This window comes from Bos taurus, chromosome 10, assembly GCF_002263795.3.
Source record: "Bos taurus isolate L1 Dominette 01449 registration number 42190680 breed Hereford chromosome 10, ARS-UCD2.0, whole genome shotgun sequence".
Classification (NCBI taxonomy): domain Eukaryota; kingdom Metazoa; phylum Chordata; class Mammalia; order Artiodactyla; family Bovidae; genus Bos; species Bos taurus.
Window position 1 is genome coordinate 62172304 of NC_037337.1, and position 144179 is coordinate 62316482.

General features: G+C 38.7%; 4 protein-coding genes and 1 long non-coding RNA gene across 10 annotated transcripts in view; 1 reads left to right on the top strand and 4 right to left on the bottom strand.

The window, feature by feature from the left end:
• Positions 1-10198, bottom strand: part of SLC12A1 (solute carrier family 12 member 1) — an 88045-nt gene extending 77847 nt beyond the window's left edge. For 3 of the 4 annotated variants that reach the window (XM_005211900.4, XM_002690936.6, XM_005211899.4), the window contains exons 1-2: positions 10097-10198; positions 8153-8688 (exon numbers count right to left, since the gene is read on the bottom strand). In XM_005211900.4, coding sequence (XP_005211957.2) covers positions 8153-8572 — 420 coding nt within the window. In that variant the 5' untranslated portion in view covers positions 8573-8688; positions 10097-10198. Of the gene's footprint in view, positions 1-8152; positions 8758-10096 lie in introns of all 4 variants that reach the window. The other variant, XM_015473209.3, reaches the window with a different exon arrangement.
• A 4329-nt stretch (positions 10199-14527) lies between these two features.
• On the bottom strand, positions 14528-20621 carry CTXN2 (cortexin 2). Its single transcript, NM_001244564.1, has 2 exons — positions 20442-20621; positions 14528-15024 (listed from the first exon to the last, which is right to left on the bottom strand). The coding sequence occupies exon 2, from the start codon at positions 14965-14967 to the stop codon at positions 14722-14724; it is 246 nt and encodes an 81-aa protein (NP_001231493.1). The 5' UTR covers positions 14968-15024; positions 20442-20621; the 3' UTR covers positions 14528-14721.
• Positions 20622-38834: 18213 nt separating this feature from the next.
• MYEF2 (myelin expression factor 2) lies at positions 38835-78737 on the top strand. Of its 3 annotated transcripts, XM_005211820.5 has the most exons (17): positions 38835-39074; positions 44618-44826; positions 46060-46112; positions 47287-47294; positions 47397-47490; positions 50787-50978; positions 51651-51804; positions 52350-52399; positions 52514-52577; positions 57394-57495; positions 58923-58973; positions 59279-59347; positions 59652-59750; positions 60039-60110; positions 61850-62058; positions 62138-62189; positions 69591-78737. In XM_005211820.5, exons 1-17 carry the CDS (start codon positions 38914-38916, stop codon positions 69752-69754), a joined length of 1803 nt encoding a protein of 600 aa, XP_005211877.1. In that variant the 5' UTR covers positions 38835-38913; the 3' UTR covers positions 69755-78737. The 3 variants fall into 3 exon arrangements, with proteins under 3 accessions (XP_005211877.1, XP_005211878.1, NP_001095555.1); XM_005211821.5 differs by lacking the exon at positions 60039-60110; NM_001102085.1 differs by lacking the exons at positions 59652-59750; positions 60039-60110 and having other exon boundaries at positions 38871-39074; positions 69591-69828.
• Positions 70338-92297, bottom strand: SLC24A5 (solute carrier family 24 member 5). The gene is made up of 9 exons (NM_001128509.2): positions 92177-92297; positions 91128-91307; positions 79519-79602; positions 79325-79428; positions 78380-78480; positions 75711-75994; positions 73103-73309; positions 71132-71233; positions 70338-70660 (listed from the first exon to the last, which is right to left on the bottom strand). The coding sequence occupies exons 1-9, from the start codon at positions 92295-92297 to the stop codon at positions 70338-70340; spliced, it is 1506 nt and encodes a 501-aa protein (NP_001121981.2).
• A 36192-nt stretch (positions 92298-128489) lies between these two features.
• On the bottom strand, positions 128490-137137 carry LOC112448493 (uncharacterized). Its single transcript, XR_003036868.2, has 2 exons — positions 136835-137137; positions 128490-129291 (listed from the first exon to the last, which is right to left on the bottom strand). It is a non-coding gene; the product is annotated as an uncharacterized lncRNA (long non-coding RNA).
• Positions 137138-144179: the final 7042 nt, after the last annotated feature.

Below are 144179 nucleotides of genomic sequence, written 5' to 3' on the forward strand. Positions count from 1 at the left end.
GGAAGAGGGGGTGCCAGGCAGGAAAGAAAGATTTATCAAGAGTGAATGAGGGGTGGGGACTTTGCTGGTGGCACAATGGTTAGGACTCCGTACTTCCAATGCAGGAGGCACAGTTTTGATCCCTGGCTGGGAAACTAAGACCCCACATACTGTGGGGTGTGGGCAAAAAATGCAAAAAAAAAGTGAATGAGTCTTTTATGAGGCGAAGTAAGACAAAAGTTAACATTCCTTACTAATGCAATGTTTGGCCTTCTTTCCATTAACCTCCCTGGGCTTCATTTTATCCATCTGAAATAATGATAACAAAAATTCTCCACTCATGTCAGAATATCTTTAAGAAGATTCAATAAAGGAACACATAGAAGTGTTTTGTCTTTTTTTTTTTTTTTTTTTAGGTTTAGAGTTTTCTTCAAAGGTGCAAAAAGTGTATGACTACAAAAATGCTACTCCTGTAGGGGAATTTTCTTCCAGATTTGATATACCTTTGCCTGAGAATTGTTGGATGTGCAATAGTATTGTACAGAAGGTGAGAAGTCTCCCTACTGACTTCTAGAAAACTAGTAGAAATAAGTAGTAGTAAGTCCTATAAAAAAAGATCAGAACCTTTACTTACTTTTTTTTCCCCCACTGTGGCCTAATTTTGAAAAAAGATCTTCCCTGTCAGTTGAATAGTTTCGAGAAGGAAATAGCTATGTTTCTTTTAAGTTAAGAACAACTTTCTAGCCTTTCTTTTAGATTTGGCTGAATAATTTCGGGTGTGCCCACTTAATTTAGCCTGTCTAGCACTTCACCGACTGAGCTCCCCAAAAGCAATCTTCCCCAGTAAGGATTTTGAAATTATTAGGGAAGACTTTTAGATTCAGCAGTTGATTATGGTATTAAAGAACAACTTTATAAGGACTTTATTTGGGAACAACTGAAGCTCTTGTTCTTGCCATGCTCAAGGGTTCTTGCTTCTTTGGGCTTTAGAAGGCAATGGCACCCACTCTAGTCCTCTTGCCTGGGAAATCCCATGGACAGAGGAGCCTGGTAGGCTGCAGTCCATGGGGTCGCTAAGAGTCAGACATGACTGAGTGACTTCACTTTCACTTTTCACTTTCATGCATTGGAGAAGGAAATGGCAACCCACTCCAGTGTTCTTGCCTGGAGAATCCCAGGGATGGGGGAGCCTGGTGGGCTGCCGTCTATGGGATCGCACAGAGTCGGACATGACTGAAGCAAGTTAGCAGCAGCAGCAGCAGTACCATTAGCATGGGAAAGTCCCCTGGAGGAGGACATGGCAACACACTCCAGTATTCTTGCCTGGAGACTCCCATGGACAGAGGAGCCTGATGGGCTGCAGTCCATAGGGTTGCAAAGAGTTGGACACCCCTGAAGTGACTTAGGACATACCATTAGCAGCTCCTCCATCCATGGGATTTTCCAGGCAAGAGTACTGGAGTGGGTTGCCATTGCCTTCTCCAATACCCATTGTAAGATGACCCTAATCTGGGCTGTTTAGTCAAGTGATTTTGACCTTTTGTCTCTTTCTAGAAGTCCTTTAAGCAAGGATTTCTCCCAATTTTGTTCTCTATAAGACTTTTTTCATGACACTATTATGCCACTTTGATAACCAATGTAATACGTGATAGGAGTTATTGTATGTGAACTGAACTGGAGGAGATGTGAGTTACTTCTTAATCCAAATCAAGGACCTGCCATAGAGCAGGCCATTGATAAACAGTACTGAATCCATAAAGTGGACTTGAAGGCTACCCAATCTCTACCACTTAAGAGCAGAGAAACTCATCTCTTATCCATTCTTGCCTCTTGTTTCTTTTTTCTTCTTTCCCTATTGGGTATTCCATTTCTCACTATTTCCTCTGTGCAGGCCACATTAAATAAGAGATAGAAAGGGAATGTTTCACAAGTAAGATTATCTTATTCTTTTCTGACAGCATTAGGAAAAAACTGAAAGTGATAGTTAAAATTATTTCTGAATTATTTGAGAAATATTCTCATTTTGAGCATACTCAATCCCTACTTAACAAATAATTGAAACTGACACTATATACTCATATCAGTATAAAGTATGGATAAACAAAGGCCATAGAAACAGGCTGAGCTGGGCAGAAATTGGTGATCTATATCAACCACAAATGTAAGACATGCATGTAATTTAAAAAATTTTAGTAGCTAGTTCAAAAAAAAGTTAAAAAAAGAATTTAGTAAAGTAATTTGGGTTCAGATATGGATCCTTACATTTAAAAATATATTTAATTTTTGTAGAATATTTTATGTTCCATATCGGCAATATAGATATTCATTAGCAGTAAGGGCACCCCATCTTATAGGAGAGAGCTCAACCACAGAATGTCTTAATAATATACTGTACTTAATAGATCTGTATAAAATACTATCATTTCAGCACTAATCATTATAAAAATATTAACAAAATATTTTATATTCTTTTTTTCCATACCATGTCTCTGAATCCAGTGTGTATTTCACAATGATAGCACATCTCAGTTTGTGCTAACCACGTTTCAAGTGCTCAATAGCCACATGTGGCTAGAGCTATTATATTGGATCTCACATGTCTATACAACACAGTCAATTTCAGATGGATGAAATACTTGAAGTTGTTCTCCAGTCAATTAAAAATTCTATTTTTTTTTTGAAAGGATTCTACACTTGTAAGGCAGCTGAGTAGGTCAAATGTAAATTTTATTTTGTGTAACTGGAAAAATCAATGAGAGTGAGGACTTGAGGAATGTGTTAAAATATTCATGAATGTTGAAGAGATTATTTGGTTAGGAGATTCATTTATTTGACTTGATATGAGAAAACTTTCAAAATTGTCAATATCCTAGTTAATAAGATCCCATGGCCAGACCATCAGCAGCTACTCAGTCAGGGAGAAAGCAATTTCCTTTTTCTGGGTTAATTAGGGAGCCCATGAGACAGAACCTTAGTCACTCACTTTTTAAAGGCAATCTTGGGACTAAAATCCATGTTTCCTGATTAAACTCGAACTTGAGGGTTTGGTCCAGGAAATTGCTCTGCTCTTCTATGAATTCTAATGGTAACTCTGACCCTTAGATCTGGATTAGACTACCAATTATTGTTTAAAAAAAAAAAAAAAGGCATTTACAAAGTAGGCTAAAGTGTAAATAAAATATCTAAAATTTCTTCTTAAATGAACATTTTTATCTGATGGATGCCCTTCTGGTCACAGTTTAACAGTTCTTCAATTTATCACTAGGACATTACAATGTGCAACAAAAATAATATTCTATGAAGTCATGTCAAGGAAATAATTATATAAAAAAATTAGTAAGCAGTTATCTTCTAAGTTATTCGAAATTTGGGTCACTGTAGGATCTATAACTCTCTCTTAGGTATGTTCTACCTGCTAGAGTCTCAAAGTTTTAAATATACTTATACCACAGTGGGGAAAAATCCCTTGAATGTATATTTATTCCATGGATAATAAAGGTCTGACAGCAAATTCTTAAGTAGAATCCATTTCCATTCCTTGCTGTCATGCGGAAACTGAAAAATCTTTGTCCCATACAAACTGGGAGACTCAGAATCTAGTTTGGCTACACAATTAATTCAGTGCTTGTCCTCCAGCAAGTTATTTAACCTTTCCTGGATACTGCCAATGAGGTTAAATCCAATGGGTTTTCTAAAAATCTTACTTTGAAGTAGTTTACTCTAAGGCAAAATCATTTTTCTGTTTGCCGTCTTCGTCTTCTAACATGGCAGAGCAAAACCTGGTTTCACTCTTTAATAAATGCCTCCTTTGTAAGGCCAAACAGCAATTATAAATTAACTTATCATCAAAGTATGGAATAGCACTTCAGTTCGAGGATTTGTAGGACTTCATGGCTGTGAGCTATAACAGCGGGCTGGCAGACTCCTGGCTGGTGCACGTTCTTGGGACCAAAGTCTCAAAGACTCAAAGTTTTATGATTGCTGCCTGAAACCAGTTTTTTCCTCCATACTTTGAATTAATTTGTTTGTTCACACTCCATTACCGTAAATGATGACCCACAACCTTTAATAAATGCATTTTAAATTACACAGCTTTAGGGAATGATTATTTATTTACCAAGAGTTTTACCTGTGTGTTAAGTATTCAGAAAAGGTAAAGGGAAGAAAGAAAGAAAGAAAGAAAGACCATTTGATAAAAGACTTTCCCCCTTCCAATATTGATAAACTAGTAAAGATTCAATCACATGTGGTTTAAGTAAATTGCTACTAGATTTTTATAGATGATTAAAGATTGAATTATTTTATTTAGTATAAAATACGTGATTTTTTCAGACCTCCAAAAAATGACAAATGGTTTTCTAGCTATTATCAAAGAAGAAAAATCAGTATATATACTTTTAATATTTATTAAATGTTTTTCAGTGTGCATTTTACTTTTTAAATAAAACTTAAAAATTATCGGGTATAAAAATTACCATGACCATCATTAATAATCATTTACTAAGTTTGTACTCATTATAAGCAGTGTGCTAGACTTTGTCTGCATATAAACTGTAATATTTATAAGCATCCTGCAAAATCAATTGTTATTATATAACTTGTAGGCAAAGGAGAAGGGGGGTGGTAGAGGATAAGCTGCTTGGATAACATCACCAACTCAGTGGACATAAGTTTGAGCAAACTTGGGGAGACAGGGGAGGACAGAAGAGCCTGGTGTGCTACAGTTCAGGGGTCTCAAAGAGTCAGACACAACTTAGCGACTGAACAACAACAACTTGTACAGTACTGTGAGTAAGGGATGAAGTAATTTTTCTCTACTTTTAACCAGAGTTTTCAGAAGTCTGTAATTCATGGCCATCAGTATAGGCATTTAGCTCTTTACTACACAGAAAATGAAAAGGATTTCTGCACTATGATATCAAATCATTGGGATTACAATTTCTGTCAATATCTATCACTCCTGGAGTTCTATTTGAGATAGAGACTTAAAATAATGTCTTTCAAGCCTATTTTTCATTTTACCTACTAGGACAAGCTTATTATGTAATTTTTTTTCAGCTTGGAAGCTATAATCAGGATTTGTACAAAATCCAACTGATTTCTGACTAAGTATGTTCTGCCATTTAGTATGAATGTACCATTCCTATATGGCTTTTAAAAGCATGATTAGGGATCAAAAAAATCTCTCTTAACTTATACTATGTCAGTTACTTTCTACTTTTAAATTATTTAAGTAAACACTAAAAGTTATTTTTTTGCATACAAAATCAGTGACACATCTGAGTATATTTATATAATATTTGTTCTAGTGATCATTTCTATTTGTGATTTGAAGAACTACCATAAAGTTGTCAAGGACCACGAGAAGGTGACAGCATATTTACTTTATACTGCAAGTCTTCATGTTTTATTTGGGAGGTGGGAGGAAAGCAGGGGGAATAGCAGAATCAAATTCACTAGCAAGGAGGAAATGAATTGAAGAAGGCCCAGACTGTTAATGTCTGAAGGACAGCACAGAAGTGGAACACATGGAACAGGTGTTCACAAGATCAGCAACACCAGAATGGCCCTTGCTGTGTGAATGTACCCATTGTAGATTTGCTGATTATATTCAGATTCTGCTTCCAATTTGGTTATGTGCATAGTTCTTCATGATTTAATCAAACTGAAGTCCCCTAGATGAGGGTCTTCAGCAATGGCTTAGCGGTAAAAATTGACTTGCAATGCAGGAGACACAGGAGATGTGGATTTGATCCCTGGGTCAAGAAGATCTCCTGGAGGAGGAAATGGCAGCCCACTCCAGTATTCTTGTCTGGAGAATCCCATGGACAGAGAAGCCTGGCGGGCTTCTGTGCATAGAGTTGCAAATCGTCAGACAGGACTGAAGCAACTGAGCACTCACCTTAAATGAGGATCAAGTTCACAAAAAGAATAACTATACTGGTTCAGAATGATTATTCAGGGCATTGAGACTAAATCTAATTTTTAAAGTATTTAATTTGCCATTCCTTCATATCTGAGGAAAAATACTACAAGTTAAAGCCCTTAGTCTCATCTTTTCAAAAATAATATTTCAGACAGTCATCAAAACTGTCAAATGCAGCTGTGACATTTCTCCTGTTCAGTTATTCAGACAGTTTTCTAACAATAGTGCCCTCAGAGCTTTTCTCCCCTTATATAAATATTTATGTAAACCATGGCTTTGGAAATTATAAATCAGCCACTTTCCTCTCTATGGAATATCAGTCCTAAGAACACTGTGAATTTACACCATTTCGCTTTTAATAGGGGCTTTCTTGGTAGATCAGCCTGTAAAGAATTTGCCTGCAATGCAGGGGACCCTGGTTCAATTCCTGGGTTGGGAAGACCCCCTGGAGAACGGACAGGCTACCCACTCCTGTGGCTTAGACGGTAAAGAATCCACCTGCAATGTCGGAGACCTGGGTTCAATCCCTGGGTTGGGAAGATCCCCTGGAGGAGGGCATGACAACCTACTCCAGTATTCTTGCCTGGAGAATCCCAGGAGTTAAAATTTTCATTTCTTTTGTTGTAAGTTGGAGAAGGGAGTGAGAATATTAAAATTTTGATCCCAATTGTAACAAAGTATGCAGCTTTAAAAATTATCATGTGTAATGAGGTAGGGAACAGTGGAATAAAATTTCAAGTCTGCTCGTTTTACTTCTTCAGGATAAATCAAAATCTCTTTATAATGTTCTAAATTTCTTTCTGCACTTCCCATGTCTCAAACTCCTTGTGCCCCTTCTTTCAACCTTCTTTTCCCTCTTTTCCTTCTCCTTTTTCTTTCTTCTCCTTTCCCCTTCTCTCACATAGAAAAGGAAAATGACACCTTAGTCTGATTGGAGCTTCAAATTGCCTGGCTTCTTAACAGTTTTTCCTCAGGGCTGCCATTTTGTCCAAAACCACTACAGTGCTAATGTCTTTTGATTAAAGCACCAAATATCCCAAATTAGATCTAAACCTTATGTCTATAAGTAAAGCAGCCATTTAGCAGAATGTTGGTAATATAGTACACCGCACAAGTACGGTCTGGTGGGGAGAGGGGTAAAGAGACAGGGCATAGCTCTTTCTCTGCATGTTGCTCAGTCTCCAGAGTTAGGACCCAGGGTCCAGGATCCTGAGCAGCCAAGGGGAATTGGTTATAGAGAGGGATTTTCCTGAGGTAAGAAAGATGAGCAGAAACTAAGGGGAGCTTTTCACCTTTATTAGAATTGTATTAGCAGTATTCCTAGAATCCCTGGAGTAGACAATCATTTAATTTAAAAAAGGTTGAATGAATGAATGTATATGAAAAGAATTGTTTCAGCCATTTTTTTCTCCTTACCTTAAACCCTAGGCAAAAATAGAGTGCATTTAGATATGAGACAAATAATTATTCTTCATAGTAGTTAATGATATCACATAAAGAGTGCTATTCATTCCAAACTATGTTCCAGATGAGCAGGAAAATAAAGTGCATCGATATATTTTAGAACAAGTTACAGAAGAAGAAATCTATTAAGCTTACATGCTTTGCTAAAGATTAGAAAAAGTGCTGCCTCATGCTTCTAACAGCTTGGCCATATTCCTTAAATAATGAAAAGTTTAGCCACTTCTGCTGCTTCTTTAGTAAAGTTTAATTTAGTTACTTTTATATGCTTAAGTGCCTGCAGGAACCTTGGGCAAGGTTTTGAAGAGGAAGTGATAAAATGCTGAATCATATACATGTCTTCTCTCTCTTTAAAGAATATAAAAAATACCCATATGCTCTAAAGTCTATTTGCACAGTATTCACTACAGCAGGCACCAGTGATTCCTTTTTCTTTTTTTTAAACAACTGTTGTGGAGGCATTAATACCAATGTGAAACCAGCTTAGTATTCAGTTTGACATGCTTAACCAAGTGTGAATTGAATAGACAATAACTGTAAACAAGATCCCACATATTGCCTAACTTTCAGAATTCATTTTTTAGTTCTCTTTCCCAGCTAGTAAACGTTTGTGAAACACTTTTTGTGTATCTTCTGTTAATCGGGAACTAGGAACAGTTGTATGAGTAAGATGGACAGCTTGCCATAGAATTCTTCATTGGACACTTTTACATTTATAAGGTTCGTATGGAGCAGGGAATCACCTGAAGGAATAAGGAGGATACTTGTCTGTACCCTTAAGCTTACCTTTGCAAGTTGCTCGTGAATGTCCAGCAGGCTGGGTCGGTTGACCTTGGGCCCGCTAACACTGCCGGTGTTGCGATAGTACTCGATCTTGGGCACAGCATCCACAGTGTTGTGGCCAAAGGTTTGTAGGTAGTATGTGTTTGTGTGAGAATCGTAAGCGTGAAAACTGGCATCTGTTTTAGCCGTTTCTCCAGTTTGGAGGAAATTGTCGTAGCACTCCTGATTCCCAGGCCTAAAGCTGATTCTAAATCTGTTCTGACCTTCATCCCCAAAAGAGGTTTCCTCATAATGTGGAGGATCAGCATTGTCATTCATAGCCGCACTGCTCTCATGGCTCTCATTTATGACATTAACTTGAAAGCGATTGGTATTACTGGGCGTGGAATCCAGAAATACATTGGAAGAGTTGTTCAGTGACATCTTCCAAATAGATTTTTCACTAAGCTGACTATTTTACGGTTGTTTAAAAAAATGTGTAGATTTGCTCTCCAAAACAGACACTGAAGTGCTACATTAGGGAGCTCTTGACTTTTGTCCTAGAACAACACAACAAATAGATTCTTGATATATTGTCTCCTATACAATCTTCAGAATGTTCTTCAAAGCTGTCATTAAAAGAGAAAATTAATCTTGTTCCAGGTAACATACATATATTTAAGTAGGGTTGAGGTATGAGGGAACAGTTTTCTTTCATAAGACTTAACAACTTTAAATTCATTTCCTTAAAAACGACCTGTCTATGAACCTGGTAGCTCAGACAGTAAAGAATCTGCCTGCAAGTTCTGCAGGAGATTTGGGTTCCATCCCTGGGTGGGGAAGGTCCCCTGGAGAAGGGAATGGCTACCCACTTTAGTACTCTTGCCTGGAGAATTCCATGGACAGAGGAGCCTTGTGGGCTACAGCACCTGGGGTCGCAAAGAGTCGGACACGACTGAGTGACTAACACTTACACTTAGGAACTTTAGTTACCTAAGCAATTAAATCCTGTAATAAATAACTGGGGACGTGCTTCAGCAAACAGAATTTCCAATGGAGTCATTAAAATGCCACCTGCGTTTCTAGTATTTGCTTGTACTTAATGCAGGTGGATTCAATATGACTTTAGAAAAGATGAAATTCTACCAAACAAATTTGAGTGAAGACTAATGAGAATATTTTCAGCCTGAAACACAGTACGTTGGCAGTACTAAATGTGGAAACTGGAAAGTATATTATGATTGATATTAACACATATTACATCATGAGTAAATTTCTAAAATATTTCTAGAATTTCTAAAGACAAGGTCTTGTAGGGTTATAAAAATATATCCTGTCAAGATGTCTCTGAATTCTTGAATCTTTTACTAGTCTTCAAAATATTTCATTTGTTCATACATTTGTTTGTTTAACAAATGTTATTATGGAATCTTTAAAAAATAGGAGTATTCAGGGTAAGGAAATACATCTTAGTCCTTAATAAAGTTATATGCTATATTTAGGCAGAATAATTATGCTCTACTGATTCCCTTTAATGAAATATTCTCAATTTTTGAGAGGTTTTTATTTGACTGTGAGATAGATAGACTACATAATCATTTTCACAATCCACAATATAATCCCATTTTAGAATGTTCTTTCATTAGAATAATACCTGTATTGATATCCTAAAATTTGGCTTTTCAAAGAAAATTCAACAAAGATAGATAAATACAAAAAACAAACAAACAAAAAAAACCTTGCTTCTCCCCAGCAGCTATTTCTTTGAATTAAAGGAAAAAAAAAAATCTCAGCTTCAACTCCAAGTAATAATTCCTGGGGAAATAATAAGTGAAGCTATTATTTCTTTAGTTTTTATGGAACCTCTCACTTATCTTCATAGCCCTTGACATCCTCCCTTTTACTCCTCAGAATCCACTTTACAGCATAATTTTAAATATACTTTTTACCCTGCCCAGAAATATTTACCTTACCACCTGGGAGCCTTCTTCTCAGGAATCATAGCCTTCAGCATCACCCAGGCATATATGAACCACTTAGCTCTCACTCCCCGCCCCCACTGCCCCAAACATTAGGTTTCTTCTTATTGGCTAAAATCTTCCTTGAAAAAGATGACCAAGCAATGATTGGCCTGAAATAATACCACCCAGCCATTAGCACAGAAGAACCTTGAGTTCTACATCAACTTGTAACCAGGAGTAAACCATTAATCCCTTTAGACAGGAAGACAAATAGTTTCTTTAATTCATGAATTGCTCAACAGCAATCATCCAACAAAATATGAACCGTGCTTCAGTTGTTTGAGGTTAGATAAATAGAATCTTGTCATCTCATTTCACACGATTCCTAGTGACCTCCTATTTTTCAGGATTTGCAGCAAAATATAGGCCTCCAAACATAATGTCTATACTTTGCAACTAGAAAATGGTATTTGAGATGATTTTATCTTGTGTATGGTAGATATTATCTTGATTCTTCTCTTCATGGGAAATGAGCAGATAGAATATGATCAATGACTTATTATTGACAATTATTTCTACTTAATGGGGAAAGCTCTTTTAAGCAGGAATCAAACTATGGGTAAGTTTTTCAGTGGCACTGCTAAATGACCTTTTTAACCTCCACCTGGCAAAACATTTTTTTTTTTTCTCAAATCAAAACTGGGTTTTGAGTTTTGTTGCAGGAAAGGTTTTGCTCAAATCTGTGAGGTGGTGCTTATTAAGACAGCACAAAGAGTTCCTCCATGCAGGTTCTGTCATTGGTTTTCGATCAGGATGATTGAAGGAGTCCTCCTCATGTTTTATTAGAAACGATTCCGGTGATTTCCAGTTGTCTGAGCAGCACACTTGTGGTGTGATACAGAGAGCAGGAGAAAGTCTCTGAAGTCAGTGCGCTTGATCTACATCCTGGTCCTGTCCCTTCCTGTCTATGTGAACTCTGCAAGTTAGTCATCCTCATTGTGCCTTAACTTCCTCACCTGTAAAGTGCAGTTGTGAACAATACTGTATTGTAGACTTAATGTTAGAGTTAAATAAGTTTGTGTAGAACATTAATGTGCTAATTTCAGAAAACACCAGCTTGCACTTGGTGTTTTCTTTTACTATTTTGACAATATTTAGAATTCACTGATGACTTTTGCAGTCACATCCAAGGGTCTGAGGTAAATCATTAGAGGTTGGGATAGGTACTATGTCTATTAAAATAGGAGGAATGGTAGGTGAACAGATATCAGATTGTACAAAGAGGTCTACAGGTACCTATGTAAAATGCCTTAGAGGCTCTTAGATAAATGTCATGTTAATAAGTCAGGCTAATGTCATGAGACTGTATCAGAAATTGAGACAAAATTACATGGAAGATAAAGACCTATAACTCATTTTGCTCTTAAAGGCCACTGGTGCAAGGCATTTATCTGTTCCACAAAGGGTTCTGACTTCCCATATAATAGACAAAGGGAGTAGTTGCATTTCAGACTCAGCTGAGTGAAGCCAGCTGTTTAGATCAGCTAAGATGAGGCTGGGACCCAAAATAAGTCCTATTCACTCACCCTGGACAGGGGTTATGAACTTACCTGCAGTATTTCTGCCACCTCTGGCCTCCCTTTCCTTCAACTGTTCCCTTAACTCCAGCCCTCTTTGAGGAGCCCATCTATTTATTCCTCAACCTTTTTCCTCTACCAAAGACTATGACTGCCTCTGATAGCCATCAATTTCCTTTTTTCTTGCTGACTAACTACTTGACTACAGTGTAGTGTGAATTGGTTTTGGTTTTAGTCTTACATCAACTAGACACTTTCACTCAAAGCCTTTTATCTCTAACTGTGAAATGAAAGTCTTTGTTCTCCATTAAGGGGATTCAGCCATTCTGGAGCAGATGGGAGATGGTTTAGGGGATATGGATGAAATTACACCATCCATAAAGCCAACCTGGAACGGCCTTTCAGACAGGTAGGTAAGGTAACAGGGGAAAACTGTCTAGAGGTCCTCTCTGTCTTTTTTCTTGTCCTCCTTGCCAGGGCTCTTGGGAATTGGCATCTACGGGATAATCTGACTATGACATTGAACATCTACTCCTAAAAGGACTAGAATTTCATGAAATTTCCATGAGCTCCATGCTGTAACCATCTTTTATATCATATTGTTTTTGGCTCTGAAAATACAGAGCCAAATATTTCCTTCTAACATTTCCTTCCCATAGCTTTCCCCCCACCCCAAAAGGCACAAAATAGTCTAAGGCACAAAATAACCCTGAATGAATGTGAATGAAGACACTTTTGGTGAAAAGAATTTCTCTTTAGTAGGATTAGAAATAATATAATGCTAAGGCAGGTTTGATAATATCTGAAAAGTTTATGGGTATTGAATATTCAGAAACAATGCTCATACTTTACAAAGTTTTTTATCTTTGGTTTTTGGAGTCTTTTTCCTTGTTGAAATAAAGATCTGTCCTTGTTAACATAACAAATCTAGTCACCAAAATGAAAGGTCTTGTTGGGTGTCTTCCTTGGGAGACAAATGGAGTATCTGATACTTGGGGACATATCTTAGTGAGTACTTCAAAAGTCTGGGTCACTAAGGAGATGACTAGGATCATGGACATTTATAGATTTCAGTGTGTCCAGCGGACTTGGCTCAGTGACCTGTTCTGGACCAAATTACTAACTGGATACAAAGTATCCTAGGTTGACACTCCAGTACATACTGGGATTCAAAGACTCTCCTTAAGGTGTGAGTTTGGTTCAGAAAATCTATAGCCAGCACAGATGTGTTCTAAATCTACTAGGAGATGAAAAGTGTCAGGGATTCTCACTGAAAAAGCTGATTTTGGAGTGCCATAGACCTGGGCAATAATCATATTATGAAATAGGCAAGAAGAAGTGTTGAGGACAGTGAATGTACAGCATGATATCTATAAACAATGACTATGATTTCGAGGATAGTTTAATTTCTAATACAATCATTCCATTGCTTGGTGACCTTTGAAAGTTACTTAATCTCTCTGAGCTTCAGTTCCTCATCTGTAAAATTGAAATAATAAAATAGAAATAGTAGTACCAAACTCAAAGGACTGATCAGAGTATCAAGTTGCATAATAAATGGAAAGAACTTAATTTAGTCCTTACTTTCAGTACGTATTCATCCTTTTTTTTTTTTGGTGTGTATGGCAGGTCTGTATTCTCAAGTGACACAAATATTTTTGCATTATTTATCTCCTGGTGCATTCCTCCATTCATTTACAATAGATAGAATTTTGTAGTTGGAAATAATTTAGAATTATGTAATTTTATTTTTAATTTATCAAATGAAGAGAATGAATACCGGGGAGGTTGAATAACTTAACATCTAACCATTGCTTCTTAAGGTTTGATAATCTCTTTAACAATTACCAATAAGGATAATAAATAATGATGGCAAGGTATATTTAAACAGTGTTTTCTGGTTTTCAAATTACTTTCCCACTCATTATAAGTCATTTGGTCCTCCCAGAATTCCTGCAAAACATGTAAAATAGTTTTCTTTATCCTTGTTTTACAGCTGTGGGACTTAAGTTCCCATTGAATAACTTTTTAGGTCATAATGCTTGTTCTTGGCTAGACAAATATTAGAATTAAAATCTCAGAGTTTGGGCTCCTAAACTGAAGAACTTTTCATGACATCTTAAATCTTTATTCATCTCAGTTCCCTGAGTTTCCAGGTATATTTGTAGAGTTCACAAGGCACTAGAATTAAAAAGGTTGTTAAAAAGTCTCTGGATAACCTCCTCGCTGAACTTAACAGAGATGAGATGACTTGGCCAAGGTTGACAGCTATAATGGTGGCAGAATGGAGCCTGGACTTCTTATTTCCACTAGGTCACAATGAAAACTCCTTTTGTAATTTTATTTATAAAAGGGGAGGGGAAGGGAGTATCACTATGATCCCAAGCTAGGGAATTTTATTGCAAGAGATTCTAGAAAAAGAAGAAATAAAAGGGTCAAATCGTGGTATTTTGGAATCTTTATGGCCTGCGGTTACTTGTAAGGTTTGTGTGAACATTGTTGACCTATGGCTATTTTTAGGAAATATATATTCTGTTTATTCTTTGGAGTGAAGGACCCTTATCTTTGACACCTAATTCTCTAAAGCAAGGGAGCCAGAGTGAGTATAGAGAGGGTGTCTGGGTGTTGCATAGGAGCAGATGCAGGGCTTCCCTGGTGGCTCAGACAGTAAAGCATCTGCCTGCAATGTGGGAGACCAGGGTTTGATCCCTGAGTTGAGAAGATCCCCTGGAGAAGGAAATGGCAACCCACTTCAGTAATCTTGCCTGGAAAATTCCATGGATGGAGGAGCCTGGTAGGTGACAGTCCATGGGATCACAAAGAGTCGGAGATGACTGAGCAACTTCACTTACTTACTTACTTACTTACTTATTCATTAGAAAACTCAGTGTGAGGACAGAGGAAAGTGAAAAATCCCAACAGTGGTTTATTAACCACACACATTTATTGAATTTAGTGAGTGAAATTAGCTTCTTCCAGCACACTGAAGGAAATTACAGTTGTGTCCATCATGTGTTCCAGCAGTATAACCCTAAAAACTGTAAAGCTGGAACATTCAGGCAAGTGCATATTCAAATGTCCCTTTATCAAACTCTTCTACTTCATCTTCCCATGTAGAGGAAGGCATGCTACTATATGGGTCTAACAGGATTTTGAAGCATCTGATAATAAGAAGTCCCAAGAAGATACACAAAATCCCAACAAAAGCGAAGCCAGTTTTCTGCTCCAGAGTCAATGAGAAAGCTGACACTTCGTTGACACTCATCTTAGCTGAAGTGTTGCCACAGTAGGTACTACTCATAATTCACTGTCACATCATTTTGGGTCTTCAGAATTCCTGCTGAAGTCACCTCTTGGCCTAGATACAAAATTGGACTCACTTTAGTTTTATCCATATAAAGCATTAGACAGGTAATTTTTAAAATAAAATATGATATTTTTCAAACTCTCTTGACTTAACTCACAAAAGATATTTGAAAATATCATCAGATATGGATCAGGATCAAATTAGCATTGGAGATGCTACTTTTACTGTAGTAATTACAGAATTGTCTTCATGGACACATAAAACTATACCTGTATACACTAAATATAAAATCAAGTATAAAGGGGAATAGTCAAATTATTAACCCTGAAAGCTTTTGATTCATTGCGAGATGGTTGTCATTACTTCTTTGACCCAAGTTGTCATCTAATTTTCATTTCATTTTTGCGTGTATCAATAAAGTCATAATAAATTATAGGTATAAGCTGATCAAGCTCTCTAAAGTCCATGCTTTAAGGTCTATCTCCAATGCCATTTTTTCTGATAGATTATGATCCTTTTAAGTAGGTGTAATATCTTCATTCCTTTTTACCCCCTTAGCTTTTAGACTTATATTCTTATAGTTTCTTTTCCACTACCGCTTTATACACTAAATGCTAATTTTTTAAAGAGAGAAATTGTGTTTTTAAAATTACATTAAAAAGAGCAATACCTAACATAGCGGCTTGCAAGTTACAACGCCGAAGTAGCCACGGATGATTAATCATCTCCCCAACTCCTCCATTATCTCTCACACCCTAATTAGACATAAAATCCAGGTTAAACAGCATGCTTTCTATGAAATTCAGCTGCAAGTCTAGCTCCCCAGACTCCTTGCCGACCAGATTTCCATTCTCTCTAAGCTCCTACTATATTGAGATTCTAAAACTACAGCAAAAGTGTTCAGAATTTGTGTGTTGAATTGAAGCAAAATAGACCTTTCCATTTGATGTCTTAAAGTTAATTAAATTAATCAATTAAAATTAAGATTAGTTAATTAAATCAAATGGTTACTAACCCATAGCTGCCCTTCTTGAGAATTGTAACCAAAAGCTTGTCATCCAATAACTGAAAATGATAGACTGCTAGTGTTTTTGTCTTTTTTGTTGCTTCTTTTGATAATTTTAAAGATTGTATTTATTAAAATGACTGACCCTTCAGGGTTTTTTGGATTGAATTTTCAGAAAACAACTGAGGCAGAACAAGAAATTGGAGCTAAGGAGTGGAAAAAATGAGTAATTATTAAGAACAAGACTTACAGCTTTCAAACTTGTTCACCCACTTATGCAATAATTAATATCAAACAGTATTTATTTTATAATGGTTTGCATTACAAAATAGCTCTGTCTTCAAATCCTAAGTGTCAGAAATAATCAATAGGTTCTGTGACATGCTGGTTATTAGACTTTTCTGTTCAACAGAAGGAAAAATATGTTTCAACCATATTTATGTAATTTCTTTCTACCATTTTTCTGCATTAATAATTAAGTATACTGAATATATTTTAAGAAGATTTCAGATCACTTAAGTGGTCTTTTCTGAAGATTGAACTCTTTTTATACTATTTATCCTATAGAAGGTAGGGGAGACTGAACTGAATATCTATGACCTAGGTATTAACTGGAACTTTTTTTCTGACCAAAATTTTAATTTTATTGCTTTGTCAATTAAAAGTCATTTGCTTAGATTCATAATCATTTGCTTAGATTCATACATCCTCTGGTTCATTTATTTAATGGGTGGACAAACTGAAAAGGAGTCTGCTTCTACATGGAGATGCTGGATCAATCATTTGGCTGATTCAATCAAGTAACTAATTCAATTATTTCTTCACTGGAGTCCTGACCTTGCTAGGGTATACCATTTGACTGTCTCCTGGGACACTGGGTAAGAAGAGGCAATAAACGTGGTTTGCTGAAGGGCTTAGTAAACGGACTTCCTTCAACGAAGGGCTTGTTGCCCAGCACCTGGGAGTGCTACCAGCAGATAATCCTCAGCTGGTAGTTCCTCTCCTTGATAGCAGAGAGCTGCCTCACCCAAGGTCACTTCGCTTCCAACAGCAGACAACTAATAATAATTGATTAATGTGAGAATATAAGGGCCTGGCCGTCTTGGCTTAAAGGGTCACGATTCTGAAGAACCATTCTAGCTTTATATTTCATTAAGGAATAAGCTGAGGCTGTTGTTGTTTAATTACAGCTCAGATCCTGCCCACTCCTGCTTAACTCCCCACTTTTCCACAGGTATTGAGCCCAAGGGCAATACTTAGTAAGCATTTTGCACATTAATCTCTGTCTCAGAGTCTGGTTTCTGAGGAACCTAGCCTGAAACACTTGGTCTCACAAAAGTTAAAACATCTGAGCCGTTTTAATGATCTGTACATTTTTCAGCTAGGTCATCTCACCACCATGCAGAAACAGCCTAAACTGAGTATAGTTATGATATTAGCTAAATTTATTTATGTGTTTTTAAAAATCATTAAGAGGCCAAACTGACTTCCTTATTTGAAAGTTTATTTAAAATTTGGATTATTAGGGAAATAGAATCGACATGATTTAGTTGATACAAATATCATGGCAATAGAGTTAGTAGTCTCCCGTGATATTTTTTTGGGGGAAGCTGGTGAGATATGCCTGGATAATATTATTTTTATGTAGATTTATAGTTCACTGAAGTATCCTAATAAAAATTGTGTTCTGTAATCACAGAGACCGCTCTCTAACATAGTATCACAAAGGTCTAACTCTACATCCTCTTCAGTGTTTTTTGAACAGTAGCTTGAAGATATTAAAGTGATGATTATTAAATTTGACACAAAGCTGGGCCAAAAACTATAAGTTAACTTATAGACTCAAGATTCAAGGCAATTCTGATGACTGGAATTCTGGATGGAAACTTGAACATAAAATTTAATAGAAAAAAATTTAATAAAAACCCTTCTAAAGTCCCATATTTAAGTGAGAGGGAGAGAGATACATGAAACTTAGATTGGGGACACTTGACTGGGAAGTTCATGTGAACAGATGTTTTATTAATATCTGAAAAGGAAGAACTTGGACCTTTATATTCATCTTAAAATTCTACCTTACACCAAAGATAAAAACAAAATACAAGCTAAGGAGAACACCTCAAAGGGCAGTATTCAAATACTGAAAAAAAAAAGTCTGACCATTGCTGCAGGCAATGTGTTCACACAAACAAATAAGTTAAAAGTTAAGCAATTACCTAACAGAATGTTCAGAAAATAGATTCTCTTGGGAATTTAAGCCATATATATATACATATATATATATATATATATACACACACATACATACATACATACATATATATATATAGTAGCTAAAATATCAGTATTTTCTGGCCTAAATTTTTCAAGTATTTGCCTAACTTGTCTTATTTCAACACCAAATCTAATGTTTTTGAGAATATACTACTAAGCATGCTGAGCTTTGTACCTTTCAGTCAATTATAGAGTATAATATGATATAAAAGTAATCAAATATTATTAAAAATCAATAGAAGTGTTCAGATACAGCACTGATTTGTTTGTAATTAATAAGGTATCCAAAATCACTCAATTGTGGATAAAAAATACATTTCTTTCACTTTCTCTAATCCCTGGAACTGAAGTAAAAAAAAAAAAAAAAATTAGCAGCCTCTGTAAAACAGACATGTTAATGCCTACCTCAAAGGGAAACATCATCTTAATATCCTGTTTATAGGGAAATAGAAAATGAAAGAAATATGGGAGAAGTTTAGATCATGAAGCTACAAAGCTGTAAATAACAAAGCTTCATGAGAAAAAAAATTTGAGAATAAAGAAATGAATTTTTAGAAAAAAAGCAGAATGTAAAGTTATGTGGTAAAACTTATTTTAGATATGCTCTGCCACAAAAAAATGGGTAATATTATCAACATTGTACAGTTTAAATATCAGAGTCTATGTGTGTTATGATTAACATATTTCAGTATATTTCTACAATACTTCTGCAAATGATAAAATATTGCCTCAAGCCATATTGACTAGAATAAATGTTGAGGTATTTTAGAAATGAGAAAATTAGTTGAAAGCATATCATTCCTTTCATGGCAATTGCCAGAAACTGGGATTTCTAAGTTCTGATGAGTCATGGGATTGGGCCAAGGGTATACCTGTAGTTATCAGTAGGCCCAAATCTCACTGAATTGTTTTGTTGCTGGTAACCAATAAGCAAGCTAACATGTCTTTCTATGACTAGCCATGCAAATACTACTATTGTGAGTAGTCAAGGAAAGATAATAGTATTTTTACACTTGATTCATGAATGTTATGTGTGATGTTTTTTCTTCTGTGAAATAAGTTTACTGACTGGAGATATACAAATTCACTTTTAATTCAGTTTTATAGTAATTTAATCACCCAACAATGTGCAACTGCAGAAACCAAAATTGAAAAGCATGTGCCCATTAATAAAAGAATCTCCTATATCTTATTTCAATCAACAGGTTTTTCCCCCTCCGGTTTACTCATCTATTAATGATATTCCAAACAATAAATCTAAAATAACAACTATTATAGTGGAATATAGTGTTCTAGGTAAAAAGTATTTTGATCACTAGATATAATCATCTCTAATGCTAATGATATGAACATTCATAATTTAATGAAATGAGACATACAGGAAAACCCATGCTTAAAAATAATGAATTCTCCCATATACACATATATATACACTCCTTCAAATATCAAAATTATTAACCCCATTAAAAGATGGAAAAGAAGCCTTACTGAGGCCACATCTGCAAAGAACTGGTTGATAATTTGGAACAGAATATGTTGGAGTCAAAGAAAACCTTAAATTACAAACCCAGATGTCTTCATGATGAAGTGCATACATTCCAGGCCTTCCCAGGGATCCAAAACCTTGAGATATGCTAGAATCAACCTCCCCCCAACCTTTCAGATTTCAACCTTAAGAGAATTTCCCTTTTAAGAGAATCTTTGAATGGCTCCTCAAGGACTCTGACATTCCTTTTTTTTTTCTCCCCAAAGCACTGGAAACCTGGTCCAAAAATTCTCAAAATTCTCTTACTAGAGAAACCTAGTCTGTCAATACCATTCTGTCTCCAGTTCTCTTTGGACATATTAAATTGAAGAAACATAGAAACCACCTATAAAGCATTATGGAAGAATCATCAGCAAGCTGACTCGACACATACAACACATCTGCTTTTTTTTTTTTTTTTCCATTTCTTTTTGTCAGCTGCAGCAGCAGAAACATTAGGGCTCTTTCTCCTTTAGAATTTGAACTCGGCAGACCTGCAGACTCCTTCCTCCCTCCCCTCTCCCCATCTCTTCTCCTGCTCTCTAGCTTCAGAAATACAAGAAAAGCAGACATGCTACTTCTCGTCTGGAGCTGCATTGGAATCCTGTCAGTTAATGCGGAGGGTAGGGGGAGAAAGTTACTTCGCAGGCAGAGATGTCTCACCTTCCATGCTTGTTGCCATGGAGATGAAATCCAGCGAGTAGATTTAAGGGTTGGCACGTTTGTCTGTGTTCGCTGATCGGTTCAATAACAATGTAAAAGGCGTGTCCTGGGGACCTCCGTGGAGTCACAGTACCGCGGTTAGCGCTTTCCTGGCCTACGTGTGTAAATAGATCTGTCTGTGATGGACAGAAGACGTGGGCGCCCGCGAAGTGCGTGTGCGCGCGCGAGTGTATTAGCAGGAAAATGTGCACGGATTTCTTCGATGTGGCAGTGTGTAAATATTTGCGCGCGCGTATGCGCGTTTGTGAGGGCGTCTGACCATTTGTGTACGTGAGAGAGAAGAGGTGGGAAGTGAGGGGGTGGGGGAAGGAAATCGGCTACTGCAGCAACAGGCTCTGTCTAGTCCTCAGCTCTTAAAAAAGCGGCTCATTCTCACTCGTATCACACTTTGCAGGTTAGCAATCCTTCATCACCAATAAGGCTTTCTAAGGCAATGGGGATTTTCCTTAATTTATTATTAAAAATCCTTGTTTTCCTCTCCTCTCTGCATTAGTAGCTGTGCCGCGGGCATTTTGCTCTGCTCGGTGACCTCAGCCTCAGTCGAGGAGTAGGCACTAAATTCTTACGTCTTCTCATCATATAAAGGAAAGACGTGAGTGAAGGGTGTATGGGTTTAACTGGGGACTGCATATGTCATCTGGAGTTATTTTCCCCTATCCTTCGCTTTTCCTAAGCAAACCCAACAGAATCCTCTTCTCTTAGGAGTAGGTGCCTAGGCGCTGTCCATAGTGCTGAAACACTGCGTTGCTGCTAAGTCACTTCAGTCGTGTCCGACTCTGAGCGACCCCATAGACGGCAGCCCACAAGGCTCCTCCTTCCCCAGGATTCTCCAGGCAAGAACACTGCGTAGTACAAGCTATTAATAGAAGACATTAAGAGAAGAATCCTTAGATAAAGCCCACACAGGGAGAGGGAGAGGGTGGGATGATTTGGGAGAATGGCATTGAAACATATATAGTATCATATATGAAACGAGTTACCAGTCCAGGTTCGATGCACGATACTGGATGCTTGGGGCTGGTGCACTGGGACGACCCAGAGGGATGGTATGGGGAGGGAGGAGGGAGGAGGGTTCAGGATGGGGAACACATGTGTACCTGTGGCTGATTCATTTTGGTATATGGCAAAACCAATACAATATTGTAAAGTTAAAAAATTAAATTAAATTAAAAAAAAAAAGATAAAGCCCACATAAAGCAGAGAGGCTCATTTTGCAAACAGCATTGAATGTATATAAATCAAACTCAAACAACATTGAAAGCAAAACAAACAAGGCAACAAACAAAACCCCCTCTCCCTTCATCCTTATTTAGGGCTCTTCGCATTCTCCAGGCTCAGTTATAAAGCCCCAATTCTATTTATCTTTGGATAAATATTCAGGGGCTTCCCTGATGGCTGAGCTGGGAATATCCCCTGGATAAGGGTATGACAACCCACTCCAGTATTCTTGCCTGGAGAATTTCATGGAGAGAGGAGCCTGGTGGGCTATAGTCCATGGGACACAAAGAGTTGGACGTGACTAACACAGTTAGTTGGAGCGACTAACACAACAACACAGTATATTCAGAACCTACAAGTTGCAAACTTTTGTAGATTCCTTAAAAACTAAATTATTAACCTATTCAGTGACTGGGGAAAGTGTGGTGCAGAATTGGGTCATTGTTCATGTAAAAAAAAAGCTGAAAACAAGTGTGTTCTAATTGAAAATGAAATGAAGACAAATTTCATGTTCATTTATACTATTTACTAAACTATAAAATTCCATGGTCTTAACAAAAAGTCTAATGTATAACTGTGAGTTCATACAAAACTATACTAAAAAGAAGTTAAGTCTTTTTCATTTGAAACTATTAAATGCCCTATAATACAGGCCCACCAAGGAGGAGAGTGGAAGAAGTATCTACTTCCAGGAACATGTTCATTGCCATGGTTTTACTGACTCTTTTTTTAAAGCTTGCTAAAGGCCACATCATTTTTTGGTATTATATGGTATAGCAGTGCTCTTGAAATTTAATGTGCATATGAATCTCCCAGGGATCTTATTAAAATGAAGATTCTCATTCAGTAAGTGTGAGATTGGGTCTCAGATTCTGAATTTCTAACAACATCTCAGGTGATTCCATAGGTTGCTAGTCTCAGGACTACACTTCTAGTAACAAGGTTCTAGAGATAGTATATTCTGGCCATGCAGTCACTCATAGAGTATGGAAAAGGAGGTCATTTTCTTTCCACAATTTTTCTATGTATGTTTCTAGATTATTGCAATAATATTCTATTCAAAGAAGTTCAGAGATTAACTATTTTGTTTGCACAATATTAACAAATTTTATGAATTTATCATTTGATTGATTTTGGCATGGTCCATCTAGTCAAGGCTATGGTTTTTCCAGTGGTCATGTATGGATGTGAAAGTTGGACTGTGAAGAAAGCTGAGCACCGAAGAATTGATGCTTTTGAACTGTGGTGTTGGAGAAGACTCTTGAGAGTCCCTTGGACTGCAAAGAGATCCACCCAGTCCATTCTAAAGGAGATCAGTCCTGGGTGTCCTTTGGAAGGAATGATGCTAAAGCTGAAACTCCAGTACTTTGGCCACCTCATGCGAAGAGTTGACTCATTGGAAAAGACTCTGATGCTGGGAGGGATTGGGGGCAGGAGAAAAAGGGGACAACAGAGGATGAGATGGCTGGATGGCATCACTGACTCGATGGACGTGAGTCTGTGCGACCTCCGGGAGTTGGTGATGGACAGGGAGGCCTGGCATGCTGCGATTCATGGGGTCGCAGAGAGTCGGACACGACTGAGCGACTGAACTGAACTGAACTGAGACACATGCTACAGTTTACTCAATTCTCTATTTCCATACTATGATCTACAATCACCCATTCTCTTTGCAAGTCAAGCTTAAGAAAATAGAAGCAAATTATATGACTCTACTACTGATGTTTGGGCCTCACTGCAAGAATTTGTTACCATGATTGGAGACTTCAACTTTTCATTTTATGACTTTAAATCTGGTTCCATAGTGAACGCTCATGATACTGATTTGCAAAATCTGTTCATTACAGATCTAATTTTCACTCATTTTAGAAAGTAAAAGAGGACCATTGTTTCATAGACCATTTGAGTGAAATCTGATCTGTCATATCATTGACATAATATACTTATGCTTGGATTTTGAAGGTTCCTCTGAATGATTTTTTTTTTTTTTAATCCATACCTACATCAGTTGTGCAGTGCTTTCAGTTAATGCTTTTGAACTGATGCCAAAGGAAAGTTTTGACTATAAATCAGGTTCCTTGGTATTAATTGGTACATGACCTTGACCTTTAACAAGCTGTATGAACAGTGGTGATGTTTTGAAAAGTCTGCAAAATGGCTCATTCTGGAAAGCATAAAAGGATTAAATATCAATTAGGTTCCACATCCTTTGCCAAGTGCTGGGATACAAATGAGATCTTTTGCAAAACAACATAGCAGGTTATGTGAAGTTCCATGAAGTACAGAAATTAATAATTTATGTTTTATTCTCCATTACCAAGGAAGTGATGAAAAATAGCGAAATATAAAATCCAGAATAGCTGTATTTCAGGTCCTTGCCAATGTTTGTTGCCCAATTTTTATTTCAAAATTGTTTAAAGATAGGAAATGAATGCTTTTCTAAAACACACATGGTTTCTGGATTGTCTCTGATTTATTTTCAGAGCAATCCAAATTATTAGAAAGGTAAATATGTGGATGAAATCATTTAGATTTCCTTCCAAAAGAATTACCTTTACTATGCTTTGACTTTACACTTTCAGTTTATATACAAGTACTCCACATAAAGCAATCTTCAGCTTATACAATCCACTCTGTGCTTGCTATGAGGTTGTTGCTAAAGATTTGCCTAACACATTCTGTACTATTTCTTATATGACATACCTCTGAAAGCATTTCTTTCAAGACCAATTTCATGAATTGAACTCTCATACCCCTCCTCTTAAATCATCTCAAGGTAAGTGATGTGACCTCTTCTTATATACAATGTATATCATGTAGCTGATCACATGTGCCTTTTCCTTTAGTTACCAAGGATGTCAGGGTCAAATTAACAGCTAAAAATGAGTAACTGTATAAGACCTTAAGGCTTTTATATTTATGTTCTTTCTTTATTGACTACTGCACTTTTCTTTGCTCAGATGCTGATGTATTATTTTCTTTCAATTATCTGTTTTAATGTGTGTCTACATCTGAATGTTCTTATGGAATCAGAAATGGAGTAAATAAACTAAAAAATAAGTAAATAAGTAAATTTATTTCTCTACTTTTTGGCAAAAATGTTGAGTATTAGGTGAATATATATGGTTGTCAACATAAACTTGTTTTTAACAAGATACTAAAATATAATAAATGATTATCTAGTTAGCTATGCAGATGAAGATCTAATTTATTATGCTTGTTAAGCTAGTAGAAGAAAATTTCTCTTTAACTATAGATCAGCTTTATTTCGAAACATATTGTTTCCCCATTTCTTCTTCTATTCTTCTAAATAGTGTCCTTTGTATGACTTTTTCTTTGTATGACTTTGTAGGACTTTTTCTTATGTCAGAGAGCAGGTTTATTAATTATCTATCTTGTCAGAAGATGTGGTAACTATAGAAATGTAAAGAATATGACATCCCCGCTCTAATGAATATATTTGAGAATGAAGGTGTCACTAAGGAACTGAAAGCAAAAATTTTCTCTAACAAGCCAGCTCAGGATTCTTTTCAGAGGAAAATTTTGTTGCTATGAATGCTTGTCACCCTGGTTCCAGCTGACTTCTTGCTCTCAAGTTTTCTATAATGGTATCCTCTCTTGACCTTATTAGGTCAACATGTTACCTTCAGCTTTTCATGGAAATCTATATCTTGTCTGGCTTAAGTTTGTTTATTCTTCTGAGTTAAAATGTTTGAAAGTAGCTCTGCTTTTTCTTTTAAAAAAAAAGTTGCCATTTATTCAAATATTGGATACTACAACTTTCAAATGCAAAACTTTAAAAAATGTATTGAGGACAAATGTAAATTATCTTTTTGTTATAAATGTTAAACATCAATTCAATGCTTACTTAGCTTTAGATGGTATTAGATAATTAATTATGTCCAAAAGTCACCTGTTTGTTTTTTAAAAGTATTCTTTTTGGATTGTCATTTTTAGGTACCTATGGCTTATTTTCTACATAAAGAGTTTCAATCTTTTTGGAGGGTTAAGAATGCTTTTGAAATTTCAGTAGGAAATCTATGCCCTCATACACTTGCAGATAATTTTGCTCACAATTCGCAGCATTCATGGACTCTTGGAAGTCCATTTTTATAAATCCCAAAGTAATACAAGGAGTGATTTTTAAATTTCTGCTATAAATAAATGGTCTGTAGTCTCATTCTCAGTTTTGCGACTAAGTACTGATTGTCTTAAAGTCCTGTATTTTTTAAACTGCCCTATTAATTTTCAATTTTCCTTCCTTGGAATTCTTCCTCCAGGTCATCTTACCATCTGATCTCTACAGAGTAGCTAATGCTGAATATGCTGAAATAGGATTAGAGAGTATTGTAATAGGATGATTAAATTTGATTAGAAAACGACTGTGGGATTTTTGTCAACAGTGAAGAAATTATCTAAGTAAGTGGAATCATAAGTGAATTGAGCATGATGATACTTCTGTGTAGATAATGATCTAATGCTGGTCTATTTAATGAGTCCCATTGAAAATGAGATGGTATGTTTTGCTGGTAAACTGTTAAAATACATTAAATGTGTCAGTTCAGAGTGAACTTTTTAAGTGAAGTTTCATTTAACTGGTTTCAATTTTAAGGCCCATAAGCCTTAAATCATTTCATTTAAACTGCACTTCAAGTCTTTTCTATATTTACTGTTGAATCTTAACGAATATGATAAGGTACCTTGGGCACAATCCCCATGAATGTGTGATCCATAACCACAGTATAATGTTTAATTGGCTCAAGTTATCTTGCTGGGTTAAAGAAACAGAGAAATAGAATCAGTTTATTCTGCTACAGTGTATGTTTCTGTAATATGCATCAATTAATTGACAAATAGGGATGCCAAAAGAATGTGAAAATCAATTGGTTTATACAAGATTTTCCCTAAAACATTAGTGTTTTGACTACTTGGTAAAGGAATTTGATGCTAAATCTATTAACACAGCTAATGCAATAAGCTTGAAGGAAAGCAATCCTATACACACTACCCATTCACTCCTCCTTCTTTCTCTTTGTTCAGTTCAGCCATATGCTCTGTCTTGAACATGCAGAGTGATTTCCTGATCTTTGTGTGTTTGCCTTTGTTTTCATAATTTACCCTTTCCTTATGTTTTTTCATCATTCTCTCTTAACTAAAAAAATTTTGGTGAAGTTCTAGATACATTGTCATGTATATTTTAGCTTGTATTTTTAACTGTGCTCATATTTTCATTAGGTTTGTAAATGTTTTTGTAGTGTTTATGTGAAGCTGCATGAGTTTTACATAGATTTTTCTCCAACATGATATTTTTTTCCTAAATTTTGCCAATTATTTTTTCACTGAATAAACTTTATTTTGTAGATTAGTTTTAGGATTATATAAAATCAATCAGAAAGTACTGAAAGTTCCTCTCTCTTTTGCCCTTACTCCACAGTTTCATCTGGTATTAATATCTTGCATTAGTGTGGTACATTTATTACAGTTGATGAACCAATACTGACACGTTATTACTAAGGTCCATAGTTTACATTAGAGTTAACTCTTTGTGTTGTACATTTCTACATGTTTCACCAAATGCATGTCATGTATCCAGCATTATAGCATCTTAAAAAAAGTTTCATTTCTCTAAATACTCCTTGAGCTCCTTTTACTCATTCTCCTCCTTTCCCTAACCCACCAGGTTAACCCCTGGAAACCATTGTCTCTATTGCTTTGTCTGCAGAATGTGTGTATGGAGTCATACGCACTCTGTTACCTTTTTCAGACTGGCTTTTTTGATTTAACAATAAGCATTTAACTTTCTTTCATGATGTTTTACGGCTTGGTAGCTCATTTCTTTTTATCACTTAATAACATTCCATTGGATGGATATACCATAGTTTGTTTAGCCATTCACCTATTGAAGGACATCTTAGTTGCTTCCAATTTTTGGAAATTAAAAGTAAAGGTGTTTTAAACATCACTTGCAAGTTTTTGTATGAACATAATTTTTCAACTAATTTTGGTAAATAACTAAGAGTGTGATTTCTGGATTGTATATGGTAAGGGCATGTTTAGCTTTGTAAAAAGGTAACATGCTGTCTTTCAAAGTAGCTATACCATTTTATGTTTCCACCAGCAATAAAGTAGAATTCCTGTTGCTTGCTATTCCTCATCAGCATTTGGTATTGTCAGTGTTTTGGATTTTAGCATCCTAATGGCTATGCAGTGATATCTCCCTGCCATTTTCATTTTCAATTCTCTTATGACAAAAGATGTTGAATATCTTATGCTGATTTTCCATTTGTATATCTTCTTTGATGAGATGTCTGTTCAGATAGTTTCTGACTTTTTAATTTGGTAGTTTGTTTTCTCATCATTGAGTTTTAAGAGTTCTTTGTATAGTTTGGAAATATGGCCTTTACTAGATACATGTTTTGCAAAGATTTTATCCTTGTCTGAGTCTGTCTTTTCATTTTCGTAAGTTGCCAGGTATTTTTAGGAATGATTTTATAGAACATGAGTTTTTGTTTTCAGAAATGCATGGTTAAATAAGAAACATTTGTATACTTCATCTCAGATTTGTAAAACCAAGGTAGCCAAACTGAACTCATATTTCTCATAAGCAAAGCTAAACTGAATGAGTATTTAGTAAGACTGAAAAAGCCTATGATACTATGTAAAAGTTGGTATAAAATAAGTTGAAGCTAGTGGCAATGTATAAAATAATACTTAAAACTATGAAGATTTTAAGGAGGAAGTATAAAGCTAATGGTTTGAGAATTAACTTACATATTTTTTACATAGTATTCTCTATACACAGTAATTCTTTTTTTTTACACAGTAATTCTTATATAACTATCCCAAGACTTTAGATGATGCTCAAAGCAATAAACATTTGGGAAGAATAAGGTCTGAGTTTTCAGAAAGGTTTTGGACAGAACGTCTATCCTGGGACTGTAAGAACATCTGTCCTCACAGTACTACCATACATCCTTAGTAATCTGAAGGAAACTCTGGGAACTCACAATTGAGATTTGTTAATGGAGCAAAAAGTATAACATAAATTACAAGTTTCTTTTTTTTAAATACACTTAAACTTATTTAGAGGTGCAGGGATTCCTATCTCTAATGGACACAATGAATGAATGGATGAATAAACAAATAAATATAGTCTCTCCTTTGTTTTGGGATATCTCAGAACATATACTAAATAGCTTAGACACTGTGCCAAATATTATTTATTGATACTCAGCATTATCTTCACCTTTCTAAGCTCCCTTGTATAAGACATTTCTCAGACTCTGCTAATTCTAACCTAAATTCAACATACGAGAAGCTCAGGTATAAAATTTAAAGGGAGGGACAGAGAAACCACTAGTCTCAGCAACAGTAACTTTGTAGGTATCAGCAAATGGCAGATGAGATGTTATACCAGCAGCTTCAGGGCATAAGGAAGTTCTGAGACTTACCTGCTGCTACATGAAACAAAGATAATTAGTGGCGGTTCCCATGATTCCTGCCCTGCTTAATTTTTCAAACCCTAGCAATAGTTCCTGGACCTTTGCTCCATCAATCGCACTAATTATTGTGTAAACCTCTCTGTCTTTGTGCATTAGATCTACATGAAATGCCTACAGCTGGATTGAAAGCTTTTATTTCTTTTCCTGACTGAGTACTGAATAAAGAAAGAAGTAAAATCATGGAAATACACCTAATCAACTTTGTTTATATACATCAATATGTTTACAGTTATGCATATAGACATATATATTTTTAGCATGTTTAAACAGTTTGTGAATTGAAATATAATGACATGAAATCACTTCAGCCTACCAGTCTGTAATACATCATGAAAAATATATTACATTTGTATACTACTGAAAAAGTATTGTTTCTAACAGAGTAAGCTCATATGCAGCTATAAGGAAAAGTATAACCCTTGTTATAAAGGGTTGCAAAAGGGTAGAATTTTTGGATTCTGTTCCATTTCATGAAACTGTAGTAATAGAAACCCAATGCAAGGCATAAAGGGAATGGAGGTTCTTTTTCTCCCCAAGCAAGAAGTTTGTATATAGGCAGTCTAAGGCTTATACACTGGCTCTGCGAGGTCCTATTTTTGTATATAGGGATACAAAAATAGGTCCTAAGTTTGCATATAGGCAGCCTAGGGCTTATACACTGGCTCTGTGAGGTCAGGCTTCTATTTTTTCTGATTTGCCATCTTTAGCTGTGGCTCTTGTCCTCAAACCTGTTATGTCATGGTTTCAGAGGGATACTCCACCATCTTGCCTCACAGGAAAGCAGGGAGGCAAATAACTTACTAGGAAAGATTCTTCTAGCAATCCAAGTGTATTTATCCTTACAACTTCTTAGAGTTGTGTCCTATGACCACTCCCAGTATTTTAGTTGGGCATATTGCTACTAGACAAAATTGTGATTCTGTCAGTAAAAATAAAAAAGAGGGAGACTGATATCAGGCAGGAAACTTGTACTGTTCTACAGTAGACAGCAAAGGAACAAATAAAAACCAATGCAAAGGATGTCCTCAAGAAAAAGAAAAAAATAAAGCTGTGTTTGTGTGACCACACTGTAGACTACTGAAGCAAACTGGTTTTTACAAAAAAACCTTTTGACTATCATGATTAAGTTTAGCTGTGCTTAATAGAAAGACTCCAAATAGTAGCATATTAATCAGGATAGAAGATTTCCTCCAACTGAAAACAAGCTTGAGGTAGGACTATGAAGGTTGTTCATGGTGGCTTCATGGTGTCATCAGAGACCCTAATTCTATTTTCCTGTTCTAGCAACTTCAGTACTTAGCTTTCAGTCATAAGCTCACTTCATGGTTCATCATGGTTACCACTGCTACAGACATCATTTGTCCATTCCAAGCAGCAGCGAGAGGAGACAAGAGAGGACAAAAGGGCCACTCTTCCAGTTAAGTCAGTCCCTTCTAAGGAGCCTCCTCCTCAGTCCTCACAACATTTCTGCTCATATCTTAATAGCCAGAATATAGATGTGTGGCCACGCACAGTGGCAAGTGAAGCTAGGGAATGTGGACTTCTATATTCACAATCCGGAGAAGGCAATGCCACCCCACTCCAGTACTCTTGCCTGGAAAATCCCAGGGACCGAGGAGCCTGGTAGGCTTCAGTCCATGGGGTTGCTAGGAGTCGGACACGACTGAGCGACTTCACTTTCACTTTTCACTTTCATGCATTGGAGAAGGAAATGGCAACCCACTCCACTGTTCTTGCCTGGAGAATTCCAGGGACTGGGGAGCCTGGTGGGCTGCCGTCTATGGGGTCACACACAGTCGGACATGACTGAAGCTACTTAGCAGCAGCAGCAGCATATTCACAATCATCTTAAATAAATTTCTATTATCAAATAAGAGGGATATGGATTATGTTAGTTGTTAAGTCTATCATTACCATTTACAGCAGCAGTCCCCAGCCTTTTTGGCACCTGGGACAATTTTTCACGAATAGGGGAGGGAGGGGGTGGTTTGGGAGGTAATGTGAGTGATAGGGAGTGATGGGATGGGGCAGATGAAGCTTTGTTCCCTCACATGCACTCACTTCCTGCTGTGGGGCTGGGTTCCTACCAGGCTGAGGACTGCTATCTGTCCAAGTCTCTGGGGTTGGTACCTCTGATTTATAGGATTATATTCAAATATGCATGACAGTGTGTGGATTAGACCTTATTAGTTAACACTTTAAGAAATGTATTACCCCTTCTAAATGTGGTAACTAAACATTGAGAATGACCTTGCTAAAAAGGGCAATTAAGTTAAAAACAATGTTTGCTACACAATAATCATTTTCATGAATACTCCTTGAGCTAGAATGCCAAATTTGGAATAGTTAAAAATATTACCACATGATATCCATAGCTTTGGACAGAGGAAACCTAATTCATGGATTTACTGAAGAGGAGGGAGTAGCTATGCCTATAGGAAGGAAAGTAGGGCAGAATCCTTAGAAATTTGCTCTTCTGATTTTTCTTTTAATGGAGTTACTGGAATGAGATTGAGGAAAAGGCATGGTGATTTAAGGAATTAGAAAGAAACCGACACAATATTGTAAAGCAATTTTCCTCCAAAAAAAAAAAAGAAAAGACAATAAAAAAAATTGAGACTCAAGTAAGTATCCAGGAATTAAAGGAGTGTTTAGTCTTCAAAGGAGAAAACTGTCCCAATATTGCTTACAAAAATCAAAAGTAAATCTGTTAATGGGCAATGAGCCTAGCATTGTAAAGTGGAAAAATGAAACAATTATTAAAGGAATTCAAGCAACACTGTTGGTATTATCTGAATTATTTGAATAATTGAGGTGAAAGTGTAATTCCTGCCTGGATTACTCAGATAATTGACTTAATTCTAGACTTCTCTTAACTACTTGAAAACTTTCTTATGTAATTTTAGAATGATAAATGCTAAAAAAGACTCCTAAGTTACACAGAGGAATAGGAGAAGAAGAGAAGAAAAAAAGAGAAAAACAGTAAGCAGTTAATTGTCAGAATAAATCTATTCTTTCAAGTGATAATAACCAATATCCACTTTTTCATCACAGAATGAACTTCTATGGTGAAAAAGTGAACTATATATGTATTTCAAATATAACCTGCAGTATTTTTTAGTTATAAATTCCTTTCTTAGTTTTAGTTTTCTAAAGTTGGGAAACAGTGGCTTCAAATTCAGCCATTTAGTTTTGTAAAGTCAAGTAAACTGACTTGAAAAACATACTATTTCTTTGACTTCATATTCTTGGTCTTTGCCTTCAGTAAGAGAAGTGAGGTCGCTCAGTCGTGTCTGACTCTTTGCGACCCCATGAACTGTAGCCCACCAGGCTTCTCCGTCCATGGACTCTCCAGGCAAGAATACTGGAGTGGGTTACCATTTCCTTCTCCAGGGGATCTTCCCGACCCAGGGATTGAACCCGGGTCTCCCACATTGGAGGCAGACGCTCTAACCTCTGAGCCTAAAGCCAAATTAAAAGAATGTTAGTGGCTACTCCATTCTCTTCTTTGGTAGCAGAACCATAGGCAATGAGCTCAGTTGCCAACCTCCCTTACAGATGGGTGTGTCATGTTGTTACCAAGTCCAAGCTCGCTCTGCTTGCCACAGGATAGGTGTTGAGGCAAGGAAGAGACTTTAATCAGGGAGCCAGCAGACCACTCTTGCCTGGAAAATCCCATGGATGGAGGAGCCTGATAGGCTGCAGTCCATGGGGTCGCTAAGAGTCGACACAACTGAGCGACTTCACTTTCATTTTTCACTTTCATGCGTTGGAGAAGGAAATGGCAACCCACTCCAGTGTTCTTGCCTGGAGAATCCCAGGGACGGGGGAGCCTGGTGGGCTGCTGTCTGTGGGGTTGCACAGAGTCAGACATGACTGAAGTGACTTAGCAGCAGTAGCAGCAGTGGCTACTCCATTCTCTTCTTTGGTAGCAGAACCATAGGCAGTGAGCCCAGTTGCCAACCTCCCTTACAGATGGCTGTGTCATGTTGTTACCAAGTCCAAGCTCGCTCTGCTTGCCACAGGATAGGTGTTGAGGCAAGGAAGAGACTTTAATCAGGAAGCCAGCAGACCAACAAGATGGCAGGCTAGTGCCTCAAAATAACCATCTTCTTGGGGTCTGGATGCCAGGTTGTTTTATAGATGAGAGAGAAAGAAGCAATGAGGAATTAAAGTCAAAAGCAGAATAGAGAGGGAGATGCAGTGGGGAAGTAAAGTGAAAGAGTCCTCAGTCTTGCAAAACATCTCCAAGGGAATGTCCAGCCTTGAGAAAATGTTAGCCTTCAGGAGAAAAGGAAAGATATACCCATTTGAATGCAGAGTTCCAAAGAATAGCAAGGAGAGATAAAAAAAGCCTACCTCAGTGATCAATGCAAAGAAACAGGAAAATAATAGAATGGGAAAGGCTAGAGATCTCTTCAAGAAAATAGAGATACCAAAGGAACATTTCATGTAAAAATGGGCACAATAAAGGACAGAAATGGTATGGACCTAACAGAAGCAGAAGATATTCAGAAGAGATGGCAAGAATACACAGAACTGTACAAAAAAGATCTTCATGACCAAGATAATAACGATGGTGTGATCACTCACCTAGAGCCAGACATCCTGGAATGTGAAGTTAAGTGGGCCTTAGGAAGCATCACTACGAACAAAGCTAGTGGAGGTGATGGAATTCCAGTTGAGCTATTTCAAATCCTGAAAGATGATGCTGTGAAAGTGCTGAACTCAATATGCCAGAAAATTTGGAAAACTCAGCAGTGGCCACAGGACTGGAAGAGGTCAGTTTTTGTTCCAATCCCAAAGAAAGGCAATGCCAAAGAATGCTCAAACTACCGCACAGTTGCACTCATTTCACACGCTAGCAAAGTAATGCTCAAAATTCTCCCTCCAAGACAGGCTTAAACAGTACATGAACAGTGAACTTCCAGATGTTCAAACTGGTTTTAGAAAAGGCAGTTGAACCAGAGATCAAATTGCCAACATCCATTGGATCATCGAAAAAGCAAGATTGTTCCAGAAAAACATCTACTTCTGCTTTACTGACTATGCCAAAGCCTTTGACTCTATGGATCACAACAAACTGGAAAATTCTTAAAGAGATTTCCTGATCACCTGATCTGCCTCATGAGAAACCTATATGCAGGTCAGGAAGCAACAGTTAGAACTGGACATGGAACAACAGGCTGGTTCCAAATGGGGAAGGGAGTACGTCAAGGCTGTATATTGTCACCCTGCTTATTTAACTTATATGCAGAGAACATCATGCAAAATGCCAGACTGGTTGAAGCACAAGCTGGAATCAAGATTGCCCGGAGAAATATCAATAACCTCAGATATGCAGATGACACCACACTTATGGCAGAAAGTGAAGAAGAACTAAAGAGCTTCTTGATGAAAGTGAAAGAGGACAGTGAACAAGTTGGCTTAAAACAACATTCAGAAAACTAAGATCATGGCATCTGGTCCCATCATTTCATGGCAAATAGATGGGGAAACAATGGAAACAGTGTCAGACTTTATTTTCTCCAAAATCACTGCAGATGGTGACTGCAGCCATGAAATTAAAAGACACTTGCTCCTTGGAAGAAAAATCATGACCAATCTAGACAGCAAGTTAAAAAGTAGAGACATTACTTTGCCAACAAATGTCTGTCTAGTCAAAGCTATGGTTTTTCCAGTAGTCATGTACGGATGTGAGAGTTGGACTATAAAGAAAGCTGAGTGCCGAAGAATTGATGCTTTTGAACTGCGTGTTGGAGAAGACTCTTGAGAGTCCCTTGGACTGTGAGGGTATTCAACCAGTCTATCCTAAAGGAGATCAGTCCTGAATATACATTGGAAAGACTGATGCTCAAGCTGAAACTCCAATACTTTGGCCACCTGATGTGAAGAACTGACTCATTGGAAAAGACCCTGATGCTGGGAAAGATTGAAGACGGGAGGAGAAGGGGACAACAGAGGATGAGATGGTTGGATGGCATCACCAACTTGATGGACTTGAGCGTGAGCACGCTCCAGGAATTGGTGATGGACAGGGAAGCCTGGCATGCTACGGTCCATGGGGTTGCAAAGAGTCGGACATGACCGAGCAACTGAACTGAACCGAATCTCTTCTATTCACAGGTGAGAAGGGACAAACTATCTCTCCATGAGCTGAACAAAGGCACATTAGTTTAACAGGGGGGCAGGGTCCTCCAGACAAGCCATTGAGTATGATTATAATAATAAAAGCAAGTCATAGAAACAGTTTCCAACATGGAGTCAGAATTGGCTTCCTCCCTGCAATAATGTGACTAAGTTTTGACCTGTGAGTGGGAAGTGTTGTGTGAGACTTCTGAATAGGAGCCTTCTTTTCTGAACAGCTTCTTGCCTTCAGTACAGACAAAATGCCTAATCTCCAGTAGCCAGCTTGGGCCCTAGGGTGATCTTTAAAATGTTCACCACACACTAGGGTGGTGAAAGGTCAAGACAGAAGAAACCTGTTCAGTTCAGTTCAGTTCAGTTGCTCAGTTTTGTCCGACTCTTTGCGACCCCATGGACTGCAGCACACCAGGCCTCCCTGTCCATCACCAACTCCTGGAGCTTGCTCAAACTCATGTCCATAGAGTTGGTGATGCTATCCAACCATCGCATCCTCTGTCATCCCCTTTTCATCCTGCCTTCAATCTTTCTCAGATTCAGGGTCTTTTCCAATGAGTCTGTTCTTCGCATCAAGTGGCCAAAGTATTGGAGTTTCAGCTTGAACATCAGTCCTTCCGATGAATATTCAGGACTGATTTCATTTAGAATTGACTGGTTAGATCTCCTTGCAGTCCAAGAGACTCTCAAAAGTCTTCTCCAACACAACAGTTTAAAGGCATCAATTTCTCAGAAGAAACCTGAGTCCATGATAATTGTGGAGCAACTATACCTGCTCTGGGATGCCTTCCTCTATACTATTTTTACTTAAAAGAGTAATAAATTTTATCTTGTTTAAGATACTATTATTTCTAGTTTCTGTTACTAACAATACAATTCCTAAATGATGCACAAATTATTAGTTGAAAATATTTTGGAATTTTAGTATTAGATTTCCAGGTATGTGTAATATAATGGTTCTTTCCTCAATCTCCCTCCATCTCCCCCTCTCTCTTTCTGCCACTCTATCACAAATACATTTCAATTTGTGAGAGATAAAACTAGGTAGTTATGTGAGGTTGCATCAGTAATGCATTTTGTGCCATTGCAAAGGATGAATATTGTAGTATGAGAAGGTAAAAGTTAAATCATTACTCAAGATTTTTCAGTATGTGTATATGGACTTAAAAAAATAAGTGTGGAAGGAAAATTAGAAATGGAATGTAGCAGTACTTTGTTAGCAAATGTGTTTTTAAATTTTTTTTTCACGTTTTGCTAAGGTAAGTACAATATAATAGCTAGTGAGGGAGGAAAGATCAATCTATAGAGCAGTCAGATGGAATAGTAGTTATTCAACATTTTCTCTTCAGAAGCTGCCCCAGTTCTCTCCATCTTTTGAGATTCAGCTCTTATATAAAGTTCTAACAGATCTCCCTATAGAAATTAACCTCTGCCATTTATGCATTTATCAGGACTAGAGTTAAATTACAGTAAGGGAGGTACATGTCTTAGGTACATCATTTAAAGGATGCCAAAAAGCTCAGTAATCAAGATAAATATTTTAATGAAACATTTTAATTAGCACACTACAGTATGCAAGCCAGAGTCCTGATTTTGTAAATAAATTTTTAATTATACTTCATATTTGTCTCAATTATAGCACTCAAATAGTGCTTTTCAAAAGTGTTCTCCCCTAATAGGGAATAGGCTGTATCTATTTTTGTATTCCTCATGTACTTACTACTCTGTTTTAAGAATAAAGGCCTCTTAAAAAATATTAAATTGAATTTTTTGAGATTTTGCAAGAATATACTATACAAGAGACTGCAGGTTTGTTTTCATCTTAAATTCAGTAACAGCCAAAGAATAACAGAGAGTGATGGATGTTTTGAAAGTATTTACAATTCAGTTCTATGAAAACCACTTGACTTTTCTTTGATAAAACCCTGCTCAGCCTGGAGAGATAGGGAATTGTAATACTACTTTATATTCATATAGCAATTTGCCCTACATAAAGTTCTTTCTTTTAATCCTCATCTTAATCTTGCTAGGTAGGTATTATTATCCTTATTTATTACGGAAAGATTGAAAAGTTAAGTGACTTGTCCAAGGAGTTACAGGCAGACAGTGGCAGAGCAGGGGTTTTAACCCAGTTTTTTTTGTGTCAAAAATCCAATGACTTCTGCTACTCCAAATACTAAATCTTGGAGAACTGACTGAGGAGAAACAATTCATGCAGTAACAACAGCCTGTGTTGTGTTTTTGAAACAATGTCAGTGGCACCCTAAACAGTAGTATTTTACCAAGTGTACCCATAGAATTAAAATTGTTCTGATTTTTATGTGTGTGCGTTTGATGAAGTAACTCTTCTGGCATAGGATTGGCTGCTTAATGGTATTTTTTAGTTGAAGGAAAAAAACCCTACACATTGAAATGTCAAGGAAACGGGGGTAATTGAGGAAATTATGTATTACTTGAGTATTAGTTTCTGACTACAGCTTTACCGCTAATGTGTGCATGATATTTAGCAAAGCATGTAAATCATACATGTTTGCCTCTTTATGAAAAGAAAGGTTTGGTAAGGTCTTTGAACTTTTCAGCTGAAAAAGGTTATTTCAATGTGAAATATTATTATGGTACTCCCAAGTTAGAAGTTGATTAAGTTTAATGAGTTTCTTTTTCATACTTGGGGGGAAAAAATCTATGACTGTATTTTAAAACTCCATACAGTAATTAAATTTGTTTGAGAGCCTGTAACTGCTTCAAATAGAATTTCCATCAGCTTATAATAAACACAACCAAAACCCCAAATGTTCATTATTGGCTGTCTAGTAGGTTTCTTATGAAAAGTATAGATTCTCCTCATTGATTGCTGCCTGGAGAATTAAAAACTTGAGTCTTCTTTTTGCCTTATTCTCTAGAACAACCAGAACTCAAAGGAATTCAAAGCCATTCTTTCTGGTGAATTGCAACCAGTCATCAATGACTATTTATTGAATGTCCACAGGGTGCCTAGGCACTGAAGTAGCAGGTGATTTATTTGCATTATTCAAAGGATTTCTAAGGGGAGTCTGAACATTAGCAGACGTTTTTAAAGATACTAAGCGGTGTGTGCTTCTCTAATTTAAATTGCCTCTACAGGAAATGATTAGAATAGTCTAGGTTTCAGAGCCCTAGGGACTTCTAACACCCAGAGCCGACTTTTGTTAGTGAAAACCCCTCTGGGTGCCACAGGACTGAAGGGGCTGGGGCTCAGAACACTCCCCTACCACGGGCTTCAGGACAAATCAAGCCCTCCTTGGGTAGGAGCAGGACCGTCTACGGCCATGGTGGCTTACACACGCCACCAACCCATCCTTCTACTCCCCTCCCCGCGCACTCCCACTCCCTCCCCTCTACCAGCTCACACCATCTCCCAGTCTCCCAGCCCTGACTGGTTCTCGCGAGATCCGGGCAACTGAGCGCTCGGGGCCTTTTCAAATCGGGATCCGTTACCGCTTTGCCGGCCGCCGCCATTGTCGCGCTCGGAGCCCCTCAGCGCAGGCGGCGGAGGCGGAGGCCGTGGCGGCGGGATGGCTGACGCCGACAAGCCCGAGGTGCTTAGGGCCGCTGGCGACGACAGCCCGCATCGGCAGCCCTCGGAGCCGCCGGGCGAGCCCCGGCGAGAACCTCACCCGCCCGAGCAGGAGAAGCAGCCTCCGCAGCACAGCAGCAGCTCCAATGGCGTTAAAATGTATTGTCTTTTCCTCAGGGGACCGGGATGAGGTGTGGGGCGGGAGATCGACCTGGGGGCGGGGGGTGTCGAAGCCGGGGCTGAGCCTTGGCGGAGGATAACCGTCCCCGGGCCGTGGGCGGCGGGTTGGTGCAGGTGCAGTCGGCCCTCTCCCGGGCCCTCCCCGCCCGCACCGAACCGGGGGAACCCGGATGCGGGCCTGGGGGCTACCCTCCCCTGCTACTGACCCAAGACCCCCTCTTCCCGGACTTCGGTTGGAGAACCCTTACGCAGAACTCGGCGGTCGCCACGATTTGCAGGAAAATGGTCCCCCCCTTTAAAGGCCAATAGTTAGTGTTCATCACTAGGGAGTAACTAGGGATGACATCATCGGACATTGCCTCTTAACCGCCGAGAACGTTTGTAAAAGGAATATCCGCACCCCGCCCCCCACAATCTTCCCGGCCTCATTCTGAGCTGTATAAGTTCACTGTTGTTTTCTAAACTGTGTATTCATTTCTTAACTGATCTGTATACTAAGAGGAAGTTTAGTACTGTGCTGTGAGACCGAATCCATTGTGTTATCCTTGAATTGCTGAGAGGTACTTTAAAAAGGGAACGGTGCGTGGTGCCTTGCTCCACCCCTTTCCCTACCGCTTCCCCATGTTTGTCAGCCACACAGGCTTTTTAAAAAAAACTCAATGCGGAATGGTAGGATCTTAATTTTGGTAAAATAAGATCATTTTTTAGTTGAAGGAAACCCACTACTTAAAACATTGCAGCTGTCATCAGTGCCGATGAAGAATGTAGTCGGTTCGAGTCATAATAATTTCCAGTTAAAAGGAAATGCTGTGCTTCCCTTTGTTCTTGTTATATAGAAGGAATATGAAGTCAGAAATTTCATCTGCACATGCCCAGCTCTTTAAACCTGAAATTGAAAGTATGTTAATAATTTTGTGAAAACATTAAATTTACTAGAAAGTAGTGAAGATAATGTTCACACTAAAGTAGGAAAGATAAAGGTTCTTACTTTTCTTTTGTATAAGAATGTTTGGAACACTATGTAAGACCTGGACCAGTCTAAGGGTTGATTGCAGATGAAATAAAGTAGGTCTCCCAGCTCTGTTATGTACTCTTGCTCTCAATTGGATTTGAATAGGATGGGCAGTATCTTCTAGAAAAAACAGAGATCTGGGTATAGGAGATTTGACCTATCTCCTAGTGGAGTTTATTCCTAGGTGGAACCTGGTGCACTTAGTAACTGAAGACCAAAAGAGTGAATGAAGCATTTTCTACCCTTCGTACCAAACTGTGGGCTTTCAGGGATTTGGCATCATAAATATAAGTGAAAAACTGTGGAATGAGAAATAAGAAGTACTTTGTTTTATCTAAATATGGGCCTGCCACCTCCTTATCAAAAAGTACAACCTTGAAATATGGAGAGAAGCCCTACTGCACTTGGGTATGATTAGTATAATAGTCTTGGTACAGATAAAGCTGGTATCTGAACTTCCATGAGATCTAAAAGTCTCTAATCCCTTTTAAAGTCCTATGGGGGTGTAGATAGACAGAAGTGAGAAGTGGGAAAAGAATCACTTTCACTTCTTACTGAAGCAGAGGTAAATACAAGGTGAAGAAATGTTACCAGTAAATACAGATGCAGATTCTTTTCATATTGCTTATAATTCATCTTTCTCCCTGCCTCTTTTCCCAGTTGTGTAAGAAACCAGTTTACTATCAGGGGTTTCTTGTACTGTCTGTTCCTTAAGAACATACAACAGACCATCATGGATCACTTGGACTTCCTAGGTGGCTCGGTGGCAAAGAATCTGCTTACCAATGCAGGAGACCTGGGTGTTTAATCCTTGGGTTGGGAAGATCTCCTGGAGGAGGAAATGGCAACTCACTCCAGTATTCTTTTCTGGAAAACCACATGGACAGAGGAGCCTAATGGGCTACATACAGTCCATAGGATCAAAAAGAATCAGACACTGAGTGACTGAGCACACAGGCATGGGTCACTCATACTAAATAACTGGAGACATTTACCTACATCAGCCTCACAACCTTTTTTTTGACTCTGGGCACCAACTGAAGTAGTCAACAACCCAACACATAAACCTTGAGTTGATTCACCATATATTCTTAATGATAAGAACTTGTAGCACTGATAAAAATGGCCACATATTGCCTTAAAATGTATGTTGCTTAGAGGTGAACAGAGTGCTCTTTGTCATCAAGACTGAAATGATTTTTACTGAGGCTAGTCCATAGTGATTGAGCACGGAGGCAGCTATGTCGGCATCAGCTATGTCTTACTCCTCTTTGTACTTAAAAACGCCCGGTAAACATTTAAGAAATGCCAAAGTGAACTTTCATATGATCATGAAACTCATATACAGAGGATTTATTTGGCATGTTCATATCTTTTGACAAGAAATTAAAGATGTTTCCCTCTGTCTAGTCTTTTTCTTTATGCCAAAATGGTATACTAGCTCTCCTTTTCTTAAGTGAATGCGAGGAAAAATAGCAGTGTTGTTATAATGCTTCATTATTCATGTGTGACTAACAACTTGGAGCATATGGAGATTGAGAGTTACATTATGATGCTTGTATAAAATACTAAGCATTGGTGCAAGGTGTAGTGTTTGAAGTAGAATAGTGTTTTTATCATATTAGGAGTAAAGAATGGAACTGGGCTTAATTTTGGATCTCATAGTGTTATGCTTTCAAAATCATATATTAAAACTAGGTCCTCATTTGATGTTGGATACTGATTTTTCAGAAAGTTAAGTTATTTGGGTAGACATAATTCAGTCAAGAATAGATAATGTTTTTGTAACATAGAATCATCACAGCATTTCAAATACATTAGAAGGGAGATTGCTTAGATGAATAGTTTGGGGATTATTACATGGAATTCTGAATATAGTGCCAATATTTTGATTCCCTCAAGAGTTTTCACATGTATCTTTACTGACTTTCCCATAGTGTGTTTATGACATAGAAATGAGTTCAGAAATTGAGTAATTATAGTTCAGTTTCTTTTTTAAAATTTATTTTTATTTTAGAGTGTTTCATTGGTTTCTGTGATGCAACAGCATGAATCCACCAAAAGTATACGCATATCCTCTCCCTCTTGAATGTTCCTCTCACCCTTCCCCTATTATTATAGTTCACTTTCTTAACAATCAGACCATACCTTTAGCAACTACACTGATCTTACCTTCCATAGTAATCTTTATTTGTGCATTGTAGATGAGCAGTTTAGCAGTATCTTTAAGATGCCACTAATTGGGAAAAACTTAGAAGATCCTGGTAATCCCTTGAGCAGTAAAGAGCATATCCTTTACTACTCAAAAGTGAAAGTCACTAGAGTCTGACTCTACTGAAGTGGGTAGCCTTTCCCTTCTCTAGGGGATCTTCCCAACCCAGGGATTGAACCCAGGTCTCTCGCATTGCAGGCAGATTCTTTACCATCTGAGCCACCAGGGAAACCCAAGAATACTGAAGTGGGTTGCCTATCCCTTCTCCAGGGGATCCTCCCGATCCAGGAATCAAACCCGGGTCTCCTGCATTGCAGGCAAATTCTTTACCAAATGTCAGGGAAGCCTTTACTACTCAAGAGATTATATTATTATTACTACTGAAGGAATTAATGATAATGATCCTACATTGTTGCTTTTTAGTGGAGTTGTCAGATTGTTGTAACTTTACAACATCCATGTAAGAATAAAAGAACATACTTCAGAACTTTGTGCAATTTTCATAGTTGGTTTCACCTAAGAAGAAAATGGCAGGGGAAGGGGTATTTGGATAGGGACTGTATAGCTGTCTGCTCACCTGAACAGAGACTTACTTTAAAAATATTGAATTCAGACTATGTCAATAGGTTCTTTGGGGGATGGAAAGAAGGATTTGTTCTTGTATCTGATGTACCCAGGAAACAGAAAAGTCCTCTGTGGCTTTTGACTGCTTGCTGCCATTTATAGGAGTGCCACTCTGTTTAGACAGGTGGGTACTTGGTAGAGTACAGTTGAGGAGATTACTTCCAGGCATGCTATTTCTAATGAGGGAAAGAGGTCTGAAGAGGTGGCAAAGCATATTTGGCCCTCATGTGTCTTCCTTGATTTTAGCAGTTTTTCTGGCAGACAGTGGCATCATCTGTGCTCAGATGAGTATGGTTTCTATTTTGAACTATTCGTTCAAAAATGAATATTTGTCAAGCACGTGTTACCATGCTAGATACTGCTGATATCATTGCAGATGGTTTTTGTTCTCTAGCATTTTACATACTGTACTCATGGCTAGGTTGTTTCCTGCCCAGAAAAACAGCTACCCGAAAAGTTCGATGTATTGTAGAACAAGTGACTACAATTAGAGCTGTGTGAAGTACTGCAGTGTATAAATCACACAGTTGCTTGGCTTACGAGATAATATGGAGCCTGGATTATGAAACCTGATTGGTTGTCAGAATAATCCAGGAAACCTAGGGCATCATTCTCAGAGATTTTTCTTAGTATGTGTTTGTGAAAAATTGCTTTCAAATTGAAGTTTTAATTAAATTTAAATTCAGTAGGGTAATTGGTGGCTTAAAAGAAATCTATTGTTACTTCTGTTAAAGATTGCTTTTGAAAAGTAAATTACATTTTAAAAATGTATATCCAAATTTTTATCTTTAGGATTTACTTTGTTTACTTATATGTTACAGATGTTTGGTGAATAGCATCATGTAATTGAAATGTGATTACAGTCTTTTAAGTGTTTTTCCAGTTAGGGCCTCATTAAAAAGTAGATTTATATATTTCTGGTTCATGTTGCATTTAAGTACTGCTTCTCTCCTCCATCCCATCCCACCTATTATAGATATTACTCTTAATAAAAATGGCTCGCTTCTGTGAAATACCCTATCCTAATTTGTAGGTTAAAACAGGAATACTGAACACGAAAATAATAGGATACCTTATCAAGTTGGTCAAAACTGGCAAGAGACAAAAATTATGAGAGTCATATGGGGAGTGTATAGATATAACTGTGTTTTGATTATGTTTTTAAGCAATGGAGGAGAAAAATTCTGGGAGGAAACTGTTAACCTTTAAGATACGAACTTTTTCAGTGTGTCATTTTGTAAATTAAGTTTTTAGAGTTCTGAATGAGGCCCAGACAGTTAATTCTCCATTAACGGTGGCAGTTTTAATCTAAGAATAAATAATCTAAGAATAAAATCACCCATTTCCCTCTCTTGTTAGGTTCTAACAACATTTATTAAGTAGTATCATGGGAAAAACTGGGTTTGTTTGAATGCTACAGCTATTTAATATGGAAACAAGAAGGGTTGTTAAATGAGAACTCTGGTAATATGCTAAAATCATTGCTTTGAAAAGACATTGATTGGATAATTTCAAAGGCAATAGTTGAGTCTCCAGCTGCTTTCCTTAGGTCTAACTTAGGGGAGAATTTTGTGAAGTGATAAATGTGAAATACTTATTTTAACATAGACTTCCACTATTGGAAGCACCACTGAGGTTTTCTTTTTGTTGTTCTGTTTTGTTTTTAATTCACAGGGAGAATGATGAATCAGTCAAAGAAGAGAAATCTGAATTAAAAGAAAAATCTACAGGGAATAAGAAGGCCAATAGATTCCATCCTTATTCAAAAGATAAGAATTCAGGCACTGGAGAAAAGAAGGGTCCAAATCGTAACAGAGTTTTTATTAGCAACATTCCATATGACATGAAATGGCAAGCTATTAAAGATCTAATGAGAGAAAAAGGTAACTATTTTTGATAAACTCATTGTTGGATGATCTTCATTTAGAATGGGGAGGGAGATAAGGAAACGTTTTTCATTCCTCTTAGCCACACAGACTCAAAAAATTGATTTTTGTTTATTTCTTGACACATAAATTAATCTTTTCCTCTTCTTTCACTTGGTACAATTTCATTACAAGGTAGTATGGATAAATGAAGTTTTTTTTTTTTTTGCCATGTTAGTGGGGAAGGAGCGAGCCAACATATGCATGCCACCAAGAATTTTGTTAAAGTGATTGCTTTGTCTAGTTGAAGTTTTTATAGATTTTTTAAAGGACTATTGCATTAGGTAAGCAATACATTTAGTGTGTTAAAGTATGAATAATAAGGTCTGATTATTTCTTTTTCCAAAAGCTGTTTTGTTATTACTTGGTGGAGTCTGGAATCTGGCTGTGGAATTCATTTTGTTTGCATTGTCATGAATGCCATGATGCTGTCTCTGCAGTTCTATATTAAAATTGCGTTACTGCTGTTGCAGTTTTGTTTTCAGAATAACCTGAAAACCTTCATTTTATATATATGGTTTGTTTTGGGGAAAAATCATTTTAATACTTGATCTTGTAAAAGTTAGTTTTGTTATCTCTTGAAAAATTGAGTTTCAATAGTCATGCAAACTATGTACTTGGTTTTGAGGCTGATCTAATAAATAAAAAAATTTTTTTTGCATTGGTGTATCTGTTGTAAGGTGACAACTATTTGATTGGTTTTATTCACTGACTTTATTTAGAAAGTGTGTGGCTTGCTGTGAAGCATGACTTGTAAATTTAGTTTACTGACGGCAAACATGATTTGAAGACATTCAGGTAGAAAGTCACCTTAAAACAGCTGTTGTGTGTAGGCGACCAAAGTTATTTGAAAAGTGCTAATGTTGATGTTTTTAATATGATAGGCTAAGGGACCTTTTGTATGTATATGTGCATTTGTTCACCAACTATATCATGCTGGCCAAAATATGATCTGTAGCATGAATTAGGTTAATATGGTTGTTAGCTTTTTTAGAGAATGTGGATGATGTACATTTCTGAAAATTAGTTAAATTTACATAGCCATTGACAGGAGGTATGTTGGTCTGGTTTTGATTGTTGGTGAATAATAGGTGCTTTTCTGTAGAGTTGTGCACAGGTGTGCAGTAAAGCAAGATACTGGTGTTTAAATGTATTGTTTCTTGGTATCTTCCTTTTGTATGTCTTATGTAGTTGGTGAGGTTACATACGTGGAGCTCTTTAAGGATGCGGAAGGAAAATCAAGGGTAAGTGCTGTGGGCAATAATCTGCTTGAGGTTTAAAAGTTCCTCAGCAGTTTAATTTTTGTATAATACTTGTACCAGTTTTTGGAAACTTAAGTTTCATTTTGTTTTACTCTATTATGAAAGATTTGAGGCTTTATACTAGCAAGTCTGACACACAAACCAAACTAGCTGCCTTGAAGAGGTGGGTTTTGAAAATGCTCATAAAGGGCATTCACTTTTCTAATGCTCTAAGGTAATGCTTCTTAGCCAATAGATTTTAATATAGGATTTTTTTTTGTTGTGTTCTGATGTCTTCAAGGATATTTTAAAAGTCACTGAATTGATAATATTTCCTCAGAGTTCCATGAGAGGCCTATAGCTTAAAGGTGTTATTTCAGAATGTATGTTTGAAACTTGCACTAAAGAGCTTACTTTGGTAGCTTATAGGACTACAGAAAAGGCAGTGCTCTGACCAATTGGATGAATATAAAAACATTGATGATTAAATTGACAGAGAAGGAATTGGTTGATAGATTTTTATTTTTAGCAACAAAAGCAACGTATTGAATATAATGGAAAGCTTTTTAACAATGTTTAATTATATTAGCAAAAACCAGTTGGGTGCATGAGAAATAAAACTTCTGTAATCAGATTCAAAGGGCACTTTGAATAATAATAATGACAAGGAACTATTTAAAAAAATGATTCTACTACTTTGTTTCTTTAGATAAATTTTTTAAAACATAGTTACAACTGGATGTTATTAAATTGTGTGTAGCCAGTTTTCTTTGAGAACTTTGTAAAAGTAAAATTGGAAAATTTACATTAAAATTATTTGTATACCATACATCTTTGAAAAACACACATAACAATGTAAGGATAGGTATTTGAGAGCCTTCAGTTATTTCCTTGATTGAATTTGTGCAATGACATTGCTTTAGTTTTAAAGAACAGACATCTAAAAGTAAAAATGTGCTTCTTAGATGCTAGATTCTACAATCCTAAATGGATAGATCTAAAAATTTATAGGAAATTTGCGGTCATTTGCCTGTTATATTCTGGAGGTGTAAAAAACAGAGTGATTGTATTATCAATTGCTTTAATGATTTAAATGTTAGAATCTATCATTAACTTCATCTACTGATCCAAAACTTTTTTTTCTTTTGCATATATTGACAAATCTACCTGGATGTAGGGTTGTGGGTAAGAATTTTTTTTTTTTAGTATCTTAAGTGAAATTTAAATTTATGATTGGAAAAAAATCTTAGTACATAAACATTTCCTATAAATTTTTTTCCCATTAAGTGTGGTTGAATTCAAAGATGAAGAATTTGTCAAGAAAGCACTAGAGACAATGAACAAATATGATCTTAGTGGAAGACCGTTGAATATTAAGGAGGTAAGATTTATTGTATTTAAAATAATTTAAACACTTGAATAAAAGGACATGGCTTCTTTGGATTTTCATCTGGTAATGTTATTTATCTGATTACAACTTTTTTTAAAGCATAGATGCTTTATTAAAGTGTTATATAATTGATAACAGTTTTGCTTGTATGTGGTTTCATATTTGCTTTTAAGCAATATCCTATGTATTTGATTTGTCACAAATTATTATAAGCAGAGGTGTATGATTCGTAAAAATTACAGGGTTCAGAAATTTAAAGAGGACAATGCTGACTTTGGTATAAACGCTTTCAGTTTTCAGATTGTGTTGTCAGATTTGAAAAATATTGTAGATATTCTTGTAGTTGATAAAGTTTACTTAGTGATTCAAATACCTTATAGATTTAAATAAAATTGATACTCACTTTTAATAAGTTTAACCTGAAACTATCTCTGATTAAAATTTAAGAAAAGTTATAAATCTATTAGTGAACTATATAACCAGAACTTATATAAATGCATGTTTAGATGCCTCCCCTAAAATGAAGATATTCACTTTGTGTGAAGCAGTGTAAATCTGTTGACAGAAGAATGATCAGAAGATAAAATGAAAAACTGTTTACAGTTAGCTGTTAAATTCACCTTGGAAATGGCTAGCTTGAAGAGAAGTCATTTTCATATCTCTCTTTAGTTCATATTGTTAATCTTACCTGGATAGTTTGATCACACACCACTTAGGCGTATATCCTTTTTAAAGTCTGTAATAAGAAACAACAGAAGATATGACTTTAGGATGCTGAAGAGTTTCCACCAACATGGATACAAATCATTGTGGAACAGTACTGTCAGTCACAATTTAATGTATTATGGTATTGGTTTGAGTCCCAGCTCTATCATTTTCTAGCTGTGTGACGAGTTAACTGTAATAATAATTTTGACTGTTGTTATTGCTGCACAAGGTGGGAGTGTAACTTGGTCCTTGGTCTTGTGTTCCTGGAAATGAGATGAATAATAGTTTAAAATTAAAGGCCATGCTGCCAGCAAATAAAAGTATCCCCTATCTCTTTATTGGAGTCACCTTCTGAGTTTCTTTAATTCTGTTTGAGCGTAGGGGTTTTTCGTTTTTGTTGTTGTTAGTATTTTGACTGAGAAGTAGAAAATTGGTAGAGGAAGTTTAGACTCTAGTAAGCTGTGCCATTTATTTGGTATTAAATAATTTTCATGCATAAGCCAGGACCAATTTGTCAGAAATGTGTTGATACCCTAATAATTTCCCATAAGGAAGTAACATTTGTAGAACAACCACCATGTAGGAAATTATAATTCTGAGAATTATGACTTGCTTTTTTTATGATGTTTCCTATTCCTCTTCAAAAGACAAGTATTACAGGGAATTCTCAGGTGGTCCAGTGGGTTAGGACTCTGTGTTCTCACTGCCAAGGGCTGGGGTTCAGTGCCTGGTCCAGGAACTAAGATCTCACAAACCTCACAGTGGGGCCAAAAAAACACACAAGTATTATAGGTTCTGTGTTTGTTTTGTTATTTTTTTAACTGGGAACAAAGCCCATTCTGTTTGTGTTCTTTTAAGTTTTAGCACATTGTAGATCTTGGTAATATTTCAGAGACCCTATAACAGATTTATGTGATCCAAGGTGATATAGAATACTTCTTATTTTTAACTTCCTAAAGAGAAGAATGATTGAGTTGGCCGAGCTAAATGATAAGGTGTTCTTTATTCAATTAACTTTTCTGGATTATTATCTCTAAAGGTTCCTTTCTTGAAATTATCTGATTTTCACATGGGTGGCTAGGATCATTGCTGAGAAATACTAGTTTGAGTCTAGGGAAAAGTATATTTCCAATGTTCATTAACAGATATTAGAATTACATTTTTAAATTTACTTAAATATGCTTAGTAGCAGTTATAAAATTATAGGCTCTCTCATAGCAATAGTAGACAGTGACAGACAGACTGACACCTAATGGGAACGGAGGACTAAAAACCATGCTGTAGTAGGTGGTTTTACATAAGTTGTGTTTTATATATGTTTTATGGTATATATGTGTGTGATTTTGTGTGTATATGGGTTTATATGTATATCATACATAAAAATATAGCAATATGCTTTATTAATATTAAGATGTTAAGGAGAAACCGACTATCTTAATGGCTCATGAAGCATCTCCCCTGCTATGTCCTCCTCCTTCCACCATGGGTAACCACTATTCTCAGTTTTGTATTTGTGCAAGTTTTTGAAACCTTAGGCCTGAAACATTTATTTATTAACTTAAAAAGTTATGTAGCATTCTTCAGAACATTTCTTTGCTTTTTTATTTCTTCATCATGATGGAATACATTGAATGCCAGAATACCTTTATTCTTACATTCACTTCACCTTCTCTTCTCTTAGCCTTCCTAGAAAGGCTAGGAAGGCTTTCTAGGCTTCCTTATTAAAGTCACCCAGCTTTCTTTTCATTAGAATTCCCTGACCAGGACCAGCAGAGTAGAATGTAGATGGTTACATGTATCGTAATCATTTGGTATTGCAGATAGTAGTAGTCTGGGTGTTTATGTGGTTTTTGTATTTTGTACTCTACTGAGATAAGTGAGGAGTATGTTTAAGCTTGCCTTTTTTTAGTTTTGTTTAAAGGCAGAATGTTTCTCTTAAAAGTTAATGAACTAAAGAAAACAAAACCAAACAATGTTTAGTACCATTCTTTACTTGGTACTTAGCCTTTCTTTATCTTCTTCTCTCCATCTCAAATTATAATCATTTTTGAGGTTGGAACGTGTATATAATTCTCTTTTGTTCAGGAATAAAATTTGCAGATTGTAACAGTTCCCCTCTACCCAAGTATTTCTGGGTTTTGCAATAGTTTGTTCTGCTATTGAAAGCTTTGAGGTAATATGAATTTGACATTGCTTTGGGTGTATAGTGGTGAGAATTCATCCCTGCATTTTGAAAAGGAAAGAGTCACAGTAAGTATTTGCCTCTTTGAGTTATTTGTATGTGTATGTGCCATATATTTGTATACCTGTGTGAGGACAAAATTAAACTAATTTCAAGTTCTTAAGTGACTTTAGTGATTGGAAAGAGGTATTTAATTGACATCCCTGGAGACTGAAATCTTTTGTCTGTCCACAGGTTTTTATGAGACTGGATTCTCTGGATGAGAAAAAGCTCACTCTTCAAGAGGGCCAGTAATTTGAGCAGTTTGGATAGCTGCTGTAGAATTTGAAGTTGTTATTTTAGTGATACAGATTTACTGATGTATATAGTGGCATTTAACATTCACTGTGTGTTATAGGATCCTGATGGAGAAAATGCTCGTAGGGCATTGCAACGAACGGGAGGATCATTTCCAGGAGGACATGTACCCGATATGGGATCGGGATTGATGAATTTACCACCTTCCATTCTCAATAATCCAAACATTCCTCCTGAGGTTATCAGTAATTTGCAGGCTGGTAGACTTGGTTCCACAATTTTTGTTGCTAATGTAAGTTTAAGCTTTATTCTAAAATTTTGCCATTCAGATATTTAGTTTTAATCATGAGATTGTTAGATGAATGGGTTACAGGTTTATAAAACATTTTGCTTGTTTTTAACTAAAGTAAGCCAAACAGTAATTATCATAAACTCAAACCCAATTTGAGTCCATAAATACAAGGTTAGAGTATAAACACAAGTATTTAGGATTTTTAAAAATAGAACTGTGGAATTTATAAACAAACAGTTCTTGATATTATGTACTATTATTGAATGTAATTTTAGTCATATTGGTAAGTGGATTTCTTTCTTTAGATTTGATATTTGTGAATGTGCATGTTGTCGTTGGTTTGTCTTAAGCTTTTGAAAGTCAGTGATATCAATCATACTTTCTAAAATCTGAATTTCTGTCAGTAAAAATAGATGTGAAAGTTTCAAATGTACAAAACAGGACTGAGCAGCACTGAGAGGCTGTTTTTGAGAATTGAAAAAAATAAGGGTAAGGAACAACATAGATGTAGCTTACTGATCTTTAACAACTTAAGATGTTTCTATTTGATACTGTTGATACACTGTTTTACAAGAATTAGAATTCTTTATATTTTTGAGAATTTGGAAATGATTTGTATTAAGTGGGGAGAGGGGTTAATAGGTATGTAACTTTATATGATTTTATATTAAGCTTGACTTCAAAGTTGGTTGGAAGAAGCTAAAGGAAGTGTTCAGCATAGCTGGAACTGTAAAGCGGGCAGATATTAAAGAAGACAAAGATGGCAAGAGCAGAGGAATGGGCACAGTCACTTTTGAACAAGCAATTGAAGCAGTTCAAGCAATTTGTATCCTGATTTATACTTGAGCATTGTTTAATAAGGTTGAAGTTTGATACCATTTTGTGGGGATCATGGAATTTAAGGTTGCCTTACTTAGAAATGTGTATTAGAATTTTGTCTCCAGTGCATAAAACCTTTATTATGTCCAAGTACTAAAGTCACTCTTAAAACTTGAATTAGCCATATTATACAGCCCTAGTATTAACTTTTTCCTACTTTCTCTTCCTACTACAACTAATTGTATACATGTTGTCGACAGTAATGTATCTCATTGAACATTAACATAGTCACTTTAAATGATGCCTAGTTAGTTTTCTTTTCTCAGTGGTTGGATTAAAATATATTTTATTTATAAAATAAAACTATAAAGCAAAGAATTGAAGCTTTTTTTGAGTATGTGGAAGAGACTAATACAAATAAGTAAAATATTAAAAGATGTTGATTAAAATATTAGGGGTAGTTTGATGCTAAATGTGATTATTAAAGATGTGTTTGTGTTCAACTATAATTTAATAGTTGTCCTGACTGGCTTTCCTTGACTGAACCAACAGCTATGTTCAATGGGCAGTTTTTGTTTGATAGACCTATGCATGTGAAAATGGTGAGTTCCTGTGTATCACTTCAACTTTCCAACCTCAAATTTTACCTGCTTTCTTCTGTGTTACAGATCTTTTAAATTGTATATTAACCATATAATAAACTTTTTTGCAACTAGGATGACAAGTCTGTCCCTCATGAAGACTACCGTTCACACGACAGTAAAGCGCCACAGTTGCCGCGTAAGTGACGCTGCTCCTAGAGCAGTGCAGGCTGTCCTGTGCGAACAGGCCTGTTTCTGCGCTCGCATCCCTGCTGGCCCTCCTCCGTTTGATGTTTTGAGTTATGGAACTAGTTTGTCCTGATTGATTAGGAAGACTGAGGACATAAATATTTGCCACTTTTCTTTTCCTTTTTGTAGTTTTTCCTGATTATAAAAGCAGTATATACTAAAAAGTTTGTTAAGGTCTTATGTGGGTGGGGAGAAAGTCTTTGTAATTTTATTATCCATAAATAACCTCCATTATAACATTTTTGTGAATTTCCTTCCAGTGTTTCCTTATATGTGTATTTTTTTTTTTACATATTTGAGAACTACCACATAAATAATTTTCTATTTTTTTTTGTTTAGCATTAGAATGTAAGCACTATTCCTTGTTATAAATTCTTTCTAAAATTTTTTTATTGGCTATTAACGTATCATATGGATGCTCCATAACTATTTCAGTGTTACCTATATTTTGGGTATGTTAACTTTTTTTCCTTTAATCACCAACAGAGTTTTCCCTTTTTCTTTTCTTTTTGTATACAAGTTTTTGGTATGTTTTTGGTTATTTCCTCAGGATAGATACCTTGAAGTAGATTTATAGGTTTTCAAGTGATCAGTGTTATCAAATTATTTTCCAAAGGATTATAAAACAGCAATATACTTAACATCTGTGTCTCAATGCTCCATCTTCAAAGTGAGGATGCTTATGGTACCTACTTTGTGGATTGGCATGAGTATTACGTGAGTTACTATATAATACATGTCAAGTGCGTAGAACAGCTCTGGTATAATGTAAGCACTCAGTAAATACTCTTATTCTTTTTGTTACATTTTTCTGGTTATTATTAAAGTTTTTTTATCATAAACTGTTAATTTGGACAAATATAAAATCACTCATGTAGCTATCACAGACCATATTTGTTTTAGGTGATTTTTCTTTAAAATAACATTTTATAGATAAAGATTCTCCTCTTACCACCTCCCACTAGATAACTTTACCTAGAGGAAGCAACTTATGGATACAGTGTTTATCATTTTATCTACATTTTAATAATTTGATTACACATTTATATATCCATAAATGTTATATGAAATTGTTTTGCTGGATTCAAAATTGGGTGTGAGTGAAATTATATTGTTCATATTCTGCAACTTGCTGTTTTTGGTTTAACATTGTTTTTGAGATTTCATGTATATTGAAAAATTGTAGCTCTAATCCTTTCACTTTAGTGGCTAATGCCACATTTTGTAAATATATGTGTGTGTGTATTTTAGGTTATTCTAATTTTTCTGTTATAAGAAACAATACTACTTTCAGGAGAATTTGTTCTCTTTCCCTGAAAATGCTCTGTTCTCTCAACATTGGTAAAAGTGTCCGTGGTGTGTAGTGCTTAGGGGAAGATTTTTACCTATTAACTTTATTTACTACTATTTATATACTATTATTTACTATATTTACTGTTGCTTCTTGAGTCCATTGTGGTAATTTCTATTTTTCTGAGAATTTTACCATTTTTTTTCATTTTCAGATTTGTTGGCATAAAATAGTCTCTTTTAATTTGTGCCGCAGCTATAGTTCTGTCATTTTTAAATTCCAAAGGTTTGCAATTCCTCTGTTTTTCTTAGTCAGTTTTGCTTGGAGATTTGTCGATTTTATTAGTGCTTTTGAAGAAGTAAATTCCATTTTTTATATCTTAGTTTATGCTCTTAGTTTTATTTCCTTTTCTATTTCTTTGGATTTAGTCTCTTAGTTTTGTCCTAACTCCTTAAGTTGAACGTATACTTCACTAATTTGTAGCCTCTTTTGTAATACAAGTAGTTATGACTATCAATTTGGCCACTATATACAAGTTGTGCTAGAGTGTCTTTATTGTGATTTAATTTTTATTAAATTACCATTATGATTTCTTCCTAAGTCATGTATTTTTGAATTTCCAAATGTATAGGTTTTTTCTTATTAATTTCTAACTTAGTGTGGCTGTAGATGTCTGTATGATTGTGATTCTTTGGAATTAACTAATTTGGGCTTTTTATTGTGGCCTAATACATTTTAGTAAATATTTCAGGTGTTCAGTATACTGTTCTGCGTGTGTTGTGTGTGTGTGCATGTGCAGTCGCTCTGTTGTGTCTGACTCTTTGTGACCCCCATGAACTGTAGCCCTCCAGGCTCCTCTATCCATGGAACTTTCCAGTCAAGAATACTGCTGTGTTTGCCATTTCCTATTCCAGAGGATCTTCCCGACCCAGGGATGGAAACTGCATCTCTTGGGTCTCCTGCATTGGCAAGCGAATTCTTTACCACTAGTGCCACCTGGAAAGCCCTGTGTCCATTAAGTCAAGTTTGTTAATCATTTAAATTACACCTTTGCTGGTAATTTTGTCTGCTTGTGCTATCAATTACTGAGATATATTTATGGTAAAATCCTATGCTATTAAGATGAATTTATCTGCTTTTTCTTATTTTTACTTAATGTCAAAACTAATTTAGTAGATGCATACAAGTATAGAACTGATACATTTTCCTAGTGAGTCAAGATTTTATCATTGTAGAGTGATTTCATATTTAGTAACTGCCTCTACATCTTTTGTCTAATAGTAATGTAGATACAACAGCTTTGTTTTGTTTATTCACTTTATAGATTTATTTGGTTTAATTCCCATTATCTTAGTTTGTGTTTTATTAGTATTTTTTCTGCTTTGTACAAATATTTACTTTATATTTCTTTTTCTCCTATCTTTCCCTTTCAGTGGTTATCCTGAATATTTTAATATGCTGATATAAAGTCTGAAGTTAATAGGATTATTCTCAAAAGCCAAATGACCTTTGAGTGCTCTAATTTTAATCATTTTCCTACTGAATTACATGCTATTATTGCTTAATGTTTTAGTTATATATTTACTTTTTATCCAGTCCCACAAAATAGGCATTATTTGTACTTACTTATTATTTGCTTTCACAGATCATGGCACTATTATTTTGCCCCCTGAAACATATATTTTAAAAGCTCTTTCAATGAGTATCTGTTGTTAGTAAATTCTCTCAATTTTGATTCATCTATAAATGTCTTAGAAGATGAAGTTATATAGTTTAAGGTAGTTATTTTCTCTCAGCACTTTAAAAATATTCCAGTCTTCTGACTTCCATTATTGCTATTGAGTCAGCTATCAGCTGAATTGTCCTTTCTTTGTAGGTAAGCTGTGTTCTTCATGTAGCCGATTTTAAGATCTTTGTCTTTGACATATAGTTTTACTACATTGTGGGTGTGGATTATCCTTCATTGGGCTTTCACAATTGAGAATTCAGTTTTTTAAAATAAATTCTGGAAAATTCTCAGCTTAACATGTCTTTGAATATTGCCTGTTCTCCCTTTGTAGGGCAGTCCTTTTCTGCCCTTCCTTATCGCTCAGGGTGTCATCTTTTAAGATCCTGGCTGTGAAGTAAGGGCTTTCAATTTTCTTTTCCACCATTAGAACTCTTCAATTTATTTAGATTAAAAATAATCCTTTATTATATTCATATTTATTTTATATCTATTCTTTTCAAGATTTATGGTTTTATGTACTCTTCTACTGAGATGTAGTATGAATTCATAGACTTTGACAGAATCAGTTTGATGTTTTAAGTTAATTATTTTTAATGTGTTTATTCTTTCCTTTCTCCCTCCACTTCCACTTCCTTTGCTGAAATTATTGTAACTTGGCAAGTGGAGGCTTCTTCATTTCTTATGCCTCTGATATTCTTACTTTCTGCTAAGAATGGAATTTCCCAGATCCATGATTTTTCTTTTCCTGAGATATGAAATTGGCCTACTTTCAAAGAGTCCTGGTTCCTTTCAGTGAAGAATGGTATCAGAGATGAAAATAAGAGTGTTATGTGTAGACATGAGCATTGTTGATGGTTAAGTGTGCTATTGCTTTGAACCATTTTTAGGGACTGAACTGAAAAAAGGTATTTCTTTTACCAGGTCACACTGATCTTTCCAACTTAACACAACATGCTTCTGTACTGTTAAAAAAAAAAAAAAAAGTATATAATATATGGTTTTCTCAACCCTTAGCACTTACTAATTGCTCCATTGACTAGCAGGAACTTTAAAACCAAACTCAGAGTTAGTAGAGTAAAACAGTTCCCACTGTCTTTAAGGTCATCAGATTATCTTTTTAGAGTCTATTTTCAGTGAACTTAAGTAGTTTAAGAGAAGTAAAAAGAATACTGGATTTAGAGACAGAAAACTTGAATTCTAGTGTTAGCTTAATCACATAGCATTTTGCAGGTAACTTAAGGTCTCAAAAATTACCTCATCTATGCATAACAGATATGAAAACACTTAAGATACCATATAATTATGTCAATGATAAAACTAGGTAATATAGCATTCGCTTTATTCAATATTATGTTTACTTGGTTGTTGACTTTTTAGTTTCTTCTGAACCATCTAAAAGTAATTCCTAGATTTTAAGAGGGTCTACAGATTCAGTACCTACATATTTTAGATATGTAGGTCATTTATAAAGTGATTCAGAATGCTCTTAGTATTTCATTACTCTTTTTCATTATGCATTTGACTGTGATATAAGATGAACCTGCTTCATAAAACACTTTTCTTTAATAAATGATATTATAGTAAGGCCTCAGTGTGCTACATTTCAATGAAAACAAGAACTGGTGCTCTTATTTACAAATTTTCAAACTTTTAGAAATACTACTACAAACATATAGCTGTGAAATTTTCAGTGGCAGTTAGTTGATCAAATATAAATTGATAATAACATCCTTATTTGTGTTTTAGGTGGTCTTGGAGGCATTGGAATGGGACTTGGTCCAGGTGGACAACCTATTAGTGCCAGCCAGTTGAACATAGGTGGTGTAATGGGAAATTTAGGTCCAAGTGGTAAGTATTCTAACCTTATTATTTTGTTTTAAATGATACATTTGCTAGATTGTAAAGCTTATACTTACTAGTTTGTAATAATCTTGAAAGAACTCTAGTTTATAATTGAATATTTAAGATGTTACTTTAGTCTGAAAAAGGAATGAAACCTTGAGAGCAGAGAATATGAAAGAGATTGGGCAAAGGTCAGGAGGCTTCCTCTGAGGCCAGCCATGTTACAGTTAGCCTTTTAGCACTGTGGATTTTGAACTGTCAAAGGAGAATATTCATTGTCTGTGCCTTGTATATTATGGATATACTTTCTTTGTGGAATGGGTGAAATACTACCATATTGTAAGCAATTTAAATTTGAATAGTTGGGAAGGTAGCTTTTCAGATAGCTGTTTGGTTCTTCACCTAGAGTAATCTACAGTTTATCTTTGAAAATTAAGTTTTAAGCTTTTTGGTTTCAGAACCCTTTTATACTTTTAAAATTTGAGGACTCCTAAGTGCTTTTGTGTATGTGGTTATATTTGTCGGTATTTACTTATTAGAGATTAAAAATTAGAACTTAAAAATTTGCATATTAAAATAATAATAAACTTATTATGTGTTAACATAAATGTAGTTTTTAAGGAAACAAAAATTAGAAGAGTGATATTTCACCTTTTTTTGCATCTCTTTAATGTTTGGCTTAATGCAAGATAATCATGTTCTTATATTTGCTTCTGAATCAGTTCATTACAATACCATCTATTGTGTAGTTTCTGGAAAATTCCACATATACTTAGGGGAAAGTGAGAGTAAAACAGTCAATATCTTAGTATTATTTGAATAGTAAAATAGTCTTGATCTATTGAACCCTCAAAGATCCCCATACCATATTTTGAGAATTGCTATTTTAATTAATGAACTGATAAATGCTCTCTGGTTCCTGTTTTTGTTGAGGTGCATAGCTACAGTTTAAATTGTGAGGATAGTTAAAATAATCATTTTCATCTAAACGGGTGGAAATTTTCTCCCTTACTCTTAGGCCTTCTGCCCTCTTAAACACATACTATTTTTATTCTTTAATTTTTTACTGCTCCCTTAGCTGCCATGTTTAAAGGAGACCTGATTTCTCAATCTGGTGTAGTGATATTTGTGTGTGTGAGCTGAAAAAATAATGAACTCTTGCCCAATCCTAGATATCCTCTAACCGAATGTGAGCATGACCAGTGAATTTTGTTTTCTTGACTAATGAATATTCACAGAGGCCTTTTTAAAGACTCTTGATTAGACAACTGCTATGGCATAGCACTTTAAACCATCCTGCCCGTGCCCTGCTGCTTCTCTAGTGTTCCACTGTGACTAGACCAGTGTTATATCTATTGTGCTCTTGCATTATATCATTCTTTAGTCATTAAAATAAAGTTTATTGAAAGTAAATATTGTGTATTTCATTTGAGGTATGGGAATGGATGGTCCAGGTTTTGGAGGAATGAATAGAATTGGAGGAGGTATGTATAAGTATTTGTTTCTTTTTTTTTTTGTATGTACCCATCACCATGTTGAGTGAATTAGAAATATGTTGAGAATTCTAAGGAAAACAAAGCATGATTTACTATTGGCTCACATCCTAAAGGCTGTGAGCAGAAATTGAGCCTGGTACATACTTAAGGGCTATGGAAGGTGATGTGTTAAGAAGCAGTTGCACAAGGGTAGGGTAGGTGAAGGGTTTACTGATGAGACTTAACATTTACAAAATGCACCGTTCAGCTATACAACTGACAGTCACATCTCAAACTTAATCTTTATTTCATAGGAATTGGGTTTGGTGGTCTGGAAGCAATGAATAGCATGGGAGGATTTGGAGGAGTTGGTCGAATGGGAGGTAGGTAAATGTATATAGTGGGATATGTGTGGTACATTTCATTTTCCTTCTTATTAAAAATGTCCCCCCTTTACTTAGGGATGGATACCATAGAATTTTCAGAGGATGTATGGGCACTAGGGGATGAGGACAGATATAGCAGGACTGGGATATATGTGGCATAGAAAGTAGGTTGGGTGAATCACAGACTTTCTATATTGTGACTTTTGCTGTCTTTACAGTATAGTTTCAATAATTTCCTAAATAGATTACTGTTTATTGATAATACTTGAAAAAGGGTTAATTTGTTGCATAATCTTTTCAGAGCTATACCGTGGTGCGATGACTAGTAGCATGGAGAGAGATTTTGGACGTGGTGATATTGGAATAAATCGAGGCTTTGGAGATTCCTTTGGTAGACTTGGTAGGGCTGGCTGTTTACTTTTCCTTTTCTTTGCAGGTTATATTTTTAGAATTTGGCTCTCTTTTTGATGAAAAAGTAGACATTTAAAATGTTTCATGCAGTTTATTACTTGAAGAAAAATACTTTAGAGATTTTAACGTACTAGCTCTCTTTTTCAGTTACGTATCTGAACCCTATTTTTAGAAGACTTTGTATTTTTCAGTTTTTATACATCTTCTGAGAGCATAGTACTTTGGGAATTTTAAAGTATGATTATTAATTAGTTATTATCTTTCCATCCTTGTTTAGGCAGTGCAATGATTGGAGGGTTTGCAGGAAGAATAGGAGCTTCTAACATGGGTCCAATAGGATCTGGAATAAGTAGGTTTAAATTTTACTAGAATTTTATAGTAATATTTGAGTACTTGCAAAAAGCTTTGCAAGAGTAGTTATTGTAGTATAGTAATACTTTGTTCTTAAATGTTACTATGACTTGTAATTTAGAGAAACTTTGATAGTTATTGAGCTTTACTGTTTGAAATTTCTAAACTAACTTTGAGTTTTACTTCTTTGACATTTCTAAACACCAGCATATGTGTTTAATGTCACCCAATTCAAGAACATTTATTCCAACTAATGAATCTGGGGATTTTTCTAGTCATGTGTCAGGAACAACATTAGCTTTAGCATCAATTTTGTTTCCTTGCTTATATTAGAGACTAGCTTATTTCATCTGTGAACAGCTTGTGTCTTCTGGTAAACACGGGTGAATTGCCTCAGATCTAACCCTTCTTGAGACCTCCTGAGTTTGAGGGCAAAATTGAAAGAGATGCTTATTTCCTCGCCTCTTAAATCTTTCCATGATAGAATCAAGAGTACCATTGTTGCAACCCTAGAGAATTCTAAATTTCTTCCCTCTGTTTCCACTACTACATATTAGAACTTATATTAAGCCTTAACACAAGGCTTATAATTTTGACTCCTGCTGAACCATGTCTGTTGTGAGCTCTCCATACTTTATTGACTTCCTTTAATTGATTGAAATCTCACAAATAGGAAACACAGTCTACTTGAACTGTTCTAAGAGTGAGGTTAAAAAAAAAAATCTTGTCGGTGGAAGATACTTACTCCATCGTACCTTGCTTCTCATTTTATTCTTTTCAACATCTTTTGTCAACCTTGGCCATTTCCCTGTTAAATATAATATCCCTATCTTCCTTTTTCACCTCAGTGTTTATACTTCTGTTCCCCTAATTTTATATTTGTTATTAACAGAAAACCAATTTGAGGGTGATGTTAGTTTTTAGAATGGGAATACTAGAATAGCTATGAGAAACAAGGATACATTTGAGAAAGAGTAGAATTGGAATAAAGAGGATTCAACTTGAATATAGCAATCAAGTGGGTATGAGATACAAGCTAGATTCTCAGTCTCTGGCTAAAGGGATGTGATTGTGTTTTTTGTTATCTCTACAAGTTCTGTATAACATAGAGACTAAAAGTTAGGTTCTTTGGTTATTGGAAATTGAATTGATATGAAAGGAGAAATTATATGTGAGACAAGATACTGAGATGAAAGGTAAGCTAGGGAAAGAATATTATGTAGGACAGTATGATGAGAGCAGCAGTTGATGTGTGAGTTGTAATTATTTGAATTTATCCCATATGTCTTTGTTCTAATAATTACTAAACTTGGTAATATTAGAAAATGAAAATGAGGGTAAAAACTACTATAACATTAATGAATAAAGTATTAACAATTGGTATAAAATTTATATTACTTATGTTTTATGATATGAATATAACTTTATAGAAATGTATGTCTAATGTAGTTATACAGCGGCTAGAATAAACTGATTGAGTTAGCCATTAACATTCAACTAACCTAATATATACCAAATTAAAATTTGTTCCTTGGAAGATTGTTATATCATGTGTATGAAAATAATTTTATGTTTATATATTGTCTAATCACATAAATAATTTTTATCTCCCTTTCTTTCTCAAAAATGATTCTCTCCCTCCTCTTTCTCTCCTTCTTCTTCCTTCTCCTTTTCCTTCTGCTTTTAAAACAAAAACACCAAACTCCCAAATCCTCCCTTCCCTTCTTGAAAATCCAGGTGGTGGAATGGGTGGCATGAACAGTGTGACTGGAGGAATGGGGATGGGACTGGATCGGATGAGTTCCACCTTTGATAGAATGGGACCAGGTATAGGAGCTATACTGGAGAGAAGCATCGATATGGATCGAGGATTTTTATCGGGTCCGATGGGAAGCGGAATGAGAGACAGAATAGGCTCCAAAGGCAACCAGATATTTGTCAGAAATGTAAGCAACTAAATGTAAAGGATACTTAAAATTAATTTTTTCCTTGTATATCTGTTACTAATACCTTTTTTCATTCTAGCTGCCTTTTGACTTGACTTGGCAGAAACTAAAAGAGAAATTCAGTCAGTGTGGTAAGTATGCCAAACTGTAGATACATTGATATTGACTATGGAGGAAAAATTGATTTTAAACTTTTAAATACTGCTTAAAGCACTACCTTTCCAGATGCTTATTCCTGGGTTAATTCCACTTCAAAGAAATGAATTATTTTGCTATCCTCTGACATAACAGCAGTGCATATTGGTACTAAATAACAAGATTTAGAGTAGAGTTTGTCATTGAGTAGAGTCTTTGTGGATAAAGAAGGTGCATATTGTATTACCTGATTTTTAAATGGTTAATATATCATCATTGGTTGCATTTAAAAGAATTTTTTTTTCCTGTTGGAAATACTGACGAGTGGTATTTTTTTTGTTTATGATGTAGTGCAGTGCATTGTCAGTATGACCCAATGAAATCCTGACTTCTAAGTGATATGGAGTTAATAGATGAGACCCATTCTGCACACTCTTGTCACTTGTACAACTCAAGTAGCTTAGGTGGTAGGTAGCATAGAACCCACTGTCTTACTTGGTAGGAGTAAGAAGATCTGCCAGAATGAGTAAGCAGCAGCTAGCCATGAATCCCATAGACTACAGGGAAGTGAACATATCAAGGCCTTAGTGACATGTATCAAATGAGGGAGCAGTGGCAGCAAGTATAGATAACCCCTGCTATTGTCGTTTCAGTGAAAAAAAAAAAATCTCCAAATATCATATGATTAGGTAGAAGTGAAACAAGATAAAGAACAAATGGGACAAATAGTGACATTAATGGAAATGTGACCAATATTGAATTGACTCTTCTTTGTCATATGTAGGCAAATTTCCTTTTGAGATCAGACATTGTAGCACGTTTAGGGTCTTTGGTGGGCTTCTATAGTTGCTACTGGCATTGTTTTGACAGGAGGACATCATCGACTCAAAAACATGTTTTAAAAGGAAAAACCTAGTACCTAAATCTACACTTTAAAAATCTGTACAACATTTTAGCTAATAAAATAAAGTGGTTAACTTTGTTATTTTAGCTCTAGTCTTAACGTACCTTGTTGATCAGTCTGTTTTATGTCATGAAAGTAATGATATTTTTTTGTTTTCTCAATTGTAAAAGCGTCTGACTTTTAGATTTATATTAAGGTAATATAAGTAATTTCCTACTGTTTTCCTATTTTAAACTTGAACTTACATTAGTGGAAAGGAAAATAAGTTATGGTAATATAGAATTAAGTGTCCAGCTATTGACAACTATGGAAATTATTTATTTGGCTTGTATGAACTGAACAGTTTTCTGCCACATCACTTTATTTATTTACTTTTAAATCTTAAGAATTTTTCTTTCTTAGAATGAGAAGTTTGTTTTTAATCTGCTCCAAGCCTTTAGTGGCCCTTTTCGTAGTGTAAGTCAATGTTTTGCTTTTTTTTAACCCCCTGGGCCCAAGGTAAGTTAAGTATATTCTCTTGGTTACTTAGTAAGAGTCTAGTGGTACTCCATGCTCTCTGCTAAAATAGTAACTGTCAGCAAATGACCCATCAGCAAGCCCTCTGATCATTAAATGTCTATAGTATTTAATTTTCCTTAATGGGGCAGTTACAAAGGCTGAAGAAATGTAGTATGAGTTATATAACCGTCAGTACAGCATTTCCTCAGCAGATAAAATACAGGGAAAAAAATCTATTCTGATCTCCAAATATAACAAGATGAGAAGTTAAGTGAGAATAGTAAAGTAGATCTTCCTTTATTCTGCTCAGTGTAATTCCTCAGAATATGCATTTTTAAGAAGGCAGAGTATAATATAAGTGAACCAGTTAGAGTTGGATCCCACATTGGTTTAGGTTATGCTGCTGCTGCTGCTGCTAAGTCGCTTCAGTCGTGTCCGACTCTGTGCAACCCCATAGACGGCAGCCCACCAGGCTCCCCCGTCCCTGGGATTCTCCAGGCAAGAATACTGGAGTGGGTTGCCATTTCCTTCTCCAATGCATGAAGTGAAAAGTGAAAGTGAAGTCGCTCAGTCGTATCCGACTTCGCGACCCCATGGACTGCAGCCTACCAGGCTCCTCCGTCCATGGGATTTTCCAGGCAAGAGTACTGGAGTGGGGTGCCATTGCCTTCTCTGTAGGTTATGCTAACAAGGTCAAATAGGCATAGCCTATCAAACTTGGTGTAGCCTGTACCCTTTAACTGCACTCAGTGGTCTAGTATGATGTAGGATCATAGCGTTGCAGTGCAGGGAAAGCCCATCTTAACCATTCCTGCTCTAAACTGTAACAAATATAACATTGCTCTACAGGTTTCCATATCAATTAGAAGATCTGTTAACTACACAGAAAATGGAGACTTGTGGTAGATTTTATTTGCTAAAACATATGCTGCTTCCCTTGTGGCTCAGCTGGTAAAGAATCCGCCTACAATGCAGGAGACCTGGGTTCGATCCCTGGGTTAGGAAGATCCCCTGGAGAAGGGAAAGGCTACCCACTCCAGTTTTCTGGCCTGGAGAATTCCATGGATTGTCGGACATGACTGAGCAGCTTTCACATGCTGCATCAAGCATGACTTGGTGTACTCAAGATTAACATAACAGTAAAAATAATGCAGTAAGAGTAGAAACACAATATGAAGAACATTCACAGATAATCACTTTGTATTGTTTGTAAAGAAACACTAAAACTGTTTTTTGTCTCCTATTTCGTAATTATAGTTTTTTGTAGAATATCTTGATTTTGAATTTTTTCTCTTATGGTTATGTTACAGCTATACTTTGGAAGTAGATTTTATTAACTATTTAAATATACTTTAACTTGGCCTGTTTTTGGGTATGCTTTTCCATCATTTTCCAGAGTATACCTCACAAGGTTATATAAATAAAGTTAAATAAAGTAGAAAGGTTTCTTTTATTGCAAGGAAGTCACTTTTGTAGTGTATGTAACAGCAATATCTTTGATCATTGTAATACTGATTTCTCATTTCATACTCTTTTGTCCTATTTGTTGTTGTTCTGTAGCTCAATTGTGTCTGACTCTTTGCAGCCCCATGGACTGCAGCTTGCCAGGCTTCCCTGTCCTTCACCGTCTCCTGGAGCTTGCTCAAACTCGTGTCCATTGAGTCAGTGATGCCATCCAACCATCTCGTCCTCTGTCATCCCTTTCTCCTCCTGTCTCAGTCTTTCCCAGCATCAGGGTCTTATTTAAATGTGTCGGCTCTTCGCATCAGGTGGTCAGAGTATTGAAGCTTCAGCTTCAATATCAGCCCTTCCAGTGAATATGAAGGGTTGATTTCCTTTAGGATTGACTGATTTGATCTCCTTGCAGTCCAAGGGACTCTCAAGGGTCTTTTTCAGCATCATAGTTCTAATTCTAAAGCATCAGTTTGTCCTATACTGTTGCTGAAATAGCAGTACTATTTTATTTTTCTTGAAATTACCTAAGATCAGTAGATTTTTAAGTCATTTAGGAGTCCTCAGAGCATGGAAAAAGCCAGGGAAATCTGATATTAATCACTTAAAGCTAAATTTTTTCTCCTCATTTATTTTTAGAAAATATCTCTATTGGTGTTTTTATGGAATTAAGAAGAAACTTGGATAACAGAACTTTCTGTTTCTGTTAGGAGCTTTTTAGGGCAGTCTAACCGTGAAACAAGTATCTATAAGTCACTTTCTCTATAAGCCTGAGTGTCCAGAATATAAGAAAATTCATTTATCTTAGGTGATAGACTTTGTCAGCTAGAACAGCCTTGTGATCATTGTGAAGTCAGGAATTTGGGGGTCTGAATCATGATTCCTAAACAGAGGGAAAATTTAAGAGGAAATAATGGAGAAACTTGTCCTTGGAGATTAACAGATTTTTGCAAGAGATAATTACATATTTTCCTTTGAAGTTACGAAGATTTCTTGCTTGAATGAACCTCAGTATTGCTGTTAAATCTATGGTAGGATACTTACGTTAAGAAAAACTCTAAATTTTTAGGTAAATTTAGAATAATGAAGAACCTTTAACCTTAAAAGCTCTTGAGTGTTCTCCGAAGTCCTCTTCAAAATCACTGAAAAATGCTGCCATTTACTAAGGTGTGCTTCTTTAATTAAACTTGCTTGTTTTCATGTCCCAGCATTTGAGATACTAAGAGGACTCTGGAAATTGCTCTGCATTTATCTTTAAAGCTTTTTTAAAAATATAGTTTTTTATTTCATTTTATGATATAAAGTGTTTCATTTTATGATATTTATTAGAAAATATGATTTCTGTGTATGTTTTTTACTTTTTCTTCCAATTTCATTGAGATATAATTGACATACAGCACTGTATAAGTTTAAGGTGTACAAGCATAAATGGTTTGACTTACACATGTAAAATGATTATTACAAGAAGCTCAGTGAACACCCATCATCTCATAGAAACAAAGAAACAGAAAACAAATTTTCCTTGGGATTTAGGATTTTTTCTGAGGATTTTTTCTTAACAATTTTCATATATAGCATATAGTAGTGTTGATTATATTTATCATGTTGTACATTACATCTGTAGTACTTATTTATCTTATAACTGGAAGTTTATACCTTTTGACTGCCGTCTTCTAATTCCCCCTCTCCAGCCCTGTTCCTGCCTCTGACAACTACAAATCTGACCTCTTTTTTTTTTTTTTACTGAGTTTGTTTCTTTGCTTTTGAAGTATAATTAATCTACAACCCTATGTTAGTTCCTGTTACACAACCTAGTTACTCGATATTTCCCTACTTTTTAGATGATCATCTCGATAAAGTCTAGTTGTAATATATCACCATAAAAAGATGCTAGTTATTGACTATGTTTCCCACATAGTATGTTTCATACCCGTGATTCATTTATTTTGTGATTGGAAGTTTGTATTCTTAATCTTCCACTCAGACAGCCTTACCTGTTGTTCTCTGTACAGCTGTTTCTGTTTTATTTGTTTTTTAGATTCCATACATAGATGAAATTATACAATATTTATCTTTCTATGTCTGACTTATTTCACTTAGCATAATAACCTCTAGGTCCATCCATGTTGTTGCAAATGGCAAGATTACATTCTTTTTTTATGGTGTTTTTAGTTTGTTTCCATATCTTGGCTGTTGTAAATAATGCTGCCATGAACAAAGGGGTGCATATATCTTTCTTAATTAGAGTTTTTGTTTTCTTCAGATAAATACCCAAGAGTGGAATTGCTGGATCATATAGTATTACTATTTTTAATTTCTTGAAGAATCTCCCTAGTGTTTTCTGTAGTGGCAACAACAATTTACATTCCTACTAATGGTGCACAGGGGTGGTTTGGTTTTTACCAGTTTTAGGTTGAAAACTGTTTGGATCAACTTTAACCATTGTAATATAATTTCTCTGGAAATTAGTCTGTTTTAGAACTTTTAGAAGGGCCTTCCCTGGTGGCCTAGTGGTAAAGAATCCCCTGCCAATGCAGGGGACAAGGGTTCAATCCCTGGGTCAGGAAGATCCCCTGGAGAAGGAAATGGCAACCCACTCAGGATAATTGCCTGGGAAAACCATGGACAGAGGAGCTGGGTGGGTTATAGTCAATGGGATCACAAAGAGTTAGATGTGACTTAGTGACTAAACAACAAATAACTTTTAGAACACAGTTAAGGAGAAGGCTTCCCTTCTGGCTCAGACAGTAAAGCGTCTGCCTGCAATATGGGAGACCCAGGTTCGATCCCTGGGTCAGGAAGATCCTCTGGAGAAGGAAATGGCAACCCACTCCAGTACGCTTGCCTGGAAAATCCCATGGACAGAGGACACTAGTATGCTACAGTCCATGGGGTTGCAAAGAGTCAGACATGACTGAGCGACTTCAATTTCCTTTCCAATTTCCTTTAAGGAGAAGGCAATGGCACCCCACTCCAGTACTCTTGCCTGGAAAATCCCATGGACAGAGGAGCCTGGTAGGCTGCAGCCCATGGGGTCGCTAAGAGTTGGACACAACTGATCGACTTCACTTTCACTTTTCACTTTCATGCATTGGAGAAGGAAATGGCAACCCACAGTGTTCTTGCCTGGAGAATCCCAGGGACGGGGGAGCCTGGTGGGCTGCTGTCTATGGGGTCGCACAGAGTCGGACACGACTGAAGTGACTTAGCAGCAGCAGCAGCAGATGAGTAACTATCGGTTTTAAAAAAAAATGCAGTAATGGGGCAAGGTGGTGATGGATGAATAAATAAAAGTAAAAAATAGTCCAGGATGTTGTAGAAATCATTCAGATGAAACTTCAAACAGGAAAAAAGTCTTAACTCATGGACTCAGATTAAAAATTCATCCCATCATGCGGAAAGGGCTTATGCAATTTTTTGATAAGCCCTTTTTTTTTACCTTCCTCCCTTTTCCTTTTTTTTCCCTCCCTTTATAGAACTAAATATGTCTGGCTCTTTGATTTTATTGCCAGACTAAAGTTAGCCCATAGTGATCTGGCAACTACATATTCAAAGGGAGGGAAACATTATGGTAAGTAGTTACACCCCTCATTATCTAAATCTGTGTGAACTGGGTTATCATACATCCCTGTTTGCCTGGGGATAGTCTCAGTGTTTACATCTGTTATTTGTGTGTACTTATTAATATCTCTCCCTTTTACTCTCAGGTTTCTGGTTTAGATGATGGGTTTTTATGGCCATACATTTTTATAAATGATATGCATTTATTTCAAATACCAGTCTGTATAGAGTCAGTAATGATATTAACTCTAAACAGAACCATTGTCTGGTTTTCTTCCTCCTTCTGCAAGTTCCTCTCTAAGGTCCTTCTTTATGTTCTTGTCATCATCAGTGTTTTGTACCTTTATTGATTTAAATCTATAGTATCTCTTCCATGTCTATTTCCATAAGTACTTGGTGCCACTCTTACATATAGAGTTCAAATTAAGATATTGAATAAATGACTTTGCATTATGGTTGAAAACATAATTAGCGGAGCCCTTTGTGGACCTGGTAAAATTCCTGGGTGGTTGTTACTGTTTTCAGGGATAAAACAGTGATATGGAAGATAAAAAGGAAAGAAAAAAGATTAGGGTATTGAGTATAAAACAAGAAATTTTCAAAAAATAATTTTGTTTGGATTTGTGTTTGTTGTTAGGCATGGTAACTAGGTATTGTTTTGTGCTAGCTTACCTTATTTTGCTATAAAATTCAAGTAAAGATTTACATTAAAATTTTTTATTTTAATAAAATACTAAATCCTAAGCAAATTTATTTTTATTTCAATTTTGTATATTATAACCTTTATTATTACTGTATATGAATTGCATTATATACAGAGTATAAAATGATGAGAGTAATACTTATATGATGTGCTATTTTAAAATCATTAATGTTTTTAGCCAAGTTACTTGTCACTTCATAGGCTATGAGAAATTTCAAACCTGTATACTGAAATGGAAACTTTATACTGACAGGTAATTCTATAATTTTTATTTTACAGGTCATGTAATGTTTGCAGAAATAAAAATGGAGAATGGAAAGTCAAAAGGCTGTGGAACGGTCAGATTTGACTCCCCAGAATCAGCTGAAAAAGCCTGCAGAATAATGAATGGCATAAAAATCAGTGGCAGAGAAATTGATGTTCGCTTGGATCGTAATGCATAATTTGAAACCACGGTTGGAACATTCTTACATCTGTTTTGCTGAATCTCCTAGTAAACATCATTTTTTAAAAGTAATACTGTCTGCTTACAAAAAGTTGTAAAAATGAACTTCTAAAACTCCCACCAGTTTTTTAACAGTATAGTGTTAAATATACTGTGTGATTTTTGTTAATCTCAAGTTTGGGTTTTTAAGACAGCAAGTCTGGTCATTCAGTTTAAATGAATGGTTATACTATTTTTAATGAAGTAAGCCATTTTCTTGTTATTTTCAGTTCTGCATAGTGGGATTTGTTTGTTAAAAGTGTCCCCAGCTTTTATCAACTTATTGTAAGGTAAAGCATAGATGGTTTTTTCCAAAACTTCTGTTTAATATATGTAATTGTCCTTGAAAAGAAAGGGCTCAGACAAATTAGGATATGATTTTGATTGGCTTTAAATTACTTTTGTTGGTGATAAAAAACTACTGTAAGTAAGTTTTAGATTCTGAAGTTCAGAATATTTTTTATTTGAGTTAAATGAAGAAATGGAGGTTTTCTTCTCTGCCCTTCCCCATCATTCACATTTTCCACATAACACTGTTAACGTTAATCACCACAGCCCCTTATTTTATTGTTTCCAATAATTCCAAGTTCATATAGAACTGATAATGTTGTAAGCCCCAAGTACAGTAACAGACAGACTACTCCCAACTTTCTGTCTAGTTTCCAGCCATTGAGGTGAACTGCTAAGAAAAGGAAAACAATTGAAATGTTGAGAAAGATGGTTATGTAAGTTAGTCCTCTACTGTTCACTTCTACAGGAGCAGATGGATTTATAAATGCAGTTTTAATAAACCATGGAACACCTAGGCATAGCATATCAAAGACATTGGATCCCACGATGTTAGACATAGCCATATCTCCTTTGCCTGCAAAAAAAAGCATGTTGTTAAATGTGCATACCAATACTGTATTTTATTAATAAGCTTCATAAGAAAAAACACTGGATACTTTTTCTGTTTGTTTTGGAAAATTGTATTAGAGCAAAAGTCTTACTGAATTTGTATTTTTAAATTTTAGGGGGTTAGTATTTAAAGTCTTAACATTTATTTATCTAATAATAATTATCCTTATTTATTAAACCATTTTTCAATAAGGTATATAGATTACTTGTTGCTTTTCATTCTAACATGGTTAATTACGATTTAATTCACATTTCAGGTGAATATTATTTAAGGGATTAGATTTAGTGAAATTAATTAAATAGTAAATGCTTCCTCTTGAGTTCTTTTTTCTTCAAAGTATGTTACTGAGGAAATACTTTAAAGGTATCTTTGCTCAATGTATTTCAGTCAGGCTTTTAAGAATGGGCACTGCAGCTTGAGGGACCCAGTTCTTACCTTTTCTTGCAACCAACACACTTGCGATCGTGTCTGGTATGCTTGTTCCTGCTGCTAATAAAGTAAGGCCCATTACTGTATCTGGAATTTCTAATGTTTCCCCTGTAACAAACATAGATATTATATATTACAAATCTTATAGATTCACTAACTGTTCTCTGCAGATATTTCTTTCCTGAAAAAGAAAATAGACATATTTAGATTTCAGAACCAATATGTACTTAGATTTTAGGTAGCAAAATAATATTGGTGAATTGGTAACCAAGGTAGCACAGATTTTTCATGACAGATGGTGATATTTAATACACAAAATTCTACCAAGGAATAATTTCCCTATGTGGTATGCTTATAGAAGTTTTGGATGTCCACTGTTATCAAGGCTGTTGCTTAAAATATGCCAATAAGATTGGTCATTTTCTCTTCTCCTTTTTAAAAACATTTCCTAAAAAGGTCAGATTTAAGCATATTATAGCTATTTTTAGGCTGTAAATGTGTTAACATGGTATGCATTTTTAAAGTTCTACTTTAGTGATATACCTTAGTTTAGGTGTTTCCTTTGGGAAATCATAAATCTGAGGAAAACAGAATAGGCTTCTACTTGAGTCTTTCTAACTTTGTGGTTCCGCTTTAATACCTCTGTTAAATCTGATGGCAGTTCATCGTTTTTCATAAATGTATCCATTTTGGGAAACAGAACTAGAATGTAACTGCTCTTTATATTGTAATTGAAAACTTGCTTTACAATTCTTTTTTTTTCTTCTTAAAATGTTAATTAAAAAAACTTCAGGTAGCATATTTATTGCATGCTTATATATTGCTAATGGAACTGTAATTGGTTGTTAATTTGTTACTGGTTTGCCAGAGTTCATATGTACATAAATAACACTAACATTTATCATCTTGGGGACTGTTCTGTGATCTAGTACTTGATTTTGTTCTTTTCTTGTTTTCCTAACATCAAATGTGACCTGGCTGAGAACATTTATGGAGAGCTTTAATATGCAGGCTTGGATTTTTCCATATTACTCATAAAAAAAGAAATATTCTTAGAATAGCATACTATTCTAAGTCATATATTAATTTGAGAAAAGTCAGAGGTCAGGAAACTTTTTTTTGAAAGGGTGAGATAGTAATTTTTTTAGGTTTTGTAGGCTATACAATCTCTGTTGCAGTTATTCAGCTCTGCCAGTGTAATGTGAAAGCGTTCATGGATAATATATAAATGGATGGGCTTGACTGTTCAGTAAAACTTAACTCGCAAAAACAGGAGACTCAGTGTTTGGGTACACAGGTGGTGGGTTGCTCACCTCTGATTAAGTCCATTCAGGTTAACCTTTTTGGGAGAAATTCCTGATTATTTTTTTTGTACATTGTTTATATTCAGTTTTTCCTTCTGAACTACGAATTCTTTGGGACTAGAGCTGATTATGGCCAGGTAGTAATAGTTAAATCTTAATCATGAAAGTAGTAGAAACTAAAATGAGACTTTATTTTTTACCCTTGTAATTCATTTTGTAGTACATTTATATTGCAATATTAAAAAACAAAATGTAATCCAGTTAAACAGTGAATACCCATTGTTTTCTCAAAACACTGGCACCTTGCCATATGTTAAAGTATGGGATGGCATTCAGTATAAAGACTATCTTGTGGACCCATGCAATGTGATTTAATTATTAGCAAAATAGAAATTCTGTGAATTTGACATCGTTTATAACATGTTCCTTTGACTTGTACCCCTGGGCTGTGTAATAGTGACCATATAGCTTGACATGTGGTATACACCTCACAAAACCTGAGTGAGCTTGTTGGTATATTAATATTTAATCTTTTTGTAAATAGCACTAATCTTTATTTTTAGTCTGCTGAAAAACAAATTTTCTCTTTAACTAGATTATACTTAGTGAATATATGCTGTTCTTATATACAACTGATTATTTTTAAATTGTGCTCTTAAGATATTATACATACCAGTTATTGTGACCATCCAAACCAGGATATATGTAAATGCAGATATCCACAGTGCTGACATAAAAAATGTTATCACAAAATACTTTCTCCAAAACTTTCTTCTACAATCTGGTGTGGTTAGAAAAAGTAGTATAATAATGGGAAGGGATAGTACCCAAAAAATTCTTTTTAAGTCGGCTTCAGGCATGTTGAAAACACTTGGCGGATCTGTTAAGGAAAAATTAAATGATTTTGAGTTTTCTCAAATGGCCAATTAAGTTAGAAATGTCCATTTAAGAAGCTATATTGAAATAAATTAGCTGTATCAGTTTTTAAGAGGCTATTTAAAACATTTGAATATCTCATTACTGATATTGCTGGCAAAAAGAAGCTAATTGAGACTTCAGGGCTGACTATAAAATGTGATATTCAGCATTTCTTGATTTGGGGTCTTAAATCCATCAGAGTGTTTAGGCTCATTCACTAAGTGTGTTAGAAACATAAATGTTTCTGAAGAGTCAGTTCAACATCTCTTGATTTTCTACAATGTGGATGGTTTTTAGTAACTTTTGCTTATGGGATTAACCTGGTGTCTTCCCTTAGCAACCCCAGTTGTCTCCACTTCCCAGTATTGATGATACCTCTAGCCTGCCCTATGTATCACAAAATGTATTCTTAGGGAGTAAAAGATAGCTATAGCATAATCTTTTTATTAAGTTGAATATTTCTGATTCTCAGGTGATTTTACGGGGCTTATTTCATCATTTTCTTTCATTAATTTACTAAACAAAATTCACCACAATTCTTAGAACCTTAAGAAAATTGGAAGTAGTATTGAATCTACAGTGTAACTTATAAAACTTGAGTATGTTTTTTAAATTCAATTTGTTCTATTAACTTGGTGGAAGAAGTCAATAATAATATATTAGATAAAAAGGAGACTTCACTTTAGATTGTTTAAAATTTGTATGGCACTTATAAAATATTGGGTTGGCCAAAAAGTTTGGTCGGTTTTTTCCATACCATCTTATGGAAAAAATTGAACAAACTTTTTGGCCAGTCCAATGTTTTGCCCATATATTAGGTCACATTAACACTAATACTAGTAAAATAACTCATAATTTTTTTTTTTTTTTTTGCCACATTGCAGCAAATGGGCCAGAAAGTAACAGATATAATTTTATTGTAATAAAAAAATGTTTGGACTGTTTTTTTTTAGTTTCTTGTTATAAAATTTAACTTAGAAATGTATACTTCTTGTACCTGAAAGACTAGAAACTATAATCTTTGTAAGAAGGGGAAAATTCATGTTTTAATTTTTTCAGATAATAAATTACTAAGTTCCTTGTCTAATGTACTAAATAAAATGCAGAATCTGTTTCTTAAAACCACTTTATTAAAAAAAAAAATCCCTAAATTTTTATTTCTGGCTGTAGCTGAATTTGACTTCCTATATACTAAACATGTTAGTTGCTCAGTCATGTCTGACTCTTTGCAGTCTCATGGACTGTAGCCCTGACAGGCTTCTCTGTCCATGGGATTCTCCAGGCAAGAATACTGCAGTGGGTAGGTCATTCTTTTCCCCAGGGGATCTTGGAGGAGGGCATGGAAACCCACTGCAGTATTTTTGCCTGGAGAATCCCATGGGCAGAGGAGTCTGGTGGGCTACAGTCCATCAAGTCTCAAAGAGTCAGACATGACTGAAGCGACTTAGCATACATACTATAAACATTTATTTACATGTTTTGCTACTGCTTCACATGTTTAAAATTCAGCTGTCTCCTTCCTACTTTTTCTTCACACCAGCTCTTCCTAAATTCCTAGATTTGTAAGTGGTATTCTCATTTTACTTTGTCATGATCAAAAGCCTCAGAATTATCTCTGCTCCCATGTAGCCCTTCAGTTGCCTGGTCTTGGTGATGCTTCCTCTGCATTGTCTCACATCTATTTTCTTGTATTCCCACTGCCTTCACCTTGTCTAAGCATCTGTTAAACACATCAGTTGGTCTAGCAGCATGTCTTTTATCTCATATTTCAGTTCTGATAATTTCTCTGCAAACCTGCAAATGCTATTGATCTAGCATTTAAGACTGTCGTATTCCTTCCTATCCACCTTTCTTCTGCTTCCATTCTGCACATTCAGTCCTCCAGTTATGTTAGTACTTGACAAGCCTTTTTCCCATGTTATTTCTTTATCAATCCATGGAATGCTTTTTACTCTTAGCTCTGCATCATTTACTTATGACATATGAAGTCTGATAAAACTTCAGTAGCTATTACCGTAAATCAATTTGTTAAAATCTTACTGTTCTACAAGGCTTAGTTTGTCTCTGTGATAATCTTTCCTATCTGACCATCCTCATCAAATTTTTTTTACCATCTGTCCCATTTAGGAACTATGTTTATACTTTATTTCTTTCTCTATACAGTATTTAAATGTTCATATTTTAGCTATTTTGTTTTTTTTTCTGAAATATTTGGAAACTTCTTTAAGGATAGGTCTGCCTCTTGATCATCTCTAAATTCCCATAGTATTTTTAAAGTAGTAAGTATATAGTACTTGCCGAATTGAAATGAAATTAAGTTTTGCTAGTAACAGACTTAACAGTGGTCATGATGGGGTTATTACCTTCACAAACCTGACTAAGACCATGTAAACTTAAAGAAAGTTGGGAGTAGCCAGAATCTTCATGAAATATTCCACTGTCAGTTCTTGATTGCCTACGGATGAATGGTTGATCCTCTTCTTCCCATCCCATCAGTAGCTGTTGTTCACTTCTCTCTTCTATTGCTTTGACAAGACAGGTACAGCAAGGACTGCATTTCTTTATAATATATTGGTTAATTTTAATGTCAAAACACAGCACCACAACATATAATCCGTATATCAAAAGCAGTAAAGTTCCTTCATACCTATAAATTAGAGAAATTTGTGTGGTTTTCAATTTAAAGTGAAAGTTATTTTAGAGTTAGTAGTTTTGGGGCAGTATCTGCTTAACTTTCTAATGAAACAATAGAACAGAAGTATTCTAGATACATTTTGATTTTATAGATGTGTCCAGATTTGGTTACAACATTATTAAAGACTTACTGATTGATGAAAGTTCGACACTGTCCTTTTTGTATTTTAAAAACAAGGATTATAAACTCATTCTTAATTTGTAGAATCTTTCAAAATAGCAAGCATAGAAAGTTCTTTGAAAATGTGTGTTAGTTACTTAGTCGTGTCCGAATATTTTTCCTTTAAATGTACCAGTCTCTCAAATCATGCAGGAAACAAAAGGTCCAGTTACTAACCATTGTTAGGATAACACCAGCTTTTATAACTGCCCATGTATTTACCTTAATTGAGATCTTCATTTCTCCATAAGCCTTCAAGTTACTGTCTAGTGTCCCTTCATTTCACCTTGCACACCTCCCTTGAATGTTATTTGCAAGGAACATCTAGTGGTAAGGAGCTCCCTCAATTTTTGTTTAGCTTGACATCTCTTAATTCCACCCTCACTATTGAAGGACCGTTTTGCCAGATATGGGACTCAGTTGACTTTTTTTTTCATTTAGCACTTTGAATGTATCTGCCCACTGCCTTCTGGCCTCTGAAAGTTAAATCTGTTTATAATCTTATTGAGGTCCCTTGTATGAGATGATTCACTTCTCTCTTGATGCTTTCAAGGTTCTCTTTGTTTTTGAAAGTTTGACTATAGTGTGTCTCAGTGTGGATATGAGTTCATCTTACCTGAAGTCTACTGAGCTTCTTGGATATTTGTATTCATGAAGTGAAGTGAAAGTGTAGGCCGCTCAGTCCTGTACAACTCTTTCCAACCCCACGGACAGTAGCCCACTAGGCCCCTCTGTCCATGGGATTCTCTGGGCAAGGATACTGGAGTGGGTTGCCATTGCCTTCTCCAGGGGATCTTCCCAACCCAGGGATCAAACCTGAGTCTCCAGCACTACAGGCAGATTCTTTACCCTCTGAGCCACCTGGGAAGCCCTATTTGAAAATAATAGTAATTACAGATTTTCAAAGTGAAAGTGAAACTAATGAATAGTGATGGGGCTTCTCCACTTAAGTTCATTGAAAAAACAATAATTACAAGAATATAGTATCCCTTCATTTCAGTTGTTCTGGTATAGGAATTCTGTGCTAAATCAGAATATGTTAGACGGGCTGAAGCTTTTCAATTTGCTATACTGAGATTTTTTGATGATTTTAATGTAAATGAGTTTGGCTTGCACCATTTTCCTATACTCTGGTTTGCTATTTAGAGAGGTTTGATTATCTGATATCATCACATTTGAACCTTGCATTTACCTTTTATTTTATAGCTAGTGAATCACTGCTACAGCTTGAAAGCACAGAGTTCTTGATATCCCTAATGAAAGGAGCATTAGCTTGGATACTCCCACAGTCATTGTCCCCTGGCAGACAACTGCTAAGTCCCAGAAGCACTTCTGTTGTAACCAACAGTCTTTCCTTGGGAGACAGACTAGATGTCAGAAAGATTCACTTTGAAAATTTACTCCCTGCTAGGTTTGAAGTTTCTTGATAGCAGGTATTAGAGCAGCATTGCCAAATGGCACCCCTCTAGTATTCCAGAGGGGTGCTATTGACCTCCACCATCAGGCAATGTACAGTCTGTGTGTCTATGTTTGACATTTATTCATCTGTTAAGACTCATCTCATAGTGATCAATACCTAACAAATACCTGGTATGTGTTAGCTGAAAAAGTGACTGTTTCCATTTTCTTAGAACGACAAGGCATGGGGAGATTATAAATAAAACAAATAGTTTTTAGTCTTGAAACCTAAAACATTTTTAATTTTTAGAGGAAGAGGGCTATAGTTCTCTTACTAAATGAACATCAGGGAAAAAGTTGGAGGAATTTAAAGGGACTTTGTTTCTTTGTTATCTCTAATTGTGTGATCATGGCCACTTCTAACTGAGGAAAGGTAAACAACCCAATAGAGGAAAAAGCCACCTCTTGGGGCTTTAACAAACATCTAAAATTTGGAAGCTTTCTGAGAAGGTAGTCAGTAGGGAAAAAGAAGGATGGTAACATCTGCTGGTTAGACAAAAAGGAAGACTGATTTGACTGAAAAATTGCAAAGGGAGAACAACCCCACCAGCAATTGTGATGACGAGGTTAGCTCAGAGATCTCCAGGAAAATGTATGAAAGGGGTAGATAATTAAGAATGAAAGAAATAACATTTCTGAAAAAAAGTTACTAAACTAGAATTTTATAAAAGTACTCTCTGTCATTGTTTTACATAAGAGTAATGATCTTTTCAAGCTTACCAGTAAACTTGGTTGTCAAATATTATGGCAAGAAGTGCTGCTACGCTGATAGCATATGCCGCACAGTCTCTGAATAGGGGCCAACATGATAGCCTTGAAACCTGTAAAAATAATTAATGTTTCCATTACACTGTTACTTCTTCAAGTACTTGCTTAGTGTAATACTAAAATTATTTGTATATTTGTAGTTAAACATTGTTATCTTTTACATATTGCTTTTAGAGAAAGGAATTTTAAGAAAAATTGTGTTTCTAAACCTAGTCTGATTTTCATAAATTTGACCAAGAGGTATTTGTGGGTTAACTTAAAATTGAATACATGTTGTTTTTCTACTGATTAATAAACTTAATTGAACACATTCCTAGTGCCTTGTTTGTTCCAGACTATCAACAGTTCTTTTGTTTTTCTTTGTCTTTTTTTTATAAATTTATTTTTTAATTGAAGGATAATTGCTTTACAGAATTTTGTTCTTTTCTGTCAAACTCTGTCAAATTCTGTTATTTTCTGTTATTTCTGTGGATGAACCTAGAGCCTATTATACAGAGTGAAGTAAACCAGAAAGAGATAAATATCATATACTAACGTGTATATATAGAATCTAGAAAAATGGTACTGAAGAGCAGGGAAGCAGTGGAGAAACAGACATGGAAAGTAGACTTATGGACATGGGGAGAGGGTGGAGAGGGTGAGATGTATGGAGAAAGTAACATGGAAACATTACCACATGTAAAATAGATAGCCAACGGGAACTTGCTGTATGTCTCAGGAAACTCAAACGGGCTCTGTATCAACCTAGAGGTGTGGGATGGGAAGGGAGATGGGAGGGAGGTTCAAAAGGCAGGGGATATATGTATACCTGTGGCTGATTCATGTTGTGGTTTGACAATAAGCAGTTCTTATAATTTGTCAAGACTATATTTTGTTGAATAAAGTTTTCTTACGTACCACATTAGATAGTAAGCCACAGGCTGCACAGATACCAAGGAGGTTATAGATTGCAGATCCAAGAATGGTGCTAATGCCAATATCGCCCTTTGTGATAAATACACCTATGAGCCAGATAGTAGCTAAGTTAGTGTTGACTTGGAGAAGATCAAATAACACCAATTAAGCAAAAAAATAAAAGGAGTGGTATTTACCTAGGAAAGCAGTAACTAATTCAGGAGCTGAACTACCGGCTGCCATAAAAGTTGCACCTGCAACATCCTGGGACAGTCCTAAGGCTGAAGACAAATGAAATTATATTAAGCCTGGTAAAGTGACAAATGGGAGAGCATGTTCTCATAACTAAATAGATACCAAAGCTACATTTTCATAGAAAGCCATTGATACTAACTTCAACTGGAAAACAGCCAACACAGGCAGCCTTCTAGGCATTATTTACCCTATATCAGAAAGTTAAAATTAGAATGAAAATTCAGTTTCCAAGCCATTGATAGCAATCCTTTGTCAATGTTTATTGTTTAGTATATTATTGATTTTTGACAGTCTTCCCAGACCCTCAAACTCTGGTGTGCTTGGTTGAGTCCCTGTCACCTGTAGTCAGTATTTCCTTATTCTTACCTGTAGGACCATTACCTGTTGCTCACTCTCCAGTCCACCTCAAGTTCTACTTCTCTACTGAGATATCTGCCTTTGACATTACTGATTTCTTTTTTGTTGGTGGCGTAGCAGGTTGAATTTTATAAAAATAGCTACAATATTTCTGCCCACATGGTTTTCCAGAACCTGTCCGTTCCCTGTCAAACAAACTAAAACAAAAAACAAGGTAGAGTTTATGTATTTTGAGCCTAGAAGAGCCTTTGTGACTGCTGAAAGTATGACAGAACCACATGCCTGAAGCTAGGACATAAAAGGTGAAAAAGCTTTCTAATGGTTCTCTCTCTCGGGACATTTGCTTCAGAGCCCTAAGCTACCACATAAAATCCCTGGCTGCCATATAGGAAAGACCTTGTGAAGAGCCCACATAGAGATGCCCCAGGAAGCCCTGCTGTTTCAGCCCCTCAGTTTTGAATCCTTCCGTCCCAGCACCAGACATGTGAAGGAGGGAGCTTTCAGATAATTATAGTCCTTTTTCTGAATATCACTGCATGAAAGACCTCAAGCAAGAACCATCCAGCTGAGGCCAGTAAACCCTTAAAGCTATGAGAAGTCTGAAATGATTGTTCTTTTAAGCCCCTAGTTTTGGGGTGATTTCATAAGCCATTGATAACTGGAACACCTGACTATTATTTATCTATTTGTTGTATTTATTGACCACCTACTGTACCAGATGCTTTTTTTATGTGATAGGAATGTGGCAGTCACAAAACAGACAAACATTTTCTCTTCTGGAATTTAATTTCAGTGAGAGTAAACAGCCAAGAAAAAAATATTGTGTTAGAAGGAGCAAAAGTTAGGTGTGAAGTTGCTCAGTCATGTCCAACTCTTTGTGACCCCATGGACTATAGCCTACCAGGTTCCTCTGTCCATGGGATTTTCCAGGCACGAATTCTGGAGTGGGTTGCCATTTCCTCCTCCAGGAGATCTTCCCGACCCAGGGATTGAACCCGGGTCTCCTGCATTGTAGGCAGATGCTTTACCATCTGAGCCACCAGGGAAGCTCAAAAATCAGGAAGGTGGATATAAAATTTCATGGAGGAAAGACTGTAATTTTAGATTGGGTAACCAGAAAGGACTTCCCCAAGATGCTAACAAAGTGAGGGAGTAGCCACACATAGACCTGGGAGTAATATAGGCAGATGGAATGCGTGCAAAGGTTTTGAGGTAGACGTTAGCCTATGTGTTCAAGAAACAGAGAAAGGCCAGAGTATCTGGAATGCAGTGTGTGAAGGAGCTGTAGATGATGAAGTCAAAGGTGAGAGAGAGCCAGATCATATAAAGCCTTGTGGATCCTAGCAAGCACTTGGGCTTTCATTGTGAAAAATGTGAGAAGTGCTTGGAAAGATGGGCTTCCCTGGTAGCTCAGCCAGTAAAGAATCAGCCTGCAAGGCAGGAAACCCCGGTTCAATTCCTGGGACAGGAAGATCTGCTGGAGAAGGGATAGGCTACCCACTCCAGTATTCTTGGGCTTCCTTGGTGGCTCAGCTGTTAATAAATCTGCCTGCAGTTCAGGAGATCTGGGTTGGGAAGATCTGAGTTTGATCCCTGGGTTGGGAAGATCCATGGGGTCACAAAGTCCATGGGGTCACTTGGGGTCCATGGGGTCACAAAGAGTTGGACACGACTGAGTGACTTTCACTTTCACTTTCAGAAAGACATCTAGTGTTGCTTGCTGGTGATACCAGCCACAGTCATCTTTTTTACCCTCATGAGGCTATCTGGTCTCAGTGGTCCAACCAGCTCTAGTCTGAACTGTTTTGCTACCTGTTATGCCTCCACTGGGAAAAATCCTCTCAGGATGGAGTTAACCAAATCCAAGTTCTCTATCCTATTTGCCTTTGGTCATGTTGCTTGATGAACACTACTTGTGGTGACTAATGAAGGGACAGAAGTAATAATTTACGTAAGTTATATTTCATAGCATTTCTTTAACTGGTTAGAGTGATTTTGCATATATATATAGTATTTATACTTTTACTACAACTCTGATACATAGTAGGTCCAGTTGGTTTTAAAACTTAGAAAAGATGAAGCATATCGTTCTATTAACTTCTTAAAAATTTTATCTATGAATTAATATATTCATTGCATACAATTCACTTTCATATACATAATTTAATCATCTCAGCTATTCTCGGAAATGAGTGTTAGTTGCTCAGTTGTGTCCTACTCTTTGTGGCCCCATGGACTGTAGCCTGCCAGGCTTCTCTGTTCATGAGATTCTCCAGGCAAGAATACTGGAGTGGGCATCCATTCCCTTCCCCAGGGCATCTTCTCAACTCGGCTCAAATCCAGGTCTCCTGCATTGCAGGCAGATTCTTTACCATCTGAGCCACCGGGGAAGTTCTTAGATATGAGTTGTGGTATTTCCATTTCACATATAAAAAACAGATAACCAGAAGGTTAAGTAACTTAAAGTTACATGGAAAGTAAGGGTCTTAAATGTGAGGAGTTTGGGTGTAAACCCCAAGTCTGTTGATTCTAAGCATGAAACATGAAAGTGAAAGTCACTCAGTCGTGTCCCACTTTTTGTGACCCATGGACTATACAGTCCATGGAATTCTCCAGGCCAGGATACTGGAGTGGGTAGCCTTTCCCTTCACCAGGGGATCTTCCCAACCCAGGGATGGAACCCAGGTCTCCCGCGTTGCAGGCGGATTCTTTACCCGCTGAGCTATACCTAAGTCCAGTGCTATTTCTTTTTCACCACAGAAACTCAGGATCAGAAAGGCACTGAGGCAATTGTAGGATGGGAGGTGCTTGAATCATTTTCTTCCCTTCCTCGTGGCACTGGTACATAACTTGGCCCATTGTATTCTTTTCTAGGGGGAAAAATAGCTAGTGAGAGTTAGTAATAATTCAGAAGTGTTCTAGCATATTCCAGAGAATGTATAAATCTAGTGATATTACCATGAATTCTTGAATGAAATCAGGGCTAACTAATACATGGAGGAAATTGAAAAAAGAACAAAATATCTTAAACTGTCTAAACTTGGGGCAGCTGAAGAGTGATTGGCTGATCTTCGTCTAATGCTGGCTGAAGAATGCTTCATTAGAAAAATTCAATCTGGAGAGAGAAAAAGTGATCCATCTGGCTATTGCAAGGTAAGAAAATAAGTGACCCTTCTGAACAATTTCCTTCTCAAAAGGCAATAACAAAAGCTTGTTGCTATTCACTGGGCTCTATTTGAGTTATGAAAAGAAGAGCTCTCTACAGATGGATGTATAAAACTTCAAAGATATTTTAACAAGTTATATCTTAAGGTTCTAAGCATATTTTGTAGAATGGTTTATACCTTTGAACTTTAGAATCGACTGGCTTTGTCTTCACTGACCTTTGGGTAGCATTTCTCTCTGTTATAGTTTATTATTAAAGATAAATTGTTCTGTTCTCCCCCCACCCCAGAGCTATTATTTTTTTTCCCTCTCTATTACTCTAAAGGACTAATCATATTTCCTTGAGGATATAGTAGAAATGTTCAAGGTGAGTTTTCTTTATAGGTTTGGATATTACATTGGTTATATAAAGTGCAACTTTATGATAATGAACTGATTACTGATTACAGACTTTTTCGTAAGCATGTTCTCTTCTCTGATACCATGCTGCAAAGTTTATAACCATCTTTGCAAATCTTTTTCTAGAAATATAATATAGAAAAAGAGTTTTAAACTAAAATGGAAACCTGGCTTCTGGCCCTGCCAGTACCTTAATGTGAGAATTTAGATAAGTCATTCAGACAAGGCTTGTATTTTGGCATCTGTAAGAGGGTTGGAATATACAAATCTTTAAGGTATCTTCTAATTTGTATCAATTTAAAAAAGTATAAAATATGAATTCTATGCCTTACGCCTCTGGACCACCTCTTATTGTTAGATAAATTCCTTTTATAATTAAAACCCCTATGTTAACTGAAAATTTAGAAGATAGAGGAGAAAACAGATGGGAGGGAGCATCATTTATACTTTTATCATTGTATTTTAACTGCTGCTACCTTTTAAAAAATATAGTTTCAGTTCTTTTCACATGTAAATTTAACAGAGTTACAAGACTAGGCTATAAGCAATTTGGTGTCTTCTGGCACAATTTTATAAAGTCCTCAGTGATAGCAAATTTTTATGCTTCGTGAATGGATTTGAGTTTTGAAAGGAATTAAAAGTCATTCAGACCCAATTCTAGTGACTATGGTGGGTAGTCATGCTGAGTAATTCTACTTAGGGTTCAAAATGAAGTATGACAGCAAACCAGTGTTTTTTATGATTTGCAAAATTGGTTCTGACATTAATTTCAAATATATTTCTAGAAATATTTTGAGTAAAGTCAGCATCACTGGAATAAATGCCTAGCCTCTCCATGCACAATTGCATCTATATGCTCTGTGATGCTTCTAATAGTAAATAAAAACATTTTGAGTACTTTATAGTTATCATCTCATATCTTGTCTGAGCCATAACGGAACAAATTCTGAAGCCCTGTATAATGTTTTGAAAAGCCCAATTCCACTGGAAAAGGACGCCCCCATGCCCTAATCTAACAGCTATAATATTAATTAGTTTCCACTTGCTGTAAGTCAATCATATAAAGCCACATGCAAGACTTTTTGTCTCCAAAGCTCACAATTACCTGAGTTTTGTTTCCATAACTTGCTCAAGGTCACATAGGTAGTAGTTGCAGAGATGGGATGGGCACTTAGATCTTTTTGAGTTGAAAAAGCTGCTCTTTCTGTTATCCATGAAGGTAAGTGAAGAGATTTAATGCAAGCTTTATTATTATTATTGCCTGTCTCTACGATAGCATTTTGGTAATATCCAGACCACTTGACATTTATTTATCTTTGTATACGTAAGGTAGATTTAGATGCAATCCAAAGTAACCACAATGTATTTATTTATATTTTAAATTCAGATTAGTTTAGATCAGAGGAAAAAGAAAAGCAAAGAGGATGAAAATGCTCTTAAGAGGAGAGCCTGTGTGGCTGGGAGGAAGCACTCTTCTTAGATTCTTTGTTCTTGGGGAAGGCTTTGCCTCTGTAAATTTCATAAGGATTAAGAATCAAACAATCCCCTGAAACTGTCGGCTATCCAAATGCCATACTCACAGAATTATTTGACTCCCTTTCAATTTTATCAATTTAGAATCAATTCTACCTGGAATTAAAACTTGTATTTCTTTCTTATTGTCTGCTTCTGAAACATAAAATAGAACATGGACAAATATTAGTTCAAAGCAGAATGAATAAAAAGAATTTTTAATAAAAAAGTAAATATTTTATTTAAGTATGTTTCCCAAAACCTTGTTAAGATCATTTTCACTTAAGACATGTTATACTTCAAAGGATCAACATGGTGGAGGGATTAGAGTGTCAACTGAATAGCATATTAGTGTAACATTTAAGACGAAAAATTTCATAATCAGCTCATTGTGGACTTTAGGCAGTATCAAGTGACCGACCAATCACTAGGGGTTCTCAGTTTTCTCTGTAGTTAGCCTCAGAAAAGTTAAAGAAAGGTACTCTAAACAGTGATGAAATAACTCTAGGAGATCCCCATTACATATTAAAATGATATGTAAAGGATTTGTTTTGGCTTTCTGCTGAACTTTTGTGTTTCTAAAAATGAACTGCTTATAAAGATGAGAGGTAATCGTCCTACTATGGGCTGTAAATTAATATAGTTTCTATTATATACAAATGTGTTCAAAGAATCATCTTTAGCCTCTTTTCCTTTAGAACTTAAATGGATAAAAGAGAAGATAAGATTAAAGGAAGGTGGTATAGCAACAGCATTTTCTCATATTGGATCTACTTGGTTAAGATCACAACAAAATGTCTCAGGATTTGTGTGTTCTTGCTTTCCTAGTGTTGAGATGCGAAGGAGAGGTTATATGACTTTAATGATCATGAGTAGAGCAAGAAAGAGAAAGATCCTTGGTGGAAGCCTCAAGTGGTAGTGGTTCTAGAGGTAACTGACAGACCAATGTATATACAACCAATGTGTATAGCTACAGACAGACAAAGCACTCATGTGTCTAAGCTGGGCCTGACCAGAGTATCAGCCAGAGGCTCTGTCCTCTACCACCTCCAACATATCCCCTGCACGGAGACTGCAGTCCCAGCCACTTCTAGAGTTCACCATGCTGAAGCCCCTTGTGCTAATAACCAAATGAACCCCTGTCAGTGATTGGAAGAGTGGATCATGGGACGATGGGGCTGGGGTGGGCCAGGGCCGGCCGATTCAACCACTGCATCCTAGATTGGAACTCAGACGTGTACTCCACAGAATGTCATTGAATCAAACATGATGGTTTGGTTCCACAGTACGATGCTATAATTTCGTACATCGTAAACAAAATGCTTAGTTCTCGTATTAATTATAACATTAATTTACAACCCCCAGTAGGTTGCTGAAATTCTTAACTGATGTTTTATTTTTTTTTTAATTTAATTTTATTTTTAAACTTTACAATATTGTATTAGTTTTGTCAAATATCAAAATGAATCCGCCACAGGTATACCTGTGTTCCCCATCCTGAACCCTCCTCCCTCCTCTCTCCCCATACCCTCCCTCTGGGTTGTCCCAGTGCACCAGCCCCAAGCATCCAGCATCGTGCATCGAACCTGGACTGGCGACTCGTTTCATACATGATATACATGTTTCAATGCCATTCTCCCAAATCTCCCCACCCTCTCCCTCTCCCACAGAGTCCATAAGACTGTTCTATACATCAGTGTCTCTTTTACTGTCTCGTACACAAAGCCACAGTTATCAAGACAGTATGGTACTGGCACAAAGGCAGAAATATTGATCAATGGAACAAAATAGAAAGCCCAGAGATAAATCCACGCACATATGGACACCTTATCTTTGACAAAGAAGGCAAGAATATACAATGGATTAAAGACAATCTCTTTAACAAGTGGTGCTGGGAAAACTGGTCAACCACTTGTAAAAGAATGAAACTAGAACACTTTCTAACACCATACACAAAAATAAACTCAAAATGGATTAAAGATCTCAACGTAAGACCAGAAACTATAAAACTCCTAGAGGAGAACATAGGCAAAACACTCCGACATACATCACAGCAGGATCCTCTATGACCCACCTCCCAGAATATTGGAAATAAAAGCAAAAATAAACAAATGGGACCTAATTAAACTTAAAAGCTTCTGCACAACAAAGGAAACTATTAGCAAGGTGAAAAGGCAGCCTTCAGAATGGGAGAAAATAATAGCAAATGAAGCAACGGACAAACAACTAATCTCAAAAATATACAAGCAACTCCTACAGCTCAACTCCAGAAAAATTAACTGATGTTTTAAAATGACTCAGTAGATTCTCATTATTTTGTAGTATACTTCCTCTGTAGTTACAATGACTATTTGATGTATTTTTCAACCAAAATTTTTGGTGCCCTTGGGTGGAAAATACCTTTTAAAATTATTTAAATAGAACAGTTCTTCTGAAACAACCATATTATGACAGCTAATCTCAAATAAGGATGTGTAAAATTATATTATATAGCAATTGAAAACATTCTTGGGTTTTGACATTAAAGAGACCAGGGCTCTCCTGTGTACTGGCTCTGTGTGTGTGTGTGTGTGTATGTTCAGTCATGTCCAACTCTCTGTGACCCCATGAACTGTAACCCACCAGGCTCCTCTGTCTATAGAATTTTCCAGGCAGGAATACTGGAATGGGTTGCCATTTCCTCCTCCAGGGAATCTTCCTGATTCAGGGATTAAACCTGCATCTCTTGTGTCTCTTGCATTGGCAGGCAGATTCTTTACCACTGTGCCACCTGGGAAGCCCTGTGCAGTCTTGAGAACTTGTATATTCTTTCAGCCCCAGTTTTTTCATTAGTAAAACCAATCTAATAGTCCCTACTTTGTAGGGTTTTTTGAAGAGCTAAAACCTTATATATTTAATTTAGAACCATGTTTGGTCTTCTATAATTGTTTATGAAAAATAACTATAATAAATACATAAGTAGTTAATAACATTCCAGTACAATGTATAATGCTCAGTAAATTATTTTGAGGATAATATTAATACTTATTTGTTGGGTGGGACTGTATAACTCATGCTCATCAAAGAACTATGGGGAAGTGTAAAGCATTTACAGACTTTCTGAAGCTAGTTTCTGTGGACGTAAACAGATCCCAGAGAGCCTGTTTTTTATTGCTGACGTCCTAATTTGGACAAGACCATGCTAAGGCCTTGAAAAGAGAAATGACAGAGTTAATTTATAGGCATTTAAAAATGAATCAAGCTAGCACTATTTCTATTTCATTTTGTTGCCAGTATTTTCAATACTCAAGACAGGGATCAATTCTTAGCAGCTGAAGATAGGCAGTGGTGTAGGCATCCATCAGTCACACATCCATAATAGCAACTGTGTTATATTTCAGAGCAAAAGGCAATTCACTTGAGAAATGCATGTTTGCTGATGATGTTCAAGGTAATCCCACAAGTGGCATGGTGGAAGTCGTTATTATAGATGTTTCATGAAGTTACTTATTATAGATGTTTCATGAAGTTACTTAAGATTATTTTGAAGTATCAATCTAAATTTTAATGAGGTGGTTTCTTCTGCAGGGCTAGAAACGTTATTTATTTATTTACCACTCCCAAGACAGGTTTTTATTAAAAAAAAATTCTGGATGGGTTCATTCTTTCAGTCAAGAAAGCAAAAAAAGGGGATGGGGATTTATTATTTTCCAGAAAAAGAAAGATTCTAAGTAGAGAGATAGTACCTTGAATTTTTAATTTCTTAGTTTTATATAATTAATATGATTTAGTTTTTCTAATGAAAAGTGTGGTATTGGCACAAACATAAATAGATCACTAGAGTATAGAGTTGAGGGTATAGATAATGGATCAACTTTTCATAAAACAGCAATGTATCTTATAGCAAAACAAATTCTTAGTGGAAAAAATAAAAATATTCAACATAAATAAATAAATGTTAAGAAAAGAAAAAACTATCAGTAGAAGAGAAGATGAAATTTTTTCCGACCTAGAGATAAAAGGTTTTTCTAGGTATAAAACCAAAAGAAGAATCATAAAGGAAAATATTTATAAATTTACCTATGTACACTTCAATGCAATAAACACACAAAATACAAAACCGAACAAACCAAAAAAAGCATATGATAGGAAAATTATGTTAGAAATTTATATTAGAAAAAATCTTGGAAATCAATAAGTAAAAGACAAATAACTCCCCTAATTAGAACATGGGCAAAAAAAACACAAGAACAAAACCACAAATTTCAGTACCTATGTAAAATGTTTAACATCACAAATAATAAGATAATGCAAATTTGATAAAATAAACTTCTATTTTAAAGCAATTAACAAAGACATTTAAGTGATATTATTTATGGTTTTCTGGAATGGAAGTTACCACACATTGTGGAGGTTTTTGCTGGCACACCTTTTGTACAATGTTTTTGGCAATGTATAAAATAAAGCTTAAAATAGGCATAGCTCTGCATCTTTGTCAGGAAATGGTCAGCGAAGTTTGCAGAGATTTGATACAAGTATGAACATTATGTAGGACAAAGAATTTAAAAATCAAATGTCTAATAAAACTAATAATTTAAAAAATTGTGATAAATTTCTACTGAGGGCTCATTTTGTATAAAAACCAGTGTTAGGTGCTGAAATCATTTACAGAAGCAGGAAGTATTGTGCTACCATTAAAAATCAAGTTTTTGAAGGCTATTTAATAATATGGGGAAATGTTCACAATAAAATAGTATCTTAGGAAAAAGAAACAGTCTCAGACTGTATGTGTAGCAATATCTAAAAGACTAAAAGGAAATATAGCAAATGACAACTGTGGGGATCTCTGGGGGATAGTAATGTAGGAAAGTTTATGCTTTTTCTTCTATTTTTCTTGCATTTCATCAATCTAAGTAAAATATTATGTTAATTTCTATTAAAGAAATGTCCATGTCAAATATAATATCAAAGTAAAACTGTGTATATAAATTAAATAATAATTATAATAAACTTACACTGACCTGTTCTATAAATATTTTGAATTAGAGAAATAAGTGTTGAGTGACTCCACTGTTGCCACATCCTGTTTTAAGTCCTAAGGATATTGCTATACTGCACTAACAAGAGAGAAAAGAGAGAAAATGACTTGCATTTCAGCAGGGGTGGGGGAAGGGGCCAGGGGAAAAGGGGAAAAAGGAGAGTCTACATTCATGCTTTTTCCCTCTGTGAAGAAGTGCTAGCAGTGTGTGTGTCTGGCGATGGGGAGAGGGCATGCTATTTCTGTGCAATCCTGGGAGTATGCAAGTGAGAAATCTAATCCTGAACTTCGACCTTCTCTGAAGTGAGCATGCTCAACCAGTTAAACTAATTAAACAGGAGACAGAGCCTGGAAATGCAGGCACTTTTGCTTAGTTACCATAATACATCACTGGTATCCTGATTTTAGGGACCAGTGCACCCATGTAAGGTCTATGCTCAGAATGCTGGGTGATACACATGATTCAAGAAACAGAACTAAAGGGCTTGGCAGATCTTATTTCCCAGAAACCAATAACTGAGCTTAATGTTTGATTACCTAATCCCTGAGGTCACTTTACATGAGATGCAGGACTTATTTATATATTTGTTGGTTCACTAACATGAATTAGTTTCCTTTCCCTCCTGATAGGATACTGGTAAAGGAAGAGGTAGAAGGGTGGTCCTTAAAGGCATTTATTTATCATCTACTATTTCTAAAAAGTTATAGAGATTTCAGAGTAAAAATTTAAAAAAAATTGAAGTATTTGATGGCAAGTATTAGGAGCCCAGTGTATTAGGAGTATACACCAAGTGCATGTGTATAAAATTTGAAACAGTTTACTAACAGCTAGACAATACAGCAGACAAACTGGCAGTTTTTAGACGTAGTCCGTATGATTGTTGCCTTATACCCATTAAAGATGCCCTGCTGTACATGAGCTACCAAGAAAAACCACAGTCAGGCCAGTTCCTCAAGGTACAGGACGCCACAACACAGACGTTAGTGTCCTGCAGCCAGGTAAGATGGGCAGGATTGTTACTGAGCTTCTCCAAACACAGGCATATATGTGTGTGGCATCACTATTCTGGGAAGTTATAGTGGAGATTTCCAGCTACTTACATTCACTGATGATTTCCAAGGATGGTAGGAAGTACTCATCGCAGACAATTGACACAGCCATGAACATGTAAAGGATAATTAGGAAGTAGATTATGATGCCTCCATCTGCACGTTCCTGTTTCGTGAAAAAGCCCTCAGGAAACTCCGATGATGGGGATATAACACACTGGGTGCTATTTCCTGGTAAGGAAAAGGAGGTGAAACTGAAGGATATTGAAGTCACGCATTCCAAGCCCACAAAGAGAAATTCCTTAAGAAAATAGTAAGTGTGGGGTTTCTGGGTGGAATTTTAAGAACTCTGGTGAAAATGTATAAATCTCTTTTGACTATGATATAATTATAGATCCTTAAAAATATTAGTCTTTGGGACCCAAAAGAGGTGTTTTAATAAAATAAAATAAAGATAGTGGATGAATTTAAAAGAAGAAATAATGAAATCAGTTTTCCTTGTCTACTTCAACTCTAAAACGGAATTCTGAACCCCTTTTCCTCCTAAACTAGAAACTATATATCTGAAGATAAAAATTTCTAATATCCGTGCAATCTCATTTTCCCATTTCAGAGCCCAAGTTGTCCACAAATCTCAAGGCTCACAGAGAATCATTAATTGTTGCAGAGAGAATTTCTAGGATGAAAGATTCCTTTTTCTGTGATGAAGTCTCCAGCAATAACATCTGAAGGACTGAAAGTGTTTGATATCCTACCAAACGCTAAAATAATCTAAACGCTCAGTCGTGTCGACTCTTTGCGACTGCATGGACTATAGCCCGCCAGGCTCTTCTGTCCAAGGAATTTTTCAGGCAAGAATATTGGAGCGGGTTGACATTTCCTACTCCAGGGGATCTTTCCGACCCAGGAAAGATCAAATCAAATTTGCGTCTCTGGATTCTTTACCACTGCACCACCTGGGAAGCCCCACCAAATGCTAAAAATGAGAGCAAATACAGTGGCAAGCACGAGCAAAAGTAAGCCAAGTAAGAATTCCCCTCTCTTTGTTTATTTGTATGTGGCGGCAGCAGCAGGGGTGGCTGACCCCAGTGTCCACCTACCTGTAGCCCTTGGGAGACGCCGGGCCAGGGAGGCCCCCGGGGGAGGCAAGTGCGCAGTAGCCCAGAGGAGGCCGAGGAGCAGGGCCCGTCTTGCCCACCGTGGGCCCCCTTTGATCTGCATGCCAGTAGCAATGTTTCTGCAGCGTGCAGCCTTGGGAAGGGAGAAAAGGAGGATTAAGCTGGATCATGTGAGGAATCTCCTTCCTGCCCCATGCCCTGCCCAGGGCACATCACAGCAAGGCCAGCGCATGAGGGAGGGTGACTGGAGTCAGTCAAGCTACTCTGATCAGCAGCCATAAGCCTCAGAGAGGCTGGAAGAGGTGGAGAGGAGGGGGAGAGTCCCCTGACCCATGGTCCCTGAGGGCAGATCGAGGCAGCTTTATTCTTTGTCTTCATAGTGGCTTTGCTTTTTTTTTTTTTTAATTGAGGATAATTGCTTTACAGTATTGTTGCAGTTTCTGCCATACACCAAGGCAAATCAGTCATAATTCTATATATATAACCCTTCCCTGTGGAGCCTCCTTCTCCACTTCCAACCCACCCTCTAGGTCCTCACAGAGCTCCAGGCTGGGCTCCCTGTGTTATACAGTAGCTTCCCACTAGCTATCTATTTTGCATATGATAGTGTGTGTATGGCAATACTACTTTCTCAGTTTGTCTCACCCTCACCTTGCTGCTCTGTGTCCACAGGTCTGCTCCACGTCTGTGTCTTCACTCCTGCTGTGGGCTTTCTCCAGATTTCTAAGGACCTGAGTTTACAAGTGCTTCCACCTCTCTCTCCAGCCCTTCTAGAAGTTGTTGGAGCTGGTGTCTATGTGTTCTTTGGCTAAGTTTGTACCCTTTTATATTGCTGTTTTGGGGCCTTTCATTCTCTCTCCAGTTAGGGCTCCAAGCAGGGAGGTCATGAAGGAGGCTCCTATAATAATCTACTGGAGAAATGATGGTGACTTGAACCAGAGCAACAACAGTGGGGGAGCAGAGAAGCGGGCAGCTTCAAAAACTAGTAAGAGCCATAGTGGATGAAGGCTATTGATCATTGATTGGTTATGCTCTCTGCCAGAGGTTCGAAAATGCAAACTGGACACGCCAGTGAGTGTTTAAATATAAACTACTATCCTTCCTACTCAAGCATTTACTGGGCTTGCTGGAATGTTAAGAACTTCTGGCAGTGTGGTAACATATAGTAAACAGCACAGGCTCTGGAGCCAGACCTCTTGGTTTGAATCCTAGCATTGCTACTTACTAGCTATAAGACTTGGACACGCTATTTAACCTCTCTGCTCTTCTGTTCCATTCTCTGCAAAACAGGAAGGTTATAGTACCCTCTATTTGGGTTGTGTGAGGACTACATAAATGAATGTAATCTGCTTAGAACAGCCTCTGCCCCATGGTCAATGTTACCTAGCTATCTATTATCTGTCATGTTCAGTTCAGTTCAGTCACTCAGTCATGTCAGACTCTTTGCAACCCTATGGACTGCAGCACGCCAGGCTTCCCTGTCCTTCACCAACTCCTGGACCTTGCTCAAACTCATGTCCATTGAGTCGGTGATGCCATCCAACCATCGCATCCTCTGCCATCCCCTTCTCCTCCTGCCTTCATTGTTTCCCAGCATCAGGGTCTTTTCCAATGAATCAGTTCTTTGCATCAGGTGTATTATTATTGCTATTTTATTACTTTTGATTAAGATAGAAGCTTCTTGGCCATAAGGGAATTTTTTAGTTTTGCAACTCTTGTGGTTCCTTTGCTTTGCAAAAAAAAAAAGCATAAACACTGTTCTATTTGCTTAGTTTTAAATTTAGAAACTGGGTTTTTCTGGTGGAAAGGAGTAAGTTGCTTCCGATGTTTGTGATCTTGATTTGGTGAAAATTCTCAAACACCCCCTTTGTTTTGTTGGGAATTGTTACCCATTATAAACCTCTCGGGAACCATCATTTCCAGGAACTGACTACCCAGATGTGTGGTGTGGTTGTGAGGCTGGGATAATGAGTCACCAAAGTGTAGCCCAGGAACAGAGCAGATTCCCAGAAAGCAGAGTTCTGGCTGCTGACACCTGCAGGAGGCATCACCCTGGACCACTGGCCTGTGGTCTCAATGCCAGCAGTGCTAACCCCCTGGGAAGAGACCACTTAACTTTGTGTGCGTGGAAGTGTCTCACGAACCTTTCCTCTCCGAAATGCAGTAGTTTAACTAATTAATATAACTAAACATTATAAACAGACAAAACAGGAAAACGCAAACCCAGGGTGAATACTTACACAATGTATATTGTTAATCCAGGAAACAGAGCAAATATCTGAAGATATAAGCCAATGACTATGAAACAATTCCAGTGGAATCTTGTACAGAGTAGGTACTTAATAAACATTTGTTGATTGATTAGATTGTAATAAGTCTTGAAAACACATTCCCAGAATACACATATACTTGTTCTGAACAAACTATCTGATAAAGCATAGTTTTACCAAGAAAAGAGAATTTAGGAGGCTAATTAGATTTACTTCTTACATTTATTCTTCGTTTTGCAAAAGAATGTTTAAAGCTTTCTATTGTAAAATAAAACATATAAAAAGCCACATAAAACAAATGTATAGTTTATTATTATATTATTATTGTTGTTATTTTATTTTTATAAGATAGGCTCCCTCATAAACTCCCCAGGTCAAGAAACAGAAGTTTACCAGACACCCCAGCAATCCTTTCATGAACTTCAGTCCCAACTTATCCTTTTCCCTGAGAGTAACCAGGCTCCTGACTTAGATAGTAGTCACCTCCTTGTGGTGTATTTTTTAACAGTTTATCACCCTCCCTAATTGGGTGCATTCTTAGGATACTGCAGCTTAGCCTTGAAAGGAGTCTTTTAAGTCTCCTCTAGTTTATAGGTTTCCTCTCTTTTTTTCTTCTCCTTATGGGTTATCTGTTAGAAAACCCCCGGGGCATTTGATCTGTAGAGTTTCTCACAGTCCTGATTTTATCGATTGTGTCCTATGGTATAGCTCAATAGATGCGTCCGTTTTCTATATTTTTGTTGATTGACAGCTGGATGCAGAACTTGGTTAGACTCAGTTCTAACTGAGAGTTGCTGCTGCTGCTGCTAAGTCGCTTCAGCCGTGTCCGACTCTGTGCAACCCCATAGATGGCAGCCCACCAGGCTCCCCCATCCCTGGGAGTTAGTCAAGACTAACTCTGCTTGCTCAGAATCTGCTCTGCTACTGGGCTACACTTTGGCATCACTAAGGTGGTGGTGAGGTCTTTCCTTATAGAGCACACAATATCTGCTTCTCTCATTGGTAATGTTATTAATTACAGCCTTCATGCTCATTACCTAAATCTATTCATTCTTTTGCAATCCATTCACTTGCAAAAGAAAGACATTCTACTTCTATAATTTCTTATTCATTTATATACTTGGAATGTTTTACAATGGGATAATTTCTATCATCTGCTTGGTAGGTTCCCAGGGGTATATAGAAAAGACAATATATGTGCTTGACTCTTCTTTATTTATCACTTCTCAGGATGACTGACTCTCTGTTTTCCTCCCAAATAACCAATTCTATTTAAACAATTATTATGAATTAATGTACTTAAATATTTTGATGGGTTCCAATTATAGTTATTATCATTTCTGAAGTTCAAATTGTCTCATCTTTAGGCAGAAGGAGCCTCTCCAATATGACTTCTGAGAGTCTTAATAGTTTCTGATAGCTTTCTTACTACGTAATGTTAAAAAAAAAAAAAAGATGTGCTAGGCTTGTCTTTTACCTCAAACCAGCCATTGTCCCAAATGTCTCTCTGTTTTTTAAAATGTTAAGTACATCAAGACCACGATCTAAGAATCTGGGTTACCAGGGATGTTCATCCTTTCTCTCTCTCTTTCTCTCTCTCTCTGTCTCTCTCTCTCTCACACACATCACATATGCACACACACCTCTTAATAGATTGCCTCATGAGTTCATACCAATAGTTCTCATTCAAGGTTCTCATGTACTTAGGGGGACAGTAGAAAATCCAGTGCTTTATAATTACATATTTGCTAATCCTATTTATGAATCTCAAAATAGTGATATTGATATCACCACCACATATATAATTACTGAGAAGAGTTTTAAAATGCTGTATATGTTCTTTCTATTCTCTTTCTATGCTATGATCTATAGTCCATATTCATTGCCTGAGCATATAGTCATTAAATATATTCTTTCTCCCTTTAACCCTCATCTAATCTTGGTACTTGGAGAAGGCAATGGCACTCCATTCCAGTACTCTTGCCTGGAAAATCCCATGGGCAGAGGAGCCTGGTAGACTGCAGTCCATGGGGTCGTGAAGAGTTGGACACGACTGAGCGACTTGACTTTCACTTTTCACTTTCATGCATTGGAGAAGGAAATGGCAACCCACTCCAGTGTTCTTGCCTGGAGAATCCCAGGGACGGGGGAGCCTGGTGGGCTGCCGTCTATGGGGTCACACAGAGTTGGACACGACTGAAGTGACTTAGCAGTAGCAATCTTGGTATTACAAATAAATAATTACATTTTCAACAATTGCCACCATTCTTAGGTTGATATTTCTCTAGATACTTTGATGCTCAAATCTTATATTCTAGTAGATTCTTTGGAAGGGATCATGGGAACTATATTCCCTGAGTTCTTTCATGTTGATAGCATTATTAAAGTTTGAACTGTGTCCTGTACTCACAGTGAAAATTAAAATAAATAAAAAAATAAAGAAGCCCAGAACAAGCAGTCTATTGAAATAACCAAGTAAGCTACCCTGGTAAAATCAGTGCAGAGGTGGTCATTGAGTCGATGACTAGTAGTCATTTTTTTCTTCTGAGGAATAAAACTGTCAGAATTACTTTCAGCTCTTCCTTGCTCACTGTCCAGCTTCAGTTTCACAGTCTTCTCACAGATATCTGGACCTCTGCTGAGTTAGCGCCTGCTATACTTGGAATCAAAGCTGATAGTAAAGTTATGTTTACTAAGCATGAGGTATATTCATGAGTATTATTCAGTGTAATTCTCCCTCTAACCCTAAAGGGTAGAGGAGTGGTTTTCACTTGCTGCTCAGTAGAAGTATCTGTGGCCTTTAAAATTGCTGATGACTTAACACTTACCCAGACCAATTGAATCAAAATCTAAGGGGTGGCTTAGGCATGGATATTTTGTTAAAATTTCCCAGGTGATTCTAGGGGTGTTGAGAACTACTGGGATGGATATTTCTACCCTTGCTTTATAGATGGTAGATTGAGTCAATCGCCTAAGATCTAAGGTTATATAGTTCCCAACTAAGTGTAAGAGCCAGGATGCAGGCAAAGGTCTATTTAACGTCAAAGTCCAGGAATGTCCTCACCTGCTAAGTTGAGCCAATTCTTCAGAGTGTAAGTTCCATGAGGGCAAAACCATGCCTATCTAGTTTCCTCCAGCATTTCCAGTGTTCAACACAGTGCTGGGCATGTGGTGGACATTTATTAAATATTGTTGAATGGATGAGTGAATGAAATAAAATAGGGAATTCCACAAAGACTTTTCCTTCACAACATCCATAGGATAAGAATACACAGTGTCTTCTGTAAGTTGACCCTTTGTGCCATCCAGTTCCCCAGTTCAGTTCAGTTCAGTCGCTCAGTCGTGTCCAACTCTGTGTGACCCCATGAATTGCAGCACGCCAGGCCTCCCTGTCCATCACCAACTCCTGGAGTTCACTCAAACTCATGTCCATCGAGTCGGTGATGCCATCCAGCCATCTCATCCTCTGTCGTCCCCTTCTCCTCCTGCCCCCAATCCCTCCCAGCATCAGTCAAGCATCTGCCAATCAGCTCTTCAGCTCCACCTGCTGAATTTTCAAACACCATGTTGGGCTTCCCAACTTCCTCTTGGAGGAAATACGGGAAATCTACAATGAGGAACCCTGTGAAATCGGTCATTTGAAAAGAGACTTTGACTTTTCTTCATGAGAAAGAGAGCTAGTAATGTTGTCTTTAATTATCTGCACCCAACCCTGAACTGGAGGCTTTTGTAGGCATCCCAACTACTGTGAAGAAAGAGCAAGGGAAAGGAAACAGATGGCTAAGGATGGTCCCGTGCTCTGACTTCAGCTTGTCATTATCACCTTTTTATTTTTTAACTTTCTGTTAAAATATATAATATACCTATGCAACTAATATACAAAAAGAGGGCACATGCTTTGCCGTTGCTTTTTGCTATTTAAACACAGAGTCAAGCCAGATGGGGACCTCTTAATAAGATGGTCACCATGTTAAGAACAATCTGCAAGGGTGGAGATGCAGCAAGCATTGACTGCAAGTGCATCATCATGGAGAACCCTCTGAATCTCAGCTGCTGCTGCCCCATGACTGGCTTTCCCTCAGGCTGCTTTCCTAGGAAGTAGCCTAGGAATCCTCGTGACAAGGAGCTTTCAGCTCAGTCTACCAAGCTCCTTCATTTTTTGTCTCTAATCAACAAAGAAGTTGCTAGCTGGGACCATAGACATGGCCGTGAGTGAGCAACAGTCTGCTCAGTGTGGTTCACATATTCCCTTTTTACCTGCCAGCTTTCTCTCACCCTCATCTTTAGTGAGTTTCTCAGCAAAAGTCGGGATCACGCACTGGCTGAGAGTATGACTGAACATCTCCAGTTTCTAACCCAGTTCACATTGGTCTCATTCACTGCTGTGTGGGTCCTACTCAATGAAAAGTGTTTAAAACATTTTCAATTCCTAGAGGGGCTTCACAGTCTTCTCAAAATTTGTATTTTTTCCCCCTGGAGGGTATATTCCAATTCTCTGAATACGCTGATCATGTTTTACAGATCAAATATTATTTAAAATAAAAAAACACTTTAAAGTGAATATAATTTTAAAATTAGCTAAACCTGGGTTACAGCTGCCTCCTTCATTCTTTCTGAAACTCAATAAATGGGGGTAATACCACGTGCTTTTTAGGCTATGAGATTACAAACTTAGAGCATGAATATTCATCCCCTTTTCCTCTGGAATATAACTCCATGAGAGCACATTTTATGTCACTAGAACTTGGCAGAGTGTTTAGCTCTCAATGAAATTGAATGCATTGGGCAGGCCATGAGCTGGGGGAAAATGAAGAGATAAAGGATTTTCATTAGCTATGTTTATAATAAAATGTTTGCTTTTTAGCCTGTATTTTGGTACTTGTTACACCTACTTCTTTGTGCTAGCCTTACTCTGTCTTCCTTTGCCAGGTTTAAATATAAAAGACTTCCCGAAATGTTTCAGAACTTGATGGTTTAATGAGTGATCTGTAAAAAGGCTTGATCCAGCCTGTTTTTTTCACTTTCTCTTCCAGCTCTATTTCACTGGGGTGTTCTGAGGGGGTGGCAAGTGTGAAATGTGGAGGGCGGGGGGTCCTGACTCATATGTGCTGGAGTGGGGAGATTTATTTTCTTCACTTTAATATAATAAACCCCCTCAGGGTCTGAGTTAGCATCATCATTTCTCCTTAGTCTGCTCCGTGAAGGTTGCCATCCCCACATGAAGAAATTGATGCCTCCTTCACTCTAAATAATAGGGACAAAGGCATAGGGATTCTTCAAATTTTGCCGGGCTTAGAGTTTCTTCCCTAGGCTAGGAACTCAAGAGCCCTGGTGCTCATGAGGACTGAATGTATAAGACTCTCGTTTTGAAGAAGGGACACCAGTAAGCACTTTATAATTCTTTCCATACTGGGATGGGTTATACACATCATGTCATGTGTTTGAAGTCCTTCCTTAGCAAGTAGAGCTGGAGGTGGTCATAGCTCTGCTGCTATTGTTGTTGGGAGTATGGAGCTAGAGAAGCAGGGGAGTTGACCAGGAGGGCTGACCACAGTAATACGAGTAGCTTGTACTCCATGCCCATGAACGCCAGGGCTGTTGTTGGTACTATGACTGTGGCCACTCTTTGTAAATCAATCTGTAGGCATGGTTGGCACAAGTCTCTGTGTAAAGGTTCCTTGTTTTCCAGAATGTGAGGCTTCTTAGTCTGCTGCGTCTTTGGCTGGGTATTCCCAAAGAACTAGAGTTATACTACTTTTTTCTAGAACCTAAGGACACACATATTTCACTGCTTGCTTTCTCTCCCTCTTTTCCCTCTTCCCCAAACTGAACATTCTCTGAAGGGGACACGGATATGTACCTCACAGATACCCCTTGAAGAAGGACTATCCCAGCATGGGGGTTGCTGTCAGCAGATGGCCTCCAGTTTAGCCCTGTCACAGACTGCCTGAGCTGAAGAGCCTCCTTACCTAAAACCACACCATCCTCAGGGCAGCCCACATCTAAGTAAGGCAGAGATGTAGAAGCCCAGTCATTTCAGTGCCGTGAAGACAACTCTGATGGGCAGTGTGGTTTCAGAGCTCCCGACTGATTGGACCAGGGCTTCTTTGGACCTGCCTTGAAGTTCAACTTCTTTAACTTCCAAATCCTGCTTCCTCCGTTTCCTCTCACAGGTGTAGAGCCCCAGTAAACATCTTACACCCCGACTCCATCTAAATGACAGCCTCAAAGAACCCTACCTGTGACAGGCCCTAGCCTACTTTGTAGCTTGATTTATGCTCAGAACTCCAAACTTTACCCTTGATATTTGAACAGTGAGTTTTAGATATGAGAAAATTCTCTTTTCCGTCAACAAAGCTTGGCTTTCAAAATTGTTGCCTATAGATGGAAAAACAGATTGAATTTGAAGCTCACAGTTAAGGAGTAACTCCTTTGTTCTTTACTGTGTCTATCGTTTTCTTGAAGCAATGAATGCCACTGCTTCCTTGGGCAGGTTTCTGGAAAATTTCTAAAGGATGTGCTGTATGCAGCCCATTTTCCTTCCAGCTGAAACTCAGTGAAAGATACTGCTTGGTTGTCATCCATGATTCCTACTTCTCCCATCCTCTACCATCTCTATCAATCACCGAGTCCAAATAACTCTTTCTCCTGAATATCCCTTAGGTCCACACTCCTCTCCATATCCATGCTACTATTGTCTGTTGCCCAGACTACTACAGGAGCCTCCTGACAAGGATGTCATCTCAATCCCCCACTCCCGCTGTCCTTCCAACACCTGTGTGTCAAGTAGGCAGTAGAAGATAGTACACGCATCCTAGGTGGCACTGGTGGTAAAGAACCCACCTGCCAATGCAGGAGACATAAGAGATGCGGGTTCAATCCCTGGGTAGAGAAGATCCCCTGTAGAAAGAAATGGCAACTCACTCCAGTATTCCTGCCTGGAGAATCCCATGGACAGAGGAGCCAGGCTGTACAGTCCATAGTGTCGAAAAGAGTTGGACACAACTGAAGCGACTTAGCACACATGCACACAGTTCAGAGGTGCAGCCAGGTAGAGGAGAAGGAGCCAGCCAGTGAATTTCAGAAAGAGGGTCACTGAGGCAGGAGGAAAACCAAAGGAATGTGATATTGTCAGAGCAGAAGATGGGAAGTTTGCACTGAGGACTGGTTAGAGATTAAGGTGAAATACACAATAGTCCATAATATTTGGCAGCACAGAGATCATGGGTGATTTTCAAGAGGGAAGTTTCAGTGGAGTCCAGTGGGTAAAAGTTAAGTTGGAATAAACGATGAAGAGGAAAAAAGTAGAGAGTTTTGGATTGTTTTATGTATGTGAAAGGGAAATTGAGCAACTGGAGGAGAATATTGGGTGAGGGATTTGGGGTTTTGTTTGAATGTCATGGGATATTCTATAGCATGTTTTTGCATTGATTTGGATGATTCAAAAACAAGCATGAATTGCAAATGCAGAAGAGAGAAGGGAATCCCTGAGACAGTTCTGGGGGTCAGGGTTTCAGAGCTCCAGAGGGTAGGTGGACTTTTGCTGGAGAAGCTCTGCTTCTTTCCCTGAAACAAAAGGAATGGAGAAGATGGATATAGAAGATGGATATAGAGTCACAAATTAGGTGGGGAGGAGGATATATAAATTCTTTTCTGATGGTTTCTACTTTTTAATCATAAATAACATTTTAAAAGTCATGTTTAATTCATATTTGAGGAAGGTTTGAGAAGAGAAACTGTAGAAGATAAGAAATAATCATCTTGATATTGGAAAAGCTAATTTACTAGGGAAATGTAAGAGGAGTGTTGAGTGTTTTGTTCAGGTTTTTGATCATGAATTTAAAGCAAAACTGGTTACCTCTAATCTGTGTGTATACATTTATCCTCCAGTAATATTTTATTTTTAAAATGCAGGTGTGGGGAAACTGGACTCCAGTAAGTGTATTTTATTCCAAGCAAGTGTTGATAGACAAAAGAGGTGTAAAGGAAGAGAGGAAATTTTCAAAGAAGTGATTATAAATTATAGATTATGTGATATAAATGAATTAGAAAGAAAATTAAGAGGGGACTGATTGGAGGGTAATGAGAACATGGCTGATGGTTTGGGGATATTGATGGGGTGAAAAAATCATGAGCATGAACTGGAGTTGGGGATGGGGGGTGTGAGTTCGAGATTGGTGGGGAGATTAAGTGGGGAGGAGGATATGTAAATTCTTAGCTGATGGATTTCTATTTTTAATCATAAAGAACATTTACAAAATCATGTTTAATTCATCTTATATTTGGAGATTTGCAGATTTGGAGATGGTGCTGATTGCAGTAATAACCAGTTAGTGTGTGATAATAAGACTAGAAAAGCAACTGGAGATGAGAAGTTCAAGGAACTGAAAGTCCAGTTTGGGTTTCCTCTATCTTGCACACATCTTGGCGTTTTGTAGTTGCTGGTCTATCTTTCCAACAATGTGTTATTTAGGACAGGATCACATTTGTCACTGCTTCCTCCCTAATGCCCAGAATGGTACCGGACCCATAAAATACTCAATAAACATTTACAGAATGAACAAATAAGTCTATTCTTTTAAAAATTCTGAAAGTTATTCCTGAATTGAGAGCTGCATCCTGGGACACCACTGTCTTCACTCCTCGTGGGCCACTTCTTGTGGGCGGCCTTGTGGGTAATAACATTTACTGCTGCTGTGGATGCTGTGAGAAGCACTCTTTGTAATTCTCTATGGTATTTAGTGTAGGGGGTTGCTGAGGAAGTAATTCACTCCCTTACACAATATTCCTTCCATTAGGACCCACAAGGGAAGCTTTTCTAGGATTTCATTGCTAGGAAGACCTGTGACTCTCCTGAGTGAACTGACAATTTGTGAGTCTCATAAGTGAATGTGTTTTCCTCTTTGCTTTGTCTATTATAGCCAGATTTGTGGCGGAGGCTGAGGCTCAACTTCAGCAATTATGCAGAAAAATATAATATCCATTTATTATGAATTATTTTATCCTTTGCTTTATCTGATTACCTTTTCCTGATTTCCTCATCTTGGTGACTTCTTCTCATGTTTCTTTTTCTATTCTAGAATCTTTCTTGAATATTTAATATTAAAATGTGTCTCCCCAAGGTTCAGCTGGGTGAAATTTTCTCCTGACCACTTCAATTGGTGCAAATTCCTGGTGATCCTGGGGAAAGCAAACCTGTTATAAATCTTAATAGTGAAGATTAAGATTAGGTCCATTTATAAATAGTACATGTTTCTGAGGATTTATTGAGTTAATTAGTGTTGAGAATTTCTATAATATCTAATATTCAAAATGTCATCTATCTTAGACAATACCAGGTACAAAATTGTTTATAAAAAGTAAACATATTTCTGAAGATTTATCAATTAAATCAAGGTTCCTATCTGAGCCTTTATTAATTTAATTAAGGCACTTTATGAATTTTTGAAATATATTTGCTTAGTCAAATAATTTAAGAAATGTAAGATGAGCTAAATCATGTCTAAAGACTCTGGGAGCCTCATAAAAAATGCAAATATGGTAGTAAAGCGGAGATCAAGATGACAAATACGGACAGAGACCTCCGAGGGATGATAAGAATGAATGGGAATGGGAAGATGAGTGAAACTCTACAGGACTAACCACACGGGAACACTCAACGTAGAGATCTACATGCTATAAAGGAAATGAAAGGGAAAAAAAGAGGAAGCGTGTTTTAGCTATGAGCTTTGCAGTACACCATAGTGGACAGTCATTAAATACATTACGTACACTAATGTATTTAATGTACATTAAATACATTACGTACACGGTGACTAAATACTGTCCCTGTGGGAAACTGTATTCCAGAACACTCATTGATGCCTACTGTAATTTTATAAGAGCTGCTTTCCTCAGATGGAAGTGCGAAGTTAGCAGGACAGAGAATGAGCACAACTCGGCATGGGTGCTCTCACAGCGGAAACCAGGCCATTGCGTGCATTGACTGAGGGTAACTGAACGTCCTCTCAAGTGTGATCACGAGTCTCATTAAGTGTTGTGCATAAGAAGAATGAGATTGTTGAATGAGATTGTTCAATGTGTTTGCTGTGAAATACATGAATAAGCAAATAAAATGCATTAAAAATGTATTAACAATTGTAAAAATATTCGAGAACAATATAAGTAATGTTGGTATAGCTAGTTTTACATATTTTTGTAAACTACCTAAAGTCCTTTTATGGGAGAAGCTGAGTTATTCATTAAACATAAAATAGGACTATACCAAGTCATATTTCTACTATTGAATTGAAAAAATGACTCTAGGGATGGAATGTGTATTATTAGAATTATTAGAACTACTAATTACCACACATGATGTGCATTGCTGTTGTTGTTTAAGTCACTAAGTCATGTCTGACTCTTGCGACCCCATGGACTATAGCCCATCAGGCTCCTCTGTCCATGGGATTTCCCAGGCAAGAATACTGGAGTGAGTTGCAATTTCCTTCTTCAAAGCATCTTCTTGACCACCTCTGGAATTCCAGCTCCCCACATCAGCCTTTGCTGCTCTGTGAGCCTCAGTGGCCCCCTGCTCTGACCATGGCCATTTGGAGAGGCTCCAGTTTCATGGTGAAAAGAGAAACACATATTTGCTTAAAGTCAATTTGAAAAGCAACAAGGTATCTGTTTTGCTGTGTGAAAATCAGCTGAAGGGGAGTGTCTTGAGAACCCTGTGTGCTGAGTTAGCACTTCTAAAGGGTAACCTGGAGAATATGCACCCGCAGACTGTTCACACGGCTTGAGGGAAATTCACACTGGGCCCTTGCCTGAGTCCTGCAAGATAAAGTTGATAGTAGAAACACCCTTCTGTTTCCCTGTTTAGCCTCCTCTCATTTGTTTTCTCTGTCCTGCTATAGTAGCTTCTAGAACAATGTACAAAGACTCTGTCCCTCTTTTACTCAGGAGACCACTTTACTCAACTAGAATTGCTACAATCTTCCCTCTCTCCCTGGAGCCCTCCCTGTGAGCTGGCAGATAGTCCTTGGCTGGTCCCACGGTGTTGTGTGTATGGGCTGGGTTTACTCCCCCTCTTTCTCAATCCAGGAATGAGAATTAGTAGTAGGTGCTTGTTCTTTAGAAGGAGGGAAGAGCATGCTATTGAGAGGAGACTGGGTCTGGGATAAATCCCAGAAGAAACTCTGGCGCCTTGATGTACAAAGTAGTAGTCTTCTACTGGACACAGATTTGAGTAGATCACTGAATTTTTTGGAGGTGTCAGAGACAGATTTAGAAGAACTGTAACCTGTGAGCTCATTTGCGGCTTATTATTAAGTGCTTATAAAAAGCACCTTTAGGGGACATGCCTAGCGGTCCAGTAGTTAAGGCTTCACCTTCCAGTGCAGGGGTGCAGGTTTGATCACTGGTCTGGGAGTTAAGATCCCACATGCCTTGCGGCCAAAAAACCAAAACATAAAACAGAAGCAATACTGTAACAAATTCAATAAAAGATTTAAAAAGTAGTCCATGTTAAAAAAAAAACAAACCTTTTTCTAAGAAAAGCACTTTTAATATGCACATCACAGTTCTTTTTTAATAAAAGATATTAATTTAATTTTAATTTGATAATATGGTATTTCACATCACAGTTCTTAACTCAAGAAATACAGAGAGTACATGGTCTCATGGGAGAGACAGACATGAAGAAGATCATTGCTCTCAGGGTTATAACTGGTGTAAAGTAGGCAAAACAGGGTGATGTTGAAATACAAATAGTAACTTTTGGGGGATTCCAAAAAAGCTTCAAAGAGATGGTGTTATTGGGGGTGGGCCTTGAAGGACAAGAAGAATTTGCCATGGGAGAAAGAAAAGAAGGGTATTATTCCAAGGTAGAGGAATTCCGTGTGCAAAGACATGGAATCCGGAAGTAGCCTGGCTTCCTCAGGAAACAGCACACAGGCAGGAGAGAGCTGCTCCTGCAGGGAATTGGGGGAGCAATGGCTGGAGAGGAAGCCATGCCACACGAGGTGCCTTTGGTTCCCAGCCAGGTGCCCGGGGCCTTTTTCTCTCCCTTTGTGGAAATCCATAGATTTTGGAACAGGAGGCTGTCTTAGAAAACATCTGGCTGATAAAGAACCCGAGAGCCACATGGTGAACTGATTAAACTGCATATTTAAAAATAGAGCATGATTTAAGAGTTACTGCCAAATGAGAATCTCCTGAAGACTTTTGTCTTGCCTGAACACATATATATTACTTATCAACATAAGCATTTTGTTTCTTAGGTGTGCTTGTTTGCAAATGATGGACAGTGTGTCGTTAGGGCTTCGTGTTCTTATAGACCCAAGAAGTTGGGTCTGTCAGCGTGTTTACTGTGCAGAATTCAGATTAATGCTTTGGACACTCACTCACACCATGCAGGTGGGAGTATACATTGGAACAGCTCTTCTGAAGGGCAGTTTGGCAATGTATATCAAAACAGCATTTTCAATCTGAACAGCATTGACCTCAAATTCCTTTTTAAAGAATTTGTTCAAAGGCACTGGCCAGAAATGCATCTAGAGTATATTCATGCATTGTAGGATTGTTTATAATGTCAAAAAACTGGAGATAACCTACATTTTCTAATAAAATAATTATGGTATAGTGGAGTATTCTGTCAGTACTAAAATGATTAAGTAGAAATTTTTGAAATATGAAAATTTCATATGAAAGTATATTCCTGAATGAAAAAACAGGTTACAGAAAATCATGGATAATGACCCTAATTCTGTAAGAGTTACATATTTTTACAAGATTAGGTTTATTTCCTTTTACAAAAATTAGTCTACTTATGTGTACATGTGAAAAAAATCTGGAAAAATTTATACCATGATGTTAATAGCAGTTATTACTGAGTGGTAGGGTAGCAGGCGATTTTTAATTTCTACTATTGTCTTATCCATATAATTTCTAGGATTTTGGTTTATCAATAAACAAGCATCACTTGATTACTTGTGTAATTGAAGAGTTATACACCATTTCCCCACGTGAGTGCAGACTGGTTATCTGCCTGTTTGTTGTCATTGTTTAGTTGCTAAGTCGTGTCTGACTCTTTTGCAACCCATGGACTGTGGCCTGCCAGGCTTCTCTGTCCGTGGGATTTTCTAGGCAAGAATACTGGAGTGGGTTGCCATTTCCTTCTCTAATTTACCTGTTTACCACACCTATTTTAGATATTTTGATTGTTTCTTCTGCAACTATTTGCCAAATTATTAGGGAAAATGAAAAAGTTTGGGGATAATATATAATGGCTGGAAAACTTCTGTCTTTTGTAGGTTGTGTCTGTGATGGGAAAGATAAGCTAGGTTTATCACTACTCCATTTTGGAAAGCAGAAATCTTTAGGTTAAGCATGGCTGGCTGACTTCCAGAATTTCCATTTCCTTAGTGACTGAATGGCGTAATAAATTGGATAAAAGCATCTGCTATTTTTCAGGTCATCTATGCTGTGCGAATGTCTCACTGGACACTGGGATCCCCCTTCAAATACTCTGATTTTTCATATTCTGCACATAGAGAAGGAACTAATCTGGGGTTGAGCCAGTCCTCTTAGGGGGTGTTTCATACTTGGTTTTGTCCACTTAATTTGGACTCTGGTGTTCAAGTGGGCATCACCCACATCTAGAGTCTGCTTCTAACACTTTCAGAAAGGATTCTGTACCTTGGGTTTTATGAAGATGGTTAATGTATTGTGGAGAATGAACTAAAACACCATTCATTGTTCTTACAGGTAGACTTCAAGCTGTAAAGGAAAGATACACAGCAGGTTTGACCCTTTTCTTCTCTCCTTCCTCCCTAAGGAACTTTGAGATAACTTTTTACTAGACTAGTTTTGGTCCAAACTGGTTCTTTTCATGTTGCTCTTATCTGAAAAGCTCCCATCTGCCCTGGGGTATCTACATCTTGCTCTTGTCTTTATTACATAGTCTTTATGGCAGCATGAAGGACTGACCTATCAATTGGTGTGAGTTTTTCATTTTTTTCTCCTTCCCTGTTTCAGGTGGGAAGCAAGGTTGTTCTTATTTCTTTATCTTGGAAACTTCTGCAGGGAAGAGAGAAGAAACGTCAGAGGACAAGAGCTCTTCTAATGTGTTTGAAGATCTTGAGCTTTTCACAGTAATGGCGTGGGTGTTCTGGGGAAGACAGAGGCAGAGGGAGCATCTTTAAGCACAAGGTGGAGCAGGGAAATCCAGATATGAAGAAGCTCTGGAGAATGTCCAGTCTGGAGAGTAGTTGGGACCCGTACCCTGCTCCTAGCAGAGCTCTAGGAGGGCAAGCCTTCTGAGGTACCATAGGAGATTTACCACATTGCGTGCATGCTCAGTTATGTCCAGCTCTTTGCAGCCCCATAGACCAAAGCTGGCAGGCTCCTCTGTCCATGGAATTTTCCAGGCAAGAATACTAGAGCAGGTTGTCATTTCCACCACCAGGGGATCTTCCCAACCGAGGGATCAAATCTATGTCTCTGTGTCTCCTGTGTTGGCAGGAGGATTCTTTACCTCCGTGACCCCTGGGAAACCACTATGAGGAAAGAGGCTGGGATGAAGTCTGAGAGACACTGCATCTCCAGCCCTGAATGACATGCACTTTGAGGAACACTTAAGCTAATGAGAACATGCTGTTTCTGGCTCTGGTGTCACTGGCTCTGAGTCCATCAGATGTACTTTTTTAAAAGGCCTTGGTTTCCCTTCGATATCCCTCCAACATGCTGCCGATGGTTCATAGAGATTTCTGAGGGTTTTTTTGGCTCTAAGAGGAGATGGACCAGACCGCTGCGTTCCCTTTGTGAGGATTCATAGTTTGGGGGCCAGAAGCTGAATATTTAAAGGCTGTGGTTAGTAATAAGGTTTGCACTCCTTTGTGTGAAGAAGTCACTTCCAGGTTGGAGCTAAGAATAGATAACCCATTTTCGTAACTGCATGAGATTTCCTATTTCACGTTATTGAACATCAGCCCTCCCTTCTGTAGCAGCTCCAGCTGTAATCGTTTCTCTATGCTTAGGAGCAGGTAATCCATTTTTAGTTGCACTATTAAAAACTATGCTATTGATTATTTCTTGGTTTGTGTCATGGTTTCAGAGGCCGTGATGATATAAGGTCCCTGTATGTTTGGCTCTCTAATCATTGTTGTTCATGCATCAAATGGGGCTGTCGATGCAGACTGGAGCAATAAGGATGACACAACATGAAAATGAACATGCATGACAGGCTGCGGATGAGAAATAGAGGCAGCAGCACTGACCTCAGGTCTCTGAGAGCTCCGGGGGAAAGTTAGAGCATCGTCACCAGGACCTATAATACACGAATAACCTAAAATAAGGCAGGAATTAATAAGGGCCAGAATCGAGTTACAAGGCATTATGCACACTTAGAGAAGGGAGCGTTTATACCTGGATGAAGTATTTGTAGTCTTGAATGATGTTTAGGATTTGTGTATGCAGAAGGGAAAGAGTAACTCATATGTCTATTTTTTTGGTGAAGTATTGCAACTACAGCCTGTGGATCTGGTTCTTAAGGTAAGTTACAGGCTATGCAATCCATCATATGCCATGCTTTCCTACCATATCTAAAGCCTGAGTTTGGAGTGGATTGGAAGAAGGTAAAATCATGTTTCATTTCCTTTTAGGAGAGTTTAACTCAACTTTCTCTTTTAAAAAAAAATTTAATTGGAGGATAATTGTTTTACAATGTTGTATTGGCTTCTGCCATACAACAATGTGAATCAGCTCTAAGTATACATATATCCCTTCCTTGCTGAGGCTCCCTCCCACCTGACCCGCCATGGCACCCCTCTAGGTCATCACAGAGCACCAGGCTGATCCTCCTGAGCTATAGCAACTTCCCACCTGCTATCTGTTTTACTCATGGTAACATATATATTTCAATGCTACTCTCTCAATTTGTCCCACCCTCTCCTTCTCCTACTGGCTCCACAAGTCCGTGCTCTAAGTCTGTATCTCTATTCCTGCCCTGCAACTAGGTTCATTAGGACCATCTTTCTAGATTCCATATATCTTTTTGTGATTCCTTTTAATTGAAGATTTCATTGAGCCAATGATGTAAGTTCAGGCATTGTCCAGAGATGAGGGATGGCTGGGGATGAGGGAGGGTTTTGTGGTCTCCCTTATCTTCCACTGGTTCTTGATATTCTGTCTGTGCTTAAGAGCAGTTATCAAAGTAGTGTAAAGGAAAGGATAGAAAAGAGTTCACATTTCCATGTTGTTCAGTTATAAATTTCTGGACAGCAAACATGGGAAACACCCAAGGTAGAATGATCTTGTGAAACGTGGGGAACAGTGATCAACAGAAATGCACTCTCCATGCCCTGATCAGATCATCAGTGAGGCCAAGGTGAAAAGGAAAGCACCTGGATAGGAAAGTCTCCAGACATGATGGTACCAAGTCTGGTTGTTGTAACTATAATCACAATATAATTATAAGAGCTAATACTTACCGAGTACTTGCTGCCAAGTTCCTGACTTGCATTATCTTACTTACTCCACATAACTATCCCATAAGAGAGACACAACTGTTCTCTTTTACAGATGAAGAAACTCAGGCAGAAAAGTTAAAGACAATTGGCCAAGGTGATTAGCTAGGAGTTAGTGGAGCATTTCAGTCTGTCTCTTGAGCCTCAAAATGTAATTCTTAGCCAGACCGACTGCTTTCAAGAGAGCAGAAGGGAGTGTGTATAGGGGTTTTCTCCTGGTGCTCCCAGTGTCCTGGTGGGGGGAGGGGGGGTGATGGAGGCATTGCTGAGTTTACTCGCATCATCAGGGATAATTTAATGGGCTTCTCTGGTGGCTCAGATGGTTAAGAATCTGCCTGCAATGCAGGAGACCTGGGTTTGATCCCTGGGTAGGGAAGATTCCCCTGGAGAAGGGAATGGCTACCCCACTCCAGTATTCTTGCCTGGAGAATTCCATGGGCAGAGGAGCCTGGCAGGCTACAGTCCATGGAGTCACAAAGAGTTGGGCACAACTGAGCAACAAACACACTTTCATTAAAACAAGGCAATGCTGTGCTCACAGAATTCATGTCTCACATTTCCTCAGGTGTTTTCTCTTTTATCCTCTGCCATCAATAGAGTTGTGACTAGATGGTGGCATTTGTGAGAAGCATCAATAATGAATTAAAATAGCTTTTTGATGGAAAAAACTATTGATAACCTATAAAAGAGTAACACTCTTAACAATTCATTTGCAGTTGATTGAAGAGAGCAAATGAAACAAATTTGTAGCATGTTAGATTTTGCTGGTTTCATTTCTGAAAAATAAGCCAATAAACTCTTCTACTGAAGATTGCTGGCTGTGTATGTTGAGTTACAGGACTGTAATATTTATTCACCAATCAGGAAACATGAGTGTGCATTCCTAAATATACCTTTGCTTCTCAGACACACATTTGTATAATTCTTTGGCTTCCTGTAGGAGAAGTGATGTTGAACCTATCTCTTATGTTCAATTGCTGTTTACAAGTTCACAGCCAATTCTAGACTCTACCTCCAATACTAGAAAAGAAGAAACATTTCTAAGAAAACCTTCAGGTTTTCATTTCCAACAAATCTGCGGCACAAATACATGGGAATTAATTGGATATATAATGTTATGCCTTCCTAGAGTTGGCATGCGCTATTTTCTAGGATCCTGGTGCAGTGGGTCTGTTAAGAGCACATAGAATCTTAAAAATAATGTTTTGGCAAGAAGGTAATGCATGCACACAAGACAAAATGCAAAAGGTGTTTATCATGTAATTTGAAAACTAAGGGTGTCCCCAGCTCCATTCCACGGCCATAAAAATTACAGATTTCCTTTCTTGTATCACATGACATCTTGACTCAGATAATTTAATATGACAATAGTTCGACTTGATTGACGGAAAAACAATTAAACTTCTATCTTTAAAGAAATTACTAAACAATAGTCATGTACACTGCATCATGGCACTCCTCACGTCCTCCCTTATAACCAGTTCTTTCTTTACCACAGCTCTGCTGCTCACCCCACTAAGGGTGATCCAAGGAAGAAGAGAACATAAGAGAGATCGGATTGTGGGGCTCAGGTAAGGGCAAGGACGGAGGGGTATCAAGTGTAGATCAGATGAGAGATGGAGTAAGAGCTCAGACTGTGTGTTCTGTAATTAATTTTTTAAATCCAACTTTTAAAACTCTAATTTGCTGGTTCATAATGTGTTTTATGTTAAGTAAAGCTTTAGTGACAGCCTTTAGTTGAGCTTGGAACGTGATTAGGACATTTGGCTGTTTATGTCACATAACAGGCTTCGTGGTGAAGCCCTGATGGTGAGTAGGCATGGAAGGTGATACATGCATCCAAATCGCTATGGCCAGTGGGCTTGGGCTGCACCCTCACTTTGAGCAGAGCGAATGTGGGGGATGCGGGGGTGGGAGAGAGGAGGCTGGTGTCAGATACATTCTTGGAATTCTCCGAAGGTCTTCCACGCCCACAGGCTATGCATATTTTTGCAAAACTTGCTCTTATCCTCCCCACCAAAACCAAAAACAAAATAACAGTTTACTATGGCTTCTAGTTCTGATTCATTGCAATGTAGTGTGCTGGAGATTTGGAATTCTCCAGGCAAGAACAATGAAGTGGGTTGCTATTCCTTTCTCCAGGGGATCTTCCCAACCCAGGGATTGAAGCCACATCTCCCCCGCATTGCAGGCAGATTCTTTACTGTCTGAGCCACCAGGGAAACCCAGTGGATATATAATTGCATTTTCCAGCAGGACAAGAGGAAGGTGGATGTAAAGGTAGGGGACTAACATGAGCCAAGGCATGGAAGAGTGACACCCTTTGTGTTTGAGAGATGGGCAGTGGAAGGTGTGGTAGAGTGCAGGTGAGGAGCACAGAAAGACACCTTTCTCTAGAAGAAGCTTGGGCTGCACGGGGCACAGCATTGTATGGCCTTTTGAATCCACAGATCAGGAGTTCAGAATGACCTCCTTGGTTACAATGTGGAGGGTGAAGTGGAGAGGGAGATCAAAATTATTAGTTTGTACCATGCATACCGACTAGCAGTCCTAAAGGCTACTGCACCAAGAATACAGGAATATGCTTAAAGCAAATCCTCCATCATCTTTCACCAGAGACAAGAGAAATGTGAATGCCAATTGTCTTCTTATATGTCAGGCTTCTTGAGAAGTGAATTCAGGTATCTGGCTCATTCTTTGAACACTGCTGCTGCTAAGTCGCCTCAGTCGTGTCCGACTCTGTGCGACCCCATAGACGGCAGCCCAACAGGCTCCCCCATCCCTGGGATTCTCCAGGCAAGAACACTGGAGTGGGTTGCCATTGCCTTTTCCAATGCATGAAAGTGAAAAGTGAAAGTGAAGTCGCTCAGTCGTGTCCAACTTGTAGCGACCCCATGGACTGCAGCCTACCAGGCTCCTCCGTCCGTGGGATTCTCCAAGCAAGAGTACTGGAGTGGGTTGCTATTGCCTGGCTGCATTACCATCTGTTTGGAGGTTGGAACTCAGATACTTTGGGCTTCTCCATCTTGTCTCAGTTGTTTATGATTTTTAGATTGCTGAGTTAAGAATTTAGTTAATCTCTGTGATTGGGCAGGTCAAGACTGTCAGTTTATAGGTAGGTGCACCATGTCCCAAGTAGGCTGAAAACATGCTTGTACAATAATATTGGCACAGAAGAAATGACAAAGGCCAAGGTGTAATTTCTAATGTTGGAGCTAACTCACTCCTTCAGAGGTCTTCCCTGATGGCTCAGCAGTAAAGAATCTGCCTGCAATGCAGGAGTTGTGGGTTTGATCCCTGGGTCAGGAAGAACCCCTGGAGGAGGGCATAGCAACCCATTCCAGTATTCTTGCCCAGAGAATCCCACGGACAGAGGAACCTAACAGTCCGTAGGGTCACAAAGAGTTGGACACTATTGAAGCGACTGAAGATGTATGCACACACCCCTTCAGAGCCATGCTTGTGTGACCAGCCCCACCCAGCAGGACATGTGTGGACAGTGGACCATGAACCTGGCCGACTGGTTCCTTTATGGTGAGTACAGGTGAGTGAGAGTGATGAAGATAAATGCTATGAGGACATGCTGTAGAAGAATTTCAAGCAGTGCAACACAAATAAAACATGATGAAAGTGAAAGATGCTCAGTCGTGTCTGACTCTTTGGGACCCCATGGAATTCTCCAGGCCAGAATACTGGAATGGGTAGCCTTTCCCTTCTCCAGTGGATCTTCCCAACTGAGGGATCGAACCCAGGTCTCCTGAGTTACAGGTGGATTCTTTACCAGCTGAGCCATGATGAGTGAGAAGCTATAAGCACAGAGCAAGCTGGCTCACAGCACTCAGTATGGCCCATTGAGCTAACCAGGGACATCTACAGATGTCCTACTGTGTGCTTGGTACACAAGACCAAGATGGGGACAGTAAGATGTGCTTTCTGCTTGCAAGCATCTCTCCATCTTAGCGGGAAACAGACTAGGTGGTGGATACATGAGATGATTTCTCCCTCAGAGCCTCTGGAAGGAATCAGTACTGTCAACACCTTGGATTTGGAATTGGAGCCTCCTGGATTGTGAGAAAATAAATTTATGTTGTTTTAAGCCACCTGTGTGCATGCTCAGTCACTTCAGTCATGTTTGACTCTTTGTGACTCTATGGACTGTAGTCCACCAGGCTGTTCTGCCTAAGGGATTATTCAGGCAAGAATACTGGAGTGGGTTGCCATTTCCCACTCCAGGGGATCTTTCCAATCCAGGGACTGAACATGCATCTCCTGTGTCTCCTGCACTGGCAGGTGAATTCTTTACCACTGAGCCACCTGGGAAGCCTTTTAAGCCATCTACTTTATGGCAATTTGTTACAGTAGGAAACTCATATCTAGATAAACTTGTGGTGGTACAGCCTCATTTTCAAGTAGAAATCCGGGTCTGATGTCTCAATGAAAATAGGTTGGAAAGTTCCTGATGCCAGGCCCATGGCAGCTTTGCTTTGCATGCCTGGGCTCTGGGGAGGACCAGGGAAGGGGGAAAAAGGCTACCATATGAGGTTACCAAGAGGACCACATACAGAATTCAATAGCATACAGCACTTTGAAAAATAAGTGTAACATGCAGGACAATAAGTGTTAATTTCATTATATGAAGATCCACTATCAAACAACCAATAAAAAGATAAATACCTTTTAGGAAAGTGGCAAAAGTTGAGAAGCAATCACTATTCAAAGGAAATGTGGCAAATGATGAATGGATCATCACCTGAATCGACCTGGGCTCGTTGAGCATCCTGCCTCCTCTTAAACTGGTACTTGAGATTTGCTCTTTCAAATGGGTCCTAGCGACACATGTTTAGCACCCAGCTTGTGAGGACCAGAGAGAGAGGGGGCTTATTTCAGCCCAAATGAAGCAAAGGTGGGTGCTGCACAGCTTGCTGCATCAGCAGGAGTGATGCTGAAGCATGGAAACAATCCTAACCTGGAGCAAAGGGTGTTGCGAAATAGGAACACGTCGTCAATTGAAGAATCAACACACACGGATTTGTTGAAGACCTATTTGACTCCAGTGGGGAGCAAGAAAACACCAAGCCCTGCTCCCACTCCCCTCCCTTCTACCCCCCACCCCCACCCCGTCACAGAGGAGAAAAGTCTGAGGGATAAGAACAACAACCCAAGGAGGAATGAATTGTTTGGCCTAGATTTTATGAGTGGTTTTCAGTTCTGGCTGCACATTAGAATCCCTGGAGAGCTTTTAAAAAATACAGATGCCTACTGGAATGTTCATAGCAGCACTGCTTATAAGAGCTCCAAACTGGAGACTATCCAAACGCACATCAACAGTAGTATGGATAAATAATTATGGATCATTCACATAATGGAGTGCCACTTAGCAATGAGAAGGAAAGATTGACTACATGCAACAACATGGATAAATCTCTTCACTATAATGTTGAGTGAAAGAAACCAGACAAACAAGTGTCACGCTTAAAGGTAACATCACAACGGAAAATGCTAACAATAGAAAAAAGTAGGTGCGGGGTACACTGGAATTCTGTATTATCCACACTTCTTTTTTGTTGCAAATCTCGACTGCTCCAAAATTCAGAAGTTTATTTAAATATGAGTCATACTGTATGATTCCATTAATGTCAAAGACAGATAAAATTCATCCTAAGCTATTAGAATTCAGGAAGATGCTTACCCTGGAAGGCATAAGTCTGGGAAGGGTATTGGGGTGGTATCTTTTTAAAAAAATTATTTATTTTTGGCTATGCTGGGTCTTCATTGCTGTGTATAGGCTTTCTCTGTTTGCAGCAAGCAGGGCTTACTCTCTAGTTGCCGTGTGTGGCTTCTTATTATGGTGGTTTCCCTTATTGCAGAGCACAGGCTCTATGGCTAGTGGGCTTCAGTAGCTGTGGCTCACAGCCTCAGTAGCAGTGGCTCACAGCTTCAGTAGCTGTAGAGTACGGGTTTAGTTGCCCTGTAGCACATGGGATCTTCCTGGATCAGGTATCAAAACCTGTGTCCCTTGCATTGGCAGGCAGATTCCTAACCACTAGACCACCAGAGAAGTCCTGTTCTGTGATTTGATCTACGTGTTGGTTACATGGGCATGTTCCATTATGAAAATGTATTGAGCAATTTCTGTATGTAATATTTTATTTTGATAAAACGTGAAAAAGCTATGCTAATGTCTAATGCTACCTAGACCAACTAACTCAGATTTCTTAGAGGAGGGCCTGGGCATTAGGATTTTTAAAAACCTCCCTAGATTATTTTAATGTGCCTCCAGGATGGAGAACCACTGCTATTTGTCCTGTGGGCAGAGAGAGGAGCCAGAAACCAGTTTAGACTGGAGGCATGGGTACAAACTTCCCAGAGAAGCAGAACATGCATGAATCCTGAAAGGCTGGAAGAGATTGTTTGAGGCCAGTGGGGTTCCACTATAAATGAATGCTTCAAGCCCAGGAAACATTCAATTTCCAATTCTCATTTTTCAGTTTTTCTGGTGGTGGCTACACTTTTGCTTAGAAACTTGATTTCCCGTCTTAAATGCTCTTGTCCAAGAGCTGTGAACAGCGTATCACTGGGCTTCATGCAAATAGAATTATAAAGCAATTAGTGTTGTGTACCTTACACACTATATTTTATCTAATTTGTAGTCTCTAGTATTACTGCCCAAGCCTCTCAGTAAGCCCTGAAAAAAGCATGCTTATAATAAATGACTAGAAAAACAAGCCTTGGCGTTTAGGTTGGATCACAGACGCACTCCCTATAGTGTCAGTAATCAACTGCTAAGACATAATACATTTAAGTGTACCAAACTGGGGAAGGGAGACTTCTTTGGGGAAAGGACTGATGGATTCCTGGCTTGTGCAGAAACTTATGTCTGAGTGTGTCACTGCTGCTGTGATTATTATTTTAGACCATCCAATAGGCTCTCTGGTAAGTTTCTTACTTGTAAGGGCGACAGGAGCCGTATGGAATATTCACTAAGAGTATTTGTGAATTTACAGTGTTGTTTTGTTCTGATAGCCTTTACTTCCTTGGGCTCATTCTAAGTAATGAACGATGGTAACAGCTGGCCTTTTTTGAATCTCACATCATGCCAGGCACTTTGCCAAGCCCCTTCTGTGAATTATTTTGTTTAATCCTCCCTTCAATCTTAAGAATCCCCTCTTGACAGATGAGAAGTCTAACATCCAGGATTAATAATTTACCCAGGGTCCCACCCCCCGTCAGAAGCAAAGCCAGTTATGTCAAAGCAATTGACATTCAGACCCTGCTTTTAACCATGGTGTGGCACTGCCTACGAGGGTCCAGGAAAGTTGAGGTGAGGGGACCTTGTCACCATTTGTCCTCAAAGCCCGTGCCTCCCCTCGTCCCCACCTCGCCTTAAGTCTCACGATTCGTCACCTCTTCCTCTCTTCTCCCTCTGTCCTTCTTTGCCCCCTCTCCTGGTACTTTGCATTTATTCTGGAGAGCTCCTCATCTCATCTCCAGAAGAGTGGATGATAAATCTAACATTTGCGATTTGCTGAGTAATTTCTCTCAAGACTGACAGCACGTGAGAAACTCCTCCAGGAGGACGGCGCCTGCCACACGTGAGTCCTGAATGTGACATAAGCTAGCCCAGGGGACAGAAAACTCTGGCCTGCTGACCAGATTCTGTTTTGGCAAATAAAATTTCAGGAGAACACAGCTGTGCCCCTTCGTGTATGTATTACCTGTGGCTGCTGTGGCACTACAGTGGCGAGGTTAGAAGCTCCAGACAGAGGGTGTGGACCACAGAGCCTAAAGTTTTTGGTCTCTGAGCCTTCTGGAGAAACTGCCCACCCCAGTGACACTACAGAAAGGCTCTACTGCAGAACGCGGGGCATAGGGCTCCATACTGGCTATTTCCCCTTCCGCGGGTTTCTGGCGGCTTCCTGTGGTGGATTCCGGGCAGGGGGAGCATTCTGAAATCACATCACGTGGGTCACGGCTGCCCCTGCCCATTCATGGCAGGCAGGGGAGGCCACAGTCCTTGCTGAATATTCATCTGCACTTTGGCAAGTGAAACAGTGACAAGTGTCCTCACAGAAACAAAACGATGTATTATTCATTCTGCAGAGTATTTCCAGGAAATCCCCAGCGGGGGTGGAAGCCGCCTGAGACTGGGAGCAACATGTCGGTGCCAGGACCCGTGAGAGGACTACAGCGATGGCTGCTTCAGTGTGGCAGACACAGGACAATCATGTGTCCTGATGGCTATTGCCTTACCGGATAGAAGAAGACACTTATTTTTTTTCTTTCAGAATGTGTTTAAAATCTCAAAAACTGGAATCAGTCATGAAACACTTCAAGTTAACTGCTTGTCTGCTTCATTATGATATTTTTGGTTAAGGACCACTTTTCATCATGTGATCCTTGTTTTCCACTGGTTAGTGGCAGGGGTGGCCCAGGACTGCCGTGGAAGTGGCTCAGTCGTGTCCGACTCTTTGCGACCCCATGGACTGTAGCCCACCAGGCTCCACTCTCCATGGGATTCTCCAGGCAAGAATACTAGAGTGGGTAGCCATTCCCTTCTTCAGGGGATCTTCTTGACCCAGGGATCTAACCCAAGTCTCTTACATTGCAGGCAGATTCTTTACCATCAGAGCCACCAGGAAGGCTTTCTGTAGACAATATCAAATGGCTAGGCTGCACTGACAGTGCTTCTAGTCCAGTTCAGGAAGCCATTACATGCAACCTCTCAGATTCTCCATGAATTCTACTTTCTTTAATTTGGGGGGCTGGAGGCCTTGCATTTGTGGACCATTTTATCCAGGAGCTGTATTTCCCATTCTAGGGACACGCACATACTGGGATCTAATACTTTTCCTAGTCTAATACTTCCTGGATGACTTAGAGGGTCTTACATTCTTAAATAGGGAATAGATATTCCTCATCATGGCTCTTGGCACTCTCAGTAAAATCGAGTCTCTGTGAGGTTGGTAGAGTGATGAAGACTGGAATTAATATGAAATTAACCCTGCAGTGTGAGCCTGGCTTCCCCCAAAGCCCAGGTTTACTGGAAGAACATAATGCCTGGAGCAGGACTGAGGGCAGAGGGAGGGGAGACAGAGAGGAGGAAGGGTGAGGTGAAGTTGGGCTGCAGAGCCAGCCTTCCGGAAGTTGCTTCACCTCCTGAGGCCATTTTCCTGGAAGAGATACAAGATGCCTCTCAGTTGACCCTGACAGTGGGGAGAAAGGGAGAATTTATCTCCCAGCTTTTGTCTCCCCACCAGGACCTGGCTACCAGGTTTACTGCGTGGGTTCTTAGTGCCTCCTGGCTGCATGCATGGGCCCTGAGTGGGGCGCTGAGAAGACCCAGGGCTCCCGTTGCCCTCTGGTCAGGCCCTGCCATGCCCCTCAGTGCACCTGGCTTTCTAGGGGAGCACACTTATAGCTCTCCCCAGAGAGTTAACATCATGGAGAGTGGAGAGCTGAGAGTCCATGGCTAAATAAGCCAGTGTCTCTATGCTTGTGTGAACCAATGATGAAGCCTGTGCTGTCCATTATTCCAGAGGCTTCCAGTGGTCGAACCTCAGTCACCACCACAATCACCTGCTCATTGTCAGACCATTTATGGGCTTTCTTCTCACCCCGTCTCACTCCCCTCCACCCCTCTCAGTGTTCCAATCTTTATTTCAAAGTCCGCTTCTGGGAGAACCCAACCAAAGACCACAGAGAAGCTGTGGAGGAGGTGAGAGGCCCAGGGAACAAGCATGCAGTGTGTGCCACCCTACTGCGCCTGCAGGAGTGCTCCAGCTGCAGTGATGGTGGAGACGAGAGTTAGGGGAGGCCTAGAGGTGAGGTGGTGCAACAGGTGTCTGATGGGCGTCTGCTCCACCTGCAAAGAAGGGTTACAGTTCATTGATTTGAACCAGGCCCTGGGTAAGTATTTACCATGTGCAGAAAGAGTGCTGAGCACTCCCTGGGGATCAATGCATTTAAGGCCCACCATTGGGAAGCAGCCACTATTATCATTGCCCACATTTTATGAATGAGAAAACTGAAGCTCAGGAGGATGAAGTAACCTGCCATCATCCTTCACCATTACTATTAATGTTTAAAGGTTTACTATGATCTTTTTAGGGGACAGAGCTATTCAGGCACCCTGTTCCACTGATCTCTTACCAGACACAGTTCCGTAGTTGGGTGTGTGAGTGTGAGTGTTTGACTGTGTGTACGCATTGGGTGGTGGGGACATGGGAACTGGGGGTTAAAATGTAGAAACCCATTTCCCCTCAGTGTGACCCAGAGAAATAACCTTCCACTGTTTGCAATCCAAGCAGAAGCTGGTCTGAGTCTTGTGTCTGGTTTGGGTCCTTTTCCAGGACTAGAAACTGTTTCTAAATTAGACTCTAACTTACTGACCATCAAATAGCACAGAACAAAACGTTTTTTTTTTTTTTTTTTTTTGATGATTTAAGTGTAAATGAGTCGGAGGCAGAGAGATTAAATTTTCCCTCAAATACACAGGGGTTAAAAAAATTACAGTCTCCAGAGAGGCTGGCTCCTTGAGGACTGAGTTTTCGCCAAGTCAGCACATTCAAGAAAGAGTTTGTGACTCTGCCAAACCCCAAGCGCCACTGGCTTCTTTGCCTTAGTTTCTTGCTGAACTCTGGAGAAATCTGTCTTCCTAAATCCTCGCTGTCTGTCAGAACTGAAAGCCCATTTCTGTGCAAATGATTCATTGTTATAATTTGTGCCACCTCCTCACAGACCTGCAGACTTTTCATTTTTTACATCAATTCCTATGTAATATTTCAACAAGTCTCTTTTTTCTCCTCTGTCTCCCTCATGTCCTTCCACCAGCTCTCTGCCAACAGATTCGAAACAGGAGTTCACCACAGAGCTTTCTTTGATTTTAGCCCTGAATCTCACTCTGCCTCTTGACTGTGTATTTCTGACAGGTGCAGAGCAGGCAGGAGAAATGACAGCATCATGCAGGATGCAAGCAGATGCAGTGTCCTGTGTCACTGTTTCTCCTGCTAGTGTCCCTTTGGGTTACAGTGAAATCACCTAGCAGGGCAAGTTTTATTCTTTTCCTTGAAGGAGTCACTGTAGACATCATTCATCCCCTCATTCCACGTCTAAGAGGATTCGCATGATTTGACTATCTCGATTCTTCCCATTCGAAGTTTTGGGGTAACAGTGTGTCCCCCACGACTGGGAGGTCCATCAAGGCGTCCCTGAATGTTAGCGGCAGAGGATAGCAGGGCCAGCTGATCGCCGTGAGTACAGCGCACAGCGGACCAGCTTGCCTCCGTTTGCTCAACTGCAGGCAGTTCTAGTTCCAAGACGAGTGAAATGAACAACCGAGGACCAGGAGAATAACCCTCTTCTTTCTGCATTTTGAAGACCAGTGAATACGATTTCCAAACCTGAGCTGCTGGCCCTTGCCAATTCCTTTGCGTTTGGCTTGAGTTTTAATGGGCACCCAGAGTGTCGTCTCTCACAAGTTTTTTGCAGAGTATCCAGGTGATGCCTCAGGAGAACTCCACTTGTAAAACCTACAGTGTCCCCATCTGCAACACTCCAGAGAGCTGGTCCACTCAGATACTTTTTGTTCGGTGGATTCTGGAAGGCTGTTAGGTCTGAGAGGGGGACAAGTTCCAGGAAACATGCACATCAACTTGTCAAATGTTCTGCTGGATTGATGGCATTCGCCGGCATAGAATTGTGCCCATTTAACGACCTGTGAGCCACTCATGAAAGGATTCTGAAGTGCAGCCTGCCCTGATACCGAGCCACCCGTGTGGAAGCCATGGTAAAGTTGAACAGCAGATGGAAAAACTCCACCGAACCTTTTATTGGCCATATGTCACTTCTGAGTGTTGGCCAACAAACCAAATTTGCAGCTAATATATAATGATTTAAACAGCTAAAAGAGCAGCTGCGCTTTGATTTCTGATGCCTTTCCTCCCGGCTTTCCTAGCTCACTGGAGTTTCTTAAACTACTTTCCTTAATCCTGTGCACTTCACTCTGAATCTTCACCAGGTGGCACCATCTTCAGATGGTGGGGTTGCTGGTTCTGTTGTTGGCTGCATCCAGCTTAGTCGGTCCATCTCTCTGCTCCTTCTGCCTTGTAAGCAGTTTTCTAACTTCTTTGGAAGAAGAAAGTGCTACAAAGCACAAGACTCAGGTATTTTCATATTTCTGCCTGCTGGGCTGTTTCTATTCTTTTTTTTCCAAGTCCCTCTGATTTCCAAGTCCCAGGCTTCCCTGGTGGCTCAGTGTTAAAGAATCTGCCTGCAGTGCAGGAGATGCAGTTTCGATCCCTGGGAGGGGAAGATCCCCTGGAGAATGAAATGGCAACCCATTCCAGTATTCTTGCCTGGAAAATTCCATGGACAGAGGAGCCTGGTGGGCTACAGTTCATGGGATCTCAAGAGTCTGACACGTCTTAGCAACTAAACCACCAACTACCACCTGATTACAGGGACTCTTGCATTCTCTTTGGGGGTGCCTGGACTGGTCTTTTGCTGAGCCTGAAGGGCTAGTCCTTGGAGTACATTGTAGGAGGGCAGCTTGTTCTGATTTATGAAGACATGACCTGGGATGGAGCTTCTCTGGAACAATTCAGCTCTCCTACTGTCAGAATCATCTAGAAGGAAATGATTGGTGTCAGGAATAAGCAGAACAGACCTCCTCTTGGCTCTTTAGTCTCTCTGGCTCTTCTATCCCATGTAGTTTAAGTGCCAAGTCTCTACTCCCAGCCATGGACATACTAAGCTGGCTTAGTGCATGAAGCTTCATGGAAGAAGAGGCTCCTTGTTATAAATTGAGGGTTATATAGTTGTTTCTGGGATGAGTGTGCTGGAAACTGCCAGGAAAGGAGAGAGAGAACAATGCCAATTTAAACTTGCATGCCTGCCAACTACTAACCTGATAACTCAATTTTGGGATAGAGGATTGCTGAAGCTGTACGACCATAAAATGGCTCTATAGTTGTCAGTCTAACGAACTCCAGCTCAGGTTTCTGTGTATTAATTCCTGCAAAACTCAGCCACCTCCCTAATGTTATTCAAAAGACTTTGAACAGCATTGTGAATAAAAATTATCACAGACTACATCAAACTGAATGATTTCTATAACATCTGGAGCCAAGCACATTAAATGGGAGTGAAATGTACATTCATCACGGGTGTTTGGGCTTGTTTTCTATTTTTACAAAAAGAGGAAGTAAGAAATATATTTCCTATAGGGATTTTTAGTTATCTGTTCCTGTGCTAAACTGGACACCTCATGAAAGAATTATAGCCTTGGTTTCTGTGTTTATAGGTTGATCCTCTTTTTAGGTCTGATTAAGACTTCGTCCTGCAGAAACTTCATCTTAGGGAATTTATCCTAAGAAGGCACTGCTGTGTGGAACAACAGTGTACATGGTTAACCATCCTAGCATTATTTATGGAAGCAGGAGATTGGAAACAACCCAAATGTTCATCAACAGAGAAGAGATTAAATTATAATGTTATCCACACACTGGATGCAGCTGTACGAAAGAAGGAAGATGTTCCTTATATACAGAGATGGAAAGAAGTCCAGGACACTTGTTAGGAAAGGTCAGATACAGAACACAGGGTACAAAATGCATTTCAGTTTAATCCATGTAACATTTGTATACACGTTAAGAAACTCTGGGCTTCCCTGGTGGCTCAGTGATAAAGAATCTACCCTGTCAATGCAGGAGACATGGGTTCAGTCCCTGGGTAAGGAAGATTCTCTGAAGAAACAAATGGCAACCCACTCCAGTATTTTTGCCTGGGCAATCCCATGGACAGAAGAGGCTGGTGGGCTGCAGTCCACAGGTTCACAAAGAATCTGATAGGACTTAGTAATTAAACAGCAACGACAAAGAAACTGTAGAAGGATACATAGAAATAGGCTACCAGGAGAGCAAGAACAGAGCCCACAGAAGGGAATAAACCACTCATTTATTTATTTAAGTCAAACATATTTGACATATAACAAATGGTCCTAAAAGTGTCATAGACTTTAAAGTGTACAACATGTTGCTGTGATACATTTATGTATTGTAATGTGGTTGCTGGTATTATCCATGTTTATCACAGTATGTAGCTATGATATTCCTGTCTATATTCATTCTATTGCACATTAAATCACTATGGCTTATCTACTACTCTTTGCAAGCTTGTAGCCTTAACATCCCTCCTGCTTTCCAGTAGCCACTGTTTTTTCGCCCTATTTTTCATGGGTTTGACTTTATTAGGCTCTGTATATAAGTGATATCATACAGTACTTGTCTTTAACTTACTTCACTTAGCATAATGTGCTCGAGGTCCAAGCAGCAGGATACCCTCCTCTCTCACAGCTGACCAATATTCCATTGCATGTGTGTGTGTGTGTGTGTGTGTGTGTGTGTGTGTATTTTTATCCATTCATTCTTTGATAAACATTTGGGTTGTTTCCATATCTTTGCTTTTGTGAAAAATGTTGCTATAAACTTGAATGTGTATATATATCTCTTCAAAATCCTGTGTTCATTTTTCTGGGTATATAACCAGTAGCTGCGCAGTTCTTAAGCTGGCTTTTCTGTCCACTGTTCTGAAGGAAAATTTCCCTACTGACTCCCCTATTATGTCCTAAATGCCAAACTCTCAACCTCCTTGATGTCACTGACTGCATGGACCATACATTCTTCCAGAATGAGGTAACTCCAGTGAATGGGTATCAGAGATTCTGCCAATCCTTAGCTCTGTGTGCATAGAATGCCTGTTAACCTTTATGAACTTCAGCAGACACAGAGAGGAAAGGAGGGAGCTACTGAGTGTTAGTTATCTTTTAAAAAAAGTATCTCTTTTAATCATACAATGGCATTATGAGGTGGGCGCTCACTATCTCCATTTAACAGATGAGGAAATTGAGGCTCAGAGAGCTTAACTGATTAGCCTCAAGCCATACAACTCCTAGGTGATGGAGCAAGATCTGAACCTCAGATAGCTGGTCACTGATGCAAGGGCCCCCTGGGAGGGGGGCAAGTACACCAGTGCTTTCCTCCACCACTCTCTTCTCTTCTCTCTGACTCTCACCAGACTCGTTCTTTCACTACTTGAGCTGCTGCTCATTTCCTCATTCCTTTGCTGGTTCTTCTTTCTTCTCCTCAAACAAGATTGTCTCCAAGGTCTGTCCTCATCTTCCTCTCTCTAGCTAATCCCACTTCCCAGGAGAGTTCTGACTCTCAACCCTATTGGGTTCACATTCCGGGCATTTATTTCCAGTTACTTGATGGCCGTTTCCACCTGGACCTCTTGCTGGACCCCAAGAGCCAGTGTTTCCCAAACCATATAGGTCATCTTTCTGTTCACAATTGGATTCTTTTCCTTCTTAGCATTTCCTGATAATGCTACCCCAACTTCATCATCCTTAAGCTCAAAACCTTAGAGAAGGCTTTGATTCCTTTTTTTATTTTTTTCTCCCTGGCTTCCAGTTTCTAATATAGAAAAAGATTCTGTTGTTTTGACTTTGACTGCCTTCCTATATAACTCAGTTGTGCATTAAATCTTGCCTGGGGAGTGATCTTTTAACTGACCATCCCACCTTCAGTTTTGTTCATCTCCTAACCATCTAACTAGCTGACAACCTTTTTATATAATATGAAACTCATAACATTTTATGAGGAAAACTTTCAAATGCTAATGAGAGACACACACCGAAAAAAGACTTCATAAATGGAAAGGCCAGGAGCACAAATTATTATAAAGCTGCCAATTTTTCTGAAATTAATCTATAAATTTAATGGGGCTTTAATAAAAATACCAACAGGGCTTTTGCATATTTTTCTGTAACCAGACACGCTGATCTGAGAGGTGTTATGGAGAATAAGTATGCTAGAATACTCTAAGATAAATCTGAAATGGAGAAATAAAAAATAATCCTAAAAGATATTACAATTATTTATATATATACAATTGATATTAATTACCATTAATATAGTTAAACCCATGCAGGAATTAACAAGCAGAACAATAGACAAAATAGAATCAGGAATTGAATCCAATGTTTTTATAAGAATTTAAGATTTGATAAAGTTTGCCTATCTTAATCAGTGGGAAATATTTACAGTTCAATAAATGGTATTGGGTAGCCACCTGTCAAATAATAAAGTTGTATTTTCCGAAGTCTTTATACCAAAATGAGTGCCAGGTGGACTACCAACATGAAAGCTAAACTATCAAGGTTGTAGGGAAAAAATGGAAAAAATTAATAATCTTGGAATAGAGAAGACATTTCTAAGCATGATAAAATTCAGGAGACATAAAAGAATGTAAAAGTTTGGCTCTAAAGATCAAATATTTCCACATGGTAGGAAACTCTACAAATTGAGTCAAAATTAAAATCATAAATAGGGGAAAATATTTGTAACAAACTTGTCAGACAAAGGGCTGAATCTATTAATATATAAAGGACTTACTCAAATCAATAAGAAAAAGATCAACACTCTTAATAGAGAAATTAGCAAAGAACATGAACAAATCTATCACAAAAGAAAAACAAATGGTTCAAAGATAGTTTAAAAGATACTTAGGTTCCCACACAGTAAGCAAATATAAGCTAAAACTGTATTTTTTCACTTAATATCCAAAGTTTCTTAAATGTATTTTTGACAGTTTATTTTCAACAAGGGTATAGGAAGACAGACATTTATACATTTTTGAGGTATGCAAATTGATGCAACCTCTAAAGAGGGCAATCTCAGAATATTTATCAACATTTAAAATGTGCATACCCTTTCACACATCAATTCCATGTTTAGGAACTTCTACAGTTGTGTTTAAGCTTCTGCCTGGAGAAAAACATAAGGATATTTACTGCAGTGTTGAGCATAATAGCATATTTTGCCATTTCAAAAAAGAAATGAAAAAATAGTAAAGCTTGTTTACCCTCTACTTTAATTCTCCGATTGTTCCCCATCAGCTATTGAAATTCTCCTGATCTGGCCCTGGCATACTTTTTCTGTCTTGTATCTTGCTACACCCCTTGCTGCTGCTGCTAAGTCACTTCAGTCGTGTCCGACTCTGTGCGACCCCATAGACAGCAGCCCACCAGGCTCCCCCGTCCCTGGGATTCTCCAGGCAAGAACACTGGAGTGGGTTGCCATTTCCTTCTCCAATGCATGAAAGTGAAAAGTGAAAGTGAAGTTGCTCAGTCGTGTCCGACTCCTAGCGACCCCATGGACCGCAGCCTACCAGGCTCCTCCGTCCATGGATTTTCCAGGCAAGAGTACTGGAGTGGGGTGCCATCGCTTACACTTGGCCAAATGAGCGCTCTGTTTGCCGGGCCCCTTCCCTGTCTCTGTACCTCTCTTTGTGCTGATCCTGTTTCCTGTTGCATGACTTGCACCGTTCCCAGTCTCTCCCTTCTTCCACGTGAATCCTAACTACCTTTATAACCTGACTCACGTGCTATCTTTTTCTGAAGATATCCTTGGATATTGGATCCTCTATGATTCCCTATACTTAGTTGAAAATTTCTACCTGTTGTGACTGTTTTTTTTTTTTGGCTTCTCATAAAGTTGCTTTAGATTCTAAACCAAAGCAGAGAGAAGAGATGACACCCAAGTTAACCCATCCACTAGTGAGTTGGGACCTCTCTCCCAACACACTGGAAGGGTGGGTGGAAGTGCCTGACTCCACCCACTGGGAACTGCAGGCAGGGCGGGGCGTGGGGTGTAGTGGGAGTGGTCCAAGGCCCCAAGGCGCTGACCCCTCCCCCTATCACCTCCCTGCTCCCCTTCTCCCCAGTCTCCCCCTCCTTCTGGACCCAGAGCATCAGCTTAGCAGTACTGTGGCCCCCAGGGCATGACCGCAGGCAGGGCAGGGCCTTCCCCCCAGGCAGAGGAAGTACAGGGAGAGGGGCCCAGGACCGGCAGAGGCACCAAGAACCCACACGGTTGGAGCAGCTGAGGTAAAATTTTTAAAGCTTATTCATGGGGACGTGGTGTTAGCAATCTTCATGGCTCAGCTGTGGGCCTCAGCTTGGGCCTCGCCATCCTGAGGTCGTGGTGGTAGAAGAAGTCTGAGCCCTGGTTGAGCCGCACGCTGCAGGGGGCCGCAAGGTGGGACCTTCACGCCGTTTCACCCAGCATCCTCCCTTGTCCCCAAGACCTGCCTCCTGATGATGTCTGCGTGCTCCCGGGCCTGCCTTCTCCCTCTTCTCATTTTCTGTGCACAACAGAGGTGTCCAAGTTGGCAGGTAAGATGGTGTTGAAGTCGTTGAGTAGGGAGATGATGCTCAGGAGGATGGTCCCATGTTCTGGGGGCATTCCCTGGCCCAGGTCGTCTAGTGGGGAATGAAGGATGGAGATGCACACGTCTTGATTTTTTAGATGTTGGGGCACCACATCTTGGGGAAGGGGGGAAACGAAAGGCTGGCCAGGAGTAAGGGTAGCCAATGGCAATCTGTAGGTATGCCTTCAAGTAGCGCCCTAAGAATAGGTGTTGGGTGCTGCACCTCCCAGTAGGCAGGTTTCCCTCACACACCGAAGCCCTCCACTGGCTTCTTTTGCAGCCCCTTGAGCTCTGGCAGCAGGGCCTTCTCTGAACTGAGTGACAGTGGAGAACTGGCTGGGCAGCTGTCCTCCCCAGCACCTCTCTGGGTGCTCCCCGGCTCTGACTTTTAACATGTGACCCTTTTGGGACTGGAGTGATAGTGATATTTTGATGTCTTTGTCCTTTGATGCAACTGTTTTAATCTGGGGGAAAAATACAACCTACATAAGACACTATTAATGTACACCCTCACCCCCCAACCCCAATGAAAATATCTTTTCTGTTTCTGATTATATAACATTCATTTATAGTTGACCCTCGGAGAAGGCAATGGTACCCCACTCCAGTATTCTTGCCTGGAAAATCCCATGGATGGAGGAGCCTGGTAGGCTGCAGTCCACGGGGTCGCTAAGAGTTGGACACAACTGAGTGACTTCACTTTCACTTTTCACTTTCATGCATTGGAGGAGGAAATGGCAACCCTCTCCAGTGTTCTTGCCTGGAGAATCCCAGGCATGGCGGAGCCTGGTGGGCTGCCGTCTATGGGGTTGCATAGAGTCGGACATGACTGAAGTGACTTAGCAGCATAGTTGACCCTTGAACAATATGGGTTTGAAGTGCATGGGTCCAATTATACACGGATTTGTTTTTTTCAATAGTAAATGTACACTACAGTACCACGGGAGCTGCAGTTGGTTGAATCTGAGAATTTGGAACCAGGCAGAGGGATAAAGTGGGCTTCCCTGGAGGCTCAGTGGTAAAGAATCTGCCTGTCAATGCAGGAGACTCAGGTTCAATCCCTGGATCAGGAAGATCCCCTGGAGAAGGAAATGGCGACCCACTCTGGTATTCTTGCTTGGCCAGTCCCATGGATAGAGGAGCCTGGCAGGCTACAGTCCATGGGGTCCCCAAAGGGTCAGACACAATTTAGCGACTACAACACAGGGAGGAAGCACCTGTACAGAGTGCCCTATCCAGAGTGCTGACTGCTCTCTGCGCAGAGGGTTGACACCCTTAACCCCCTGAGTTGTTCAAGGGTCAACTGTACTTAGAAATGTGGAAAACCGTACACTCCTGTGTATTTATGCTGTGCTCTGTGTGTGTGTGCATAATGGAATAAAAGAAAAATAAATTTCCTGAAATAAATTCCCTAGTCAAAAAACATACATGTTTAAAATGTTAGCGTATGTTGCCAAACTGATCTCCAGAAAGATTTATGATTCATTCAACATTTATTGAATTCTTAGCATGTATCAAGTACTGTGTATTATTTAGGGTACAGAGATGAGAAACACCACGGGTAGTCCCTGCCCTTGTGGAGTCTGTGTAAGAATTTCTAACAGAAGACACATTTACTGTGAGAAAGTACAGTAGTGTGAATTCTGCCTAGTTGGGGAGTTCAAGGACGACTTCCGGAGGAAGTGATGTTTCAGAGAAGGCCTGAAGATTCAGTTGGAGTTAACTAGACTGTGAGGGGGTTGAGGCGGGTAAGAGATTTTCAGCCTCAGCCTTTGCAAATGTGGCTTCTGGTGGGGCATGGGGTTGAAGAAGGCTTGTGTAGCTGGAGTCCATGGAAAGGGAGGGAAAGCACTGGGCAAAAATGAGACTGGAAGTATAGGTAGGGAGCGTGCTACTGGTGGATCCATAAGTTTTGTTAAAAATGTTATTGTTATTCCAGTGCTAGGAGAGATATAAGCAGCGATTGGAGATTATATTTATTTTTTAAAAAGATAACTTTGGCTGAGTAGAAAGGACTGATAAACAGAGGCAAGAATGAACACAGGTTGACAAGTTAAGAGGCTAACTGTCCAAGTGACAGATGATAACACTAAACTAATCTGAAGCATGAACAATAATAAGAAATCAAGGCAAAAGGAGAGGAAAATGGATGCTTTTATGATTTTACCAGTTAATACCAATATTAGAGGGGATATCATTGATCTTTTTTTGTCTTTGCCAATCTAAGGGGTGTATGCATAGTATAAATTATATGATATGGATTATATATACAATTTAGAATATGAATTATGTGTACAGTTTCCTTTTATTATTAGTAATGTTGGACTTCTTTTCCATTGGCCATATTCATTTTTATTCATTTGTTCTTTTGAACTATCTGAACATCTACTTGGTCCATTTCCTTCTTCTGTTCTGGTATCCAGCCCAGAATCCCACATTGCACTTAGTTGTCATTTCCTCCTTGTCTTCTCTGGTCAATGACAGTTTCTCAGATGTATGTTTTTATTATTCATTTGAATAAATCATTTTTATACTGATGCAGGGCAGAGCTTGGTAAGAATCTAAGTGCATAATGAAGGCAAACTTAAACCAGTCTAAAAGAGAGCAGATGATAGTCTGTGATATATGTTGTAAATTTTTAAAAGTTTTTTTTTTAACTTGGTTTGTGTGTTTGTGCTTGTTTATGTGTGAAATTATTTCATATTATTATTTCTGGCTTTGGGATAATGCTTAGAAGTCCCTCCATCCCAACGGATAGAACTCTTTATGTGCATTATATTCTGTTACTTTTACAACCATATATTGTCAAGTTATATCAAATAAGATACAAATCAGACATCCTCACCCTATTCTTTATTCTGTCCACCCTCAGCTTCACCAGATGGGACAATAAAAAACAGAACTGAGGTGGCGCTTATGATACAAAATCAGCAGTGTCAACGTAATGATGTCATGATGTCTTGCTCTGCTCTGAATTTCTTTGACTTTGCACCTTACTTGGGTCCTGACCAAAGCCTTACCTGTTTTGATACTATTCTTTAATTGTCTTTCCAGTCCTACCAGATCATGAGTTACTTGAGCATAGGAAACACGTTTATCTCATTTTGTGTAATACACCTGTGATTGGGCCTGCCTTCACAGACTCTGCCAACATAGCATTTTAATGCATCTATTCCCATAAAGAAAAGAGAAACTCGAAACACAGTGATGAAAATGCAGATTTTCTCAAGAGTTTTGTGAGGCATTTATTGGAAATAAGAGTCCCTCATAAATCATACAGCAGGACAATCACATTTCTACATCAGGCAGTATTTCTGTGTCCTTTCTCTTCCCCTCTGGTCTATAGTCTCTCTTCAGTGAGAGTAAAAAAATCTAGATCTAGTCAGGAAAATAAAGCTCTCCAAGTTAGCCTAATAAGGGCCACATATTTTTCTTCAACACCCCCCCCTTAGGGGTTTCAATTCATTTTATCATGACTGTATCCCTTGATTTTTTTTTTTTTATATCAGAAAACTTTGGGCATGGCAGAGGGTCATCCAGTGCTTGTGGGAATCAATGAACTGGGCCATGATGCTGCTCTAATATTGGACTTAGGCAGTTGACTTGTTGTCTAGGAGGTAAAAAAAAAAAAAAGCTATTTACTTTTCTAATTCCTCTTTGTTTTCACCTGATGGAGAAAATTAGAACTCTAATTGGAAACCCACAATAATTTTTATGGGCTATCAGGTTAATTATAATAAGGATCTATCGTATATTCCCACCAAAGGGCTTAGTTACTGGAGCAGCATTTTCTTAAATGGTACCTTAGCATGGACCCAGAGGACAGTGTTATTGAAAAATGAGCAGATGGTCTCAATGAGCTGAGAGTATGGATGTCACTGTCTGCCCTGAAAGTGGGGGCAGCCAGATGCAGATCCATTTGGGATCAAGCCTTTGGGCTATAAGCCAACAGCCCTTAAATAGAATGTTTTATCTCTTCCCTGAAGAGAGGAGTTGAGAGGCTAGAGCCATACTGGACAAAGTAGGTGAAACCAATCTTAGTCCTAAGAAGCAAGCCATGTGCCCACAGGTGAGCAAATGAGATTAGAGGTGGTTGGCAAGGTAGCCACCGCTTAGCTTCACATCACTTGCTGCTTAATTCAGAGCTGGGTTAGTTGGAGGAGTCATGGAACATTTGAATATTAACTGAGCTCCAGGGCACAAAGTAGGGTCAAGTTTACGTTATTAGAAGGTTAATGTCCTGATACCTAAATTCTGGCCTAATGATGAGTAGGGTCAGTTTCCCTCTTTTGCTCCCTTTTTTCACGTTCTAATGGCCTCACCCTGCTTTCTGGGCCCTACTTAGCCTTAATTTACATGTAATAAGTTCCCCTTATGTGAATTGATCTCTTGGTGACCATGTGACCTCTACAGAAGTCACTTTCTGTCTCTTAGCCTCAGTTTCCTCATCTGAAAAATAAAAGGAAGATAATGAAAGATAATATGGGTAGAGCAACCAGCACAGTGTGTGGGTCTGACTCTGTGCAACCCTATGGACCGTAGCCTGCCAGGCTCCTCTGACCATAGGATTTTCCAGGCAAGAATACTGGAGTGCGTTTTCTGCCAGGGGATCTTCCGGGGATTGAACCAGTATCTCCTGCGGGTCTTGCATTGGCAGGTGGATTCTTTATCACTGAGCCACTAGGGAAGCCCAACCAGCACAGTGCTGGTCACCTAGAAGGTGCTCCTGAAGTTCATCTTAGGAGAAGCTAAGGCTGTTTCTAGATGTCAGGACACATGGGGCTTCGCATTCTCTCAGAACATTGGAGGGGGATACCTCAGCAGCAGGGGTAGAAGGAGCCTTGCTTCTCCTGATTCTTCACAGCATGAGTTCTCAGCATTTAGATTCTTGCCTATTTTGACACCCAGATGATGGCTCCCTGAAATCTCTTTGAACGCCTCAGCCCCTGAGTTATAGCTTCCACTGAGCACTCTGTGGGGGAGGACAATGGGCTGGGACTGCTGCGGGAACCATGGTAAGGAGCCAGTAGAATCAAAGCTGCAACTGGGTTAATGACACTGCAGCGTTGGGGTGGCCGTCGTGAGGACTGTAAAAAAAGGAAGAAAAGAAATCCCAAGACCCAAACAAAGCCAGATGTGACTTAGGAAAAGAACATTAAGGGATTGCAGTATAGAAATTTGTTTTCCTAACAGCAAATAGCTACTTAATTGGGTTAAAGTAAATCGAAAGACATTTTATATTTACATCAAAATTAACCCAAAAAAAAGAAGATAGATGAAAATCTAATTTTTTGTACTCTTCCATTTCCCCTTTTCTTTCTTCATTTTCCTCTCTTCCTCTAATACAATGAAACGTTCCTTCTAATTCTCCCTTGGGGCTCAGGTAGGCTGGAACCACTGCTATGGTAGATGTAATCCATAAATGGGAATCTTGGAAATGTCACTTTCCCCCCAACTTCTGCCGCTAAGCATACTTGAATCTGAGACAGAAACCTCTATTAATATAAATGTGAGTTTAGTGTGCTAAACTCACATTTAGAATCCCATTCTGGAGACAAGTTGGGTTTGAAATCCAGTTTGTGCTCCCCTTGCCAAGTTTCTGCCTGCCCAGAGAGAGTGACTTTTCCTGATAGTGGGCCTAAACAAAAGACCTCCCTGAAGTGGGGCAGAGATGAAGAAAAGGGAAGACATTTTTGAGAGACTTGAAAGCCCCATGATGTGACTATGCTTGCAAGAAGGTCAGGAGTGACCAAAAGACAGAAGTCTGCAGGAGCCAATACAGTTTAGGGAAGTAGAGAGGAGGCTGAGAGTCTAGTGGGGAGAGGAATCCAGGGAGAAGCCTGCAGAAGCCTGGGGAGGAGCCCTTCTCTGAATGTCAGGGTGACTTGGAGTACAGCGAGGCCTCATTGCAGTGATAAGATGTGGTGAAGCCAGACAGAGAGGACTGTGCATCCCCACCAGTCACACAGTGGTGAGAGAGGCTATGTTTTGACTGGAGTGGAGTGGAAGACCCAGTTTCAGGGCTGCAGGGTCACAGGCAAGGAGAGGGAGTGGATAAGAGTAGAACATGGGAATGAAACAGACTCTAAGCCTTTGCTTTTGGGTCCTGAATATCTGTGATTTGTCTACTTTTTACCAAACATCATTTTGTTCCTTGTAGCTAACTCTGCTACCCTCACTGAAATACTGGTCATGGAAACAGACACACTCACAAAAACTCACCCTTGGCAAACATCACCAAATTAAGATTTAGGCCAGAAAAGAAAATCAGACAAAATTATATTCTTATGTTTCTTTAAATCTACCATAAAACCCCAAACCTCCAATGAACTAGAAAATCTCTCCACGAAAATCATTAAGTTAAAAATAAACATTAAAAATTGACTGCAGTCAACAAGAATAATAGAAAATGTAAAACCTTCAGACAAGAGCAGTAATTATCTTATTGATTTGAAGGATTAAGGGGAAAAGAGGGGCCTTGGGGATAAGCTATGACTCATGATTGCTGCCCTTTGGCTGGAAACTTCAAGGCTGATGGCTGGTTATGTTTTAGGATCCCAGAAGGAGGCCCCCCACCCCCACCACATGAAGAAATTTGTTCCACAGACTGTACCCTACAGCAGTTTTACTAACAATTCTAATGTGGCTATACAATCAAATAAACTAAAAGTACTTTATAAACTGTGATAGTCCTCACAAAGGCAGGTGGTACCTTAGTCCTGGAGGCCAGAATTTAGATCTGGACCACTGCTGTATTCTCATAGAGGTTGGACTTATTTGTTGAACAAAAGAGTCAGATATTCTACAGATAATATGCGTGTGTGTTTGTGCTCAGTCATGTCCAACTCTTTGCAACCCCAAGAACTGTAGCCCACCAGGCTCCTCTGTCCATGAAATACTGGAGTGGGTTGCCATTTCCTCCTCAATCTATGGATAATACTCTTCTGATATTACTCTTTCTGATTATATGTAAAGATTTGGGGTGGGGAGAGGGAAGATACTCATTTACATCTGCATGCATTTGTGTGCTAAGTTGATTCAGTCATGTCTGACTTTTTGCGACCTTGTGGACCATAGCTTGCCAGACTCTGTCCATGGAATTCTCCACCAAGACTACTGGAGTGAGTTGTTTGCCCTCTTCCAGGGGATCTTCCCGACCCAGGGATCGAACCCACATCTCTTACATCTCCCACGTGGGCAGGTAGGTTCTTTCCCCACTAGCACCACTATTTGCCGTCTGTTTGTCACCTAAACTGACCTGGGTGACTCTGTTAATTCCCATTCTGACAGGAGGGATCCTATGGAAAGAAGATGGCATTGTCAGTCTTCTACCGTGTGGACCCTTCACATGGTGTGACTTGCCCCTCACTGTGCTCACTGCCACGCTCCTCTGTGGCCTGTTTGGGCTGTCTCAGGATGTTCATTTCAGCCCCTAGAAACTCAGACATCACTTGCCTTTTGTGATCCAGTCCTTGGAGTTTTACTTCCCAAACCACAAATAAATCCACAATAGGTACTGTGGTTTTGTGTTTAAGGCTTCTCTTGAAAATAGACTCCATTCACCATTTATTCAATAGATATTGTTGATGACTTACCCACTGCCAGGCTGGCTGCTGTTACTGAAGATCTAGCCGTGAACAATACCAACCAGTGCCTCTTCTTAGGGCTCCCGGGTGTTAGTGACTGGGGGAAGGTCCTGGTGGCTCAGGCTCCCTCTCCCATCCCATCCTGGGGCAGGCTTTGCAACAGGAAAGGGAAGAGCAGTATGTCTGCTAATTCCATGTAAGTAACAGAAACGACAGTACAGCCTTACCCTCAGCAAATTTAGTCTAGTTCACCTTGTTTTTCTATGGTTTTTAGGAACCTTTACGTTGTGCTTAGTCAGAGGACTGGGCTGCCCATGCAGATGGCCTTGGAGAGTAGGAGGAACCGCTCCCAGCTATGACTGCCTCCCAGCCTGTTAATTGTACCATCCTTTTCCCTGTCTCTTGGTAAGAGTTGTGGAGCATAAGTTGATTGATATTCATGGGAGCTATTTGGGTTGAGACTTAGGGTCAATGTTTACTATCTTGTCCTCTAAGTACACCCTGGTATGAACCTTTACTTCCTTCTGTGGAGCCATGCAGTATGAAACCTGGGCTTCCAGGGTGGTGCTAGTGGTAAAGAATCCGCCTGCCAATGCAAAGGACACCAAGAGACGTGGGCTAGATACCTGCATCAGGAAGCTCCCCTGGAGTGGGAATTGGCAGCCCACTCCAGCATTCTTGCCTGGAAAATCCCGTGGACAGAGGAGCCATGTAGTATAAAACCTATGACACTCCAGTTCTTGGCTGTGCCCTTAGGCTTCTTGAGTCCTCCTTCTAGGGTCATGGTGGAGCAAGGCTTTACTCTGCTCCAGGAGCTCTGTGTGGATGCTCGGCTTCATGAAACAGTGAGCTCTTGCCACACCCCTGCCCTCTGCCTTGGGTTCCTGCAAAGAGCTAGTGGGGCAGGTGTGAGCACCCCGTCCCCTCTGCCAAGGCTCATTGCCTTCTTGTGCAGTAGGAGTGTGAATGTGTGTGTGTTACTTGCTCAGTTGTGTCCAACTCTTTGCAACCCTATGGATTGTAGCCCACCGGGCTCCTCCGTCCATGAGATTTCCCAGGCAAGAATACTGGAGTGGGTTGCCATTCCCTTCTCCAGGGGATCTTCCCTACCCAGGGATCAAACCCAGGTCTCCTGGATTGCAGGCAGATTTACTGTCCAAGACACCAGGGAAGCCCCAGGAATGTGTATAGTGAGGTGCTACCTAGTCCTCCAAAAGCTCTGATAAAGGAAGCTTGACAAGTCCGTGATTGGGTTTTCCTCAGGGGTCTGTGTGAGGGCGTATTTCACCCAAACTCTGGGGTGACTCCAGCCCAGCTGTCAGTTTTATTTTCAGGAGTCCTTGAACAGGTCTGATCTGGTCATGAGAGCTATTTGGGAAGATAGCTCCATATGCTATCTGTTCCCAGGGAGCTTGAGTCATTTGTTCAAAGATTTGGGATTGTTTCATTGATTGTCAAAATAAATTAATCACAGGAACTTTTTGAAGCTAGCTAAATCCATTCTTGAACAAGTGAGCTTATAAATATAGAAAATAGTCAAAATAAAGAACGGGTGTTTGGTAGTAGGGGACCATGCAGAGAATGGGAAACGCTCACAAGACTTGCCTTCACTGTAACAAGAATTTACCCTGTAGACCTCTGTTCGCTTCACCCTGTTCTGTTGCCTGATGATGTACACAGCTCCTTTTCAACAGCTTGAATTCTGCCTCCCTCTTTCCAAGTTTTTTTTTTTTTGGCTGTGCAATGTGTATGTGGGACCTTAGTTCCCTGACTGGGATTGAACCTGTGTCTCCTGCAGTGGAAGTGTGCGTCTTAACCACTGGACCACCAAGGAAGTCCCTGCCTTCCTCTTTCCCATTTCCCAACCCTCCCTTGACGTGGGGAAGCAAACAATGAAAACACAGAAAGAACAACGCCCCAAACTACAAAACATTAATGGAATATTCACTCCAAATGAGATTTTTAAAGAGGCACTTTAAATGCAGCGAAGACCTAAGCACTAACATCAATGTTCTTGTAAGCAGAAAATAAAATCTACAAATAAAGTTTTAGTGGAAGGTGTATCATTTTATTTCATTAATATTCATATTCCAAACTCATATACACAGTGACAGAGAACGTCAGGAGATAATTTTGCTTCTAGGAAATAAACAACAGCTCCAGACCAGCCTAATAAACATTCAAAACAGCATCCACACCAGGCACAGGTGTTCTCCAGTTGCCTCTGTACTGATGTTTAGTAGGCTAGAGCTCTGAGCAGCATCATGACTGGTGCTGTGGCTTTGCATCCCACATGCTGGAGTGAGATGGGCTGATTTGTCCTACCTCTGTGTTGGAGGGTCCCCCAGGATCTTCCTAGTAACATATGTCTTCCAGCTTTCCATCTTTGTGTTTAGAATGACACTTCTCCCAGGCTCCTCTGACTAGTCAAGGACAGGCTAACCCTGAAGAAAGGTGATTGAGTCTCCTGGCCTCTGACTCACTGCAGAACCCTGCTGAGGCCTTTAAACCTGAACTCCAGTGACCTGCTCTGTAGCTGTAAGATGGTGAGATAAATGCACATACCCCACTCAGAACCAGGAGAGTCTGCTTTTTGATAGTGACCTGACCTTGGAGAGGCTCGACTGGTCTATGGGAAGAGATGGTCTTTGCTGCATATTTGTTGTTGTTTAGTCGCTAAGTTGTGTCCATTCTGCAACCCCATGGACTGCAGCCTGCCAGGCTCCTCTGACCATGGAATTTCCCAGCAAGAATACTGGAGTGGGTTGTCATGCTGTCCTCCAGTGGATCATCCGAAGCCAGGGATCAAACCCACGTCTCCTGCACTATAGGCAGATTTTTTACAGCAGAACTTTATTAACCTATGGTTTGTGTGCTCAGTTGCTCACCAGGGAGCTCCATAGGCACAGGTTACACCTGGAGAAGCTAAATCACCTGCATGAGGAGCAACCTGGGGGGGGGGGAGGTCTGACTCTTTGTGACCCCTATGGATTGTAGCCCGCCAGGTTCCTCTGTCCATGGAATTTTCCAGGCAAGAATACTGGAGTGGATTGCCATTTCCTACTCCAGGGGATCTTCCTGATCCCGGTATCGAGCCTATGTCTCTTGTGCCTCCTGCATTGGCGGGCGGATTCTTCACCGTCGAGCCACCTGGGAAGTCTTTCTGTGTATAGAGAAGGACTATACTCACTGTGTTACTCAGCCTTCACAGTGGGGTTCCCATCTTGCCCCTGAGGAATCCAGAGATGACCTTCCCACTTTGCAGGCTCCGAACACTGGGCTTTTGTTCCCAATCCAGTGTTGCTCTTCTCATGCCACAACTGCCCTGGAGATAAACTGAGAAGTGTTATGAATTCCCGAGGGAATCATGTCCACATTCAAATTCCTCACAGTCATGTGGGAAGGAAGGCCAACAGAAGAGAACATTCAGATTAGAGATGCAGGGAAGAAACCTGGGGGAAAACCAAGGATTTCAGCAGAATACATTTGAATGGGAAGGGATCCTAAAGACACCTCATGGGAGAACACCACACAAATTGCAGCCGAGAAACCCGGAGAAGTGTCTGACCCAGATAAGTAAGGTTGGGTTTAATCTCTCGATTCTGGTTGCTTAATTCCCAGACTGTTTTGCTGTCAGGTCTGCACAATTAATTGGTCTAAGGAGATAAGGGACCTCTTTAGATTAACATCAGAAAGAAAAAAAAAAAATAGCACATTCTCTGGTGAAAGTGTCAGTTTTTCTTAGCTGACAGAGAAGGTAGAACAAATAGGAGATAATGGATGAGTTTCACATTCCAGCTCACTGGACGAACCTCTCGACTTCCCAGAGCCTGGGTCCCCTCCCCTCTCTCCACCTTATCTGTAGCCCACCAGGCTCCTCTGTCCATGGAGTTTTCCAGGCAAGAATACTGGAGTGGGTTGCATTCCCCAGGGGATCTTCCTGACTCAGGGATTGAACCCTCATCGCTTACGTCTCCTGCATTGGCAGGTGGTTCTTTACCACTAGCACCATCTGGAAAGCCCCTATTATGATTACAGCTACTGGTCTGTTTTTTGTGACAGCCTCCAACCAGGTTTCGTTTATCCACTCTTCTATTTCAATAGTTCCTAGTAGTTTATGTTTCCTGGACTCAACCCCCCATCTACAGAATCTCTGGTAGGAGCCTAGGAATCTGTATTCTAATAAATGTCCCACAAGCCTGGAAAACACCAGCCTGCTGAGCCCTGAAGCCAATTTAGGATCAAGCTTCCAGCACTTAGGCCTACTTTGCGTCTCCTCAGCTACTCTGCCCACTGGCCACATCTTCCTCTGGGTCCATGAAGCATTCTCTCTTCTCATCCCGTGTGAGGAATTGCTGTTCTCCTCCAAGAGCATGTGGACGATCCTGCATCCTAGCTGTGCTCTGCTGTCCCTACTGCCTGAAAGGCTCCCATTGCCAAGCCCTCCCCAGTTGTCATCCCAGTGTTCGGCATTTTTCTTTTCTGCTTCTTTCCCTGGTTCAGCACAAGTCCTAGCCAGCGGTGGTTGTCTCCTCCATACACCTGTCTCTCAGCTCACCTGCAGCCCCCTCAGAGCTGGAAACTGGATTCCGATCATGAGAAACGAAGGAACTATGACCTCTGTATCACCAGTCGGTGGCTCCTCCCCGGGTGAAGGTGGGGTGGGGATGAGATCGTCTTCTCGCAGGAGTCAGATCCTGCACTTTTTCTTACACTTGCTGGTACTGAGCAAGCATCATGTAGCAAACCCTTGGCCCTGCACACCCTGTTTAAGCCCTTTTCCCTGTGTTGAGCCCGGTTCTCCAGAACAACTCTGTCGCCAGTTTATTCTGTCCACCATCACCGGCCGCACAGGATGTGGGTGTCCTTCCCACCGCCCTAGCTCAAGGTTTGAAACAGCCTCATGAAACCACCCCCTCCGTCTGGCCTGCCCTGACCTGGACTGCTGAGCACAGCCCTCTGCTCTAGGCACTGTGGCCTCGCCGCCAGTGGGAGAAAATTCTGAGTCCTGGATTGTGATGCCCACGGTGATAAGGAGGTCAGAGGGGTGGCTTGGGACTCCAGCCCAGCCCCAGATGGCAGACCTCCCTGAAGATACAGGAACTGCCCAAGGGGCAGCCAAGGGCAGACATTCCTGGTGTTTCGACTGTTGCCTTTGCCACCCTCTGGGGCTCACCACATACTCTTTTAGGTCTGTTTTTTGACTTGCTTTGTTATCAGGTCCTGTTTCCCTCTGCCCAGCCCTCCCTTTACTCTGCCCTCTGCCCCAAAGCGGGTGAGAGTAGAGAAGTGAGCAGTGGGGTGGAGGGAGGTGCACTTTGAGGGGTGGTCTTCAGCACCCCACTGTGGTGCAGGGAAGCCCTCAAGGCTTGGGGCCACAGCTGGGGAGGCTTCTCTGTCTCCCACATTGCTGTTTCTCTGAGGGCATGGAGAAGGCACAAGCGGTGCCATTATGCTGTTGTTGTTTTTAGTCCCTAAGTCATGTCCAACTGTTTGCGACCCCAAGACAGAAGTAGCACTTGGATTGGCCTTGAAGGACAGGTGGGTTTGTGTAACCAGACAGGTGAGGTGGGCACCCCAGGTGGATGCATTGGTCTGAGTAGATATAGGGAGATGGGAAAGTTCTGGTATGATTGGGAAGTAAATAATATTTAGTTTGGCAAAAACTTTGCATTATTTAAGGGAAATCATGAGTGAAAACGCTGGAAAAGTTAGCCAAATCAAGCCTTTGGAAGACTTTAGCGTCAAGACTAGGGGTTCTGACTTGACTCGGTCAGATACATATCCACTGGAGGCTGTTCTCTTGTAGATAAATAAGTAACTGCAAAAACATATTGGACTTTAAGAAGCCAAATCTTGCCTTCTTGACCCGGAGGCCCTTAAGGAAACAGCTTGGGAGGAAAAGAGTGGTAGCAATGTGAATATAAAGGAAAAGAGGAGATACTGAGAGTGGTCCTGAGGGAGACTGAGCAGGATTTGGCCATCTAATGGGGATCAAAGAGAGTTGAGGGATCAGGAAACCATCTTGTGCTTTTATATAGATTCCTGTTGGCTAGAAAGCTTCTCCGTTCAATATTTTCAGGTGCTTACCATGTGTCTTGTGTGAGAATAAGCAGTAAAGGAGCAATGCAGGTGAAGAAAACAGTCCTTACTCCAGCTGAGAAGAAGACTAAGAAGAAAGTCCAGATCAGCTCTTACTGTTCTCTCTGGAAAGAAAGTCAGAGATGATTGAATATTTTCTTTAGAATCCTCCGTGAAGTGTGGATGAGGAAAAAGGGATCCAGGTCCACCAATTCCCTGGATGATTCCCTGATTTCGTTTGACTTCGTTTCATTCAGTAGCTATTCCCTTTGACTCTAACATGGAACGTGCACTAGGTCACAAAGCTGAGAACTCCCCCAGTGTCTCCGAGCTATGGAGGGTGATAAGAGGAGCATGACAAAAACTACAGGGCTTGGAGTGAGGAAGAAGACGCAAGGGGTTAGCATGGGCTTGAAGGGCGGGTCTCACGCCTTAGTTAGGGAAAGGAGCTGGGGGAATCTTTGTGGGAGAAGTGACATCTAAGCCAGACTTTGGATGGAGTAGACATTCATTAGGCAGACAGGGGAAGTGAGAGACACGGAGAACAAGGGCAAGGAAGCAGAGAACATGGGACCTGTTTGGGGAATGTTATATTGTCTTGTTCAAAAAGCTTATAGGCTGAATATAGCCTTGTTTAAACCAGGATTTGGTTTTGTTTTGCCAGTGAAGTCAAGAATAAGCGTTGGAAATCCAATGAAGTGGTTTATAGTTGTGGTTTCGTTGTTTCCAGTTATACAGTTTTCTGGGTTTCTAGTTGGTCCTAGAAGACATCTTGGTTTGTCTGCCAGCTGTCAAGAGTCCTGTGATTAGGTGACTCCTCCACTCCGGCCTGGAAGTGTGTCTGTGGAGCTTTTAGCTTTACAATGAATGTTTCTTTGAGAAGGAGACTGGTTACTCACCATCCAAGGGTGGAAAATCATGCTGCTTTCAAGTCTGTTTAGTTTGGGTTATAGGACATATATGGGAATCACTAAGTTACATAAACATATTCAGGGAAACTCAAATGCTCAAGGCCAGGGCCAGGCTGAAATTGGTCGTTAATACTCTCTTACTTCATCATTCTGGATCTTCCTTCTCTCCCAGAGTTGTTGATTCATCAAAGAGCAACTCAAAATATTATGACAACAGTATCTTTCTCATTCTAAATAGGAGGACAAGGAGGACCACCCAAGGGTAAGAGGCATAATTAGCCCACTTAATAATCAGCAACAATTGTCAGTTATTCTTAACTATGTTCTCCTGTTAACATTCTGGACTAGGGTGTGGCTATATA

Coding starts and splice junctions, on each gene's coding strand:
- CTXN2 (NM_001244564.1), bottom strand. CDS start 14,967: ATGAGTAGTACCTACTGTGGCAACACTTCAGCTAAGATGAGTGTCAAC.
- MYEF2 (XM_005211820.5), top strand. CDS start 38,914: ATGGCTGACGCCGACAAGCCCGAGGTGCTTAGGGCCGCTGGCGACGAC. Junction 57,496..58,922: donor GGGAAATTTAGGTCCAAGTG/GTAAGTATTCTA, acceptor ATTTCATTTGAG/GTATGGGAATGGATGGTCCA. Junction 60,111..61,849: donor TCCAATAGGATCTGGAATAA/GTAGGTTTAAAT, acceptor TTGAAAATCCAG/GTGGTGGAATGGGTGGCATG.
- SLC24A5 (NM_001128509.2), bottom strand. CDS start 92,297: ATGCAGATCAAAGGGGGCCCACGGTGGGCAAGACGGGCCCTGCTCCTC. Junction 79,603..91,127: donor CTTGGAAATCATCAGTGAAT/GTAAGTAGCTGG, acceptor ATTTGTCTTCAG/CCTTAGGACTGTCCCAGGAT. Junction 71,234..73,102: donor TTGGATGGTCACAATAACTG/GTATGTATAATA, acceptor TGTTTGTTACAG/GGGAAACATTAGAAATTCCA.